This window comes from Macrosteles quadrilineatus, unplaced genomic scaffold, assembly GCF_028750875.1.
Source record: "Macrosteles quadrilineatus isolate MER2022 unplaced genomic scaffold, UCM_ALF_1.0 Scaffold_41__1_contigs__length_1036756, whole genome shotgun sequence".
In the NCBI taxonomy this organism is placed as follows: Eukaryota; Metazoa; Arthropoda; class Insecta; order Hemiptera; family Cicadellidae; genus Macrosteles; species Macrosteles quadrilineatus.
In genome coordinates this window covers 832,369-976,547 of record NW_026542634.1, presented here as the reverse complement: position 1 = coordinate 976,547, position 144,179 = coordinate 832,369, and the positions used below count along the sequence as shown (strand labels likewise).

General features: G+C 34.3%; 4 protein-coding genes across 6 annotated transcripts; 2 read left to right on the top strand and 2 right to left on the bottom strand.

The window, feature by feature from the left end:
- Positions 1-931: 931 nt before the first annotated feature.
- LOC129005888 (ribonucleoprotein PTB-binding 1-like) lies at positions 932-13,309 on the top strand. Its single transcript, XM_054434923.1, has 8 exons — positions 932-1,084; positions 4,932-5,223; positions 6,990-7,237; positions 8,464-8,646; positions 10,370-10,463; positions 10,771-10,875; positions 11,952-12,082; positions 12,227-13,309. Exons 1-8 carry the CDS (start codon positions 932-934, stop codon positions 12,962-12,964), a joined length of 1,944 nt encoding a protein of 647 aa, XP_054290898.1. The 3' UTR covers positions 12,965-13,309.
- Positions 13,310-24,249: 10,940 nt separating this feature from the next.
- On the bottom strand, positions 24,250-77,661 carry LOC129005897 (polyamine-transporting ATPase 13A3-like). 2 transcript variants are annotated; one of them, XM_054434936.1, is made up of 24 exons: positions 77,544-77,661; positions 76,222-76,275; positions 72,193-72,282; positions 69,235-69,392; positions 62,978-63,207; positions 60,725-60,929; positions 57,166-57,238; positions 55,471-55,602; positions 54,602-54,735; positions 51,486-51,668; positions 49,833-50,021; positions 48,131-48,346; positions 47,601-47,696; positions 46,875-46,925; positions 46,604-46,757; positions 45,807-45,934; positions 43,579-43,696; positions 42,439-42,593; positions 41,267-41,488; positions 37,973-38,179; positions 34,147-34,370; positions 32,850-33,001; positions 29,913-30,091; positions 24,250-27,942 (listed from the first exon to the last, which is right to left on the bottom strand). In XM_054434936.1, the coding sequence occupies exons 1-24, from the start codon at positions 77,563-77,565 to the stop codon at positions 27,805-27,807; spliced, it is 3,510 nt and encodes a 1,169-aa protein (XP_054290911.1). In that variant the 5' UTR covers positions 77,566-77,661; the 3' UTR covers positions 24,250-27,804. The 2 variants fall into 2 exon arrangements, with proteins under 2 accessions (XP_054290911.1, XP_054290912.1); XM_054434937.1 differs by lacking the exon at positions 76,222-76,275.
- Positions 77,662-81,815: 4,154 nt separating this feature from the next.
- Positions 81,816-90,734, top strand: LOC129005900 (bolA-like protein 2). Its single transcript, XM_054434942.1, has 3 exons — positions 81,816-82,149; positions 86,863-86,957; positions 90,589-90,734. Exons 1-3 carry the CDS (start codon positions 82,087-82,089, stop codon positions 90,680-90,682), a joined length of 252 nt encoding a protein of 83 aa, XP_054290917.1. The 5' UTR covers positions 81,816-82,086; the 3' UTR covers positions 90,683-90,734.
- Positions 90,735-104,531: 13,797 nt separating this feature from the next.
- Positions 104,532-142,556, bottom strand: LOC129005892 (inhibitor of growth protein 3-like). 2 transcript variants are annotated; one of them, XM_054434929.1, is made up of 10 exons: positions 142,348-142,556; positions 126,047-126,087; positions 125,251-125,322; positions 122,335-122,463; positions 117,080-117,214; positions 116,344-116,433; positions 113,516-113,712; positions 112,011-112,150; positions 109,189-109,366; positions 104,532-108,114 (listed from the first exon to the last, which is right to left on the bottom strand). In XM_054434929.1, exons 2-10 carry the CDS (start codon positions 126,072-126,074, stop codon positions 107,998-108,000), a joined length of 1,086 nt encoding a protein of 361 aa, XP_054290904.1. In that variant the 5' UTR covers positions 126,075-126,087; positions 142,348-142,556; the 3' UTR covers positions 104,532-107,997. The 2 variants fall into 2 exon arrangements, with proteins under 2 accessions (XP_054290904.1, XP_054290905.1); XM_054434930.1 differs by lacking the exon at positions 142,348-142,556 and adding an exon at positions 139,584-140,130.
- Between the last annotated feature and the right edge of the window lie 1,623 nt (positions 142,557-144,179).

The following is a 144,179-nucleotide window of genomic DNA, read 5'->3' as shown; positions in this document are numbered from 1 at the left end:
ATCTTAGATGAGCCTAGATCGAATAGTGAAGGGGTGTTTTATACACTCGTACAACATACTGTATTTTTTCAAGATCCTATGATGTTTAAATTGCAAAACTTTAAAACCGCACAAATCATTGTAGTTGGTCCATCTTTAATTAAAGTCTATTCAAACTAGGGTTTGTACGAGGACTGGCGCCCTTCCTAATCGTAGAGCATGCTTGTCACGCCAAAGGAACTACTTCATAGCTTAAAGAGTAATTTATATTGAAAACTGGCATGGCGTGAGCGGTGTGGCGCGAATCGCATATGCAATATGCGCCAACCTTGCATGCAAGCGGACAACGGTTCACAGTCTTAATCGCGTTCGTTCATGTTACAGCTTAAATTACCTCTTTCTACAATTACTTAACTATTTCTCCCGACTATTACAAGTATTAAAATTACATTCTCTTCTCGAAATGTAAGATTCTTCAGGGATTCTGTATGTGGAAGGTCCCATAGCTCCGATTAGCTAGAAATCCGATGTACATTTAGTTTTAATAGCTCCGAATAGTCTAAATAGTATACAGCTCTGATAACTGAATTGAGACAGTTGTTCCATAAGTTCCGAAGATAGAATTATTCCCATAGATCCGACGATTTTTTTAACACAAAACTCCGATGAAATTTCAAAATATCCTCTTAGGTCCCAGGTCCGAGCGAAGCGAAGGGTACAGTGGGGGTAGTCAAACAGTGCGAGTACACGCCTTGTTTTTTATAATGTACATCTGCTATGTCTCATTCAGTGAAGGAAAAACTGGTATTTTCGCACCAACGTCTATTATTCGCGTCTCTTCGACACGCTTACTAAAACCGCATCGTTTTCTAATATTGTCAAACCAATCTAATGTGGATCACTTTGTGTGTATGTGGGAATTATGTAATCTTTTTGCCGGTACTTTTTTGTCATGTGGTATATCGTACTGATACATCTTCCTATGAGGATTGTCTCATCTTTCTGCTCTTCCTTTGTGCCAGAAGAGTTTTACATTGGTGGCGGCCCTCTGGCACTTCCTACTCCCCCTCGTCCGCTCGCCGTCGGTTGCCGTCCCCCGATGACCGTGTGATGTGTTATCCTTGATGAGGGGCCTCGCCGGCCAAATGTTATGGTGGGAGGGGGGTCCTGTGACCTTCGTCAAGTTCAGTGGACTCTGAACCAACAGGCGTACCACCACCACGCCACTACTTCTGTCTGGCCGGGCCATTGCTGCCACCACAACCACTGCATATCTACAATACATCTACAACCACAACCAAACCAAACCATATTCTGCATGGAATTAGTCCTGTGTACGACGTTTTATCCAATAAAAAAGGTCTTTGTAAAATGTAATTTGTTGAAATAAATTATTCATATTATACATATATATTTATAAATATTTAAATTTAGTAATCAGTATTTAACACAATAGTTTTACAGCATTACCGATTACAAACCACTCAAATCACATATGGTATATTAGGTAAGGCGAATAAGTTATTTGCTTTTGTTTTTTGTTATATATTTTTCAACTACAGTATGCGCATTATTAATTTGCATCGTGTGTGATAACAATATGTTAAGCACTCTCCTCACAGAATTTAAATATTTAGTTGGTATATTCTGCCAGTCCATAGTCTGGAATTGACAATTAATGTTTGTACATACTAAGTTTTGGCCAGTTTAACCGTATAGAATTCATAGTTTCTGGAATTTTCTGAAAGTTTACAGTCTGGAATTCGTAGTTTTTGAAATGTGTTGAAAGTTTGTCATGGTTTCTGGAATGTGCTGAAAGTTGACACTTTGGAATTCACAGTGCATGTTCTGTATAGATATGTACATCCACTTGTTCCACTGTTTTTTCTGTGGCATTAACCTCGCAGTGTTGGTACTGTATTGAGAGATGAAGTATGAAGAGCGCAAGTGGCCGTGTAGTTCGTATATTCTGCCAGCACAGTCTGGAATTGACAACTAATGTTTGTATATACTAAGATTTGGCCAGTTAACCGTATAGAATTTGTAGTTTCTGGAATTTTCTGAAAGTTTACAGTCTGGAATTCGTAGTTTTTGAAATGTGTTGAAAGTTTAGTCTGGAATTCATGGTTTCTGGAATGTGCTTAAAGTTGACACTTTGGAATTCACAGTGCATGTTCTGTATATATATGCACATCCACTTGTTCCACTGTTGTTTTTTTCTGTGGCATTAACCTCGCAGTGTTGGTACTGTTGAGAGATGAAGTATGAAGAGCGCAAGTGGCCGTCATCAACGATATGATATGTGGTATGCCAGCATGAGTTTAGACTTGAGTATGAGTAGCCAGGACAAATGAGTAAAGCTAATGAGGCGGCTGTAGAGACGCTGATTTACAGTTCACCTGTCACTTCGCGTTTAAACATGGCTTAACTCTCAGTCCCGTCGCCGTCAGTGACAATGTTACACGATGGGTCCGTCTTCAGTTTATTGGCAATGTAGTTTCAGACGAATGATCGCGTGTGATTTCAAAATAGTGTTATATTTACAATCCAAAGACATTATTCACGTGCAATGAGCAAAGCTTAGTTAGAATAAATATTTTGGGAGTCGTGCCAAGTGCAAAAAGCCACATGAATACATAACTGGTGGTCCATGATCACGTCAAATTGAAATCAAGTCAGTGGAAAATCTCAATGATGTGAGGTCGTCACTGTTTGAGAGTAGTCTATGTAAAAGCAGGCTAATGTGTAGGGAAAGAATTTCAGCGTGTAAGGTAAACTTATTTGAAATGTCCTTATATACAATATTATAGGGACAGTCTATAATTTTTTACGACTTAATTAAAAGAATACAAAGTGTCTTTAAGTTTTCAAGTTGTTTCAAAATAAGACCATGAATGAAACAACATACAAACATTTGTATACACGTAGATACAGATAACAATTCAAATCAATGCTCCATTTACTAAAAAAAACAAAAAACAGTGAAATACACACTACAGCAACTGTGGACGATTACAATACACTACAATAACATAATATTTCCTTAATACATACATATCCCCCCAACCAAAAGTTAGTTACAGTATTGGCATATTATGTCCAAGCGATTCTCTTTCGAGCTGTAAATCATTTACAAAGTGGAACATTTATTTTGTTCTTGAGCCCACTCTCACCACTAGTGACTGTTTTTATTGTCGTGCGGCGTCCCTTCCATCCCCAAGGTCAGTTTTTAGGAGGTTTGGGTCGTTAGGTCTGCACAGAACCACCATTTTCACTCCAGACACACTCCAATAGTTCAGTGTATGAATTTCATTGTTTATACTTATCCGAACAATTATAATACTGCCGGGAAGTGTGCCTCATAGAAAACATTATTCTGGACCACCATAAGAGGGAAACGTAACATTGACCATCAGTATACTTATTCAATGGTTGTAGTGGTCTATTGCTCTAATAGCAATTTCGAAAATGCTAAATAACTTCGATATTGTGGGCAATTTTGAAATGCTCAAATGGACAGTATACTAAATCACTGCAGTATCGCTGCAGTAAATTCATGACTATCATTAGCCATTTTACTGATATACTGTGAAATGGTCAAATATATACAAAATACAATAATAAAATAAGGGATGTGATGCATTATAGCTTAACAATAGGCCTACACGAAAATGTCACTAACAATGAATTGACAAAAATTTAATTTCTAAGCATAATAAATAATTTGCAATAAACAAAAATATGAAATGTTGATTCAAAACATGTTAGGTGTAAATAATTCTCTTTTCCCAATTATGTAGCGCCTACCTCGTTGGGCGCTCGTTGTAATTTCTAAGCATAGTAAATAATTTGTAATAAACACAAATACGAAAATGTTGATTCAAAACATGTTAGGTGTCAATAATTCCCTTTTCCCCAATTATGTAGCGCCTACCTCGTTAGGCGCTCGTTGTAATTTCTAAGCATAGTAAATAATTTGTAATAAACACAAATACGAAAATGTTGATTCAAAACATGTTAGGTGTCAATAATTCCCTTTTCCCCAATTATGTAGCGCCTACCTCTTCGCGCGCTCGTGGACATTCGGATTTACTAGTCTGACTGTAACCCAAAAGAGCCCTTCCTGATCCTCATAAATCATCGTGACCACTTAAACATTTAAAAATCACCAAAAAAACCATTATGGTTTAACAACAGCCAGATAGAAGCGCTGTAGTGACATATTGATCTAATATCTGACTCTAATATCTAGTTGTAATTTGAATATGTAAAATTTGACCATAATGTGAACGAGATATCAATTTGTTTATATTTTAAAACTTTTTACTAAGAATGTTGTGGTCGTTGAAACCCTTGAACACTTTGTGGCAACCTCGCCAATTGGAGCGCCTGCAATCCCTCCGAACACCGATAGAAAGCATTCATGCCTGCATGTCACAGGTTTAGGAGTTGAAGGCGCTAATTGTACACTTGATTCAGCCACTGTCGCTTATTTACTACTTCATTGCTTTGATTGATGCTAAGTAATTTTGTGCATTTTTTGTCCTTTACTTTGCATCTAAAACATGATAGATATGACTTAATTTCAATTGACAAATATATTGTGCCTTAGTAACATTTACTATGACTTCTGGGTACTTATTAGATATTCCATGTATATTGGCCAGCAGCAGCGAATTTTTAATTAAAATAAAACAAAGTTAAATGGGACAATCACAAAATGTGTTGCTGTCATCTTTGATTGTATCCTTAAATCCTTTTATCCTTGGAATGTTTAAGTTATCTACAAATACTGTTTTGGGTTAGGGTTTCTTGGTGTGTTTAGAACCAAGGATTACCTAAACTCGAGTTGTTGTATTTTGTTTATTGTTACGTACAACTTTTAAAGTTGTTGTGATTTAGTGAAAAATGTCCACAATATTTATTTTGCTGATTCACAATTTTTGTTACAGGAGATCAGAGAGCTCCTCAATGACTTCCCAGTGACCAAGATCACGGTGACATCCGGGGCAGGTTCCTCGATGGCCAGGGCGGAGCTGGAGGATCCGGAGATGCTGGAAGAGTGGGACCGTGACAGGACGTTCCTTCTGCGTGGACAGTGTGTACCCGTGTGTCCTGCAGCGACAGAGATGATGTTATGTGTGGCAAACCTACCTCTGGACTATACGGAGGAACAGTTCAATGCTCTAGTCAAATCATGTGGGGAAGTCAAACGCAGCTTCCTCATGATAAGCGAAAAGACTGGTACGTCACAGAACAGATTCAATGCTTTTTGTCTTTTGGTTCATTCTCTGATTGGTTCATTTTCACCTAAATGAAATTTTCAAATTTTATAATGTTTCCTATTTGTTACAAAAGATAATAATACTATGTTCGCTGTTACTATAAAGATTTATAATTTTTACTCTCAATTGGGAAAAGGAAGGTTTCAATTTGAGAACGACTTCTTCAGTATGAACAGCTTATGTAAAATAATCCATAGCGCCACATATCCACTAATCCATAACCAGAACTATTATGGGTCACTAATCCATAGCTGTTCTATGGATGAACGAAAGTTTGTTCTCTTTTCTTAAGCTTATCCCAGTTAATATATTTGAAATATTTTTAACCTTATTTAAGAAGATTATATAGCGAAATAAGTCCTGAAAGAAGTTTAGTAAGTTCTAACAGAAATGTAGTAAAGAATTTTTTTTTAAAATTACCTTTCAAAAAATTACTTAAGATTCAGTTTAAGAATGTTTGTCTAGGAGCTGTAGACCACTTTTTTATACCACATCCTACTCTACACTAGTCTCTAGTTCGGAACTGTTAAACACATTATTTCAGTCTAAATGTGTGTTTTTGATAGAGGGTTTGGTATCATCACATACCCGTAGCTAAATCCATTGGTGATTGGCCGGATTTGAATCCTGACCTTGGGATAGAAGCCCTGCTCTACCAAGCTAGACCTGCTCTCTCCCCCAAACATTAAAAACTAACACAACTATACAGGGTAGTATTAGTCAGCTTCTCAATGAATTTGGACATAAGTTTATTTTGGTGCCATTCAAAGCTCTTTCAGGACAATTTTGGCAAACCCTTCTATTATTTATCAGCCAATGAGATAGAGGACAGACAATTCTGTCTTTTGAGCTACATACAAAAGTGATAAAACATTAAAGCCAATAAATGCAAAGGCTGAGCACATTGATGATATCTAAACTGTCTGAGTTGGACCAGAATCAAGCAAGTCTGGCAATGTTGTCGTAAAAGAATGGGGTCCCTGTTGTTCATTCTAGGTTTACTGCTTTCTTTATTATCTGTAGCAAAAGTATTTATTACTGAAAACTTTGTTCAGGACTGTCAACAGAAACATCAAATGGAGTTCAAAAATAGTAAAATAAAGTTGCTATATTATGTTTTTGATATTTTTTTTTATATACTGTGAAAACTCATTTACTGTATAGCTGTGTAACTCAGTGGTTTTAGTATTCACCTAGTAATCAAAAGGTTACTGTTTCGATCCTGAGAAAAGTGTGTAGCTTTTTGACGGCTCGAAACTGGACCCAGCTGTTCCTGATCATTGGGCTTTCAATAAATGGTCTTGACTAATAACACACCTGGTCTAAGTCACTAACAAAGCTACACTAGGCATAACACTCCATTCTACACTCATCCATCACTCATATTTGGGTTAAAATGTCCATATGTGGCGTCCTCACTCCCCATCTCAAATGATAATGATAATAATAACTCTTGCTATTTCATCTATTTTTTAAACAAATGTAGTTTTTTGAAATTTGTTCATTGAAACTAAGTCAGTATGGTTCAAGCCTAGTTGTGTGTTAACAAATCTGAATAACTTCTTGGTCATTTTTATAAAAAAATTTCTTTTACAAATTAATTGCAAAATTCCTAGGGCCAACTTTACAAGATTTTTCTTTAGAAACCTTGGGTGCAAAACTGTTTTGCAATATCGATATTTTGGATGCATTCATCTTCCTATTTACACCAATTTCATTTTCTAGGAGAAAGCAAAGGTTACGGGTTTGTTGAGTACAAGAGTAGAGAAATTTCACTACCAGCAAAGAATGTCCTCGACAGGCAACAGATCAACAACCATACGCTTGTCTGTGATTGGCTGGACTCGAGCCACGTTACATTTGAATCACTCCACTCCAAGTGCCTGTTTGTAGACCGTCTTCCAAAAAACTTCCGTGACATGAGTGAATTTCGCAAGATATTTTCATCGATTGTCAACCCTCCATATTGCCAAGTAAGTTTTATAGGCTCTTTAATCATGTGTTGTCATGCTGTATTTATGCTAATTATGAATAGTTGTTGTAAAGGAACTGCTTTAAGGATAAAAAATAATTTTTATCAGAGTACCCAGACTCAAGCGTGAAAACCATAAAATTGTGAATGAGCCGTGAATCACTAGCAGTAAATTTTGCTGTGAAAACTTCCGATCCTCATTTTCATGAAATTTTTTATACTTAAAATGCTAAATTAATTTTTAAAAAAATTCTAAAAACGGAAATAAAGATTTATTTTATTTTATGGTTTTACCTAAAAGATAAATTCATTTTAAACAAAATTCTAAAAACGGAAATAACAATTTCTTACATTTTATCGCCTTTTAAAATCCCTACTTTTAAATATTCAATTAAATTTTGAAGACTTTGAGATATTATTTCTGGAAAATGGTTAATTTTACTTGTAAAAGTTTTCTGTGATAAATAGACTGGGTTATTGGAATTGTGGTCGTTAAAGGGACATCAATAATGATCTCCCCCAATCACTGCAATCTTGAGGATTTCCAATTGTGCAATCTTATAAACACAATCGCAAAAATTGAAGCTTGGTTCGGCAAAATTTTCTGACTTTGTGCCTGATGATCACTTGAGCTTTAGCGGCTAGTATCTTAACTTAGTCTGGGATCGGAATCACATCAGATCAAATTCCAATCTGAAGACTGGAATCGTCGACAACATCGCTGCTGTGTCCCTACACTGCTCCCTTTGTCTCCGAGGTACACAACAACTCGGTGATGAGATGTCACTGTGATTCTACATGTACCAGGCTTAAGACAGTTAACTTTTACCAACTTCACAAAAAAAAGCAAACATGACTGGAAAATTCTGATTGAACAGTAGATTTCATTTTTAAGTTTTAACGGTTGGCTCAATTCTGGAGCCAGATACAATTTGTCATTGGTTTCTCAATGAATGTAAGAATGACGCTATTTAACAAAAATATCGTTATTTGATACTAATATGACTTGAGTTTAGACTGTTCTCTTACACAAATTTTTAAACATTTGCCAATGGGATAAAAAAAACACAAAATTGAATTATTTTGAAAACAAATATGTAATTTCTAGAAAGTATAAATAATCAGCCTCTTCAATATGACTTAATTTACTTTATTAGCTTTTGAGTGTCAATGGAAACAGATAACCAACAAATCCCTAGCTCTATAGGTTGATGTCTTTGTTTTCAGATTGCCCTGAAGCATGGGTGTCCGCAGGATTGGGGGCTTGTAGAGTATAGTAACTGGGAAGACGCAGAGGCTGCGCAGACTTCACTCAATGGGTACAATCTGCACGGTGAAAACATCAGGATCAGTTATTACATTCCTGGAGTGCGGGCTATCAACCTCTATCTGCAGCTGCTTAATGATGCGGTCAGTGCAAACTAATCGGCAACTTTTGACTTATTTACATTAGTTCCAAAATAGAACATAAAGAGCCTATACTAAGTGTGTCATATGAGTCTGTCAATGGCTCTAACTTCCTCAAGTCTTCCCATTCTTCTTGTTTTTTATGTTTTATGTTAATTTTTGTTTTTTTAATACTGTGAAAAACTCATATACAGTAGACCCTCTTATCTGGAACTTTTAACCGGACATCGGTTTAACCGGACTACACTCGGCAAAATTATCAGCACATTGGTTTAACCGGACTAGATCGGCAGGAAGTGGGCAGCAGTACTGAAACGACTGTTCTCATGGGAAAGATTTGTGACCAGTGATCAAGTTGTCTAAATACAATGCTCTCCTAAATTTAAGTCCAAATTTTTGTTTTTACTTTTGATTGGTGTGTATCTACAGTTTTTCATATTTATAACATTAGGCTGAAATGTATCTAAGGCACAGGTTGAACTGCATTCCAAAATTAATCTTTAGGCTGTTATCAAAGGTGCATGGACCACAGTTTTTATGCAGTGAAAGAACTTTTTACAAGGTAATTGTTTGTGAAGATTGTTTGTGGGCTTCACTCACATTTATTTGAGTATGTATCTATGGAATCAAAGTCCGACAATTTGCGGAACTCGAAAAACCTCCCGCTTCCTCTGGGTAGGAAAAAACTATTTTTATCCTGCACACGGGTCGAACGCCTAATTAGGACTGCTGGAGCAGTTGAACTTGGAGGTGGACGGGCAGGGGTGGGGGTACATTGTTGATTGGAAATAAGCCATTCACGTCCCCTGGCCTAATCTCCTAGTTTATCTAGAAGTTCGTCTTTAACAACTTTTTAATACACCGTACTAATATCCACCAATGGTTGTGAGAGTGGCTCTTCATCGCTTCAATCGCCGTGAATAGCAACTCTGCCGATCCATTTCCTCCAATCCAACTTCTTGTATAGAATTTTAGATGACCCCATTCAACAATATGGTTTGTTTCCAAAACATGATCGCATATCCATACTTATCTTTATTTATAACTTTTTTCATGTGCACATTTATTCACACTTTGGTATACAAGTTTGACCCACGTAACTTCTGCCACAAGAACAAGGAATTTTGTAAATTAGATTTTTTGTGTTTCGTTGCTCGTTATCAGGTTTTAATTAGGTGACACAACTGTAAGTGTTATCTTTATTTTAAAAAACGGTTCTTATATTTAGCACTCATATGCCTTAGTTTTTCAAAAGTATTCTTTAAATACGGAATACATACAATAATCAGGGGTTTTATCTTGGTCCTGGGATCTTTTGGGCTATTGACTTTATTTAAATTCTTTAAGGCCAGTTGTAGAGATGTGTTTTATGTTTATATTTTCTTTCTAGTTCTGTTTTAATCATTCATCTGTACTACGGATAGATTCAGCCTGTTAGATAAAACCGATGGCTAGGGTGGTCTTAACGTTTGTTTGGGTGGTTGAAGGAAAAGTTGAGGCATAGCAGTAGGTTTCCTGAAAACACTAATACTAGTGCGGCAACCATGTGACTGTTTCTGGACTAATACTGGTCTAGAAACGGTAATTTATTGTATTTTTCTAATTCAATTGTTTCCTTGAATTTTAAAAGTCTATCTATCTATTTTATTTTTTTTTTTATTTTGACGTTTATGTTTTCTTTATCAAATTAAAATAACCTGAATTTTTTATTATTAATTGTTTTCAGGAACCTAAGGGAAGATCTACTGGGCTACTTCCTGAACCAACTGGTCAAGCCATCGTGCAAAATCTTCAAAACCTTTTCAAACAGAATCCTATTTGTGAGTACCTATAGTTAATTATTCCTTTGATATTAAATTTGAAATCTTAGCTTATGCATGATGTGATCCTAGAAGTTGCATTCATATGGAAATTGAAATCTGAATATAAGAAAGTTGTGTCATCTAGAACAGTTGTTTTTTTCAAACGCCCTAATTACAAGTTGGATAACGTGTTAACTAAGTCCTTACCCCTCAATATGTTTGTCAGGTTAGTATTCTTTTTAACAACACTTAGGATCAAACTGTATGTTTGTTTGTCCAAAATATTTATTAAATTATGAGTTTTAATTTTCATTTATGGTTTCAGTTGCACAAAACCTGCAAAGTATAATTGCCAGTCAAATACAAGCGGCTCACAGTGGTGAAATGCCTCCAGACCCTAAAAGGGCATCTCCCTTAGTTACTATGCCGGGTAAGTACAGCATAAAAACTTTCTAAAACATTGCTTAGTATGTTTAATTATTTTCAATGCTGAGGTAAATGTTTTACTACTCATATTTTGGTGATTGTTTGATCAGGGCTGCTTTTATAAATTGGCCCGGACCCCAAGAGGTTTTAGGTTTTTTGGGGGCACAAAGAGGAGACAAATTTAACCTCAGGGTAGGTGGAGAGAAGCGCAATTATCTCTCACTTTCATAGTGCATCACTTGCAAACCTTGGGCCTGTGTTTAATTAATTTGTAAAAAATGTGTGCGTTACGATCAAATACCAACCGTAGGTAAAGGGGCCTCACGATGTGCTTGTTAAACACTCACATTGTGGAGTAAGCATTTTGTGTGGACATTGATCAAACTGAATACATCGTGGGTATAACATATTGGCTCAATTGCTCAAGTGAACACTTTTTCTCAGAACATTTTTGTAGCAAGTGTTTGTATTTTAAATCCATCCTGAGCTGTGCATATTTTTCAATTTTGTACAAATTCCTAATTTATTTCAACAAACCTAATGTGCATGTTCAGACAAGGAATTTTAAGTGCACCAATTCCTAAATATTTCAGGCTCTTAAGTGGTCAAATAAAGGTATCTATTGATGATTCAAGCATATCTATTAATCACTTTATTATTTAGACTTAAAACAACAAACAATTTTGATTCCCTCCCATTAACATGTTAGTAGACTTAGCTAACAACATCATATTGCAATATTAATAACTTTTTCTGATGATCTCACTCATTCTGATTGCTACAAAATAGTTGATGGTTTGTTTAGAATTTTTTCATTGTGATAAAAATAGCTGCTTTGTTATTAATGAGCTTCAGTGAAGGTGGCAGCCTCCAAATAGGTATTGATATCTGTATTTAAGTTTCCTATTTATCCTCATCCAGGAATCAGAAAAATGGGTGACTACACATCTATTCAATCTAGCCTCAACTGACTAACTTATATATTTGTTTTGTGTTGTTTGTTTTTACCTGATGCCACTGATATTAAATGGTAAGTTAAGGAGAACTTTTATTGTTCAGTAATTAGATATTTGTTTACAGATCCAGTCAGGAAACCGATTTATTCTCCATCAGGAACAGAGCTTCGAAAATCTCCCACCATCCCACCACCGCCACCACCAGGGCCTAGTCCACCGTTGTTCCTCAAGCCCACCCCTCCCCCACCGACCAAGGTATTTAGTCTTATATAACTAAATATATAATCTTAAAGATATATATAGATTCAGATTAAGTCATATTCAACATATTATAAATTATCACCTTGAAAGTTGTTAACAGCCAGTATCTTTACTCTAATAGTCCTATTTTACCTACAGATACCATTGCTGCCAAATCCGTCGATGGCTCCCCCACCCTCGAGAAGGTTAAGTCTCAGTCCCCCTGCTGGAGAAGTTGCTCCGCCTCTGCCTGTCGAAGAGGAACCCTCCCCCAGCTACTGGGCGGGACTACTGGGACAGCTAAGAGGGGGTCCTCCTACACCCGTCTCCTTCCCTGTACCTCCTCCCGAACCACCGAGTCACCCCTACAACATGCCTCCTCCCAATTTCATTCGAGAGCATGCTCCTAATATGCCCGTAGAGTTGCACCAGAGTCTCATAAGTCTCCTCAGTAATCCTCAGAACCTACAACAGATCTTAACCAATTTACATTCCCTGGGTCAACCAGCCTCAGCCACACCTACCTTCACGTATCCTGGCATCAACCCGATGGATCCGTCCTGGCCAGTAGCCCCGCCTCTACCTCGCTCTCTACTCACAGTTTCTCCCAAACCTGTCAATTTGCCACCTCCGGTGTTCCCCACATGGGCTCCTACGTTCCTTCCCCCCTCCCCTCAACCTGTGTTCACTCCCTTCGGATCTCCGGGCATCATTTGGTCACAGGCCTCACCCATGGTCTCTCCGCAGCCTAACCCTATGATGACTCCTATCGGTCAGAAGAGGAGGTTGTTACCCTCGCCCGAGCCTAGTCCAGAAGGAAACTACATTGGTCAACATTCTCAGGGACTTGGCGGACATTATGCCGATTCCTACTTCAAGAGAAAGAAGAAGAACTGATTTATTTTAAGTGAATTTCGCGTTTAGGGGAGAAGTTATTATTTTAATTGTACATATACTTTTATGTACCTCAAATTTACAGTCAGGTGCTTTGCTGCCCACAAGAGTCAGACAACTGTTTAAAGCCTTAATATCTCATGATCTCGAGTTATTATTAATTTAAGTAACAGCTAGATTCAGCTGTGACGTTATAGGCATTAACTAGATCCTATTAAGTAAGTGCCTTCCTCATTTGTGATCATTACAACTCGTGTAATAGGATTTTATTGTTATTATTTTTTACGGTTTGACGTTTGTCTTAAGTTTATTTATTGTGAGAAATAAATTTAAAGTTTTGTTACAGAAGGTGGGATCGGTATTATTTTTGCCTTTATCGATCACAGTACTTCAACTTTGATCAGTCTTATACTTCTTCTGTTTCTGTCATTTAGGGAATGGGGAGGTACAGGTTTTGATGGTACATGGGGCTCAGAATGTAAGAAATCAGCTTTTGTCGTGCTTAAAATATATTTTTATAAATATTGCTATCCTCAAATCAGCATGACTTAGTTTTCCATAAGTGTACTATATTTGATAATTATTTATATAAATATATTCGATTATAGGCTATACATATAAATATATATATATTCATACAAATGTCTGGAGCTGCCTTATTGAGCACAATGGTGCATGACATTCGTAAATTTTACTCACCGAGGCTATATAAAAAGCTATAATATTAATAATACTCAATCACTAGGCCTCGAATAATCTCAATCTAAAGCACAACACATTGCTTATCGTGAGAAATGAATTGTGTGCAAAGCCTTTACTGTATAAACATATGCCTTAAGCCTGCAGTGTGTTAGTATCATCTATTATTTTTATTCTTAAAAGTCTGTTTATTTTCCTTCCGTTACTTGTTCTTTTTCTGTCCAGGTGTTTGTTAATTTCTTTTACGTTCCTTATTTTAATTAGCCTATTTATTCTTTTATCATGACAGTGTTATTATTTATTTCCTGTTGTATTTTGTTTTAACTTTTTTGCTCGATCAGTTTTATTTTAGATTTTAATTACTGGTTCAAACTGCAAGCATAAATATTAATCAGTGTGGTTCTGATCACACCATTATTTGTATGAAGAAATACTTTGTACTTAATTGTATGCAATGTTGTGGAATACTTATAAATCAGGATCATGGCATTTTCAATCTTTGCTACATTGGTCATGCCCAATCACTGAAATGTATTGTAAATCGATCCAATTCGGTGTTGATATTGTTTTATAACGTATATGTATAATATGTGTACTTTAATCATTGATGTTTATTCAAGATTTTTCATTTGATTTTTAACCATAATAAACATAAAAACTCTTGTATTATTAAGAAATTTTGCAATGATTGTGATATCAGTTTCATCTCTTGCAAAATCGACACTCTAGATTCCCAATAATCTAAACCACAAATTATTTTAATTAATAGTTTAAATATTATTTTCACTGGTCGAGGGATAAACATTCATAAAGGGTTGGCAAGAGGCTAGTCTGCTATTGCCATTTGTTTGGATTAATGGGTATCTAGATTGTATATTTATCTTTTTTGATGGAATAGCCTAAGTAAAAAATAGTGTTATATTATTTTACAGTTTAAATAAATGCATGGTTCTGAAGTTAGGTCATGCTTCCAAGAAACTTTAAATTGTATAAAAGTAAAAATATATATATTTTTCTTAGAATAACTCTCTTTTTGTAGCTTTACTATTTTCGTACTACATATTATAATATACTATAAACATTATGATAGTAATATTGACTCTAAGTGATATTGTATTCATCATATAAGCATTTTAAGTATTTTTTGAGTGATGTCAAGTTTGTTCTGTTGTTTTTTAAATGTGTTTTGCCGCACTATAAAATGAGTGCAAGGATTTATACCAGATTCATTTACAACCCCTTAACTGCCCTTGTTATTTGTATCACCCGTTAGCTCTAACTGATTTCTAATTTCCAAACCAAGATATTACATTAGTACTAAATTTCAACTTAGGTTAGTTGCTTTCAAAGTGATATCTTATTTATGACCATTATTCTTGCACATTCTTACACTATCCACATAATTAAAACCGTATAGTTGGGGATCAAAGATACAAAACCTGGTTCTTGCTGTCTACAAGAAACGTTACAAAGACTGTTAAGGGGTTAAAAAATTGTTCAGGGAATTTTTTTTCTGGTCCCTAAATATAATTGCAAAGAGTTGTTTTAGAAAGCCTGAGTTATAATAATAAGCTGTTCATAATTTCATCTCACCGTCCAGTTTTATTTTATTTAGAAAACTAGCTCATTTGTTTTTTTCTTCAGAGCACATTACAAGGCAATGGAATTTGATCCATCCAAGTTTTCCTAGATTTATGATTTGTTGGAAAAAATTAACATATTGCATGTCTGCCCTTATCACTGTGAGCAGTTTATCCATAAGTATAGCATTGAGCTCAATCTTAATAGATGTAATTATGTACTACCTTTTTCTAAACTAAATGGGTATGGTGATATGAATTTTCTAAATGTGCACTTAAATGCTGTTGACATTATTTTTAATCTAAATATCATATATAACAAGGTACTTTTTTCCATCATTTAACTCTCTTTATCTGTTAGTGATTTTCCCATATAGAGAATAAGCTATTACCGTAGGTCACATGGTAAGACCTGGACCCGGGACTGATTTACTTTATCCTTTTAATGTTTCCAGTAGAACAAAAAATCCATCCAAATTAATTTATATGAATGCGTGTCCGTTAGCACGGTAGAGTGAAAATCACCTGATTGAAATTTGATGCAAACAAGTAAACCTACAACAGAGATTATGAGGAGTAAAAATTGGTCTATCGTATTTTTAACTAAAACATAAAATTTCTAGTTTTCTTTCTAGACCACTTTGTAGAGATTAAAAAAACCATGTTGTAAATTGAAGCGTTGTGGTATGGCGTTGAAGAGTGGGAGTGATCGGCAGACTTCGGGAGTGATCAGAAAGAGTAGGTAGTGATTGGCAGGGTAGGGAGTGAATAGCAGACACTTGGAGTGATTGACAAATGCACTAAAATTAGCAGTATTTTCGTAAGGTTCCAAAATAACAGCTGTTTTTAGAAGCTGTTCAGTTATCAGGCACCACCAAAGGTATTGAACTGCAAGCGTGCAGTATTAAGTGCATTAGCAAGCAGGGCCGCGTTAAGGGTCAGTGGAGCCCCTGGGCAAACCCAAAAACAGTGTCCCCATTTTTTTCTAGTGCGGGCAGGCGGCGTCTACACCGTTCTTGGGTTTTTTGCTCCGACAGCGCAAAACACAATTTAAGGGAAAATCACAACTCAATCCAACTTAAAGACTTTTTTATTTCTTGTTTAAAATACATACCCAAATTTTTAAAAAATTAGAGAATAAACCGAATTTTGGAGTTTCAGTACCTATAAATACAATAATTAAAACCAAACTTATCTTCTAATGCAGGCTAGGGCAAGAACATGTTACAAGCCACAAAAAGAACAAATATTTTTTTGAACAAATAATGTACTTTTCTTTCTTAAAACGAGGACACGAGGGAATTTAAATATTATTCAAGATCAAAAGTCAACACCATACCTCAGAAAAATAAATGATTAAAGCTTGGAGCAATACAATAATATGCACAAATCATAGTGTAGCCTATATGCATCAAATAACTGTAGTAGGGAGGGACCAAAATGTATGTTGTATACTAACTTAAAAGTTGAACATTTGGAAGTTGAATACATATTGTGTAAAACTTAAACGATGCTTTAATATTTTAGAATACACTATTATTACTGAATAAGGTTACACTTAGTGTAGGTATATTAAAATTTACTGGTAAACTGCAAGAAATGTTTAGAACATAAATAGATTGAAGACTTATTTGCTCACCGTATCTTTTATATTTATGTAATTGAAATATTTCCTTGTATCGTAAATGTACATAATAGTTTGTTTTAGTTTTTTTTTTTACAATTCAGAAAATCATTATCACTTCGTAAGTGCTTTCTGTGTAATATTTTTGCTACCACTATCCTTTTGTATCTGTTCTATTTGAATGCATATTTCATTTACCGTTTTATTTTGCTTATGTCATATTATTTTGTTGAATACAGATAAATATTAGTTGGTAAAAAATAACCATATTTTTATTTTCACCTCTTCAAATCTTGTCTGTCAATAAAAGGTGCAATGTGGCCACCTGGCTAACCATCAACACCACTCATGTTCTAACCTATATATTTAAACTTTCATTGAAGTCTTTCCTTAAAAATGGTTTTGTGGTTTAGTTAATCTTCCAACTATACAATTCAATCAGACTTATTTCTTAAATTTATCTGTCTTTACATTATGACTGGAGAACAAAGGTAAGTCCTAGTTTGCCACCAGCGGGCAAGACTATAAGAAGTGCCTGAAAAATACAGAAAATATATACGTCTAATAACACCTGCAATAATATATTTACACTTATACTGTTGACTTACAAGACGGTAAATACATGTAAAAGTTGGTAAGTGGTGATCGATTTCGATTGGACACTCCAATAATCATCAGACCCAATAGGCGATCTGATGATGATTGGAGTGTCCAATCGAAATCGATCACCACTTACCAACTTTTACATGTATTTACCGTCTTGTAAGTCAACAGTATAAGTGTATATATATTATTGCAAGTGTTATTAGACGTATATATTTTCTGTATTTTTCAGGTAATTTAATAAAACGTACGATGCTAATCAAGAAGTTATTCTATAAGAAGTGGCACTTATTTACACTACTTACTTAGTAGCCACTTTCTACTTTCTAAGCAACATATTTGAGGATTCTTACAGCTACTATTCTCACTACTAGAATAAATTGATTCTAGGGTATCGTTCTGGATAAGTGTTACTCATTGGATTCTAATGACAATAGATGTGTGCTAATATTTAACTATATTAGCTGTTAAATACAGGTGCTGCTATACAGGTCGCAATCTTCCTCCCTTGTTCATATACCTAACCTTTGAGAAAAACAGTGACTGCAAGTTGCAAGGCTCTAAATCTTGTCTATTGAAATTCTACCCCCTGAAAACACAAAGTTTAGAGAGAATATTTTCCTCGAATCAAAGTCACGTTTTAAAGAATAATTTTATGCACAAAAGTAATTGTAAAAGATTGGATAACCTAGCCTGTATACAAATTTAGAGGTTGGTTTACACAAGTATACAAGTAGATAGATTGGGGGGCAACTGTCAGGGTTGTACATTTTAAATTGAACTGAGAGGATGGAAAATTGGATTTGCTCTGATTAAATTCACAATTATAACAGGATACATTGACTTCCACTGCTGATTTATTTAACTTCTAATGACCAACTCGAATGGTCATAATTGTAACCCCCTTCCTTCTTTGGCTGTGACTAGTTTCTAAGTCTCTTTTTTTGTCTTTAGGCAACCCATTTACTGTAGCAAACTGACGATGGATGATTTTTACGTGTTAGCAAAACATAGGTCTTTAAAACTATACAGGGTGGCTGGTCATAAGTTTTGCAACATTTTTTGAGAGTAAGTACAAAGTAAATGAAGTTTGATGATGCATGTAAGAGGTTCCAAGTCTAAAAATTAGCTCTGCAAAGAATTATTTTAAGATTTTGAATAATACCGTAACCATGTTTTTAAACAATACAGCAGTTTCTCAATTACTTGTGAATTGAATTGAGTAGATGATGTCATTTTTGTGTTCTACATTAAATTTTGAATAAGAATGATATTAAACGATAGGGAATCAATAGTAAAAACTCTATTGTAAATAAATAGTTCCAAAGATTAAAATTAAGATTTATGATAAAAATTTAAAAAAAAAACCATTAGTCTATAGCATTTTTCTACACCCTGTGTACAAGAAGGTATGTTGAAAAATATGCCATTTTATAAGCTTTCCAACCATATGCTACACTACACTATTTAGCCAAAGTTCCCTGTTTTCTAGTATTCAAACCATCATTAAAACAAACAAAAGCAGATCTAAACCTCAAGACAAGGTAAAAGTTATAGGGGCACCCAAATGCTAAATCTGGCCCTGTCCATCCTTGGTCAAATCTGTATACTACCAGCAAGTGGTAGCCATTGAGCAAATTAGAGACAAAATTACAATTTTAGCATTTGCATGTTGATTTGAAAAGGGGTCATACATTACATTGGTTTTTGTGTATGTTGTTATTGCTTGTTGACTAATGGTCATACTACTAATTGTACAAACTGACTATTAAATAAGCATAAATAGCTCTCAATGCAAATTTCAATTCTTATCTTAATGTTCTCCTAACAAAGTAGGTAAACAATTCCATCCGCTTCTAGAATAAGCAAAAAGAATCAAGGGAACCATGTTTCTGATGCTCCAAATACTTTAGTCATCTAATAGCTGAGAAGAGATAAGAAAAAAAGTCTTTGGACTCCAGGCAAATCACAGTCCCCAACCTGACTGTCAATTCCTATTTGGAAGACTGCAAATGTGACGGTAGGATATAAATTACGCCATTTCTTGTATTTTTGCAAGATATTTGATGTTATTTCCAATAAACAAGTAAAATATGCAAGACATTTTAAGTAGGTAACAAGGAAAGTATGTTAGTAGCAGTAAATAAAGTAAAGTGAGTAAATAACTTAAAATCTTTAGTGAAAACAAAACATTAATAAATCAGACCAACATTTACAGGATAATTCAATTTACTAAATCCCATTTCATTCATTGCACGAAAACAACCAATGAAACCTACTCAGTACTATCATCGATTAAACCAACAGAGTATCCTTCGTTTGTGCTCCAACAGAAACAAAGATATGGAGCAATCGAGATGGACAAAGTCAGCAACACAGTAGCGAGATGACGAGACCAGAGATCGGGAAACGTAGCAACCACAGTGCTCTATCGGCCATCATGATGGTGATGCGGCAATGACTTCGTAAACAAATAATTCATACAGGGAACAGTCATTCTCTCTTAACCAGAATACTAAAAGATGTTAAACACCAAATACACATTACTTTATAAATGTAATTTAACCAAGCTTGATAATATACAATGAATGTTACCTTATTTAAAAAAAGATTCTTATGAAAAATTAATGACAAAATTAATATGTTATTCTTTGGGCATTGCCCCCCCAATGAAACAGCTGGTCTCAATTCTTACTAGAAACCTTGGGTCAGGGGTGCCCATCCCCCCAAGCTTACCATAACCCCCCCCCTCCCCAAATTCGTTGTTTAACCCATGCCGGGAGGTCTGGGGGCTTAGTTATAATGGTAGGGGGAGGGGGTCGCCAACCTTTTTTTACGTTACGCTGCAAATTTACGGGAATTTAAGCTTTAGAATCATACTTTTGTTTTTTTTTATCCGATTTAAATGGACAATTTTGCTCTAGTAGCAAACTATTTGTTAGTTTAATTTTACTATTAAAAAAACTACTTTGAGTTGTATTTTCATAAAATAGCTGGTCAGTTTGCTTCCGGTAACCCAATTATATTTTAATGGCACCATAGTTAATCATCCTAAACATCTCATATAGTTTACATTTGATACTGCACCAACAATTATTTTCATAGAAATGTCAAAGACAAGTCATCAGGAGCAGTTGAAAGAAGTAGATAGCTTAAATTATGATACAACCAAAAGTCCTTTAGTAGCACTGTTTTTAATTTAATGTATGAATAATTTATTAGTAGAATCATCTATTTGTATTTTCAGTAAAATTACTTTACGTTTAGTAAATAAGTAACATAAAGTATAATGGTAGGCATAGTAAAGTAGTCAAGTAAGTTAAGGGGTTTAGATTTCCCGTTAGCTTATCCACAGGCCTTTAGCATGGCACATGGATTGGTTAAGCAGTGAGAGTAATTTTGATAATTTATTGGGAAGGAAGATCACAAAAAATGCAATAACTTTAAAACCGCAATTTTTACAGCAATAGGGCCTGTGTAATTTCTATTGGAGTTAAAAAAGACTATAACACGCACACAATTTGAATCAAAATTGGCCATGTAGTTTTTTAAAATCCAATTTTCCAATGGTGGAAGGAAAATACATAGGTGTGCTATTCCCGTCATTTGATGACGTCACCCAGATTGCAAACAAAAAATCTGCTGATGTATTGCCATATAAGTATATATTTGTTTTGATTGGATTGATATTGTTTTTATAATATTTCTAAATGATAAAATGGTTTTTGCAATCTGAGTGACGTCAGCATATGACGGGAATAGCACACATATGTATTTTCCCTCCACAATGCAATTTTCCGTGAATTAATAGGTTTTTAAGAGGGAAAACCACAAAAGCTGCAATAACTTTTGAACCATAATTTTTACAGCAATAAGGGTTATACCATTTTGTTCAGAGTCAAAAAGTATAACATGTTAATTTTTAATCAAAATCATTTGGGCCAATTCTGAGAAAATTTTATTTGTCCATTATTTTATAGGGGTTTATGGAAAATCATCATTAAAAATCCAAATAAAAAAACACCTGGAGGGACAATGGATTACCTAACCTACATACCAAATTTCATTAAAATAGGACATGGAACACAGGTGTGGTCTGTAGCTCCATAAACATCCATACTTACATCACTTCGAAAACCACTTTTTTTTTGTATCTGGGGAACCCAAAACTCAAACTCGAAAATGTTTACATAAACAATTCTTTCACCATATTAACTTGTAGCCCAGAAAGTAAAAGTTATGTCAAAAAGTTTGAGATACTTTGAGATATATTGTAAAAATAGCAAGCAAAATGATTATCATAATAATGGTTTTTATGAATAAAGTATACAGGGTGATTTGTACTCAGTGTGACAACATTTTTTTGATGTAAGTACAAAGTAAATGAAGTGTGATGATGCATATCAAATGTTCCAAGTCTCAAAATTAGCGTCCCAAAAAATTATTTTATGTTTTTCAAAAATAACCATGCTTTTAAACTTAATACAGCGATTTCTCAATTACCTGTATATGGATTTGAGTAGATAATGTCATTTTCGTGTTCTACATTAAATTTTGAACAAGAATAATGGAAAATGACGGAGGATCAGTTGTAAAAACTCCATTGTAAATAGATTCAAAGATAAAAATTAAGATATTTGATAACAATTTTAAAAACAATGGTCTATTGCATTTTTCACACCCTGTATACAAGAAAGTGTCAGAATATGCTAAAAACTGCGCCATTTTATAAGCTTTCCAACCATATGCTACACTATTGAGGTTTAGATATTTTTTTGCTTGTTTTAGTGGTTTGAATATACCAGAAAACAGGGAACTTTTTTACTGTTTTTACTGTTCAAGCTGAATCAAAAATACAACTTTTGCTTAATACATGCCGACTTTCTATGTTTTAAATGTTAAAGACACCATGCTTTGTAGTCTTCAAACCATTAAAGCGTACATAAGCAGACATGAACCTCAATAGTGTAGCATATCGTTGGAAAGCTTATAAAATGGCGCAGTTTTTAATATATTCCGACACTTTCTTGTATACAGGGTGTGAAAAATGCAATAGACCATTGTTTTTAAAATGTTTATTAAACATCTTAATTTTTATCATTGAATCTATTTACAATGGAGTTTTTACAACTGATCCTCCGTCATTTTCTATTATTCTTGTTCAAAATTTAATGTATAACACGAAAATTACATTATCTACTCAAATCCATATACAGGTAATTGAGAAATCGCTGTATTAAGTTTAAAAACATGGTTATTATTGAAAAACATAAAATATTTTTTTGGGAAGCTAATTTGACTTGGAACATTTGATATGCATCATCACACTTTACTTTTTACTTACACCAAAAAAATTTTGTCACACTGAGTACAAATCACCCTGTATATCATAAATAAACCTAAACAGCCATCAATAGGTCCCAAAAGGCAATGAGATTATTTGAGAATGAGTTCATAATGAACGGTAAAAACAATCTCAAATTGCAGACAAAATTCAATAAGCCAACCATAATCCTTTGACAGTAGTTGGCAGGGAGTTGTTCTCCTTGTCAAACATGATAGAGTCAGAAAGTGGAAATACACATAAACATATTTATATAATTTATAGCCATTATACAGGGTGAATAAAAAGTCAAGACCCCCCCCCCCATCTAATATTTTTCCAAGTAAATATACAGAGATATCCTTTTGGGGGTCGTGTAATCTTAGCAGGAAGTTTCATTTTATGATTTTGAAATTTTTGAGTGTCCCCCCAAAAGGGGGGATTCGGGGGGTAACTCAAATATTTTAAATGTAAACCCCCTTCAAGTGACACCTCATTTTGAATTGTTTACAAAAACTTAAAGAATGGTGAAAACCAGAGTTCGCTATCTCTTCTCTATCCAAAATGGTAGCCAATATTACCATTACGAACCAATTTTACCATTGATTTTCCACAACATTTGATGGGCTAAAAACGTCCCCCCAAAAAACCTTTTGGGGGGACACTCAAAAATTTCAAAATCATAAAATAAAACTTCCTGCTAAGATTGCATGACCCCCAAAAGGATATCTCTGTATATTTACTTGGAAAAATATTAGATGGGGGGGTCTTGACTTTTTATTCACCCTGTATAGTTATTTGTGTAACAAGTAAGCAAAGTGGCATTTTGCTGCACATGAGAGAAATTTTGTGGTGCATAATAAAATCACTGTGTTTTATGTTGTTTGGTTGGAATACTGATGTGCGACAAAGTATAAACCGTGTGACAAAGTATAAGGTACAACAAAGTAAATTAATGCAGCAATTAGCAGCTTTCTGTACTATAAACAGTGCAAGGAAGCCAACTTTGTCGGGTGACTGTAGGAAAAAATATTTATTTATCAAGATAAAATGTCAAATGGGATTTTGATTCCATTATTACCCCAGTAGTAAATTATGGAGGTCGTAAAAATTATCTGATTAATCTTTTATGTGCTAACCAACCACTGGCTTGAATCCCCCCCCCCAAAATTTTCTGATAGCCCCCTATGGGCACCCCTGCCTTGGGTACGTACCACCAGTAGACATTTTTCTATTATTCTGCAAGTCCTTTTTTATTCTGTGTTTCATAAGTTTAACTGTTTTTTATTTAGTTTTCCCTCGGAGGCTATGCTAGTGGGGATGCATGAGAGAAAAAGTAGACCTGACAATCCTAATATATCGTCTGTCTATGTTATTATTTCAGAACATCAGTTTAACCATCAACAAAAAAGAACCAGTGTCATTTGATTATGGTTTAATGGTAAAAACGGACAACAAATTATTACAAATCCCTTTATTAACACTGAAAAAATACATAAAGCTTATCTTACTGATGCTATTGTCTCTTTAATCAATGAACTAAACCTAAAATTTGACACTTTCAAATTCCTCCAGAGTTAGTAAAGTCATAAGATTTTGGATGATTGGAAAAAGAAGTATACTATAATTTGATGTGAACATATGATTTTTTTTATAACCTTATAAAATAAGGCACAATATTAGATAATAACAAAAAATAAAAAATAGCTTCAAATTTTGTATCAAAATTATCAGTAGATTAAAATACATCCATTCATACCATCAGATTTGTATATTTTCTTCAATTAAGAAATATTGCTCAGAGATAGTGGAGCTAGAAGTATGACTCACTGGCCTTATCACTGGCTGCCCGAGCAGCTCCAAGAACGCACAATAGACTCAAGGGATAAGACTTAGTGCGGTTGACTGGTTCACCCCTGGTTCTGCCTCACTCTGGCATTCAACTCAGTATAGAAACATTGCTAATTTTTTTTTTAACTTAATTCTAACGTTTAAGAAACAGATACAAATTTACAATCTTACAAACCAGGGGCGGCTCCAGGAATATTTTTTTTTGGGTAGGCCTGACAAAGATCAAGAAAGAGTTTGATTGGGGGACGATAGGTTTGAAGGCTTTACCTGCAAAAAGGAAGGAATTAAAAAATTTAAATGCAAAATAATTAGTTTTAATGCTTTCCCTTTATTTACACATAACAAAATTTTGGGTAGGCCCGGGCCTACCTGGCCTGCCCTCTGGAGCCGCCCCTGTTACAAACTCAAACAGTAAGGATTCTTTAAAATTCTCTAACTGGACCCAAAATGCATATTTCATTGAATATGTAATATGTATACTAAAGTATGGGGCTTGTCAGTAAATTATGGTCACTTTTCTTTTGCCTACGAATTACATAACAAACACACACTTAACTCAATTATTAGTACAGAGAACTATTTAACAGTTGGACAGTAACACTTCCTAAGCATTGTATATTTTATAAAAAGTCATAAGAGTTATAGTAGCAAAAAGAATGGTTTTATACACCTCTATTTAATTTTTCTTTCACTGTTATGTGAAGTAATTTAGAGCATCTATTAATATATTTTATTTCATGAGTATTTTTTTCATTTTTCTAAGCAAAAATAAATATAGTTAACTAAAAAGGCACAAGGTGTTATTTTTTATTATGTTCATACATTTGTATTATGTATTATTATGTTATTATGTATTATGTATTATTATGTTATTATGTATTATTTATTATTTTTTCACTATGTATTATGAAAATATATCTTAAGCATGATATGCTTGGTTGCTTATATGTTGCAGTAACATTGACATTATTTCAACAAAGGTTCATAACAACTAATAAACCTTAAATATTTCCAAAAATTGTGTCGGTTTGGTTGTTTCTTACACCTGTATCCGTCATAATATCTTGTCAAAACTATTTTAGGCTTATAATTCATAGTTTTAAGTCAATAAAACCTTGATTTAATGTGACCTTGATTGTTATGGGGAAAATAAATTAATGTTATATTTACTTGTGGAATAATCATACTTATGAGGAATTAAGGCTTATCCTCTACAAAATTAGCATTGGAAAGATGTGAATACATTGTGAACATAGCAAGACAAATATTTTAAAATTTTTAACGTTCAGAACAACTCTAATAGAAATAAAACACAACTGTGATAACTAAATTGCATACTTAATTTGTTGACTGTAACCTTAATTAACTTTTAAAAGAAATTTTTGGATTCAGAAGGAAATTAAACTTTGTTAATCTTAATCACTTTTAAATTCAACATTATTTGAGTATAATATATGACTGGGACGGGTGGCGTCGTCCTGTAATCCAGCTACTATGAGGTCACGAATTGAGGATATTTATAGGCAAGCACTGTGGATGCGATACTCCCTGGTGTGGATTAACATCCGCACGGGTGAGTACTATGACTATCCGCAGTACTATCCTGATAATTAGACCAATTCGTATATACAAAAAAAATGTGGTTCGGATTCCACTATAAACTGTAGGTCCCTTAGTTCCCATTAGCTGTATGGGCTATTAATTAACAGCTGTGTCTAAGGAATATGTCGGCCTTAGTCCCTAACAAGACTACAAGATCACGCTACTCATCCTACACTTATCTCCAATCTCCATTCATACTTGGCTTGAAATACCTACTTTGTATGGTCGCCATTTCATTAAAAAAAGTATATAAAATAAATCGCTGGATAAATATCATTAAAACACAAACATTTTAATTTAGCTGAACTTTAAAAATAACTCAAGACAATGTGATATCATAATGATATGTTTTCAATCCTAAACATTTCATCCAGAAAAACAATGCTAATTTTATATTAAGTAACATTTTTTTTACATAATATAGGAATGGACTTGGCTTGGTGCTTTATTCATGTTTAAGCACAGCCACTTGGTATTTTTTATTCAATCATAGCGAAAAAGGTGTCATTATTTTTATTTTGATAAAACACAAATTAAGTCAGACAAATATATTACTATACACATTTTCATGAAATAACCCCTAAATCAAACATTTTAGTAAAATGTAGAGTAAATGATATCTTAATAACCAAAGATTCAGTAACAAGAAGAACCATATTTTATTCAAACTTTGCTGTTATATACCAAAGCACACACGTGTGTAAAAAATACAAATGTACAAAACTAAATGTTAGTTATGACAACATTATAGTATGTTTAAGTACACTTTACACTATTTATGAATATATTGTACATTGTGATAACAAGTATGATGCCTTTGTGAAGCTTTATAATGGCTAAGACTAGCTGGTATAACTAATTATGTCATTAACAAGAACATTTACCTAAACACAATTAGGTTTGGGAAATATTTATAACTTCATAATGGAGGCCATTAAATGTGACTGTAAGGCCTAACTTAAGATTTGATTCTGAGACTCCACTTGGCGATTTTCAAAAATACATTACATATAAAAACATTTAAACTTGCAAATAATAACATTGTACCCGCAGTATTATATTTTAAGTACGGGTTAATTAAATAAACATAAATAACTGCTAAAAGCTTAATTTATACGCTAATCAATTCATAACTATACATAAGTTTATACAAATCTTAAAAATATTAAAATAATAATTAATTGTTCAATAATTTAATATAAATATTATAATTAAAATGATTTTGAATCATGTAATCGATATAATATTGGCTGACATTTATTATTAACACATATATCAGTGATCAGACACAGTCAGAATCAGTGATATTCTTCATCACACTTTTATAAAGGATCATTGCTTCTAAGTACTTATTAATTTAATATCATCGGACAATTAAACAACATGTTTAAAATATAACTTTTTTAAAAGCTACATAGAGGAACATTGATAGTTAAATAATGGAAAAACATTATTACAAATCTCAATATTTATAACTGGAAAAGTTAACCTTAAACTAAATAGAAATACAATAACACAGCCTTTGATGATGTAATGACTATATGGGTGAGGCAGATGTGATTCAAGCCACCTCACTAGATATATAAGGGTACCCAAAGATTCCCTCTTTCTCAACTTGTTTGTACTTGTTTTTCGGCTGCTTCTTTTTGTTTATTTTATGTATGATTATCTTCAACAATCTAGATTCTCCCACTCCATTCTGCAAACATAACCAAAGACGTTATGATTAAAGTTTGAGATAGGTTTTTCTTCATGTGCAGCACACTGTGACATATGCAGCTTACATAGACTTTAAGTTTATGTAAAGCAGTACAAATCTTATAAAAGATAGTTGTGCTGTTAACATTACGTGGAACATCATATTTAATATCTTGTGGGTCCCATTATCTGTCCTCACTACCTTCAAGAAGGTGCTAAAGTACATTTGACTTATTTATGTAATTTATGCTTTATAAAAATGATAGTATGACTTAATGATTTGTATTTTGACTTTGGTATGGTCAAAATTAGTATGGTAGAAAAAACTATTCGATGAAAACCAACCCCAAATAACTGTATCAACAAGGCGTTAACATTAGCCATTCAAACAAGATCCTAAAAAAATATAATTCAAGATAGAACACAATTTTCCATTATATTAAAGGAGAGTAATGGGATTTTTTTCTACCCAGAAAGTGAGTCATGAAAGTTATGAAGTGAATTTTATGTTATCTGAGTCTAAAATGGGAAAACCTATTTTAACACACTAAGTTCCTGTAGTCCTATCATGCTGGTTTCCAAATTCGGTAGTTTTACAAGTTTGAACCGAATTTCATAAAAATATTAACATTTTTATTTAAGTTATCGTGCTAACGGACAAACTCACACACACGGACAAACTTACACACACACACTTACGAGTTAAAACACATATGAGTTATAATTAAACGTATTTTGGCCTCTGGAACCTCAAATTTTTTTAAAATAGGCCCCAGGTCTAGGATTTACCGTGCCACCTTAGGTAATACCTTCTTCTCTTATAACTTGCTTCATACCCGTATAACTTTTGATTGTATAGGGTAAATTTCCTTAAACAAAGAAATTTATTTTATTAAATTCCTAGAAATAAAAAAAGAATTCTAGATAGATGTACGGTATTGTAGTAAACATTCAACACATAATCCACAGCAATAGCCATACCAAAATGCGTTTCCACATTTACTTGTGGATGAACTCTGGGAAAAACAGTTATTAGCTCATTTTAACCCTCCGAGGGTCACGCGTCGAGTTTAAGACGCACAACACACTTTGTGTAGGGTCACGCGTCGAGTTTAAGACGCACAACACACTTTGTGTAGGGTCACGCGTCGAGTTTAAGACGCACAAACATCGTTTACGGCGAAGGCTCTATGACTGACTGAATCGGATTGAACTGGATCGAGTTAGGTATCGTTCTTTCCGTAATATTCTAAGCTTTCTCCAGAGGTCTGTCTCTAAGCGCTATTCATTTTAGTTCCGAAAATATTGTAGCAGACAGCTGACGTGCGTGTATTTGTAAACAGCTAGGTTCCCCCGGACCGATGACTGATGTGTTTTATTACGTTTATCATTGTTTTAGTGTTAAAAATCAAAAGTAGTGATATACGTGGTGCATTATAAGAAGATTTAAGTGGTTTTGAAGTGCTGGTTGATGATCCTGAAGAAGTAGGTAGTGATATTGATGTAAATTATCAGCCAGATTCCTAGCTATGGTTAGGCTATGCATTCTTAGCTAAACGCTATGTACTGAAATCCGTTTTTCGCTCATAACTTATTTATTTGATAACTTACCTCGCTATATGATTATATATTTGTAATCCTCATTAAATTTAGAACAAAGTGGCTATTTTCAAATATTTATAGGCCTATAATTTATACAATTTCATTGAGCGCGAACTTATTTTTTTTTTGAAAATTTTCAAAATTATATTTTTTTTACCTAAAATTTTTTTTTTGAAAAAATGTTCCTTATGTTTTATATATAATATTGAAGCCCATGATTTTCCAAACAAAATGGTATATAGAACATTAGAATTAACATTGTTTTAAGCTTCTCAGATCCGTTTTAATAAAACCTTGCAAAGGGGCCAAAAATAGGTGGACATTAAGGCCTAAACTATGGACACTCGGAGGGTTAAATAATGTTCTTACCTCTATGAGAACTGCAATTATTGTATTGACAAGGGGCAAGGCCATGAGAGAAACCCGAAACCAAGCCTCGTTTGGAGTCCAAGGTTTCAGTTCAAAAAGCTCTGCTAAGATGGAGGGTGGATAGATCAACAGTAGAGTTGTGAACCCTGTCAGGACTAACACGAAGCCACCAAACACCCCTAAAACATCAAGTCAACATGTTACACAGTGAATAGCTACTAACTCTTATCGAGCGTTGGCCGTATATATACGCAACTCAATCTGAAGGTCACAATCGTACGACATTTACGCCAAAACATGTAAACGTCATTTAGGTTTTTTAAAGTTGTTCCTTGGCCGTCAACAGTTACCTTAGGCCATTAATCAATATTACTGTTGTGATAACCTTTTTATTTTTCGTGGTAAATTAAATTTCTGATTGGTGGGTTGGCATCACTGATCTGGTAACATCTGTTGTTTACAAAACCAGCCGGCTGAGTCATGTTATTGTTAAGTTTTGCGCAGACGTTTACTTGTTCTTGAGTGAAGTAAACCTAGTAAAGTAACATTATTTAGTGGAATATATCCATTCAATTAGAAATGTGTTGTATTGTTTATTGAAAATTATTTTTGTTTATTTTGGATGTTTGGAATCAAAATTTTTTTTTCTAGGCATATTATGATTAGATAGACCTAGGTCTGTTTTGTCTTTTGGTAATATAATAAAGAAGTCATAATTATTGTTCTTATCATGATACTTTTTATTTCAACCTGTTTAACAGTTATATAAATGTTTACCATAAACAAAGTTTACAGGCGATAGACATAGATATATATATATATATATATATGTATGGATCAATGCATTCCTTAGCGAGCATTGGACGTACACTGCAAAAATTATGGTCATACAACTTGTAAAAAAATTATTTTTATAAAAAAAGGTATATTTATAATCAACTTTAACCATCAAATGACCATCATGATGGTTTTAACCTCAAACAAATTATTGATCGCGTAGTGAGTAGGTGTGCTTTGCCCCGCAGCCGCCACTTGGGAAGGGTTAAATATCCTTTACATGAGGTCCTTTATTTTTACATAAGGATAATATTAGGTTTCTCAGTCTTTCTTTAGACTTCTAAGATTAAAATTTTCCCTAGAAAAATCGAGTTTGAATAACATTGTAATGTATAAAGGATTTTATTTGACAGGGTGTCCACCAGGCCAATCAGAAAAAATTCATGAGTAATTCTAGATAGTTCAGGCCGTACTTAACATACTAAACTTTCCAACGCGTTTTTGCGCCAACTCCCGCAATGCTGTTTTAGCGCTAACACAGTTGGCTATTTTAGTTATCGGAAAAAAAACATTCTCAGTTAATGTAACACAATTTATGATAACTGTAATATTGCCTGACATAAGTATGCAATTTCTATATATTACTGATTAAATAGAAAACTAAAAACCAATTCTTAAACCTGCAATTTATCAATAACTTCTTAAAAATAGTGATATGTCAATACAAAAATTTATCGAATGATTTATGGAATCTACGTACCAACACCTGAAAAATAGATTCTTAATACAGTACTGATAATTTTAATTTTACAAAATTTTCTGTAAGGATTACTACACCAACCCCTGCCTTTATGTACTTTTATATAGTATGTATCTTGGAGGTATGGGTTGTTTTTCAAGTGGCCTACAAAAATAATAATTCATAAATACCCAAAATCTCACATAGCCAATTAAAGTTTTTAGTTAAACTCTTCTAAACACATTAAATAAATAGCATGTTAAAGGTAAATGAACAAATTACAAAAAATATAAAAATAAAACTTTCAAGAAGAGTGCCAATTTGAAATTTTTCGGTCGAGCTAAACTCGAGGTCGCATGATCATCTACCACTGTTATAGATGATCCGTGATAATCATCGTTTTCATGATATATCATCATCGTTTTCCGTGATAACTGCAAAATCCTGAATATTTCCCTCAGTAACGGAAACATCACCACTGTCTTCCGTGGTCGTGACAAAATCCTAATATTGTTCAAGGGTAACAGACTGATTATAATCGTCTCCCGCAATCCCAGAAAAGTTATCATCATCTTTGGCGATTGTAGCTTAATTCTAATAATTTCTCGCTGTAATCATCGTCAAGCAATAGTTTTTGGACATCATCATCGTCTCCCGCAGTCACGGAAAAGTCATCGTCTCCCGCGGTCACGGAAACGTCATCGTCGTCTCCCACGGTCACAGAAGCGTCATCGTCATCTCCTGCGGTCTTGGAAACGCCATCATTGTCATGTGCGATCGTGGAAAAATCATTATATAATACCGCAGCCGTTTGGAGTTTGGACATCATCAAGCAACATGATGTCCAGCAGTCACGGAAACGTCGTCGTCGGCATGCACGATCGCGGCAAATTGAAATTCCAGGTCAAAGACGAAAATCACGCATAATTCCCGGTTTTCCAGGTCGGTGGACACCCTCTTTGACCATGACAGATGTACAAAACAAAATTAAAATATAAATATCAGTTCACATTAATCTAGTACTGTAGAATAAGGATTAAGGGTATAGAATACTGTTAAGAATGTTCTTTCAAAGCATGATGTAGTACCTTTCTGTGATTGAATCAATTGAAAAGTTCCTAGTTCAATAAAAAAAATAGACATTCTTAGTCATATCGGAAAATCTTAATTTACGAGGCTATAAAAATATAGGAGGATTATTGTTAAAAAGCTTTAAAATTGTATACTAACATTGTAATTGTATAATTTTTATAAATTGCATAACATTTAATTGTATAATAAAATTGTATTCGCCCAAATATAAAACATAATACATATTATTTGCAGAAATAAGTAGGGGTTTAAGGATGTTTCCCTATATTTATGGTAATAGTACCAATTATTTTTTTTATGAATGGTATAAAACTCTGTAATATACTAACAGTTAGTGTGGAATGGCTGCCGATGAGGTTTGCCCTTTGAGAAAACACAAGCTTGGATGAAGAATTGAAAACAGCTGATTGTATAGACCACGGTGTTTTCCCATGATTCTACAGCACCTCCGTTTTCCACTTCAGGATTGACAGGAACATACCTTCACATGTATAAAATTCATTAGTGTAAGGCAACAATCATACAACATCAATAAAACAATAAAACAATAAAACACATAACACACATTATTTAAAAGAAAGTGAAAGTCTAATAATTTGTAAAGTATTTGTAGTTCAAGATTCAAGATTCAAATAGTCTTTATTCAATATTATAACATATATAAAACATACATGTATCTGAATAGAGTCAAAATCTATATATAAATCATATACATTAAAACATAAATCTACGCAAATGTCCATTACAAAAAGTAAATGGAATTTCAAATTAAATACTTTTTTTTATCTACAAATTCTTGTAATGAATAAAAAAGATTTTTTAATAAGAAATCTTTTAAAAGTTTTTTGAATTTTTTGAAATTTGTCTCCTGCCGGATGCTTATTGGTAAATATTGCAACAATTTCAATCCTGCATAAGTGGTTTTCTTTGTATAATATTCTAATTTATGCTGAGGTAATCTTAGTTACTTCATAACTCACTGTATTGAAACATAACTACACAATAGAGTCCCGAATATCCAATCATAGATTGTCTGGCTTTTCTAGCAGTGTTTCCACGTGACCACAAACAAAGATCTCACTTCCTGTCTGGAGACAATTCTGCTTTATTGTAATGGAAAATCTTGTTTTATCCCGAATGATCTTTTTGATGCATTTACACAAGTATTTGGGGTTTATTTTTATTTGGAAATCAGTAAATAAAATCTGGCGCCAGAACTTAAAACCTGTTACTTGTGAGTCAGAACCTAAAAACTGTTATTTGTGATGACAGAATAAGTTAAAGGTTTCAATGGAAAAACCTCAAGCCAAGAAATAGGTTCGTCAAGTAAAGTGTAATAAGGAGGAAGTGTAAAAAGGTGTATCAAAAGTGTTTAATGACTTTTAACACATTTTTCAATGGTTTTTACTATTTTCTGTGTCATACGACCTTCCAAAAAACATGGCATCCAACCTTGCTGTACTGGTGTAGGTTGGATAGTTGAGACTCTAATATAAATTATAAACCCAATAGAAGAGCTATGATGAGACTAAACTAGATTTACTTTGAACTCACCTATTGAAATTGAAATTGAAAATTATGAACACCAAACGTTTAAACTATTTTATACTACAAAAATGTTCATACCAAGGCTGAGCCTGCAGAATGTACAAAGACAGGATCTGGATGACACACAAGTTAGTGATGTGTAGCAGAAGAGGAATGACATTGGCGGGGGCCACAAGACTCATGACGGGGCGATGAGGCACCAGGAACTTCGCAGGCCCCGCTCGTCCCATCATGAACGCCAAACTCGTGGTGATCACCAAGTCAACATAAAGGAACTCTATATTGCTGAGCTCAACAGCACTCTGGAAAATAACACAAATGTATATAGTTTGTATTTTGTAACCAAATAATTCGATTGTTGATAAATTTAGGTACATCATCAAATACGATAGCTCAGTGTTGGTTTGAGATTGCCTACACTATCTTGGCCACTGGTTTTTCCATGCGACTTAAACTCAGGGTGTCTAGTTTATTTTCATTATAAAATTCAAGACTAATTCCAGACTTTTCAAGACTAATTCCAAATTTTTCAAGACTAGTTTTTTCAACAATTAGTGCGTGTTGATGCCAAAATGTATCGATTCTTGATACCGATACCAATTTTTATAGCTTAACAAAATTTTCTGAATAATACTACACCAACCCCTGTCTTTGTCATAAAGTAGTATTATGATAATGTGGTGTTTTCAAGTAAAGAAATAATGCAGCAATAAAAAATTCTAACTAGCAAATTTGTTTTTTTTTATATCATGAAATCTTCCACGTGCCGTACGTTTAGACATCATCATTGACTGCAGTGGTTAGAAACGTGATCGCCGTCGCCCGCGATCACGGCAAAATCATGAACATTTTCCGCGGCCTTGTAGACATCAATGACATCAACGTCGTCTCCCGCTGTCTCAGAAACGTCATCGTCATCGTCCGCGATCACGGCAAAATCATGAACATTTCCCGCGGCCGTGTAGACATCATCGTCGTCTCCCGCGGTGACTGAAACGTCAACGTCATCTCCCGCGGTCACGGAAACGTCATCGTCGTCGTCCGCGATCGTGACAAAATCATGAACATTTCCCGCGGCCGAGCAGATATCATCGTCGTCTCCCGCGGTCACGGAAACATCATCGTCGTCTCCCGCTGTCACGGAAACGTCATCGTCGTCTCCCGCGGTCACGGAAACGTCATCGTAGTCTCCCGCTGTCACAGAAACGTCATCGTCGTCTCTCGTGGTTTCGGAAACGTCATCGTCGTCGTCCACTATCGCGGCAAAATCGTGAACATTTCCCGAGGCCGTGTAGACATCATCATTGGCTTTTGCGGTTACGTAAACGCAAGACGACGATCGCGGCAAAATCATGAAAATTCCCGACTTTGAAATCAAATTTAAGACTAAATCCCGACTTTCAAGACCATTTTGAAATTCAATACTAATTCCCGACTTTCCCGATTTTCCCGACTACTAGACACCCTGTAAACTGTAACAATATTTGACTGCCTTTAGATCACCTCACGGACTAAATCTATGGTAATTGATAACGGGCAGATGAGATTAGAACAATTAATTATAAGTTTTTGTTGTTGTATATTGATTACTGGAAATGCACTATCCTGGGGAATGTGCTGTTCCTCTTTTTTCTTACCATGTAGAAAATACACATACATATTTTATTTAGCATGGATTTAAAACGGTAATGACATATTTTGACTTGTGAGTTAGTTATAGTTAACAAACAACCTATAAATTTATTTGTCAAGATAGATAAAGCTATTTTTTTATGATAACAGTATTTTATATAATATTGTAAACATATTTTTGAAATTTTCTATGATAAGAAGAACATGTTAAACCTGTCACTTTTTGATACAAAACCCACTGTGAAGATTCTTAAACACAATAATCAAACAAACAGATCACAATTTCTGTTTGCTTATTTGTAATAAAGGGTGGTCCATAAATAACGGATATTTTTTAAACAAGTGTCAATCAGCTGTTGTTACGCATAGAATTTTCATTGTTGTATTAAACAACAACAAATGACATGCCATTTGAATTCATGGATCGTTGGACAATACCGTACCTTTTGCACTGAAGCCTATTTAAAAAATAACGAGTCTGTGATTGTAACTCAGCGGTTATTTCGAAATCATTTCAACATCCGTCGTCATGGTGCAGTTACCTCTAAGAATACTTTCAATAAGTGGGTGTTTAATTTAAGAAATTAGGGACCTTTTTTCAAGAATAAACCTCCGGGGAGGTCAAAGTCCGTACGTACAGATGAGAAAATTACAAGAGATCGGGAACCTGTTCTCCGAAGTCCAAAAAGATCAACAAAAAAACATTCTGTTGCTTTAGGTGTTTCTAGGACCAGTTTACATTACATTTTACATGACGATTTGAATTTTCATCCCTACAAAATGGTTGTTGCACAGAAGCTCAATCAAGGGGACCCTAGATTACGCCTGATGTTTTGTCAAAGACTCTTTCAGCTGATTAAAGGCAAAATCCTTCTGGGGCGCCTTTATTATGTCACTTATAATTAAAATAGGCTTCAATGCAAAATGCACAGTGTGTCCAACGATCTATGATTACTCAAATGGCATGGCATTTGTTGTTGTTTAATACAACAATAAACATTCTACGATAATCAAGCATAATCAAAGTATTGAAATATTCAAGTAAGCAATAATCAAGTATTGAACCAATTATACTGCACAAAATTTTTAGGTTTAATTACTGATGCAAATCTGGCATGGGATAATCATATTAACAATCGTATTCGAATAACATCCAGCAGCCCTTACGCATTGAGAAAATTGCTACATCATGTAATATCGAAACGTTAAAAGCAGTCTATTACGCATTAATTCATTCCAATATTGCCTATGGAATTTGTGTCTATGGATCTACCACGAAAAAAAAAAAAAACATGGACAGAGTTTTGCTCCAGCAAAAAAGGGCATTGAGGATAATGTTGAATTTAAGATCAACAGTCTCGGTAAGGCAAGTCTTTTGTATACATAAAATATTCACAGTCTACAGTCTTTTCATTTATGAATCAATTAAATTTTTTTTATGAACGATAAAATTGCAATAGGTAACCGTTCATAAATATGACACAAGATCCCACCGATTGGTAGAAGAGCACAATTTGGAATTTTATAAGAAAAAAACTAGTAATTTAGGAAACTAATTTTTACACCACCTTTTACAGATTTTTAATTGAATCAGCATTATACTCCATTCAAGAAATTTGTGTAACTGAAAATCGCTTTAAAACATAAACATTATCTCCATTGATTGTTCTATCATGTTTGTTTTCTGTTACTTTAATTTGCATTTTACGTGTTAATCAGCTGGGCTAATTGTTTAGAGAAAGGAATATCAATTGAAGGTCATTAATTTTTATATATTTTCTGTTTTGGACAACTGTAAAATCACTAGTTTTAACAATCTAGGTAAGAAAACTTATTTTGACACAATTTTGTGTACCAATCTGTACATTTTATGAAATAAAGATGATGATAAAGATAAAGATACGAGTAACAGCTGATTGACATAAAAATGTTTAAAAATTATCCGTTATTTATGGAAAACCCTTTACTTCATAGTTAATAAAAAAGAAATATATTTATTTACCCTTTTTAATAATACGCATAAAGAAAAACAAAACAAAAGACTTGGGATAAAACAGTTTACTAAGTATAACATTTTTAGATTGAAAGGCAGCCATGGTTATGCGATAATTTTAGTGTATGTATATCTAGTTATAAATTTATAATAAATAATAATAAATATTTCATTCAGTTTATTTTACGTGGTAGTATACTTATCCTACTAATAAGTTACTACAGACAAAAAATTATTAGTGTTTAAAAATCTTATTAATAGAAATAAGCCAACACTTACGTTATACAGAATGAGCACAGACATAAACTGGATCAAGCTGTAAGTAGCCATGTACTTGAAAAGGCCAAAACTGGTGACTAAGGCACATCTTCCCTCTTTCATGAGGTCTAGAACACAAGTGACGTCTTGTCGTCGTGAAGTAAAGGGAGCGGCTATAGAGGCTTCTGCTTGAGATAGAGACACACTCACGTGCGCTGCCTTCAGAGCCTACGGTAGATAAATGAACAATTAATTGTTACATTTGTTTGGATTCATATACATAAATTAGGTCTTGGCTTCTGCATAAATTAAGACACATGTCACAAAGGACATATCATGTCACACATATATATTTACACCCTTATTAGCAATATGAGAGTTCCCCTGAATGCCAGGTAAAATAACTCCCAAATTGCTAAGGGTATAGTTATTTCCATTTTTACAATACAGAAATAAAACTGCACTATGGCCGTTTCAGAGATAACTTACATCAACGGGTGTGTAATGGTACAGTAGACTCCCTCTTATCCGGACACCTTTTAACCGGACATCGGTTTAACCGGACTACACTCGGCGGAAATGACATCTCTTTAACCGAGCAATTTTTTATCAGCACATCAGTTTAACCGGACTAGATCGGCAGGAAGTGGGCGGTACTGAAACGACCGTTCTCGTGGGAAAGATTTGAGACCAGTGATCATGTGTCTAAATACATTGCTCTCCTAAATTTAAGTCAAATACGCATTTAAATGGTCCGTTTTTACGAGTTTTTGGGGACGTCAGTTTAACCGGAAAAAGCGTTATCCGGACTGGCCTCAGTCCTGAGGAGTCCGGATAAGACGGAGTCTACTGTAAAGCATGATTACATTTATCACAAAATGTCTCAATCTGCATTGAGTCGACCAGAGGTTAAATACAAATTAGGGGAGAGTGGGGCACATTTGAACATGGGGCACATTTGAACGGTTTAAATTTCCCGTCATTTTTATACTCACAGGCCATTAGACCAGCTGTAAAATGTAGCCCTCAAATAGGACAACAGGTTGCTTTCATCTCCCTCCATTTCTAATCAGATCTTAGTTTGTTGTTGGGAAAAGGAGTTTTAGAGCGCCACAAAAAAACTTTTTTAGCAGTAGGGATTTGTAAATTTTCCACAGAAAAATTACATTACAGATAAGTTTGATCCATTTACCTTATGGCTTATACATATTTAGATACAATTATGCATTTCACATTGATAAATTACAATTCAAGAAAACATAATTTAACTTTTTGTAAGATGGTGCCTAGTGGGGTAGATTTGAACAGGAGTCTGAGGGGTACATTTGAACACCATGTTTTCCTCTGGTAAGCATGTTGTTCAAATGTACCCCCAACTGATTATATTTATTTTCTATACAAGACAGTAATGAATAATAATAATTTAATACCATAAGCTTCCTCAACCAACAATGAGTGTGAGAACTGCACTTGCAGCGAACGAATGTAATTTTGATATTAACTTTGCAACATTTAGCTACAAATAATGTGAATCTAAAACATTAAATGAAGAATTAGTTCCAATAGAAATTAGAACTGCTTTTATCAACTCAAATGCATAACAATTTCTGTGAAATACAAATTTTCATTTTACTTAATTAGTGTGTTCAATTGTACCCCACTTCTTGTTCAAAAGTACCCCACCAGTGGGGTACTTTTGAACGATTTGCATACCTTTGCGAAAACAGATATTGTTAACTTGGAGGGCTTAAAAAATAACTAAATTAAAGCTAACATTATTTTACAACAAAGTGTAATAATGTTTTTATCAAAAACACATAAGTTCACCTATTAAAAAATTAAAGTTTAAAAAGTGTTCAAATGTACCCCACTCTCCCCTACATATAAAAAGGGACACACAACATGAAAACGATTAGAGTATGTGCACAACATAAAAATTGGCAACCAACTGTTCAATCCTTGTCACTGCAGGAGGTAACTGAATGTCTGGAACAGCTGAAAAGAACAGCCGTAGTGCAGTTTTACCTCTGGATTGCAGATGGTAAGAACTAAATATATTTATATATTTACGCCACACTACATTATTTTGACGAACTTCCCACGCAAGGATTTAGTCCAGAAAACAGCTGTTTGCCGCCAGCTTATTCAAATGGGGTTTCATTGCGTAATACTGTTCTGCAATGAGTTTTACCGGACACCAATCAGCTGATTATACTGTATTTGCGTGGCAATGATTGGTTATAAACAAAAACATAACCTCTCTTAGAGGTTATGACTGGTGATGTTTAGTCCTTTAGTGGTTTGAAATATATAAGGATTCGTACGAATTAAGTAGTATGGCGTAAACTATCGTACGTATCTCGTCCAAAATGTGTGTACCGGACTCGTATGGTAATCCCGTACTCGACTTCGTCTCGCACGGGAACGACCACACTCGTCCGGTAAACACTTATTTTCAGGACTAGTAACGTAATAAACTATTTCACACAATCTGTCACACTCAACAATCAACATAAATAAGTCACTTGTGCTTTGTTTGAATTTAATTTTCCTACACTTTTAGGGATCTGAAACAATCAGGTGATATAGTAGCAATAATCTTTTGGGTACATAAAATTGGTGTTTAATCTTACTGTATAAAAACGGCTGTTTTCAGTACATGAGTTGTAGAGCTTAAGTAGTTGATTTATCTATCTCTAGGGTAAAAAAATCCATGTGAGCATTTACTCCCTTGTAAACTAAATTTTATACCAATTATCTACTCTAAATATAATACTGGCATGTATAATGGAATATTTCAATACAGTACACAACTGGCGACCAGGAGTTGATAATATAAGTAGCATAAACTCACTGTCTATAACAGCTAATATAATTATTTTCTCTACTAGATGTGGACAATATTTGTTCCTGTGTCCCAGGGGTACATTTAGCATGTATTGTCCCAGCTTATCACATGGTAAAACTCTTGTTGTAAAATACATTAAATACACATAACAAGCATACACAGTTTTGTACAATATGACGATTTACACCTTTTGATATTTGTAAGTACTCTAACCTCACTTTCTGCAACCACGTAAAAAAACTTATTTTGCAATGTTTAAAGTTTTTACAATAACTTTATATTTGCCATGTATTAGCCTGGGATTGTACACACAAAAACAGCACCTACAAACAGCTCCTGAAAAAAGCAGATGGTACCTCTGGGACATAGGGCAAAACAACTATCCATATCCAGTGAATACCGTTATAGACAATGCATTTTTACAACTAAAAGTATACTAAGAGATTTCAAAATTGTAAAAAACTTACACCACAATCATTTGCCCCATCTCCAACCATGGCAACAATATAATCCATCGACTGAAGGACTTCGACAAGTTGAGTTTTGTGGTTAGGAGACATTCGAGCAAACACAATACATTTGGTGGCAATCACCCCCACCATGGAGGGGAAATGGGTCCTTAGTAAAGACCAGTTAGTGCCATCTATGGCAAGATACCCTGAAGATGGGCCCATGGACAGTATATCTACCTAGAAACATGAATAATAAATTAGTTTTTGGATGAAAAATTACTGGGTTGGGGGAAAACATTGAAGAAAAGGAACTACAACAATTTAATTTACCTACCCAAAAAGAGTTCCACCAAGTTGACAGCACAAAAAGATCACAATCCATTTCATATTTTGCCCATACAAGGGGCTTTTTCAGAAGGAATTACAGTAGTAGTAGAATGGTACCATATGTGTGTGGACTATCTCAGTGAAAGTTTTGTTAACTGCCATTCTATCAGTCCCTTCTAAGGAAGCCCCAATTTAGGGAAAATATCATATTACAGTAGAGTCCCGCAAACTCGGCGTAATGTGGACTGGAAGGGTGCCGAGTTTGTGAAATGCCAGGTTATCGGGAACTAGGGTTAAAATAAGGACAATACAATTTTTAAGCTTTTTAACCTCTTTTTTTATATTAAAAGTCAGTATTAAGTCTTTAGATACAGTACAAAAAATCCTTGGTACGAGTTGTGAATGATTTTACTTGAACTGGCTTGAGTCCATGTTTAACTCGGACTCAAAATATCACTAATTTTCTGAGCCAGGTGATGTTCAAGCTATCCAGACTGCCAGGTTATTGAATGCCGAGTTTGCGGGACTCTACTGTAATGTTATTGTGAAAGTTTTGTGTGTTGTGTTATGGAAGTCTACTTTGGCAAATAATTAATCAATTACCGATTCAAACAACTGAAACACAGTACAACAACAGTTTCATATTGCTTTGAAATTACAACCTACCATATCTTGTCAGTCAAAAGATGCTTGCAATTGCAATAGATATTTTTTATGTTTCATTGAGTAAACAGTGTAACAAGATATAAATGTTTATTTCTTTGTAACCAAAGCTTTATTAGTTACATAACCTGGTTCAATATAAAGTTCAAGAGACCTTTTATGAATGAACTATAAATTAAACACAAAACAAAACTTACAAAGTCTGGCGAAGTCAATATGGAAAGTGATTTCAGTCGGATGACAGGGTTTTCAGGGTCATTTTTCAGGTCAACAGTGACCAATGAGAGAGGACAATCCCTTGGTAACATTCCACACTCTCTACTCACACTAACAGCTGTCAGTAGATTGTCTCCTGTAAAAGAAAAACATTCTATTAATAATAACAAGTGACTTGAAAACAAAATCTCATAACAGGCTTTTAATGTCTCTTATCAGTTAAAATGAAAAATACCCGAAACTAACAAATCATGGTGAAAAAGGCTAACTTGGTATAAGCCATCTCTTAGCACTTTGAGCCATAGCTTAGCACAGAGTCATGTGCGATTAGCAGTCGAGCACGGTAAGTATAAGGAACAAAAGGCAAACGTTAGTTGCCCTAGATTGAATTTGGAGGTGTTTTATTTTTTATTTGTCTATTTACAATCATCATACCTACATTACATAATTTTTTTTTTATTGTTGGCAATTTATATTTCTACCCAAATAAGATGAAGCACAATTAAAACACTGCAATATTGGCCTGTCGGCCAATGATTCCCTTTTGACAACCTATAATTAGGAGTATTTTTGCTAGTCATGCAACAACGGCTGATTTTAAAAGAAGTTCAGTAATCCAGCATTTTTAATCATCCAGATACTTCGAAGTCCTGAAAGATTCAGATTAACAAGCATCTACTTTATTGTTAGTGGGGAAGGCTATTTAATATGCTATTTTTAGTGATGGGTCAGTTCCAGAAATTTTTCAATTCCAAGTGTTTTGATTTTTTGATATTGATTCTCGATTCCGATTCCATTATGTTAAGAACATTTCCCGCGGCATGTAGACATTATCATTGTCTCCCGCAGTCACGGCAAACCTCTGAATAACCCCCACGGTAAAGAAAACATCATCGTCTTCGCCGATCGCGATAACATTTTGTTCACGTGTAGACATCGTCATTGTCTCCCGTGGTCACGACAAAACCCCGAATAACCCCCACGGTAACGAAACATCAGCACTGTATTCCACGATCGCGGCAGTCTTTTATTGATTTCCCGCGGAATCGACCCATACCTAGCTATTTTGATACTTTGTAAAACATTGATGATTTTTGATGAAATTAGATATATTTATTTACCTGTGACCATTACACACTTGATCCTTGCTTTCTGCAGTTCACTGATAACCTGCCTGGACTTGGGCTTTAAAGTATTCTGCATCAAAAGTAATCCAAGAAATGTGAGATCTTTTTCCACCTAAAAGAGTAGAAAATGAATACTATACAATAGACTGAAAACATATGCAAATTATTTTTATGATCTGGGGCCTGTTTCATAACGAAGTACAAGTTACAAGTTGTAACTAGTAACTTGTAATTTCCATAAGATTTGCATTGGGAAATCAGCTTATTGACTAATAATATTGGTTTGTAGTTCATTCCAAATGCCTTGAATTTTTCTTAACAATAAGATTATTTGGTTGTAATATTTAAAATATGTAGTGTAACATCATGTCTCCTTTTCTGTCGTTAGCTATATTGTATTCATTAACTGACTGAGTTATAATTTTAACTGTTTTATGACATTGTCAATAATTAATAAAATAATATTAAGACTCCCACTGTGACTACAGGGTCTTCTTGGATAAAAAATTTGAATAATAACATATCCCAGATTTCCCCCGAGGGTACTTTTTTTACAAAAGTTAAAAGCAAAAGCGTTATTACAAAATACTATGAGCTCAGGCTCAGAAGTTTGTTCAATAATGTTGTAGAGAAAATTAGGATATCAGAATCAGAATCAGAATCATCATTTATTGTCTTTCAGCATTACATACATGCAATAGACAGTGTCATTTTACATGCAAAATAAATAAAAAAATACATAACATACAATTTGTAACAGATAGGCTTATAACTATAATACTGATTTAAAAATTAACAGAATGCTCTTTATAAAATTCGTCTAGGCTGTAAAAAGGATTTTGGATCAGCCAGTCATACAACCTTTTTTTAAACACTTTAAGCTCCAGAAATTTACAGCTATCACTTAACTTATTAAATAATTTCAAACTAACTATATTAAAACTATCTTGACATTTACTTAACCTAGTATATGGCAGGTCTAGCATAGATTGGTTTCTTGTATTATGGCTATGGATATCTGATCTTAAAACTAATAAACCTAAATTAAAATCTTTTTTCACCTTCACCAAGCAAACAAATATATACAAATTTATCACAGTTTGAATTTTACATTTTTTAAACAAAGGTTTATGCCTAAGCTTTCCATTTTTTTCAAGAGAAACCTTATTCAAAATACGAAGTGCTTTTTTTTGGATTAACAAAACTTGATCTATATGGGCACTATTTCCCCAAAGAATTAGGCCATAATTTATGACTGACTGGAAAAATGCGAAATAAGCTGTTCTATGACTCAGGTACAATATCCATCAGTGATTTGAGCAAGAAGGTGACTCTAGATAGTTTACTACATACTAACTCAACATGTTTTTCCCAAGATAAAGTACTATCAATTACAACTCCTAGAATTTTAATATTTGTTTTCTGATCCTGGTTGTTGGCCCTTAGAGTACAAAGAAGATTTTGAGTTTTTTCTAGGTTTAAAAGGAGGTTATTTGAGCTGAACCACATCTTAGCTTTATCTAAAGTTTGTTCAATTGTTGATTTGAGATGGTCATAATCTGAATGGACACTTAAAAAACTAGTATCATCAGCAAATATAATAGTTGATGAGTTGGTTATATTGCTAGCTATATCATTAATTACCAGAATAAAAAGTAGTGGTCCAATCACTGAACCCTGTGGCACTCCGGTGTTCACTTCAGAACAGTTTGACACATTACCACCTGCATCAACATATTGACTTCTCCCACTCAGATATGATTCAAAGAACTTGAGTTGAACACCACCGATGCCATAGTGATTAAGCTTATTTAAAAGAATTTGGTGATCAACACAATCGAAAGCCTTGCTCAGATCACAGGCAGTGATCTGGGCAAGACTTCCGCCTTCAAAAGCCAAAAGGATCTCTGAGATCATTTCTTCTAGGGCATCAGTAGTACAGGTTAAATACTGGGTAGCACATAATTCCAGACAAAACAAAACTTTACTGCTTTACTCTAAACAAAGGGTGTTGAATCTTATTACCAAAGTTATCTTTTACACTGATGTGAAATTACAACGGAAATCAATATTTATCTCCTGAGTGCTTTGCTGAACTATCTGTAGTATTTTAATAACTGTAGATATTAGCCTCCGATCGCCGAATAATATTAAATAAGATTATCTTAGATGGATAGCCTAAAAGAGAGTATTCAAACCCTTTTTAAATTTAAAGTACATACCTCATGTCGTTGGGATCGTTGAGCTTGCAGCCAGGTAAATTTGCGAGGCAGCTTGTTGTATGCTAGGGCTATCACACGGTAACCACGAGCAGTATACTCACACAAGACTGTCTCAATGTTATCAGGTACTGTGACAAACCAAGGAGATTAAGAATGTATCAAATATATGTAGGAAGACCTCGACTAAACGAAGTAATTGAGGGTAAGGTACCACAGGCAACTGGAAAGCAACAAACTTTGAATTTACTATTTACGCCTCCTTGAAGTTGCCATTAGGAAAAATTACTTAATCAAATATCTCAATATTGTTATTGAACTAGTAAGTTAATACTTGTGGTATTTTCATGGGCTTAGTTGTGCGTTTCAGTTTGTGGATAATGTGCCACAAAGTAGATCCACCTAGGATGATCAAAATTCTTCCTTGTTGAATTAAATTAAGTCCTCTTAAATTATCAGTGCATTGCAACACCTAAACCCTGGAGAATAAATTTTTGTGAGTGTAATTTACAAAAACTCAAACATTGCAGTGATAAAGATATGGTACGGGTTTATACCTTCATAAATTTAACTAAACAAAGATTTTGGCATAAAATTGGAGCTAAACTAGTTTTTGTTGTATTTTTGAAACGCTAAACCTTAGATGCAAAATTCTATAAGGGGACCTCTAACTAAAAAAGTTTAAAAAAAATTGCAAAATGTATCAAATTATGTAAAACGTCGCCTCTTAAGTTTAAAAGAATTTGAACTCAGTGCAATGTGTACTTCTTCGTATAATGTTTTTACAAATTCATATTTACCTGAACTGGGAAGACAGATGTTGACTATACTCTCGGGAGCACCCTTAGTGAACACGGTCATGTGATTGGAGCCGAGGACTCTGGCAATGACAGTCATCGTCATGGAGGTGGTGTTGAATGGAAACTGCTTCACTACACCTATTTCATAAGGCATCTGAAATAAAACACACAATAGAATAAAATACTAGTACCACTTATTTGGAATGTTTTGAATAAAGTAGTAATACTAGTTTCAATGTGATTGAAATTCAAACATTTATTTGATGCTTACCTCAAAAATAGTTTCCCCCTCGTCAAGGTTGTCAAGCATTTCATCAAGTATCTGGAAAAATATGTAAACATTAATGTATAATATAAACTATATAGTTAATGTTAGGCTTAGGTATACAGGGTGAAAAAAGTGTTGGGACAGTTAAACATAAAAAAATAACAAAGATTGAGCTACAAAAAATTTGTATAAACTTCCTAGAGGCATTAAAATCATTTAACCTCCAACCGTTTTTTAAAGTAGCTGTTTCGGTTCAGTTCTTAGAATTGAAAAGTTTCAACATAACAGCATTGCTGTTTACTTTCATAACAGCATAGTTTTACTCATAACAACACGGGTAACGAACCAATGAGCAAGAATTGAGAGAGAAGAAGTAAAATTGTAATGATTTGAACTTCAACTAATCACCTGTTCAGACCAATTTAATTGTTGAGTGGTGCAATTCGTGTTTGCTACAATGTTTCGTTGCATCACCGTCAGTGGCTATGAAACAAAAACATAACCTCTCTTAGAAGTTTTGAGTAGTGATTTTTAGTAATCAAAACACTGTCGTAGGTAAAGTAGTGTACGCAACTCGGGTAAATAGTGTTAACAACACTCGTTGAAGTTTTTTTTGTGTCGTTAACACTATCTTTGCACAATTGATGCGTAAACTACTACTAACACATTATTTAGTGATAAACTACCTCCTCAGGGGGATAGCCCGCTGGAAGACTTATTCAAACTCACCACAATAGAGTTGGCTGCTGATGATCTTTTTGGCTTCACCACTGCTGGAATCAGCAAGTCATATTTGGTTGTATCTTCTCCAGGCTCCTCCAATTCCTGTACACAACCATTGCCTATTTTAGTACCAGCTTTTTGATACCACTTAACTTACTGAGCAACAATCACCTTTGTGAATCCTGATCTTCAGGGGAAGACCACAGATCAAAGAACACACTTTGATCATGGAAGCCTATTTTCTAGTTTAAGAATCACCTTTTTCAATGAGGCACTTTTACCTATGGTTTGCCCCAGAATTATTAAAATTTCATGATAGTTTGCAATATTTATAAACATTATCTATTGTTATTTCAAGTTTAATTTTTATGTTTAATTTATTCTTTCCCTCTATTCAAAACTATAGTTCAAGCCTTATATTGTTCTGAGAATAAGAGGAGTAAACCCATTGGCACCGGCCTATCACACTGTAGAATCATCATGTGCTCTAAGGTAAAAAAATGGTTAACCATTTAAATTCTAAAATAAATTCTAACCCATTGCAAAGCGCTGAACATGCTGAGATCTAGAGGGTCCCCCGAGAGCTTCTTGTCAATGTAGGTGAGTGTATGACAGCAAGCCATGGTTTGAGTGAGGGGTGACTTGGAATCTAGTGTAGAGAGATCTGTCACTAAAGTGTCTCCATCTAGATTTGTCTTACCACAAGGTACAACTCCAAGTACGTCCAACCCTTCTTCTGTAAGGGTTCCTGTCTGCAAAACCAATATAACTGAGCAACACTTTTGGTAAACATATTTAAAACATAACTCGAGTAATTAAACTTGACTACTTCTTGTCTTAGTGTGTAATAAAATAGTCATATTCATTTAATACCCATATTTTACTCATCTTTATGGTATCTTTGATTATGTTTCAATACCGAGAGCGTGTGATTTACGGCAAAGATGATTAACGGAGTTTTTTTGCTTGTTAAATTTGTTTGTTGGGGTTTTGCCAAAGCAGCAGATATCTAGAAGCATCAGTCCATCCAACAGTTTTTCAAAAGCCCTATGATTAACAAATCTAAGCCAGTTTTGAACCATCAAAAATCCATACACCTACTGACTTTTCTCAGGATTGGACCGGTAAACTTCTGATCACCAGGTGAACACTATAACCACTCAGCTAACCAGCTAAATTTGATAATGAACAATCGTCTCATTCATGTAACACCCATAATTTATTAATCTTTGCCTTAAACTACACAACCTGGCAAGATGGAATTGTAGTTAATGGATTAATACGGTGTGTAAATTAAGTATTGAAACAAATCTGTATTATTTAAACCGAAATAGATAGAAATATTCTTTTTGTGGCATTCCAATGTGTGGTTTGTGGTCTTATATGTATTGTTAAAGGGGTAAAAAAATATTGTTGATGTAAAAAATTGCGGAACCTTTGTTAACAATCAATGCCACAATCAGAATATTTCTATCTGTTTCGGTTTAAAAATACAGGTTCGTTTCATTTTTTCTGAAATTAATGCTTTTTCACATAAATCAAATTTTTGAATACTTGCAACTTTGACTAGGGGTGAGATATCCACCTCGGGTTTGTGTAATTGTGTTTCTTATGACACATCCTTTGAAATGAGGGGTCACTCAATAGGGGTTGCTATTTGAAAAAAATAAGTCACCCCCTACCCACTACCCTGGTAGGGGAGTTAAAAAATATTTTTGATATATAAAATTGCGGATCCTTTATTAAAAATTAATGCCACAAACAGAATATTTCTATCTACTTCAGTTTTTAAAATAAAGATTTGTTTCAATACTTAATTTACACACTGTATATTTATTTCCTTCAAATTTTTAAAACAATACCTACACTCAAATCAGTAAAATAGATGCAGGGATCCTGTAAACCTGTCATTACTTTAACAAGTTTAATAAGTATTTAATATTTGGTATATTTTGAAGAATACAGTTCTTATGTGAAATATAGAACAATTAAATGTCACATAACCACTAATTGAATTATTTTTGTGCTATACTATATGTAAAAATTTTTTAATTAAAAATGTTTAACTATCTGGTTTCAATGGTAACAAAAATGAGAAATTACATCCTTTGAATCGGAAGAATCATTTAAAAGTGTAATATCTTAGATACTTATTTTCTAAAAAAAATTATTCCTATGAGTTCTTAGTATGCAAACCTTAATTAAATCTCATGATTTAATAGTAAAAGCCAGACTCACTTTGTCAAAGCATATGAGCTTCACTTTTCCCCATACACTTATTAGAGAGACTGAGGTACTAAAGATATTTTGTTTCTTGAGCCTTTTTAGCGAATAGTTATTGCCTATTGTTATGGCCGCTGGTAAGGCTGGCGGGACTACAATGGTGATTATGTCCAAGCTTCGCAGAATCATGTCTTCAATTGCTGCCTAAACATCAAATTTATAATCAATCCTTACATTATAAAAAATCGGTATCTATGTACAAACCTGTTTCCTAGCCTTTTTAGTCTACCTGGGACTGGCCCAGGCCTTAAACTCGAACTTTGCAAAACTCTCGCGGCTGTTTTCTTTTTGGCTCCCCTTCTAGCTTCAGTAGCTTTTTTACCCAAATCATAATTTCCAAAATGTTATCAAACATTTGATAAATACACAAGAAGATAAGATCATCAATATTAAAGAAGGGCGAATTTGATTAAGAAAGAAAAATATAGTGGTGAAAATTAATATAGAGGTAACAAAAATCTATTTTCTTTGCCGTATGTTTCATAATCAAATTCACCCTTATTTAGTATCGATCATCTTATATTTTTATAAAATTTTTGAAATTATGACAAGGACAAAAAAGTTACTGGAGCTAGTAAGTGCTTGTAAGTTTGTAAAGTTGTAAGCTTGTAAATAGGGAAACTAAAAGGTGACTAATTGGGACGAGTGCACAGTTCCGGTTTATGGCCCGGGCCATAGACTGAGGGGCAGGAGACAGGTTTGATTACACAGACTATAGTTTATATGTTTAGTCAAAAGTATTTGGTTCTTAATATGAGGAAAATAATATCCATGTATAAGACATATTATAGAGGGATAGATATAGGAAGACAACATGACAAGAGAGGTAGTTGAAAACAAACTAAAAGCACCCCTGAGAAAATACTGATCAAGATGGTTTGGACATGTGAGAAGAGAGAATTCATAGGAAAATGGAGTTGATTGTGATAGAGGAAAGGATACATAGAGAAAAGACTTAAAGAAGGTGGTTATTATGAGAAATAAGAGGTAAGAGTAATGTGGAGATGTGGCAGATAGTGGAGTTAGGGGGCGTGCCTACGGCAAGGGGGGGGGGACGAGCGGGACCTCCAGGACTAAAATATTTTAATATTAAATTCCCAAAATAAAAAGTTAATATTTAGTATGATATTTTGTTCTTTTAGATAACCTAAATCAGCAATATTGATCACATATTTTTCCAAAATTTCCCACCTGGCTGGGGGATATTCCACACCCCTAGGTCCCCACGGAAGGCCATTCCCTGGGCACGCCAATGAGTGGAGTAGGAGGAGAAAATACTGTGGAGGGAATGGAAGCTTATGGAGAGCACAGTTGAGGCTTAGACCCAAAATAATTGGAACAGAAGATATATAGCTTAACATAACCTTTATGTTAAAGTGTACTTATATTTTACATTAGCAGCAATTTGATTTATGTGCAATGTAATTATTTTATTTTCTTTGGCTAAATTGTTTATGAACTTGGCGAACATTGATCAAATGCCCATGATAAGTCAACAATCCTGAACTATGATGGGTTCAAAATATGAACAGCAAGATGTATAATTAATTGTCTATAGTTGTAAAGGCTACTTGAAATATTAAATGTTAACTTTGCTAAGATACTTACCCCATGTAGTATGTAAAGGTAGATGCTCAAACCAGTGCCAATGAGGGCAATGAAAAACATCAGAAATAGGAACTTCATACTATCTGTGTAGAGATGAAACCCGTAGTTCTTAGGATACAAAATGGATCGAACTAGCTGTCCATTGGCAGTATCGGCGCCAGTTCTAACTACTAAAGCGAGTACCTGGAATCCACCATGGATAAGTTTCACCAGTATAAATTTTGGAGACAGAAAGCTCTAAAGTAAGGTTGTTTGATTATGATGAGGTTAGTGTTAATAATAGCTCGGAAGAGTTATAGTAAAGCAAGAGTTTTGGACGTAGCAAATGTAGATTGAACAATGATATTTTTTTTTATCAAGATAAGTCATTTTTGTGTCTTTATCTTAGCCTATGAAAATTTCTCGCGATAATGGAGGGTTAAAAACCCCAAATAGTTAAATAGTTAGAGAGTTAAATAAATGAAATAAAATAAATAAATAGTAAATAATAAATTAATACATTTAAAAATAAAATAAATAGTAAATATTTAAATAGTTAGTTGATAGATCAATTTGGGTGTGTTGCTAGCCTAGTGGTTAGAGTCTTGGACTTTGGTGTGGGAGGAACGGGTTCAATTCCTGGCACATTCACAAAACATTTCATTGGTTTGGACCACTTTCCCTTAAAAGCGTTTGACTTCTACATCATAAAAAAAATGCCACTGTGTTAATTTCAGCTTTAATAAAACAACTGAACAAACAATAACATTTTACATTTTTTTGAGTTTGATGAAATTTTGGTCTCGCACTACAGTAAAAGTTAACAATGAAAAAATTTAAATAATCACTAAGAAAAAGGTGTATTAATACATTTCAGTGGAACAATTTGTTTTAAACTTAGAATGCTTGGAGAGCCGCCTACATATGATTCACACACACACCCAGTTGTTTTGTCTATACATTTGTCTGGTGATGTTATTACTGTCGAGAGTGAATGCAGGACTTTTGCTTCCCACAGTAACAGAGATGACCTGATAGTTATAACTTTGCCTTTCAATACAAATATTTGATCTAAAACAATTACAAGCACTGAGTTGCTTTACACTACAAGGTAACAGACCTATAATACTGTGGTGACACTATGGTAGGTGCTGCAGGAGGTAGGAAACAACATGGTAGTCAGGAGTGGAGGCAGGAACTTTCAAGTTGAGTTGTCTCAGCTGGAAGTTAAGTCATAAGGTAACATGACAAACATTGAATCACAATTCATCAATACGTTATTAATTATTAGCTCATTAATAAGTTACTAAATGGTTTTGAGACAAAGACTTACACTGTAGAATCAAAAGTCAAATTTCATATGATAAAAGTGATATAATTTACACACAGCTGCTTTACAAGAAATACATTGTTAGTTGTAGTGATCCTGTAAATATAAAAACCAGCGGTTTATGCTTGAGTTTTAACCATTTTTATGATTTTGATCCATGGTAACATTTATAATTTTATGGTTTTGATTACCTTATTTGTGGTCTAGCAGTGTGCAGGGGCAATAGTGTAGTATGGTTTAGCAAAGATCATACGTTGTTGCAGAGACCAAAAAGAGAGCAAAACAGTGGGGATAAGAGCAATGTCCTTCCCGAGGTGGCCCTGCCCTTACATAACGCGACAGATTCAGAGCAGGATGTCGATTAAACACTTCTGGTGGTGAAACTAGCAACCACCAGTTACATCTGCCAACCTTCATGCCACTGGTGTAGACATGAAGACATTGGACATAAACTGGGCCCATGGTTGAGCATCATCTGGAGTTGTAAGGCTAAACTGTGAGGAGCAGCAGCAGCATAGTGGGGGGGGGGGGAGATTGATTGCTGATTCAGAGCCTATGTCATAGCTTGACTGGACTACAGTAGACTCCCTCTTATCCGGACACCTTTTAACCGGACATCGGTTTAACTGGACTACACTCGGCAGAAATGTCATCTCTTTAACCGGACAACTTTTATCAGCACATCTAAATAACCGGACTTGATCAGCAGGAAGTGGGCAGTACTGAAACGACTGTTCTCATGGGAAAGATTTGAGACCAGCGATAACGTGTATAAACACAATGCTCTCCAAAATTTCAGTCAAATATTTGGGTTGCATGCATTTAAGTGGTACGTTTTAACGAGTTTTTGGGGTTGTCGGTTTAACCGGAAAAACTGTTATCCGGATTGGCCTCGGTCCCGAGCAGTAGAGAAGAGATAGAAACTACAAAATTTGAATCATGAACTATTGCTGAATCTAGTCTCAGGGCCTGGCTAGCGCAAGATTTTTTAGTTTACCAATTTGACACCTTTGTAGGAGTAGTACAACTGCATTGGTAGAGAAGAAATCTACTTTGTATGAAAAGGAGGTAAGGGATACAAAATGAGAGTGAAAATGGTGAGAGGGAACACTTCTAGTATGGTGAGTAGATACTTCTACAGTAGAAGTCAAGGAGATCAGCCAAGGGTATATCTCAAATCTCAAGGACAACATGAAGGAAGCATAAAGAAGAACTTGCAGGAAAGTAAGGTGCTCAATCAATATAAGACACAAACTCATTAACAAGCTCTTTAGGGCTAGAATCTGAGTCATCAAAGAAAAAAAAGGATAGAAAGATTTCAATTTGGTGAAAAACTGTAATAGAGTTCATAAACCTAATACCATCTGAACACAACCTGGTCAATAGTCCCAAAAAAGGAAAACCCCCCCCCCCCCCCCCCAACTAACCCCCTAATCTTGAAGAGATACTAGAAGGTACTTACGTTAAGTGAGGTCAGACAATGAGGAAGGTTTTTGTTTTTAATGGAACCACGACATACACCTATAGTTGCAGTCCTAAAAATTTGAAATAGAAAAAAACTTAACACAAAGGACATAGTCATAAGCAAATATTATGACCTGAAATGGAAATTATGGAAATTGTCAATTAAACTTGTAGGTGGTTACAAATTATATACATTTTTGGATTACAATAGACTGAGGATGAGGTGTTAGATTTGAACATGTTTGCTAGTTAAGAGATTTTGGATCAAAACGAATTAAATGTAAACTGATTGGTTCTAGCAATAGCCATGTTGTTAGAGACATACACCCATCCATCTACTCACCTTATTGTTTTCGTAGAACCGAGACTGCACGATACGTGTGCCTCTGTACAGGGTGTGACGGCTATGAGCGGCGTGGGGATCATACACCTCGTCCACATAAGCTGGAGGGCTCTTCATCACCGGAACACTCTCTCCTGCATACGAAAAGTGGGGTTAGTTGTGCATATTCACTATGCCTACTAACAGTTTGCTGTTCTGCCAACAAGTTACAAAACTATAGTATAAAAATGACTAACAAAAAAATGCATTTTCAAGCTTTTCTGAGTTAGATAATTTATTCAGGACCCAAATAAAACAGGTTACGAGTGAATATTACATTTAAATCTTGCACACTTAACTCCTGATTACCCAATACCCCGATAGTGGATTTCTCACCAAACATGAAAAGAATTTGTACACTAGTTACACAGAACCATGTGTTGGTGTTATTTACAATCCTGAAAGCTATTCTGGTGGCAAACTATAGAACTTAGTAGCTTTAACCGTTACATGGTACATTGCCTTTGCCATTTGAATCTAGCGCACAGGAGTCATACATATCAGACTATTGGAGCACTAGCCAATCAGCCGCACCATAACCATTTTTCAAGTAAATAATTATTTTATTTTATTTAGTTTAATTCGTGTATATATAAATGTCATTTTGTAGTAAATTAAGTAACTATGTAAGAAAAAATTAAAGAACATTTTCTATTTTGTGTAATGTCTTGGTTCTGTTACTCCTGATAACCACCCTTCTGATCCATATTACACTTTGTGGGACTGTATTTAAAGCAGTGAAGTATAATATCTCCAAATGTATGCGAATGACACAAATTGACATTGTTATACATTAAATAGAATCAACACATCTGTAATTCCACCAATACCTGTAAGAACGCTTTCATTAACTATGCAGTTTCCGCTTAGCAAAAGGGCATCGCAAGTCATTAGACATCCGTGAGGGGGGATGACTATTGTGTCTCCAGGAACTAAATCTTCTGATTCAATTTCTGCAGTCTCTGAAAAAGAACAAACATGATAGAATTGTGAAAATAATGGATATTCTCTAATATTTCTAAATAAGGAATCCAATACATGGTCAAAATTTACAACATTCTAAGCAAAAAAAAAAAAAAAAACAAATTTAGAAAACCTTTAAAAAAAATTCCTACATCCTATAGAGGAAATTTCAGTTTCTGCGTCCACTTTTGCCAAACCTAACCCATCTAACATGTTGTTTCGTATCTCCTAAAGCTTCGTTGTACAGTAGAGTCTCGATTATCCGACCTGAATCAGTAGAAGGAAGGTCAGTTAAAACAGAAAAAAAATACTAAAACCATGGTAAACATGGTCAAAATCATCAAATTACAAAGTCGATTGTCAAACATATTCGAGGCTTTAGGTTGGTTTGTGACGTAAATGATCACAAATAAATGTAAAAAGGAAAAACACCACAACTGTAACTTTAATATGTACGACGAAGGAATACTCGTCTACTTAGCCACAGGTGTCTTTTAGTAACCCAACTAAGACATGAGGGGTGGCAGAAAGGTATCCAGATATAAAAAGTTGATAAACTGGGAACTGTAGTACTGAATTTAGCAATCAGACAAAATATCAGAAAGTGCAGATGCTTAAAGCCTAGTGCGTATCTTCCGAGGAGAAACAGGGGCGGCAAAATGGGTGGTTTCGATATACCCGCTTCCAGTGTACAGTTATACCACACGGAGTAGAATTAACACATGATTTCTCCGTACTCAATATCGCTGGAGGGTCAGAAAACAGATTTAGTAGGAAACCCGGTGTAGCAAAAATAAGAAATTAAATACTAATCCTATCGTAACAGCTGCTTCTACGTTTCAAAATAAGTAACTCATTGGAGGCATTTTGCCTTAAAACAGTATGAAGTTGGTACGTAGATTAAGGTCTGCAGTTATAACCAAGCGAGCTATTTCAAATCACACAAGTCTTGTGTTCTTTACTTATCCCACCACTATTCTGGCTGTCCAACTTTTTTCTCCATAAACATCTGTCTGGCTGACCCTTTTTCCACAGAAACCCAATCACAGAACATGATTCATATTTGGCGGGAACATCGATGTAAGCTAGAATAGTAGTTAGTGAGGGAAGTTAAGAACATGAAATGGTGTTGGATTTTAACTAGCTTACTTGATCAAAATTTATGGGAAATCCTCGTTTTGAAAATGTTGTAATATCTAGTGAATCAGGGTTGCTGCTGGTTCAGAGGATAATTCTCAAGCACTACTGTACCGTGTGCTCTGGAGAGAGGTGGTCAAGTGATAGAGGGGGCTTTGGCTCCTGAGGTGCATGATTCAAATCCTGCCAATCACTAATAGCTTAAGCTAAATTATAATGCTGCAGCTATAAAGGTCTAACCTCGAGTACTGTTAGGTGTAAAATAGTTCTGGGCCAGAGCCTTCCAAGGATATGACGAAAGGACATTAAAAAAACCTACTGAATGCTCACTCAAAGATTGCCTCAATGTTAACAAGTACCTCAAAGACATCTCATCAAAATAAGTTTTGGAAGATGTATACGTATGTGTCATGAATGGAACCTACCTCCGTCATCAAGGCTCACTGTTACTTTGTTGGAGTTGCTCTCTTCCACAAGTTTATTGGTCATCAGACTTATCTGCAACAGTGGTATAATACAATTAAATGTCAATTCAAAAGTGTCATTTGTTTAACTAAAATTGAAAATGTCAAACAAAGTTATAAGTCTCCAAAAGCAGTAAACCTTGTAGAGGTAAGAGGTAAGTAACTTAAGTGTATTGATCAACTTATCCTGCATGCTGTTAATGGTCATATATGTAATGGTCAATTTAGATGTTGGATTGTTCTTTATTATGAAGTGAATGGGAGCAAAGTGTCAAGTTGGATTCTAAATTTTAAAATTTTTGATTTATTTTGTTAAGAGCATAGATTAAAGTATTACAAAATAATGTTGATATTCTGAAAATGTCAAAATATCACTGATGTAAAAGTTGTTAAAATTTAATATGTTAAATATGTATACATAATAGTTTAAGCAATGATAAAACTGTTTATTTGGGGACTACACAATGTGTGTATTATTACTATCTATTTCTGAGAATCTGAATTTGCCTCTTGTGACTTATATAATTGACACAACTAATAATATAAAACCAAATCTCTTTGTTGAGTAATAACAACAAATCATTGTAAAAAATTGTATCTATTTTATGTATAGGGAGTTTGCATGAATGTTAACTACCTAAAAAATCATATAATTCCAGATTCTAAGGATTAAGATAATTACAATTAATGGATGGTGAATGAAAACTATTATTACGATTCTGTGTGTTTATAACTATCCGGCATTTTACTAGTCTTCCGTCCAATAACTACTTAATTAAAATCCATAACACTCAATAAACTGCATTATTTTACTGATACTATTAATTTTTTCTCTATTTAGGTATAAGAAGTTTAGGGTAAATCTAACTGTTTCTTACCTCATAGTATAATAAGAGAAATGCATTAATGTAATTTATTTACCGGCTAAAAAATCACCTCCTAATTAAAATTAAAGTTAACATAGTAACACAAATAAAACTTCATAAGGGGGAGTGATAATCACATTCAGGACCTATTTTTATGTCATGAAGTTGGCTATCAAGGACATTTAATCAACAGAAAACATGCATAGCAGGCATTAAAAAACAAAACACAAGCCAATAAATACATCATACAGCAAAATTTATGTTAACCAGTTAAAAATACATTAAATTAAAAAAAGAGTTAGTCAGTTTTATCACAACTAGACTAAACACAGTGGAACATACTTAATTCAAATTTTCTTTGATTAAAATTTTTTTTTATTCTTCAAATTGCTATAAAGCCTATATTGAGTATTGAAATTTCGCAGTTAATTTGAATATAATATATAACATAATAATGGGAGCGAAGGGGTCGACCCCCTTGGGCATGTTTTTCTTTTATTGCATGTAATAGCATAGACAAAAAGAAATAAATATAGACTGTCAGCTGTGCTGCGGTTAGCGTATATTCCGGCGCCGACCGCTAGGGGTAATGTGTAGTTACGGCGCACACCGCTGCATCATCAAGCGCTAGCGACCGTTTCCATAACAACTTGGTAGTTGGGAGTAGTGTTGCCAACTTTGGAGGAATTCCCCGGAATTGGTGTTTACTGACTTTTTTAGTATTAATCAATGAAATAATTTAAAATGCCATATTTTATTGTATTTTTTTAAACGTATATTTTTATACTTTTGTAATTTCATTACAATGATTCAAAGTTTTTCTTTGTTAATCCATAATTTTAGGAAGTGGTTTATTGGAAGGTTTTGTTTTATATTTGCAAGGTCAAAAACTAATTAACCAGGGTGTCTAGTATGTGGGGAAAACGGGAAAGTCAGGTATTAGTATTGAATTTCAAAATGGTCTCGAAAAGTTGGGATTTAGTCTTTATTTTTATATCAAAGTCGGGAAATTTCATGATTTTATCTCGATCGCACTAGACAACGATCACGTTTCCGTGACGGCGCAAAACGATGATGATGTCTACACGACCGCGGGAGATGTCCTTAAACCGGGACCGTGCTATTTATGCTATAATAGACGTCGTTTTCGAGACCGCGGGAAAAATGATCACGTCTTTTCTGCGATCGCGCAAGACGATAATGTCTACCTACACGGCCCCTGAAGATGTTCACAATTTTGCCGCAATCGTCGACGACGATGACGTTTCGTGACCACGGCATTCAATGATGATGTCTACACAGCCGCGGAAGATGTTCATGATTTTGACGCGATTGCAGAAGACGACACTAGCGATATAGTAATCATTTCGTTTGCAAGAGTGGTAGTGCTGGTAACAGCTGGCGAGTAGTCGTGGTCGACACCGAATCGAATACCGATAACCGATATCGAACGGCGATAACGCTCTAGCGGCAGATCGCAAAACCTTTCTTTGACAGTCTATATTTACTCTATTGTCTATGGTAATAGTCCATAGGCCAACACTAACACATTGTGCTATTATTTGTCACACTAAATTCCTTGTCATCTATTTAGAGAATGTCAAGCGGAGGTTAGTTTACAAAACTTCGTTTACGCTCACTGAAGCTATGAAATCAGAATGGTAAATGATGAGAGTAAGTATTCTACTTTCGGGTTGGTGGGGGTGGCTTCACCTCAAATCCCCCCCCTCAATCTAAAGCTGGATCCACCACTGTACACCTTTGACATGGCCGTTACATATAACTGTAACGAAGGGATTAAGTAGATGAATGAACTGAAAAACTTGCATTAAGACACTGCACAGTATTGGAAAAAGGCCTAATACTGCGCACCACTAACCAGTTAAGGTCATTGCCTTCTCCTCCCCTACTTCCTAAGCAACCTTAATGTCAATGACGCCGTTTCACCATTGGCCGGTCGCCACTAAACCTAAACCACCTAAACTACCTACCAACCCTTGATTTTGCTCAGCTGATTATTTTTAGTGAACATATACACATTTTATAAGCAATCTTATCCTTTTGTCAGTTTTAAATTTTCAGTTTAAGTTTAGACATTGCTTGTTTACGCTTATAAGATAGTGGCATAGGGTTGGGGATCAGCTAAATAATGGTAGGGGACGTAAAGAACATGACGGTGGTGTAAGATTTCAACTACCTGGCTTGGCCGCGATTAGAGTTTCTCAAAATTGTTAATTTATAGACTAGCCTACCATTTGATCTTAACTTTCTGTTGGCTTGAACATTTTAAATTAATTAGTTGTGAAAGATTGGTAGTCAGTTACTTAAAGCATCCAACGTAGAGGTGTTTAAATTTCAAACTTAATTGATTTTAAAATATTTCCAAACGATTTTCAATTCTGCAACTTACTATTGTAGTATTTTTAAAAAAAGTTAGCAAAATGGATTTTTAGGATTTTGAATCTGGTTAAGCACTGGTTAGAATAAATGATTGGGGATGAACTACTGAAATTATGTCGATATCAATACAATGTGGAAGCTACAATCTGTTACGGCACCTAAAACCCAAAACATTTAAACAAACAATTAGTTGTATTAGTTAGACTACAATACACTCAACCTACACATGAATGAGCAAATACAAATCCACATACCTTACGAGTTTGAATGAGGGTGTCTATAATCGAATAAGCAGAAATTATAATAATGAAAACGGAGTAGAAAATATAAGTGTCATAGCACCAGAAGATTATACTGGCAATTTCAAAAACATAAAAAGGATTTAGTATTTCATCAATTAATAAACGCCAGTATGATTTAACTTCAACATTAATTTGGTTTCTTCCGTAAACTGCGAGCCTAGAAAAAGAATAATTTTACATCAAATCATAGAAACAAAAATCAAAGATAAATCAAATATCTACAAGTAAAATCTGAAATAGCTTATTAAATAAATTAACAATATTTTTTGGTTTTATGTTTTTATAAAAATGATTTTATTAAAAACAAACACTTTATAGGAATATTTTAGTTTGCATACTTTAAAAAATGTGAAAATGAGATATATAATTAAATAAAACACAAATCAGCAACAATTCCAACAATCCATTCTACACAACTCATCTCATGTGCATTTAAAATTGTTTTATTGTGTTTAACAATACACAAATCATGCCCATTCAATGCATAACTTTCAAAAGAATGGCAAGCAATAAAATAAGTAAATCCATCTCTCTGACTGGAAGGTAAGTAAATAGTTTCTGAATATAATTTCTGACCATGAATAAAATTAAGTTAATGCTGTATGCTGTGCAATAATGGCATGACCTTAAAATAAAAGAAGTTCTGTAATTATAGGTAATATAAACTTATACCGCATAATCTTACACACATTTAATTCTTTTTGTGATCTATAACAAACATTGGAATTGATCTAAGAGTGGAATTACATTTAGATTATTTATCATCTCTCCATTTAACAGTGTAACCTTGTGAGAAAAATTGAAATAGTCCAGTTAGCATGTAGGCTTCAATCAATGGCACTGTGACACATTTGAAGGTATAATATTAAAGGCAACGTTGTTGAATCTAAAACTATCTCAACTGGCAAACCAAACTTCAATTGAGGAACTATAAAAATCTGATAGGACTTGTGTAGAACATACAAATGGATATTTTATCTGGCATTAGTAGAGTTGAGTTATCTAAGAACGGTTTAAAATATTTAAACTTAAACATATAAGTCCGTGAAAATATGTTGTTGCCTTGAGAGAACTCCACAAGAAAACTACCTTTTGACTTAAGTCAGTGGCTAAAAATATTTAGTGTTTAAGAGAGAAATACAGGGTGCGGCAAAAAAACCGATCTATTTTCTACAGCGCAATGTTTAGAGACAGGTCGTCTGAGGTTGGTGGGGGTAGGCTCGTTGGAAAGCTTACACGATGCCATTATCTGTAGTCGTAGAGTAGTGGTCACTTGAGCAATGCACGTTTGTTATAGAGTCGTTTAAAAAAAGTAATGATTCAGTCATTGCAACTCAGCGGCATTTCCATGCATTCTTTAAATTAGGTCGACATGGAGAGGTCCCGTTGCGATTATCTGTATAATCAACCAAATTAAACAGATTAATACAAATTAATCTATAGGGATAAGAATTTAGATCAACACTCAAAATTAGTGTAACAGAGCAGTCAGACATGTTCAAAGCAGATGCTGGTTTTCGCGCGGGCCTACGAGGACTATTTTCCACAGCAGCACGAACTCTATAGAATATTAGTTGTCTGGCGTCCAATCGTCTTTGGACGGCTTGTCAGCTTCTTTTTTAACGCAGAAGCCATTGTTCTAAAGTTGGTAACCCACCACATGATTGTGCTATTTGACAGAATTCTTGTCGCCCTAATTAAAAGAATGCACGGAACTGCCACTGAGTTGCAATGACTGAATCATTACTTTTTAAATTTGATTCGATAACAAACACACATTGCTCATCAGGTGACCACTGCTCTATGACCACAGATAGCGCGCTGCATAAAATAGATCAGTTTTTTTTCCACACCCAGTATAATTCAAATAGTTCACCTGATAAAATATTAAGAGCCATTTTATTGGTAGCTATAAGCCCCGGAATTCTAATTGTCTCTGGTAAGCTAAGTGAAATCTAACCATTCACAAATAAACTAAATTATCCACTAGGCTTTCCCTTAAAACATAAAAAGATTTACAAGTAACTTTTATTTGTCGTTTTATCTAGTAAACTTTGACCAAAATAAGCCATCTTTGATTCCTATCCAATAACTAATCCCATCAAATACATTATGTCGTTTTATAAGAACGTTATCCATGATAAACAAACAAAATCAAAACAAAACTATTGACGAAGCACTTGATCTTGAACATGAGGCACTTACGTTTGTTTTTGTTGCTGAGGAGAAAGGCCATCTGTGTGGTTGTCAAGCAAAGTTTGAAGGGTATTTTTGTCGTTTGCTAACCCTTGTAACAGTCTGAACTCTCGAAGTTCTGGGGTCCAAATGAACTTGCGGAGTTGGTGTACAAAAAACCGCATTGTGCATCCAGCCCCATGCACTTCACTACCTGCAGTCACGTAGACTTTGTGTATCGTGTCTGTACCCCACGGGACCTACAACATATGGCAAGAACTAATCAGGAACAGTTTGGCTTGGAATTTGTTGGTGAATTAATTATTGCAAAAGTTGTATTACATCACATTTCAATACAAATCAGTGATCCAGCCTTGGATAAAAACAAGTTTCCAAACCTTTTGAAAAGCTGTCTCTAAAATTAAAATCGATAGGAACCAACGAATGTTTGTACAGAGTGTTTTTTTTTTTTTTAACACAACTCCAATTACAAAATATTAAATTCATTGTTTAGGGACAAAACAAGCTCATAAGTTGTCAGTACTGCTTCTTTTACTTCGTTACCGATGCAGATATGCATTTTAGCATTGTTGTCTCTTGTTTATGTGTGAAGAATATAAAAATGCATATCATTTGATCGGTAATGGTGATGATGTAAAGGAAGCAGGGATGCCAACTTATGAGCTAATTTAGTCTCTTAACATTGACTCTTTGTACTTGTAATTTGGATTCTGTTAAAAAAAACACCCTGTTGCACATTATTAGTATAATTGTCCTGATAAAGGCTTCAAGTTGAAAGGTGTAAACAATAAAGTTCGCAAACTGCTTTTTGCAGCAATTAATAACTTAGGTTTGGAATAAGTAGATTCAATTATTTGCAGGCAACTGATGTTCAGAAAAAGTAAAGATTGTGAGTGTCTTATTAGAACTTTGGATAGATTTATGAAACAACTAATATAAAGTCATATTTTAGCTTTGTCATTTTTCAAAAGAATATATGAAATGAAATGAAAATGCTTCTTTATTGAGGCGAACTTAGGACCTCATTCTTACAGGTCCTTTCTTACAGTTAACCTCTATATAATAATAATAGTAATAATAATGGTAAAGTAATAATAATGATGAATATATTACTATGTTAAAAGCACATTGTTTAAAAACAAGTTACTGTAAATTCATATAGTTGTTAAAATATTTTTAATTTTGATCCCAAAAGCCGCGTTTACATAATGGCAGTTGATGGGCAGTAAATTTAAATACACTAGAGGAGAGGCGAGTAGCCTGCCTGCTCTACCGGCCTTGTGTAAACGCGGCTAAAGAAGGGTAATTTTGCAGCCCCCTTATATACTGATTCCAGACCCAGACACCATTTGTCATTGGGTTAATAAATTATGGTATCTTACAAAAGGGCTACATTAGAAAGTTGTTCACAGAAAGTAAAAATGCATAGCACGTAGGCCTACAATGCTAATCAAGACGTTATATAGGCCCTAGTTATTCAATAATACTTAGATTTTCATTAATAATATGGTCAATTTAAAAAGGCCTAATTTCACGAGAAAACTTGTCTTGTTTTGCAGTTGTGCAATTTTTTCCTGAGGTGAGGGAGGAATAAATGATTTTCCTACAGTTACCCAACAATGTACATGTTCTCTCACTGATTTGAGAAAGCAAAGTGGCCAATTCGCTCATCAGTGAGACAATGTTAACATTGTCTCACTCTAATTACTTTGTCTCACTCCAGATTTGCAACGTGAAGGCACGAAATAGTGCGCGTGTAACATGCAGGCAACGCCGAATGCGCGCGAAATACGTTGGCAGCACTGGCTGTAAATCAGCTGGTCAGCTGTTGTACTGTTGTATTGTATTTGTCACTTCACATTAAATGTTATATTAAAAGTTCACTTCTGTGTAAAAATAGGTTATGTTTCTTCCCGAATTTATTTGTTTTGTGGTAACTGTAGGAAAAGTATAATGTGCAACTCGAGTTCAAAGTAAAATTGCCTCACTCGAGAAACCATTCCTCACTCGCCTACGGCTTGTGAGTAAGGATTTCTCTCGAGTGAGTCAATTGCTCACTTTTCTCACTAGTTGCACAAATAACTATTCTTTAATGTTACGATGTTTTGTAGGCCTTCTCAGTTCTATATTGACCTTCCAGGCAACTCATAGGCAAAGTATTTATATGTTATTTTGCTATATTTGAACCTACCTCAAAATATATGTATTACAGATAAAAGTATGTGTTATTGCATTTTTCAAAACTAAATTTATTTTAATGTAGGTTCTATTATTGTAATATATATATTTTTTACCTGTAACCAAGAATATAATAAAAATGAACGTTTAGTTTAAACAACCAAAACAGTAGCCATTACATCAATTTTTATTTCTGATAAGCATTTTAGAAATACAGTCAATGCCAACAAGACTGAAACAATCTGTTTTACTTAAAAAAAAAAAAGACTCACAGGAAGATTGTAAGCCTATTAAATTACTGGGTGTCACTTTAGACCAGAAGCTTGGGAATCTCACACCAACTCAGTAGTTTCAAAACTTTCAAGGGCCTGTTTTTGCTACGTAAGCTACAACAATGTGTTAGTAGAAATATGTTGTTAAATTAAATACTTATTTTAGCGATTTTCATTCCCATTTGCTGTATGCCACAATGTTCTGGGAAAATAGTAGGGGTGCTATCTATGTTTTTGCTTGGCAAAGAAAAGCAGTAAGGATTTTGGCCAATTTGCTTATCAAGATGACTGTAAGCAATGTTTTATTAATTACAATGTAATGTCTGTCCATTGCATTTTCATATTTCAAAATCTTTTATATGTAAAGGAAAACCAGAGTGATTATGTAAGTTTTGAGAAAGTTCATACCTAATTATAACATTAGAAGAGCACAAGATATCGTCCCACCCTCTTCTAGATTATAGAAAACAATAGTCAGCCACAAATACTAACAAATCAAGTGTTTCAATAAATTGCCATCAGAGATCAGAAACCTTGAAATCCAACCATTTAAATCAAAACTGTCAAGCTGGTTTATAAATAAAGCGTTTTATTCTCTTGATGAATACATTTTAAATTAATTATGAGCTTTGATCCTGTGATGCTTTGGTGATTAGTTGTAATTTATTTATTGTTAATTTGCATAGTTTATATTGATTTGTCTCTAATTGTTATTTGTGATGTTTTATTCTGTTATATCTGTTAGCCTGACAAGTACACTGTACTATTTCCTTTTACACTGCATATTAGTGTATTTCTTTTGTTATTTGACGTTTTCTATAGCGATGTAATGTTGACAAATGACAATATATGGATTCTTATTCTTATCTCTTCAGAATTCTTTCCCTTTTTAATCAGGGCTAGTGAATTCAATTAATCATATATTAAATTAGCAAAATAATAAAATAACCCTGATACACCAATTACATATTAACATTCTATAGTGTTACGAGTGCAAAGATAAGCTTTTGTTATTTGAATTTTATCATTCAAGGTTAATGGTAGCTAAGGTCAAGATTGATGCGTAATTGATCCATTAAATAACCATGAATAATACTAAAAAGATATAGTTACTATGATAAAAACCAGGTGCAGTTCATAAAAATCTAAATAAAATATTAAGATATTTAACAGTTGCAAGCCAAAATAAAATATTCAACAGTATTGTAACTTGAATTAGTTAGGTACACACAAAACATATGGAAAAAAGTTGTCTAAAAAGAAGTTTTAAAATAACTGTTGAATGTGAAATTTCAAATTTAAATAACTCCTATTTGAAAATTTTTCCATATCCATGTCTAGCTAGACTAATAAGCAAATGAAAGTTAAATTAACACATTAAAAGCAATTTGTGTATGGTAGCTATAGAATTTTCTCCGTAACCATTAGGCGCAAAGTAACGCTTCAATATACAAAATTATTTGTTTTTTAAGCTCTACATGTTGGTTTGGAAAGAATTTGCTAATTTTTTTGTTTATAGGGTCAAAATTTAGTGAGTTGGTGGCTCAGTCGGTAGCGTCGTGGACTTTGGGCCCAAGGCAGCGATGTCATGGGTTCGGATCCTGGTCACTGCCACTAAAATTTATCAGTACAGTTCACCTTTGTACTGTACCGGCCCGCTCCTTGCTTTGCCGTAAACGCTCTGCGTACGGGCACTTAGTCTATGTGGACGGGCAAATGCAAGGTTAAAAGAGGCTGCCAACCTCTTAAAAAAAAATATTAAAAAATGGGAAAACCAATTTTTACCACTTAAAACCCCCCATTAACACCCGTTCCCATAGTCCAATCATGCTGGTTCGCGAACTCGTTAGAATAAATGTACGTTTACACGTTTATTCCTAATTTCATCAAAATCGGATCATTTTTGCTTGAGTTTTATATATATTTATTTATTTATGAATTTGAACGGATGGTGTTTTTGGCCTCTAGGGACCTCAAAACAAAAAAGTAAATCGGTCCTGTGTCCAGGTCTTACCATGAGTACTAAGGTAATATTCCCTTATTCCCTACATGGGAAATTCGCTAAATACAGATTTAAATTTTTGTTATCATGCTTAGTGAATTTTGAAAGTTTGGTACTCAGGTTCAGCTCAATAGGCTATCTTGACAAATTTTGAATTAATTTAATAAAGTGATCCTTCAAATCGAACACCTTTATTGTATTGATACACTAAATTATAGACCTATGTGGAACTTCATTAGTCATACCGCAATAAAAAAAAACAGCATGAAGTTGATGTTATTATAAAAAGAACCCATAATGTTAACAGGATATGTAAATATTCAAACAATCTTATCCCTGTTTAAAACCACACTGCTTATCATGAATAAATATTTGCTTTAAGTTTAAAAGTTCCATTTGTTAGATGGTTACAAATATTTTCATTAAAAAATTTTAATTTGTTATTCACATTGTATAACTTTGGAGGAACGTTTAATAAACAAGCTGTGCTTTATATTTTAATAATGATATTGATATTGATGATTGGTGAATATGACTTCTCTATACTTTAGTTTTATGTTAAATGTTTTAATTAATCACCATCCAAAACTTTTTTTAATCTTTAAGATTGACTTGGAATTATTATTGTTCAAGGAATTGTATATAAAAAAAACAGAAAACACATAGGCCTATTATTTTAGTCTACCATAATGTTGCCCTTTATCACATAATGGTTTTAAATGTAATGGCATCAACACCTAATAAAATATTACAACAGTAACAGTGAATAAACAGTTATGTAAAACTGTAAAATAGATGGCTTGGCAATTAAAAAACAGTTTCAGACAACTAGACAGCTATAATGATTAGTATTATAAATGCACGCTTTGATTCATCGGTTACCCTTATCTCTCGACACCATTTACGTGATCGGAGGACTCAACGAGTTAACACTGTATGAGGTCGAAAACCAACAAATGATAAGAAATGAAAACTACTACAGTATTTAGAATTACTGATAACACAAGAAACTTTTCCAACTTTTATCAAAAGATATTACAACTCTTTTGTGTTAGACGAAATTGCTCAATAAAAACCTTGCTTCAGTAGAAAGATAATTACAACTGAGTAATTAATTGTGATACTTTAGATAATTAATGTAACATGAATTTGGAAATGCACAAAAAACTTACAAGTTACTTTTCAGATAAATTGAGAAATTATTTGTTAAAACTAATGGGGCTTTTTTAGTTGTACTTTTCAAAACAGCATTTCATTAAGTTTAACAATTAATATCACACACATGGCAATGGATAGAAACAAAAAGTTAACATACGGTACTCATTATACATTAATCATCCCCACGAATCTACCAAAGAAATTTTAACGTTAGTCCCATTTGGTTATGTGTATAGTCATAAAAGTTTACTATTTGTTTTTTGTTATTTGACTGATTTTAAAACTATTTCAACTAAAATAAAACTATCTGTTTATACACTGTTGTATTTTTTTATTATAACCAAAAAGTAACCTAGAATGAGAAAGAAAAAAACATTTAGTTGACAATAGGTGCTCAAGCATTACAAACATAAACGAGCTTCAGATTTTAAAATAGGATGAGAAGACGTGTACCATTCAAAGTCAATCATAGTAACAAGACCAGGGTTTCCCTGGGACTGTTCCCTTACAAAACAGTGGGGGGGAATGCTAGTATTGTAGAAAAAAAAACAAACATAAACACCATAGTTAAACAACAGTTTGTTATATTATATTCTGGCCACAAAATAGTTTGTAAGCCAAATGTATTTTTACATAAAGTTATTAAACTAAATCACCTGTATAAGTACAGTATCTGCCAAATCCAGAGAGCAGCGTCGAAGTCCCAAAAAAGCATAGCATCGTGGATACCACCTCAGAAACAAGTATGGGATTCCAAAAAATATCACAGCAACAGTATGTAGAGCCAACGTCGAGAGCCAACATTTTCGATAGCCTGAAATGCAAATTAGTTAATTAGTTTATTTAAACATCTTTAATTGTAAACACAAACTGCACAAATATATTTCAATCAGTTTAAATAAAATGTATCCATTTATTCACTGAAAGCCCTTTTAATGCGACATTTAAATACAAGGCAATTTGGTACCTTAAAATGTTTTGAACCGCTATTGTTCAGGTTGAAAGAATTGTTTTTGTTAAACACGTATTTTTACTGAGGAGGAAATATTAAGTATTTCAGTTACCTACCATTTAAATACTTTTGATACTGATTCAAATATTTTGTAGACACAAATTGTCCTTCAAAAATATTTGAACAACGGAACTCTGGAAATTCCTCTATTTTTCAGGTGATTGTTCATTCCCTAAAGAACTCAACAATAGAATAAACCTTACATTAGCCTTACACAATATTGTTGTTAGCTTGGTAATGGATTTGTATTTATAACCACACAAAAGTAGTTCTATGACTACTCTCACAAGAGAACCCCTCACCTCCTCACACGGAAATATTGTGTGAAATATTGTTTAATTAGTTTAACTTTAATTTAGGAAATATTGTTTCTATAGTTTCTAACGACATGGTATTGTATGATTAAAATAAAACATGAACAAACAAAGTAGACATTTTCTATCATGATTTGCAGACTAAGCGAATTTCTATAGAAATTCGCTTAAAATTTTCAGATTTATTTCCTATTTAAATATTGTAATGAGTACTTAGGTTTCCTGCTACGGGGAAGGTACACAGACCTGTCACTTTAGGTGTGTTTTTTATTGGATTGTTTTAATATGATTCCATTAAAATTGCAAAATTTGATTTAAATACATCCATTAACAAACAAACTACAACAGTTGATTTATTCTCCAAGAATAGAATGGGAATTTTGAATTTAAATTTTTTTTAATTATCTTCGTAACCATTAGGCGTACAAAAACTCTTTAGTATTCAAAATTATTTTTTTTTAGAACAAAAAAACAAACAAACAAATAACAAATTAAACACAACAAATTAGTTACCGTAACAAATTAGTTTGAAAAGAAATTCTGAAATTTAATGCTTTCTGGTCAAAAATGGGACCCATAAAACCCCCCATAAACCACTGTTCCCATAGTTTGATCATGCTGGCTCGCGAAATCGTTCAAATAAATGTTGTTCAAATAAATGGATAACTTAAACTAACCATCACCAAAAACTAAGGAAATCACTTAATTGGTAAACAAGATAGTAGTGAATAGCAAGTGGTTTGATAACATTAAATTTGCAAAGTGTTTCTAAATGTTATATTATAACTTAGTGGTTTGGTTTAGTTTTCTAAGTGCATCTGTAGCTATAAGTATTACAAAATAAAATATTTTACGGCTCATTAAGAAGTTAAATACATTGTGTAAATAATATAACCAGCATATGCAAGTAGAAAAACAAACTAAAACGGTGATTAATCTGTATGCGCCACAAGTTTGATTAAGGATAGTAGCCCAGAACTAGCTCTTCTTGCCTCAAACAGTTAAGGAACTAGCAGTCAGAACAAGTTTGACCAAGGATAGTAGTGCAGTGCTAGCTCTTAGGATGTACATCTTTGTGTCTCAAACTGTTAAGTAACTAGCAGTCAGTACAAGATTGACCAAGGATAGTAGCCCATACAGTGCTAGCTCTTAGGATGTACATCTTTGTGTCTCAAACTGTTAAGGAACTAGCAGTCAGAACAAGTTTGACCAAGGATAGTAGTGCAGTGCTAGCTCTTAGGATGTACATCTTTGTGTCTCAAACTGTTAAGGAACTAGCAGTCAGAACAAGTTTGACCAAGGATAGTAGTGCAGTGCTAGCTCTTAGGATGTACATCTTTGTGTCTCAAACTGTTAAGGAACTAGCAGTCAGTACAAGTTTGTTAATAATGTATGTATTTTATTGAGAAGATATTTATTTATAAATTGTATTTTGTTATAAAAATTAACTATACTTTTTTAGAATAGCGGGGGTTCCAAAATAGAGAATGATCAACCATATCCTTAGGAAATGGTACTGTACATTGTAGAGTAAAGGGTGATATGTAATGTATAAAGTACTTGTTAAAGCATTACAGTATATAAATCACCAGCCATTGTGAGGATTTGAACACGCAACAGTACTACTGTACGGTACTATAAGACTTATAATCTATCAAGACACCAAATTTTTACCGACTTCTAATACTTTTCAATATAAAGTCATTTGTAAATTATTGCTACCAAGTTTATTATCGCAGCTTTATCATTGACGAAAAATGAACAAATTCTTTTAACGGTGAGTGCTAAATTTAAAAACAATATGTAGGCTATATAAATGTCCGATCTAAAACTTGTATTAGACGTTCCGTATTACTTAAATATTACGTGTGAAATATTATTACAAGTAACCATGTAAAATGGTTTAATTGTAGCCAAAACATTACATGTTTCATTTCTGAAATGGCCAATTCAAATAGGCTATAAACTTAAAACCACCACCACTCATACCCAAGTTACTTGTCATAAATCTATTCGGGGAAGTAAGCAAAACTGTCCCCACCACAGCAGGGAAAAATCCTGTATAATAGTTTCAAAGAAAGATAAAATACTGAAGACAACAATACTGTATTATTTAAAGATACTCATCATTTATTGTACATCTTAACACTCCTTAATTTAATTCCAAACTTTTTAATGTCCAACTATTTTTATACTAACGCCCCTAGTCAGTATCCAGTATGTGGCGTTTCGTAGATCATGATCGAGTAGTATTCTAGGTACAAGTATAATTAATTTAAAATTCTCACCTGTACATTTTAAGTTCCTCTCTTCTTTTCCGCAGTCAATAATCTGGACAGAAGGAGCCTCCAGCACCTCATACCCACTGCGACGCAGTGCTGAAACAATTTGCACAAAATTAAAGTTTACAAACAAATTGAAAATTAGCAAATTGTAAAAGTTTCAAACATCATGAACTTAAAGCAATTTAAGAAAAGGTGAAGTTAAAGCCAGAATATTACTGTATGATTTACCTGATTTCCATTTGTGTTAGTGTGTGTTATTAGCCATTGTCAATGGTTTGAATGTTAAAAGTTCCTTTTATTTTCTATTTATTATATGTATGTTAAGAAAGTATGTTTTGTAACATAGTGTAATAAGAGCTCAGATTAATGCAACACACATAGGTTTTGTAACAGCATGGGATTAGTGTTCACATATATGTAACACAAGGTATATTTATGTAACATTGATGTACTTGGCAATCAGATGTATACAACACAACTAAATGTTGTTTTGTCTCATTGCTGTCATTATTGGCATTCAGATAATTGTATTTTTTTTGTAACATTCATAAATGTATTGTTCAGACTTATCAAACTCAAGGTATGTTTTAGAAAACAATGTCTGGAACATAAATTAGAGCTCCTCATTCTATTTGAAACTAAGACTGGCACACAAGGTACCAGAACATTGCCCAGCAATATTAAAACTATAATAGACTTAACAGGCTATTTTTATGGAATGGTTTAAGTTTGGCAAGAAATTGACATTGGCAATGATTGAGCTCAAGAGAACATTAAAAACCACTATCCGACATTAGGGACTGAAATATAAAAATAGTTTTATTCAAGACTCACTGACTCAGTCATCAAATAAAGAAATATCCTTTTGTGTCTTTCCATAGGCAATTTTAAGGTCTGTTGAATGTGTCAAAAAGAAGCTAAGTCTGAATTGATTTTAAATACTGCACTCTAAAGATTATGTAAATACTGTACTGCAATTTTACTTAATATGTGTGTGTTTAGCTTAAAAGTACTAAAATTAAGTAGGCTAAGAACATAAGTGTGATGTTACTCTGATGTACAAAGAAAACTTACTTCTCACAAAGTGTGGGGACGATTCACTTCTCCTTGACAACTTGTTATGTTAGTTGAATTTGATTTTAAACAAATAATACTTTGAGAAAAAAATATATGTATTGAAATTAAATTTTGCAAAGAATACATATTGATAACTAAAGTATATGTTGTTGATGAAGGTTAGTAGCTGGTATTTCTTTAACGAGTTCCGAAAATAGACGTCAACGCTCTGCGACTACACTCACCTGAGTTTGCTATTTGCAAACTATTCGTCATCGGACTTTATAGACAAGCACTTGGCAATGTCACCCAGCGCCAGAGCACATAATAATGAAAATGTCCAGTGCATGAGTTATTACCATTCTTATCAAATTTGAAATTATATCTGACCTGAATCAACTGTAATATTTTTAATAAAACAAAGAACATGTTTACATTTTTTTATTTATGAATTTAACAATAATCAGTCAAATTAGTCATGTCGCAAAATCCAATAGGTGTCTACTTTAGTTACCTACTGAATTTTGAGGATTATTTCAGTAGTTTTTTTCTTAAGACTGTGTATTGCTTGCATCTTTTAATTCATGATTTTTTTTATTAATCTCATATTCAAACCAATAAGGATACAAGTTAAAAGGAAAATGTACTCCAGAAGTCACACCACACATTTGTGTTATGCATTTGTTTTTCGTCTTATGTCACATAATTTGTTTGAACTAATGTGAATAACTCATATAGACTTAGTGTTTTCGCCAAAGTTCCATTTTAAAATTCACAAAAATATTGATATCCAAGGATAGAAAAACACTTTCAAGTGAGTGATCAGATAACATTTTTTTAAGCAATTAACACTTAAGCGACTAAGTACCAAGATGTGATAAGTCTATGACCTGGTAGTCGTCAGAAAACAAACCAATCTCTTCATGAGTACATACTGTACTACACTGGCTCAACCCTTCAATGAACAGGCACAAGGTACAGTATACGTGGATGGGCCAATGCAAGGTTAAGGAATGCTTTTTAGAAAGGGGTAAAGATAAATGTAGGTAAATTTAACTTATCTCTAACAGAGTAACTAAGGGGGGCGAGCTAGTCTAGTGGTAGAGCACGGGACTTTGGTTCCCAAGGTCCTGGGTTCAAATCCTGTCAATGTATTTTATCTAGTGATAGTGCTTCATCCCCCTCTCTAGACTTAGCCTGATTAAGGTGGAAAACAATTCCGGCTATTACATTTAATCAAATTGCTAGATCTTAATTGAATAACTTTAGATGTTCATAAACAATACTAAAGAACAATTGTTATATTCTAGGTAAACTGTGAAATAAAAGTTTGGTAATATACTTTAAGTGCCATTATTTTTCAAGTTGTATGCCCAATTCAATAATAATAGCTTTTTTTACTGCAAACAAGGGCAGCCACAAAACACTTTGAGATTCACAAAATCTATAAAAAAATCACTATATATAATGTTTTTTTTTTTTTTACATTTTACAGCCTTATTAAAAATCTGTTAGTCGTTTTGAGACATTCATTTTTTTAACCTCATCAGCCTGCCAACAATCTAGTTTGACAAGCACAGTAGCTCAATGTTAGCGTCTTAAACTTATATCACAAACATCTCTGGTTCCAGACCAACGCCTACATTATCTAATCACTGCACTGCAGTATCAATGCCTGTGCATGTGACTTACACCAAACAATACTCCACTGTCTTTAGATCACCACACCAGTAGTCTATGGTGACAGACAGTTGTTTTGTTTGAAATAAACAAGTTTTCAAATAATGTGTTCATCAAAAATTTTTATGATAATTTTTAACAAATGCAACTTTTATAGTAATTTAATTTATAATCTCAAAAATATGTAATATCATACATTGATCATGTACAACTTGCTAGCCAATTAAGGCACAATGTAAGCACATTGAAGCATTAGAAAACCAAACCCCATTTGAAGTTTAAGCAACAAGCCCTTGCCCAAAATCAACCTTGTGCTATCTAAAAACCGGAAAACATACTAGGCTAATAATTTCAGTATTACACCATGCAGTTGGACAGAACATTCGTAAGAGGTATTTATGATCTTGTGATATTTGTAATTAAAATCACACACTGGTACTGATCAGGTAGACAAATTTTTAATCTTTGATGAACCAACCAATTAACTATTTTTATTATTGAAACAAAAAGATTACACTTTTGATTTTACAATCAAATACAGGTGAAAATTTTAAGACGCATATCATATTCTATTTTAATAGTTTCATTTTGAACAGGAAACATCTACATTTGATTATAACAATTTAATTAGAAATGTTGTAGGAAATAAAAAGAGCATTATCAAATTCCAAAAATGAAAATAAAACTACTTACAACCTTTTATGACTACACTTTCTAAAGACAAGCAATTGATTTTAATAATTTGATAGCAAAAACGGATTTTGTGAATCAATCTTCTTAGGCAATAGCTTTGGACAAAAACAATTACAAGTGGCTTATACATCTGATTTCTACACATTTTTGTACAATTTTTAATGCACACCCACCACTCTGACAGCAAAATGCATGGTTAATAGTGTGGAATTTCATCGGAGGGGTAACAGCTAACTTCTAATCCAAAAACCTTTGCCTTTCTTTCCCAAATGTACAAAACAATGCACAGACCTTTTATAAAGTCTCAAAGTAGGTGTCATTACATTGTTGTGCTGAGACTAAATAACTGATAGAGAAAGAAGAGTTAACATAATGTAAAATCATTATAACAACACATATCAAGAAAATGCTTTTAGCATAAATGTTACCAATAAGAAGCAGGGTAAATAATTTTTAGAAGGAACAAAAAGAAAATATTAGTTGCATGCAGGAATCACTGCAGTTCACTGTTGAGGTTAGATTAGAATTAAGTATTTAAGACAGACAAACTGGCTAATGAAGAAGAATTGCAAGCATGAGGCAATCGGATGATATGATACTTACGAGCATTTCTTCCTGGAGAAGTAATGGTGTTACAGTTTCTTTTGTTTTGGAACACTGATCACACAAAGAGCAAATAAACAAAAATAAAATGTGTGCATAGCACTAGAAAAACCAAGTAAATTTCTAGTCATATAGTCTATCTATAATTAATTAGAGAATTATTTGAATCCAAGTAAGTTACATTCCATTTTTCAGATTAAGTTATAATTTAGAATTGATTAACTTATGGATGATGGAGAGTTTATGATAGGTACCATTTTACAGTAGGCTATGTTGTCTCTACAACAGTTATCACAATTTGTAAATAATGTTAACTTAGCTGGATATGAACCAAATAAAACATTTATTTTTTTACTCTGCAGAGCTTTAGATATTTTTTGCATTCATATCTCAGAATATAAAAAAAATTAGCGAAATGTATAGCCTGGTTTGAGGCAAAAACAGAACACTAGGAAAACAGTTTACTTACTATTGAACTGCAAGTTATTAAAATAAGTTTTTTAGTTAAATTAATAAGTTCATTCACTAAAATACTGTACTGTAACCTAAAAGGATCGTACAAATGTTTTTAGTCATATTCTTTTATTAAAGGTTGTGGGCACAATAGGGAATTTAAATTTAAAAGTAGCCCTCAAATAATTAATTGCAGCCTATAAGATAATAAATTGTAAATTGCTTGGTTCGACTAGAGCATCTTACATTCAGCTAGTTTTCTCGAGATTTGATTTCACCTAAGCCAATGGCGTTCCTCTCCGGATATTTAATTTGTTATTAAGTTATTCAATGGATACATCACGGAGGCAACCTCAAAGGATAAACTGTATTTTTAAGGGAGGAAGAGTATTTCTTCTACAGAAATGTTACCAGTGGAGGTTACACACTTGGTTCATCAAAATCAATGAATTTGACAATTTAACTATTAGAATTACCAGTAAGTTACACCATAAATTAGTAGGCCTAGCCTATCCAAAATGTATCACTGTAGTCAGGCCTGCAGTGCACTATGAAAAATAGCCCCCAAGCATGCATAGGTACTAACTCTAAAAAACTAAGTAGGTAGTTTCCCTAGCAGTAGTAATCCTTAGCAGAAAATAACATAACCTATAAATTTATCCCTTGATGAGGTTATGTATTAATTGTACTTTCATGCATGATAGATTAATATGATAAAAATGGTTTCAGTGAAAAGCTAAATCTTTGATTATATTTTGTCCCACGAAATAATAAATAAAAAGTTCTAGTTTAAACTGAGAAATAAGAACTGGGGGTGGGATAATAATAGAGCAACATATTTAAAGAAACTTATGTGAAACTAAACATACCTGGTAAATTAATACCTATCATATCATTTCTTGAAACCGTTTGAACACCTCGAGATACTATTTTGTTAATATCAAATCACACAATAAACTTTAAAGACTAATTAAGGTTAAGCAGTGTGAGCATTAAGTTAGTTAAGTCATTCTAGACGTTGTTTGTGGGGAGACTGTCCGCTCCGTTCCGTTGTCTGTCAGCCAGCTGCTGAACTGAGCTAACGTGACGTGACGTGACGTGAAGTAACGTAACGTAACGTAAAGTTCTAATGAATGAAAACGATGGAATTGAATCGTCTTCCCCGGAATGGGCACACGGAAGGGACTAAGGCTAAAGGTGTAGTGACGTCATATCTCTAGTGGATAATGTCTTCTCTTGAGGCGACACGATTACCGTTACGAAACGATGTGATTTCAGCGGCGATCGTGGCATAGTTGGTAGCGTTTCGGGTTGGTGTGCAGGAGGTCCCGGGTTCGAATCCCGCTGGTAATACTGACTTTTTGTCAACAAATTTTTCATATCAGCAAGTTTGGTTGGTTAGGTTAGGTTATGACAGTTTATTTTTATAATACTACATTTTAAAATTAATTTTATAATTAATTAAAAATTATAAGTCATTATTAATTAGATTTTTATCTTATATAGTTTTTATATTATCAGCAAGTCTGGTTGGTTAGGTTATGTTATGACAGTTTAATTTTAAAAATTAAAAATTTATTTTATAATTTTAAAACAATATTTTATAATTAAAAAGTTAATTTTATAACTAAAAAAAAATAATTTAAATTATTTCAACTTAGCAGTTCTAGCGGCGAACGCTGACACTACAAGATATGTTAGCCTTAGTCCCTCCCGTGTGCCCCACCGGTCTTCCCCTGGCCATGGCAATATAGCAGAAGCAGAAGCAGACTCAGTATCATCAGTGTTACCAATTCACCTCCAAAATAGCAACACTATTATCCTCGCGCCTTGTATTCTCGATTCTCGGTATTAAGTCAATGGTATTACAAACTTGGTCATTTGGGTGTAACCCGCGGAGGCAGAAAACATTCTAAACTTTATTGAAATACGTCCAAAACTACGAATTTCTCTTGAAAGTCCGAAATTGAAGGGCTTAACTAAAATTTGTTTTCCTACAGTTACCTAAAATATCAGGCTTCCTTGCACTGATTATAGCACGCAAAGTATAATTGCTGCATTTGCTTACTTTTGCCACACTCATTTTACTTTGCCGCATTCCAATATTCCAACCAAACAACACAAAACTGTTTGCTTTTATCGTACACTTAATGCGTGTACGATTGTAAAGCTGGCAACACTTAAAGATAATACGACTACGATTAGCTGGCGCAGTGTCAACATCCAATAATGCTTGGATTTAACCATTGACAAAAAGAATTAAATATAGACTGTCATCCGTGCTGCGGTTACCATAGTTACCATAGGTTCTGGCGCACACCGCTGGGAGCACCGTGTAGTTACATAGCGCGTACGCCGTAACTAAATTAACTACAAGGTGCTCCCAGCGGTGTGCACCAGAACCTATGGTATCCGCAGCATTGACACTTCGGGTTTTGAGCACGAGAATGTTAAAAGATATTCAAAGTTAAAAGTTTAAACTTGTTTAGGTTGCAAGCAAATAATACAGACCAAAGAAAGTTTCAATAATTTACTGACAAAGTTTTATTGTAAAGATGAAATAGGGTTTGAAAAACTAGGATTTGGTTTTAAAACGAAGATTTCAACAAATCTACAATTCGTGTTTTTTATTTTTTTTCAAACTTTCTTCAAAAGCTGCAAACATTTTAGTTGCAAACTGCAGTGTAAACGTGCCTTTACATATGAAGATTATGCTTAAAACAAAATAACGTCCTCCGCGAGTAATAGGCCAAAATCAAAATAAAAAAATCCGCGTAGCTTTTCAAATGATTCAAATGATTCAAATGATTTATTAATTCCGATTAATTTGCATTACAGAGAGAATTCCTTATTTAAAATTTGCCTGTTTATTGGTTATGGTGCTTGGTTATTGGTTTGTTGGTGGTACTACAACTTTAAGTTAGCTCCCCTAACCACCGGATCGCGGAATCATCGTATAAAAACTGCCATCAATAGACAATAGACAATTCTTTATTCCGTTAAGTTCTAACGCAAGAGGCACTTGCAGTTGTAGAATAGAGTGGAGTTGTATAAGAAAGAATAATAAATTACTTATTTGTAAACATTACTGTCTTGAACTTTATTTGACAAAGTGGATTTTACATAGTATTGAAACTCAAGCATCATGTTTTGACTAGTAATTGTTATCTTTAACATTCTTACTCTTACTTTTAAATAAATAACCACTTTTATAAATCGCTGAAGAACACTTATTATACAAATTGAAAAATGTTACCTGGTTGTTTACGATTCCGGAAAAATCTCCAGACAACCATCTTGATATGAATAATCACAACTCACAATACACACGGAGTGCAGACCATCCGCACCTGAGCGGATCGGATCTTCACGAGTCCGGGTCGAGGCGAGACTATTCGTAACAATACTCGGGGAATGACTCAATAACAATGACTCGTGCTCGCGCTCGCTCCCACCGTCCCACGCCAACCAACGATTGCAATTTGCAGTACGAAATACGAGTCAACCGAACTAGTTTGATTCGGGCCTGCGATTACGATATTTGAGAACGATATTTTACTGACCGATTTATTTTCCAAAACGGTAACCAAATTTTACAGACTCAACCCACTCTCACCTAACGATTTATAGTAAATGCATATTAGTAAATTATTGAATAAAATGTTTATCAAGTAATAAGAACATTAATAGTCATATAAAACGATATTCATCGGATCGTTCACGTGCACCTACCCAGTGTAAAACCAAACATGCGCAAGGAAACGAATCGTGATTGTAGAAATAACCACCACGACTTTTGAAAATTTATCAATTTTGATAAGTTTGCAACATCTGCTCTAAATTTGTTTATATAGTAAAAAAAAAAAACAAATAAATCAGTTGTTAGTGTTTGGGATATAAAAGGTTCTGGACGATCGATGGTGGACCATTATTGTGTCATTTTTTAGCTAAAACCATTTTTGTTTGTTTTAAAACAGAACTGTTTGTAAATGGATCCACTATTTCTATTTGGAAATGTACACTAAGTTTAAGAGCTCTATCGTGGTGAGCATTTTATAATCTAACCGCAAAGTAGTACAGTATATACGGAGAGTACAAAAAATATATTTTCGAACTTAAGGAGGATGCCTGGTTACAAAAATGGAAAAAACACAGCTATATTGAGGAAGTACGTTATATACCTATGATAGTGATATTAATCTTACGCCCGTTTTCTTTAAGTCCTCTTGGTGTCTTGAACCACCTTCGACTGTTTTTACCGATTTCCCCTGTTAGTTCAGTAGTTTTATTACTATAACCATGGATAAAACCTCAGAGTAATAATACATAATTATGTGTTATGTATTATTACTCTGAGATTAAACGATTAAACTGTTCTCCAGTTTAGTCTAGGCCTATGACATTTGTCACGGCAGCATCCAGCACCTCTGTTGAGGACCAATGTACAGGAGGTTTTATGTTAAAAAGGGTACTTAAAGGGAGTATGTCTAAAGTACTTATTTCGTATGTTGATTTAGTAACTGAACAGAATGCAGACATGGATTAAACAAAACACTCCCTCTCAGATTCGCCATACATTGAGGTCAGCTGAAGAAAATATCGAAGTATATTTCCATCCAGTTTCTGTAAAAAGCGTTTGTATAGTTTACTATATGCTACTCAATTTTTAGCGAATTTTAAATCTATTCCAACTGTATATACAACTAACAGTCTATTCTTCAACTATATTATTTAATACCTAACTAAAGAACAGAAATTGTAAAAATCTACCCTTACAATTATATTTGGTTGACATCAGCACTATTAAACAAACAACTTTTGACTGGATAAAGCTCATAATAATTAATTAGCTTATTTTGCAGATTTATTTATGTTAAGGTGTTTATTCTTGAAATAGTAATCGTAGACTAACTAGATATGGTAATAACTTAACCTATGGTGTAATCTACTTAAACAAATTTAGAAATAAAGTGGCTACATGCAATTTAATTCAGTGTGCCAGTGTGCGACGCCAACCGAAAACGAAAAAAGGAAACTTTTAAACTCTCAACTCAACTCAACTTAACCTCCTAACCTCCTCAAAATAATACATAAATAAAACACTTTTTTAAGTAAAGTCAGAAGTTTCATCTTCTTAATATAACCATTGAGTATAAAAACTTAAAGTTAACCTTTTATCAATGAATAACATTTAAATTGTCGTTTAGTTTATTAATTTTCCTTGTCTAAACAAACGAATGTCTATCAGTTAAGGAGTTCAGTATTTAGGTTGGCTAAGTACATTATCTTGCATAGGCCTAGGCCTTGTTGTTTCAGAACCATACTTTACCCTTGTTAAGTTATTTTTCAAGTAATAATTTCTTCGCTGAGCTTTAAAAAAATAATAATAAAATTTTTGCAAGATATTTAAAAATGCCAGCAAGTGCAGATGATATTAAAGCTCTACTTCGTGAACGTTTGGAAGCTGTTCATGTGGTAAGTTTTTCTAGCATGCTCGAAGTTGGCTAATGGGTACACTTCCCTATCTGTTGGCACAAACAACCGAATGAAAATATCGATCGATATATCGATTATTCGATAAATCGTTTGGTTAGTTAGGCAAGGTTAACCTAACCTAACTTACTTGATACTTGATACTTGAATTCTGCATCGTTGACCGACAAAGTCGGAATAGATTGCGTCACATATAATAAACACTACTATTTACATAAAAACTAACTAAGATGGCGGCGGGTTGCCAAAAAGTGGTGTTTCGTCCAGCTCACTTAGTGAGTATAGAGGTCTGCCCACCAAATAGTCTCTCAGGGTGTCCTTGAAGGCCCTAATGTCCAACTCGCGCACTTCAGTTGGGAGCGTGTTATAGAGCTTACTAGTGTAGTAGGGGTAGCCCTTTTGAGTCCAGGCTAGTCGGCACCTAGGTAGGTCAAGGAGATGGCCATGTCGTGTTTGATAGGAATGCTGGTCCTCACGTCGAGCAAGTTTTGTCGAATTTTCTTTAAGTAGCACCATGCTATTTAATACGTACTGGCTATAGATGGTCAGAACCTTTACTAACCAAATGATACACCTATCGAATTAAACAATCGAATAATCAATATTACTCATTCGGTTGTTTGTGCCTACAGATGTGGAAGTGTAGGTACCCTGGCTAATAATAACTAGGATATAAGGTTGGCCAGGTCAGGTGTTGAACAGTATGTTAATGCTGAATATAACTGGATGTTTTCGAACTCAATCATTAACCCTCCGAGTGTTATGTGTCGTAAAAGCGACTCATAACACATCCGCTGTAGTGTTATGTGTCGCTTTTGCGACTCACAAGCACTGTTTACGGCGACGGCTCTGGGACTGACTGAATCGGATTAAACTGGATCGAGTTAGGTATCGTTTTTTTCAGCAGATTCAGAGATTTCTCCTGATGTCTGTTTCTTTACGCTTTTCATTTTAGTTCCGAAAATATTGTAGCAGACAGGTGACGTGCGTATTTGTAAACAGCTTGGTTAACCTCGCACCGATGACTGATGTGTTTTATTACGTTTATCATTGTATTTTAGTGTTAAAAATCAAAAGTAGTGATATACGTGGTGCATTATAAGAAGATTTAAGTGATTTTGAAGGGCTGGTTGATGATCCTGAAGAAATAGGTAGTGATATTGATGTAAATTATCAGCCCGATTCCTAGCTATGGTTAGGCTATGCATTCTTAGCTAAACGCTAATGTACCGAAATCAGTTTTTTGCCCATAACTTATTTATTTGCAAACCTACTTCCTTATATTATTATATTTTTGGAATCCTCATAAAATTCTGAACAAAGTGGCTATTTTAAAATATTTGCAGCCATATAAATTATAATAATTTAATGAGCGCAAACATAAATCTTTTTCATTTATTTTATAATTTTTGAGAAATGTTAACCCCACAAAAATTGTTGAACATTTTTTTTGTAATGTTTTATATGTTAGCCTACATTGAAGCACATAATTTTCCAAACAAAATGATATATAAAACAGTATACTTTACATTGTTTTTAAGTTTCTAAGATACATTTTAATAAAACCCTGCGATTGCGCAATAAATGGGCGAACATTAAGACCAAAACTAGAGACACTTGGAGTGTTAAAAGAATTTATGTCTAATCACAAATTGCTTAAGGGTACACGATTTTAAAGTGTCTGTTTAAATCCCACTGAACATTATTCAAACTTGGCAGATTTCCTCGAATTGTTATCAGCTACCACTACGAGACTACGGTAATCCTAGGCCTAGCTTGGGGAGCGAGCTGGTGTAGTGGTTAGAGCGCGGGACTTTGGTCCCTGAGGTCCCGGGTTCAAATCCCGCCAAATCATTAATGGATTTTATCTAAGTGGTAATGCCGCAACCATTTGGACAAAAAAAATCATATGCCTAGCCGTGTGGGAACCAGCTAAGTCAGATGGATGAAGTAAAGTGCACACTGCTGGTGTCAGATTTGAACTAACTTGCTTGGTTCGTTGTAGATCTTTTCTCTTCAACTGGCCCTAAGTGTAGTGACTTGGCAATTTTTGTGATTTTGTTACTTAGGCTATTAAAAAAAAAATTCTTGTAGATTCAACCAATAGAGCAAACGTATTAAGAACCATTATAGGTTAAGTTACGTAGATTGTACCTAGTTTTAAAGAACGAATATGAAAACTGCAGATATTTAATAAATTGTTTTTTTAAATAAAGTGGTAAAATGAAAAAAATTATTTTTGGAAGTCAAAAGGAAAATTTCTACAATACAAGGTCTAGTGAGAGTTTTAAAAAGTAACTCTGCTGTATCAAACCTAACTTGATTGGATTTTCACTCCAATATTTCCTCAAAGCCACTATTACACTAAGCCAGTTGGAGAGCAGGCTACTTGCCTCACATAACTTTAAACACATTACAGGCAAGTTACCTGCTTCGTAACTTGCCTGCTCGACTGGCCTCAAGTAAACGCGGCTTAAAAGTTATTCCCTATTTAGATGAAAGTTTGTTTTTTAGTAACTTAATATGAAAAAATAAATTTGACAAATGTTAGGCTAGGCCTATAGGCCTAAACTATTTTCCTAAACAAGCAAAGTACAAAAATTTACTTAATTTCCGTAAGAAAAGAATTTAAAATTTAAAGTTCTCTTAACTTTTCTCCTTAACTATTTAAGGTACCGTAGGTTCCTACAACAATGCTTCAATATGCTAAATTGTTTTATTTGTAAGCTCTACAAAATATTTTTGTAAAGAAACTGCAACGTTTTACGTATTAGAGGGGGTGAATGGGAAAATCCCATTATTATCCTATAAAACCCCATTCCTATAGTCCTGCTGGTTCATGAAATTGTTTGAATAAACGTAGGTGTACACGCTTTTACCAAATTTAATGAAAATCGGATAAATTTTACTTGAGTTACCTGATCTTGCTAACGGACACATATACATTTTAACGGATGGCGTTTTTGGCCTCTGAAGACCTCAGTCTTTTTAGTATAACAAAAAAGTAAATTGATCCCAGGGTTAGGCTAGACTGTTTCTCACATGTCCAGTAAAGCAACTAACTGAACAGGAGAACCTACTCTCCTTCACATGACAGTGACGCTATAGCTAGAATTTTAAAACACAATTTACCATTTCTTTCTGCAGAGGGTTAATATGTAGGTTAAGATTATATTTAATTGATGTAATATGTAAAACTACAGTAGAGAGTTAAACAGTTGACTATCCCTATGGGAGTCTACATTGGTAGGCTTAAGCGGACAGTGTAATCACTCGATTTTCGGACTTCCGGTGAGAGCCGTGTCAATTCAGTATATGCACTATGTTCAGCACCAAACTTTTTGCCAATGCTATGATGAGGTATTCTCAATGGCAAAACTGAGTGTCATCCTACCAATCACTAAATGGATTTAGTCTAAGTTACATGCTGCAACCTCTAGGTCTAGCCTGGAGCAATGTACAGCTTGTGACACCTAAGTTGGCACTTGGCCTAGCGCGGACAGTGTAGGCGGGAGGAGGGTGGAGGTAGGGAAAAGACCGGACTGCAAACATTTCTGCTGCCTCAGGGAGCTGACTCCCCTTGTATTATGTAGGCCTACTTGAGCGCCTTCAGATGGGTCACGAGGACAGTTGATGCAACCCGCATAACAGGACATTATGTTTTTGAAATAGGTACTAGTAGCGATCAGCCAAGTACCAGCTTAGATGTCACGAGCTGTAACAAACTACCCCAGTCTAGAGCCTTGTTAAAAAAAAACCCCAATACAGTATTAGACGGGAAGAGGCTGAATCCTGCCCTATATAATAACCCAAATCATTTTAAAGGGGTTGTTATAGTAAATTTATAAAAATACACCTCAGGATTAGACATATAAAATATATTCTAACCAAACCAAATAAAAATACCCCCGTCGCAGCAAACCTGACAACTAAGCGAATTTCCATTTGTCTGAATTGATTTTCAATTAAATATATTTAAATAACATTATAGGTCAAGTACCTAGGTTTGCTGCTACAAGGAAACTAATAAAGTGTTTTTTTTTTTAGTAAAATATTAATAGCTTAGTACAAAATAAATAAGTTTGCCAAGTTTGATCAAAATATATCCATAAACAACCAAACTACAACATTTTACAATATTCTCCATAAGAATACCATGAGAATTTTAAATTTACAACTTTTTAAAATTTCTCCGTTACCAATAACCGTACAAAAATACTTTTATATACTAAATTATTTGTTTTTTTAAGCTCTTTAAAAAGGTATAAAGAGAAATTGGGAAACTTTGTGTTTTGAGGGTCATAAGTGAGAAAAACCAATTTTTACCCCATAAAACCCCCGTAAAGCCCTGTTCCCATGGTCCGATCATGCTGGTTCGCGAACTCATTCAAGTTTATCCTGCTTTACACCTTTAAACCAAATTTCATCAAAATCGGACAAAAATTACTCAAGTTATCGCGTTCACGGACACATATATATATATATAAATCTATATATATATATATATATACATATATAAAAATTTGAACGAATGGTGTTTTTGGCCTCTGGGGACATCAAAATGAAAAAGTAAATCGCTCCCGGGCTTAGGTCTTACCATGCCACCTACGGTAATAGCTACTTCCCTATAGGGAAATTCGCTAAATACTTCCCTATAGGGAAATTCGCTAAAAAAATAAAAAAATCATGTTGCAGGAGGTTACAGACGACTCAGATGGATGTGGGGCTAAGTTCACTGTACTCGTAGTATCTGACAAATTTGTTGGAAAGTCAAGACTTCAAAGGCACAGGTAAAACTCTCTCAGTAATGCCAATATTTGATTGGGAAAAAAAAATTGTAATATTTTTATACCGGTACCAGTAGAGTCTTGATATCTGACCTTCTGTGTTAATTTTAGGTCCCTTGATATTTTTACATTCATTAATGATGTTCCTAACAATGTATCATCAAACCTAATATGCTGATGACACTACAGTCATAGTAAAAGCAAATTATGTACTCTTAGATTAGAGCTTGATCGTTCAATTTTAGACTTGACTAACTGGTTTGAGGCAAATGGTTTAAAACTTAATAATTCTAAAACTAATATTATGCAATTCCAAACACTACAAAATAAGCAAAACATAATTTTTGAATTATAAAAATTTGACATGGTAACGTCACATTGAAATATTAGCTAAAAATTACATACAGCTTGTTTCCAGATGTATGTTTTAAGAAACATAATAGATTCTAAAACAAAGGTCATAGTTTATTATGCCATATTTTTTCCATTATGCAATATGGTATTCAGTTATGGGGCTCAACATTATATGCCTCAACTATTTTCAAGATACAAAGAAGTTTTTAAGAATCTTATCATTAACACACAAAAAAAGTCACGTAAACCGCTTTTTGAAACATATGGAATTTTAACAATGCCTTCACTTTACATTATTTATAAACAATCAATTTATTCATCAATACCCAACACGTTAAAAAAATCATTTCCTTTTGCAGTAACCAAGACATCGGCTATGCCTTAACGAAAGATCACCTTACTATATGAGTCTGAGGCTTTACAACGGTCTACCTGCTCATTTAAAAATGTCAATAATATTGTAAAGTTTAAAAAGAATTTAAAACATTCCTTATAAAAAAGAAATATTATACAATAGAAGAGTATTTAAAAATTACTGTTTTTTTAGATTAATTTTAATTCTTAGTTTTAATTTTTATTTTTGTTAGCTAAGAAATGACAATGTCATCTGTTTCACCAGCTTTGCTGGAAATGTGGAATTTTTTATGACAATAAAGTGATATTATTATTATTATTACTATCCAACCCCCCTGCCGACAATCAAGCACCATGATATCTCAAGCCATTTGTATGTGGTAGCTGTATACTGCGGCGGATTCATCAAGACAACCCCCTACTGCCTCCACTGTCTCGTCCAAAGATACAGTTTGTCAACTGCTAATACCTGCTTACCTTTCTACTACCCCTCACGTCTAGTTACAGTGAGAACAGGGACCTGGCTGAGTTAAAATGTCACCACTCTTTCAAGCCCCCCCCCCCCCCAACAATCTTTAAAGGTCAATGACTGCTCGATGTGGCTATCCCGCTCGAACCTCTTTACAAACGTCTACCAATCGTTGTCTCACTTTCATCCAAGAAACTGACTGTACAAAATTTTGTCTTTTTTTATTTTAATATTCCTTTATATCCACCTGAAAAAAATAAAACTACATACAGTAAACTCTAATTATACAAATCAATTGGGACCAGTCCCCTTTCGGATGAACAAAAATTGGGATAATTGTATCTATACTGAAATTCAGAGTCTTTTTTTTAATTGGCCGAGTCATAGCTTTTACTATTGCGATTGCAGAACGCGTCCATGACGATTTGGCGATCGGAAAATGTATGCTTTCGCCACGATTAAGGAGTACGATTGTGATTTCCCGTGACCGCGGTCGATAGTGTCAACAAGACCGTTGGATATATTTAACAATCAATTAAGCAATCGTGACAAACAAAGGTGACAAACAAAGACAATGTTACCACCACCGTGGGAGATGATGATAGTATCAACAGAACCATGGGATATATTTATAATTTTGCCGTGAGCACCAAAAACGATGACGATGTATACGTGACCGCGAGAGACGATGATTGTGTCAACACAGCCATGGGATATATTTATCATTTTGCCACGACGCGAAAAACGATGGCGATGTTTCCGTGAACGCGGGAGACGATGATGGTGTCAACTCGATCGCAAAAGAGGTTTTGGATTTTGCCGCTATCACGGCTTCGGCCTTCTTCAACCCTTCGCGGACGGGTGACGGATATATCCAACTAATTCTTTGGTGATAAAGGACGAGTGACGGATATATCCACAAATGGTTTTTGGTTACATCCGCCTTCTCTTCAGACAGACTGGCCACTGGCAGGTGCAAGAGCAGTAACCAGATGTTTCGCGGTACCAAGGCGCCACTTTCCTGCTCTTTCCATGACTGCGCTCTCCCCTGCACTCCCCCCTCTCTCACGCGCCAACCCCTCTCCTGCGCCTCACCCCCTCCCGCGCTTCTACCACCACTCCTACGCTCCCCCCTCGACATTTCGCGCTCAACATTACGTTGTCTTTATTTATTGTTTACATATTGTTCTTCTTTATTTATTGCCTAACGTTGTCATGGTCATATCTTCAAAGACGGGTGACGGATATATCCGCTGCATTTCTACTCATCCGCGGACGGGTAGCGGATATCCGCATAATTAAAAACGAGAAAAAAATTATTTTGACAGTATAATGTGTTCCACTGTGTTTATTTTATGTATACATGTACAACAAAACACAAAAATGAAAAAATTAATTTTTATTTTTTCCTCCAATTTTTTCCCGTCCTATGTCATGATTTCGCCCGTCCGGGAAGGGTTAATAGTGATTCTTATTACTGTTGTTTTAAATTTCAAACTTTTCTGTAAGCAATTCGGATGATTGGCGGTTCGGATAATTGGAGTTCTACTGTAATAGTGTGACTGTTTTGAGTCTGTAGGAAAATTTTGAATCATCTGAAAAATCTGATGTAGTCTAAATGACCTCTATGATCTGGTTTCCTCGAGATCTCTATACTTCCTACCCTATATTGCTTTACATATTCAGTAATGTACTGTAATACAGTAGTAAACTCTTTAATTAAACAATTATTATTCATGGGTACTGTAAATTAAGCATTTTCAAAAGATAGAACGATAACCTGATCACAGATAATTTTATTTATGCAGGCGCTTAACACGGCACAGTTAAAATTGTTGTACTGTCAAAAAATTAGATCAATATAGTGATGCTTTACATTGGCATAAGAGATGATTGGCATTCTAAATGGCTGGAATCCAAACTACAAAGTTTACACATTTTTAAAACGTACACAATGAATGTTCATGTAACTGATTTTTGGACAATTGATGCTCTACTGTGTTGTCTGTAATCACTGAGAATTGTTATATTTTTTTGAAAAATGTTAAATGTAAGCCAATACTCTTGGTTAAAGATTGTTAGGCTTAAATTTAAACCTACTCAGCTTACGATAGTTAATTGATGTCAAGCCTCGGGAGTTAAATAAGCATTAAGAATTGAGAAATACTTCCAGAAAAGGGATCAAATTGGTTTGAAGTAGACCTAGTACCTACTATAAAAGGCATTTCCCTTAAAATCGAGTTGCAAGAGCTGTTTTTTCTTTCACATTAAAAAAATTCCTATAAGGAGATTGAAAAGTTATCTGAAATAAAACTAATTACTACATTAGTCAACACATGCTGTAAGGAGATTTTATCTAACCGTGGTTTTATAAAAATGCAACTATGAGTAACTTATAAGGGGAATATGTTTTAGTGTCAGTGAAGGATATAAATAGTTATTTTTAATGTATTTTAGGTTGGTACACGCAGCTTTGGCTGAAGAACTGAAGAGTATTCATGCTTTTTCACAACAAGCAAAGACAAGTGAAGAATGGGAAAGTTCAAAATGAAATTTGAAATTTAGCCATAATTTTTTACTTACATAATAAATACTTGTATTTAAGAAACATTTTCCATTGATTTATTACTTCCTGTTCTATTTTTTTTAACTGATTTGTGTTATTTAATGAATGTCCTGTGTAACACTGAGAAATGTTCATTGAACCCGCACATTCATTGTCGTAGAAGTTAATCCTTGTTGAAATATTTGTTGTCCATGGTGACAATTAGAGGGTATATTTAGTATGTTTGGACAAATCGGTCTGCAAAAAGTGAAAAGAAAAAGATAACTCCCCCAAACTTTCTAAATTTTTGCTACGAAGCTAAAAAATAGTGGTTGGATATAAGTCTGACTTAGGCTAGTAATCAAATTAGCACATCTAAAAAAACCTAGTTCTGTTTTATTATAATTAATATTACCAATGAGCTAGTTTGAATATTAATGTAAACAATTTACTTGAAAAAATAATATGTTTATTTTCCACATACTATACAGCATTAACAAAATACACACTTTTAAATACATAAACAATTATAAAATATAAACTAAGATTAAAATAAATAGTTAAGTGTAACTAGTAGGCGAAGTGGCTTTTTGCTGGACACGAGAGAAATGTTTACGCACGAACCGTAGGCAAGTGTTGAAAGTTTCTCTAGTGCAGCAATGGCAGTTTGCACTCGTGTTACACATTATATTTTTCCTACAGTTACTATAAAGCATATAAATAATTAGTCTTTCAAAAACTGTACAACATGTTTTTAGGTTATAGGTTAAATCCAAACATTGAACGAAATTGGAAACGCTGCACCAGCTGATCGTAGTCGTAATAAGTGTTGCCAGCTTATTTTTTAAGCGTATACTGTGCAAGGAAGCCAACTTTTTTGGGTGATTGTAGGAAAAAGAACATTTCTGCATTACTTGACAGAAGAAAATCAGCAGACATAGACAAGTGCTGCCTGTGCGTCTGCTGGGTTGCTATTAGAAATTTAAAAAAACCAAATCCTATGGAGTTTTGAAAATTAAAGTGAACTGTTGATAAAAAAATAATAATAATAATTTAGGGCAAATATTTATATATTGAAATTTTTACTTGATATAAAACAAATTGAACAAAATACAGTTTTGATCAGGTGAGGACTATACCTAATGGATTTATGCTGGCCCAGGACAGAAGGGGCAAGAGTCAGGTCAAACGTGCCCATCTGATGATAACGTCGGCCTCATCTATATCAAGCCTGAATAGAAATTCGTTGACGTAGTTTGAAAACATTAAGGGAAGGTGAATCAAAAAGTGTATCATTACTAAAATGAATACAGATATTTCAATGGGGAATATTGGAGATATAGAAAGAGTTAGCTTTAGAGAAATTATAATTTAATGGAAGTGAAAAAATGCCTAATCGTGAGGAGTAACGGGTACTATGAGAGTGAGTTATTCCATGAAATATATTAGAGGGATTTTTAAAGATGTTTATTAATAGGATGTTTAATGAATAACTGTTGAATGGTGAGAATGGATGATTCCTCAAACAGTGTCACTAGAGTAACGTTAGCATTAGCCAAAACCCACTTTTAAAATAGTTTTCTGAGCAACGATTAAAGGTTTGAGAATACTTTTAAAACACCTACCCCATGCGATGATGCCAAAGGTCAGCAACAACTGGACACAAGCAAAGTATGCCATTTTTAGTTCCTTAATAGATAGCATTCATTCATTAATTCATTCATCTGTTTGAAAGCAAAAATATATTTCCGAATTTTGTTTCTGACAATAACAATATGAGGATTCCATTTCAAAAAATACTCCCAAATATTTGTATAAGTCCACTTTTTCAATGTTTTTGCATAGACATGTAGCGCTTTGATGGTTATTACGATTAAGAATAATTAAATTAGGTAAATTAAATTCAGTACTTTTACCTATGGATATTGGCATGAATTTGGTCTTGGATACATTTAACAAAAGAATGTTTTGATTGATCTATCGTTTTACAATTTATAAGATCATGCATAGCTTTATCTCGTACCTCGGGCCAAGTCTTCCCCTGAAGGAAAATTAAGGTATCGTCAGCAAGTAGAAAAATGTTAATTAAAAAGTTTAATTTAGACATGTTATTTATATATAATAAGAATTAAATTGATGTGAATTACTAATAATTTCACCTAAATGAAAATGAAACAGTCTATCATTTTATTGCACTTTGTCCGATTTTAAAACACATAAGACATTTGTGGCTGGGAAAACTTTTTTTAAACGAAATAGAATATCATCAATTTATAAATGGGAGGAATTGGCGAGCTTTAGCTAGTTATCTAGAAAATGCTTGGAAGTATAGATGGGAGATAGTGACAGAATTTAACTTTTGAATCTAAATAATTGTATATGAAACTCGTCTACAGATAAGTTAGGATCAGTATGTTTTTGTTTTTTATCACTTATGTAATAATATTTTGTTCTCTCTTATATCTTTTCTCTTATGTCTTTATTTCAGAAATATTAATAAATCTTTTTAGTGCTCAATAGGCCTACTATTCTAATCTTAAGTAATGGAACAACTCTAGTGCCAACAAAACAGACGGTTATTAACCATTGTTTTTATGTGTCTGTGAAAAAATGTATTTATGTTCTAAATTGTACAATAAAGCACATTTTCATTTCATTTCATAATAATTTCACCAAATCATTCAGAATTAAATGTTTTTAATATATTATCAAATCAGAGTAAAAAAACCAACTTCTTCCAAATAGGGATGAACAAGGAATTTTCTGAGTAGTGAAAGTTTGGAAATTATCTTGAGCTACAAAAATAACAAGGGGATATAAGAAGTTCACCGAAATCCATAATTTTCATTTTAAGGCTGGATTGTTTTTCACATTACTTCAGGCTAAGCCTAGAAAATTACGGCATAGCACATGGATAAAATCCCTTGGTGATTGGCGGCAGGGGCGGATCCAGATGGGGGGCACGTGCACCCCCCTCCCAGAAGCCATGTAAAGTGGTAATTAATTATAAACCCATTGATCCCATTTTAATAAGATTTATAAAACTTAATATCAAAAATATGTCTTTACAGTTGTCTAGGTAAAAAAATAAATTAAAGGTAAAATACTAAGTAAAAAGCAGTAAAAATATAGTAAAATAAAAAAGCATATAAATAGTTAATACCCCCGCCGCAGCATATCTGCAGACAAAGCGAATTTCCATTTGCCTAATTGGATCCACACTAAAATGTCTCCTCAAAAATATCACATTTATTCCCGATTTAAATAGCATTAGTTTAACAAGTACTCTAGGTTTGCTGCAACAGGGAGGGTAAAACAGTTTTTTGGTAAAATGTTTATAGTTTAGTATGAAATCGATGCATTTTCCAAATGTGATCAAAATATGCTCATAAACAAGCAAACAACAACAGTTTTCTTATTCTCCATAAGAATAACATGGGAATTTTAAATTTACATTTATTTTTTTTCTGTAACCATTAGGCACAAAATAATACTTAACTATTTGTTTTTTTAACCTCTACTAAATGGTTTGGAAAGAAATTGCTAATTTTTTTGTTTTAAGGGTTAAAAATGAGAAAACCATATTTTTACCCCATAAAACCCCCCATAAACCCCCGTTCCCATGGTCCGATCATGCTGGTTCGCGAACTTCTTCAAATAAATGTAGGTTTACACGTTAGTACCAAATTTCATCAAAATCGTATCATTTTTGCTCGAGTTATCGTGGTAACGAACACATATATACACGGTTACAAAAAAGTCTGGAAACGGCTTAGTATCTTTTTAACCAAATCCGTTAGAAAATCCAAACCTTTCACATCAACTTATATGTATGAAAACTACTTTTTGGAAGCATTACCATTTTTTGACCTTCACCAGGGGACGACCCATGAGTAGGTACATAATCTTTAATGTAAGCATATGTTTATATGCACATCATTTTAAAGGGCTGGTCAAGTGGAGTTCATTGCCGAAAACCGCGTCTCAAAAGGTTTATCCGTTACAAAATGGCGGCTGTCCAAAGTTCTTGCAGAAAATACCTACAAATATCGGTAAATACTCATAGTCAACATTAGCCGGCAAAGTCAAAACCCAGGTAAATTTGTATTTAAGATTGAATAATATTAGTCTATGACATAGTTGACTTTAAAATACAATTTCGGCTCTCACGCTAATGTTGAATACAAGTATTTACCAATACTAAGGCCTGTGCAGGTATTTTCTGCAAGAAATTTGGACAGCCGCCATTTTGTAACGGAAAAAACCTTTTGAGACGCGGTTTTCGGCAATGAACTTCACTTTACCAGCCCTTTAAAATGATGTGCATATCAACATATGCTTACGTTTAAGATTATGTACCTACTCCTCATGGGTCGTCCCCTGGTGAAGGTCAAAAAATGGTAATGCTTCCAAAAAGTAGTTTTCATACATATAAATTGATGTGTAAGGTTTGGATTTTCTAACGGATTTAGTTAAAAAGATAGTAAGCCGTTTCCAGAATTTTTTGTCACCCTGTATATGAATTTGAACGGTTGGTGTTTTTGGCCTCTGGGGATCTCAAAACAAAAAAATAAATCGGTTCCGGGTCCAGGTCTTACCATGAGTACTACGGTAATAGCTTATTCCCTATATGGGAAATTCGCTAAAAATCAGAGAAACCACCATCGTTATATGAATTTTTGTCTGTTAAATACATTAAAATAGTCCTAAAAATGGTGGGTTCATTGACTAAAATTACGAAAAATCCTCGGGGGAGCACCCCTCTCCTTCCTCGGGGCGATACCCCCCAGATCCCCCGTGCCCCCCCCCCCCAAATGAAATCCTGGATTCGCCCCTGATTGGCGGAATTTGAACCTAGGAGCTTGGGTACCAAAGTTCTGCGTTCTACCACTAGACCAGCTTGCTCCACCATCTTTAAGCATTGCTGCCAGTAGCCTAACAATACATATCCAGTATTAGCACACTAATTTGACCATACTTTTCAGGGTTTGGAATATGAGTTTCCACAAATTGTAAAAAAATACAACATGACTTTACTAAAAAACTATAACTAACTATAATAACTAAAAGGTTATTTTTTATATTCTTCAAAACAATTTTATAGCTGTATAAAAACTGATCCAGAAGATGTGCCATTGTAGTGGCATATGCCCAGTAGGCTACAATATAAATTTCTCAATGTTATCCTTCAACAATTAAGTAACTGCTCTGGGTATTTTTTTTTTTTAATTTAGAGCCTGAAAAGAAATTGTCCCTGAGGTTTTGATACTTTTCAAACAGAAGATTCAAGATATTTGAGCCGTTTGGCGTTTGGTCATAAACGATTGGACAAGTCGCTGAAACAAAGATGAAATTCCTATTGACTATGTTTGAAATAAGAATACAATAAAATATTTGAAAAAAATATTGATGAACAGGTCCCAATTATTCACTTAATACCAGAATTATATGGCTAAGAAAACAGATTTTGGTAAAATCGATGCTTTTGATCAACTTTATAAAATATTTTAAAGGAAGTGTGACGTTAAGCTTTATGGGACCTTAAGCTATCTTTCAAGAACAAAGAATATTTATTCAAACTCTAGAACAAAATTTATAATGGTTTAAAATACCTGCATTCAGTAATCCAATATGCTGCTTGTGGCAACTATAGTTTCGGTTCACAAGGAACGATCTTCAGGCCGTACAAGGCGTCGTTATTCACTTCCATATATGAAGGTTGTCATTTAATAAATAAGTACATAGAACACGAACACACGAAAACGCACCATTTAAACCATTATAAATATTCAAACGTAATTCGGAGGCTAACAACTCTTTAAAAATCTAGAACAAACTTCCACAAACAAATTTGAACGAACTGAAACAAAATCCAGGTGTGAGTCTTGGTGTGTCTGCTGTACTTTTGACTTTTAAGTTGTGCCGATTCATTATAGCCATAGAACACAATGAACCTAGGATTTTTTTACCATTACCTAGGACGTTGGACGTGTATGCAAAAGTAGGTACCTGAATCAACAATTTGTTTAAAGTTTAAAGCCATATGTCCATATTCGTGGGAATACGCCTTAACAATAAACCTATGATAATCAACAAATATTTTAAGATGCCAGTTTATGTATATTATGAATTGATTTATTGGTGAGTATCAATATCTATCCTACTTCACTGAAAACTCTGCTAAATCTTTTGACTATCCAAACTTTTATCATCCAAACTTTTTTAGGGATTTGACTATCACCTAGGATAAAGATTAAAAAATGATGTTGGGTCAAAATTATTACACTGTATGTTTAAACGAGATTTTCTCAAAGCATTAATTTGTTGGGGACCCAGAACTTTGTTATCATTAGCCTAATCAGGTAATTCAAGGGTGTGGCCAATTAGCAGGGAGTAAGCTGCGATAGATTGAGTTGATAATTTTCTCACTAACAGGTTGGTTTTACTTACCTATCACAACTAAAACAAAGGTTTATTTTTGTTAATCTAATAAGGACAAAATTAAACTATAAAGCCAAGCTCCATGGGATGAGATTGCAATATAGGGGAAACACTAATTACTAATACCGGTATGTCATAGATAGTATTTGCTTATTTTTTAATGTAAAACGTCACAATCTTTATTCTTAACGAAAGATTATTATAATTATGATAAATTAGTTTTACTCAAGTACAATCACCATAGTAAAACCAGTTTCAAAATGTTGCTAGGATTAAGAACTCACCTCATTAACAGAATAAGTAGAATTAAATCGTAGATTAAAGAGACCGAAACTCGAACTCGCACAATTTAACACCTTAGCCATGTTGTGGCTATGATAAGACAGTAGTGATAGCTGGAAGACCCTAGAACTGCAGCGGTAGTCCCTCCCCGCCCCACCGGACTGGACCTATGTCACTGGTGGAAGTAAATAACCACACTTTTTTGTATCACTATCACTCATATATGCCATTTTCCAATGCATGTATGTATGAGTTAAACTTTTCAAATTTAGTAAAGAACTGTGTGTTTTCGAATTGTTAATACACGTTTAAATTTGAGGAAATGCTATTTTTATATGCAATATTTGCATAAATATTCTATACATTCTTATAAAGAGGTTAGCGAGTCTTTTTAACCTTAAATTTGGCCGTCCACATAAGCCTGCACATGGAAAGCATCAAATCAAAGCAAGAGGTGAGCCGATACAGTACGTTTACACTGCACTGATCAATTTTTAGTTGCAGCATCGGGATACGAACCCATCATATCACTCTACCGACCGAGGCCGACTCACGCAAAACTGTATACTCGGACTATGTATTGTAAAAATACGTGATAATATAACGCATGGAATAAAACAATATCCAAACAATACACTACTAAAACATTAAACAGTTATACTGTAATAATGTTAAAAAGGTGTTCCGTTCGTTTACTTTATCATCAAAATATTGACATATATTTCATTTGATAATGGAATAAGTTAAAATCACTGTAATTATACAGTAGCTTGCACAGTTTCCTTGTGAAATTTATTTAATCTTATTTAATGAATAAAATATTCTTTGAGAAGGACAAAGAAACTCGTAAAAGGCTACAGCAAGTCAAATTATGTTTGAATCATCGGTCCTCAAGGCAAAAATTATTAAATACTGGCTTTAAAACTCCACCTTAGTTTCATGTTCAATTCACTTGTCACAAGAAAATTCTCTTTTGACTTAAACAATTATACAATATTCTCATCGAAATTTGCAAAACACTAGTATAGTAGACCGGGATCAGTTGTCAAAATTCACAAAACTGCGGCAGTCGAAAGCTACTTAAGCTACCCAGTGACGGCAATAAGGTCTCGGTTTGAGATATATTAATAAATCAATGGAATTAGGAGAATTTATAAAGATTACAGGTTTTACCTGGAACAGGTTATTATTGCCGGACATTGTATAGTTTTTACTGTGCATTGACGAATTAATGATTGTCAATGGCCATAGAAAAAATAACACGTTAATTGCACTAATTGCACTTGTGTTATTCACACAACGTAATAACCAATTCATAGAAATTTAATGGACACACTTAGTGTATGATGTTTATCGTAAATATAATTTGTTTTTTGAACGCTTTCCTTGAAAACCCGGCATTTTCAGCATGGGTATAATCCAATTATCACCTCAGATTTCTATTGGATGTTAAACAATGACATTTTTTGCAGATTCATTAAATCACTTACCTACTAAAATTGTTGTAGGCCTGTAGCCAACCCAAGTCGGCATTACAGGTTATATTACCAAGTAACCTTGAAGACTTTGTTTCCAATTAACGACGTTTGACATTAAATTTAACGTATATCCCGTAATTCCCTATTATACACCTGAGCTACAAAGTTCTGTAATGTAAACGCGTTTAAATCCAATTTTTAACGCGTTCTGAACAATTGCTTTGCTTCTGATCGATTGTAAGCATAAATAATAAAAAAAAACAATACGGTGACAACAAGTTTTCACGGATAATTTCCCTCACAACTCTATAAAGGCGTAACACCACTAGCAAATTCAGCATCTTCATACCGTAGGCCTACTTCATAACAGTTTGTTTTACATGACAATGAAATATATTGTTTCTCTCGTACTGTCAGCCCTTAATCTGGCAAACGAAAACGACTACTACTATAATAGCCAGTAGTAGCCTAGTGACTAGTCGTTTTATCATTTTAACTGGAAAACTTACCCCTAACTTTACTACAATTTTATGCAGAAGATTCTACAGTTGAATTTGATATGTAATATTTTTTGTTACCATAGTAAATGTTCACACGTTTCAATAGTTCGGGTGGGAACCGTAGAACGCCACTGCGGTTTGTTTATTTTTTATTCATAGCCGATACAATTTTTAATTCTCTTCTGTTTTAGAAATGTCTATTCTAGCAAACGGATATTGTTTCAACAGATTTCGTTGTTTCTCAAAATTTAGGTTATATTTAAGTGTTTTACAAAATACTTGACACAAATTATTTCTTTATGAAATGCGCTCCATAGCAGTGTAATATTAAAGTAATTAAATATGTAATTTAATTGTAAGTTTTAATTATGGGCATTCAAATTTAGCCTTTTTTAGAATCAGTAATCTTTTTAAACCGTCATTTCTTATATAGATATAGTAAATAATATTGTGTTTAAACTTTTCAATGTAGGCCTAAATCCCGCTTTTCAAAAGTTTTATATAAGCTTCTGTTGTAAACAAAGTTATTTTGTGGGGATTACAAGTCTCTACTTTTGAAAAGATTGTACGGGTAATTTTCCTTTGCTGTTGTTTTTGAAAATAAATAGGAGATACAGTACTTTAATTTGTTCTCTTGATGAAAGTAATTAAGTTGATAAATCTAAATATTTTTGGGGGTTCATTCAACTGCGCATAACATTCGATGTAGCCATCAATGCAGGACAAATTACGTATGTAATATAAATTCAAGAACGTAATTTGTTCTTTTGTTCATAGACCTCCCACACCACACATAAGAGAGTGTAAAGCATCGGTAGAGTCTTGTTTGTAATAATACCTAGTATTTTACGGTCATACTTGACACATGTTTTGTTTTCTGTTGGGCATTGTGCTTATACAAACACATGCAGTGATATCTATCAGACTTCACACATCTGTGACAGTGACGCCCACACAGACACACACGAGCGGATATTAGACTACGTGACTCGAGACTCAGCGACTCAGCACAGTCAGCACTACGGGGCCGGATGCTGTCGTAAACAAACATCTGTCATCTTGTGCCTTTTCCCCGAGAGTAGGTACAGTTATGTTATGATCCGAAGGAAATGAAGCATTGAGTTGTCTACTAGGGATCAAAGATTTTATAGATTTCTTTACAATCAACTGTTGTAGTTTGCTTGTTTATAAACATATTTTTATCAAATGTGGGATAGTTATTTGTGTAACTAATGGGTGAAGTAGCAAACGAGAGAAATTATTACGCACGAGCCATAGGCGAGTGTGGAATGTTTCTCGAGTGCAGCAAAGGCAGTTATTTGAACTCGTGTTACACATTATATTTTTCCTACAGTTACTAATAAATCATATAAATAATTAATCTTTCAAACACTGTACAACATGTTTTTAGGTTAGGTTAAATCCAAACATTGAACGAAACGAAATTGGAAACGCTGCACCAGCTGATCGTAAACGTAATAAGTGTTGCCAGCTTATTTTGATTTTCAAGCGTACACGGATTACGTGCAAAAGCTCACTGTTTTGTGTTGTTTGGTTGGAATACTAATTTGCGCGCCAAAGTAAAAACTGGGTGACAAAGTAAATGCATTTATGAGTAAATGCAGGGACGGATTTCCCACTAGGCACACTAGACCAGTGCCTAGGGGCGGCAGGCCCTCGGGTGCCGCCACTTACGAGTGCTGCCGCTTACGAGTGCCACTGCTTACGGGAGCCACCGCTTACGGGTGTCACCGCTTACGGGTGCCGCCGCTTACGGGAGCCGCCGCTTACGAGTACCGACGCTTACGGGTGCCGCCGCTTGCGAGTGCCGCCGCTTGCGAGTGCCGACGCTTACGGGTGCCGACGCTTACGGGTGCCGCCGCTTGCGAGTGCCGCCGCTTGCGAGTGCCGCCGCTTGCGAGTGCCGACGCTTACGGGTGCCGCCGCTTGCGAGTGCCGCCGCTTGCGAGTGCCGACGCTTACGGGTGCCGACGCTTACGGGTGCCGCCGCTTGCGAGTGCCGCCGCTTACGAGTGCCGCCGCTTACGGGTGCCGCCGCTTGCGAGTGCCGCTGCGTACAGGTGCCCCCGCTTACGAGTGACGCCGCTTGCGAGTGGCACCGCTTACGGGTGCCGCCGCTTACGAGTGCCCCCACTTACGAGTGCCGCCGCTTGCGAGTGCCGAGGCTTACGGGTGCCGCCGCTTGCGTGTGCCGAGGCTTACGGGTGCCGCCGCTTACGAGTGCCCCCACTTACGAGTGCCGCCGCTTGCGAGTGCCGAGGCTTACGGGTGCCGCCGCTTGCGAGTGCCGACGCTTACGGGTGCCGCCGCTTGCGAGTGCCACCGCTTGCGAGTGCCGCCGCTTGCGAGTGCCGACGCTTACGGGTGCCGCCGCTTGCGAGTGCCGCCGCTTGCGAGTGCCGACGCTTACGGGTGCCGACGCTTACGGGTGCCGCCGCTTGCGAGTGCCGCCGCTTACGAGTGCCGCCGCTTACGGGTGCCGCCGCTTGCGAGTGCCGCTGCGTACAGGTGCCCCCGCTTACGAGTGACGCCGCTTGCGAGTGGCACCGCTTACGGGTTCCGCCGCTTTCGAGTGCCCCCACTTACGAGTGCCGCCGCTTGCGAGTGCCGAGGCTTACGGGTGCCGCAGCTTGCGAGTGCCGAGGCTTACGGGTGCCGCCGCTTGCGAGTGCCGAGGCTTACGGGTGCCGCCGCTTGCGAGTGCCGAGGCTTACGCGGGTGCCGCCGCTTGCGAGTGCCGACGCTTGCGAGTGCCGACGCTTACTGGTGCCGCCGCTTACGAGTGCCGCCGCTTACGAGTGCTGCCGGTTACGAGTGCCGCCGCTGCCACAGTCCGCTGACTGTATGCGTGGACGCAACGGCACGGCGGTGACGGAAAACGACAGTAAAAAGGGCAATGATGAGATAGATGATTTTGCAATGGTTAAAAGTAAAAGGAAACCAATGTAAGGACACAGAATGAAGACTTAAGATATTACTATAAAAAGATATAAATTGGAAGTTGTTATTTCTTATATTCAACTCAAGTTCTGTATTTCAATAATAAGTATTTTAAAGTTTGTGAGATGGTAGCCATTTTCTATTTTAATTAAAATCCAAAAAATAACTTGCAGTGTTTTTTGATAAACTCTCTATTTAGACTTGTTAGACTTAGTTTATATTTGAAAAAAAAATAAATACTTTTTGACCACATGAAGTTTAATTTGGTTTTTACGGCCCTAGGGTCACAAAACCAGTTGTTCGCTTACTTAATTAAAACATCAATGTATATCAAATATACAAGCAATATCCATATGCATTTTCAGCTTCCTGTATTATAATCAGTGCAAGGAAGCCCAACTTTGTCGGTTACTAGGCGGAAAATTTATTTCATACTAAACGATTTGCATTTCACTATGGAACACTTGTTACCTTTACTATAGCAGTAAACCTAAGTACTTGTTAACTAATGTCATCTTAACAGAGAATAAATCTGAAATTTTAAAGGAGACATTTTAGTGAATATACAATCAAGCAAATGGGAATTAACCTAGACTGCAGGTTTGCTGTGGAGTGTGGTGAGAGGGGGGGGGGGGTTTTCTGAAGTTACTTGTGAAACCATTCATTTGTGTTTTGTCTACTACGCGAACTGTACAAAATAAACAAACCACCATTCTTCCCTATTCAATGGCGATGTCTTTTATAATCATATATCTAAAATTCTACAATCTATGCTAATTAATTGTGTTTTTGAAGCAGCTTTTAAAGTTATTTGTACGGTATTCTAAGTTCATACCGTGTTTTTAAGCAAGGATAAGAACACCAGTTCTTAAATTTGATCGTACATGATTGTACATATCTAATTTCTTTTAGGAAATTTCCCATGTAGGGGATAAGCTATTACCGTAGGTCTCATGGCAAGACATAGTTTAAAGGAGTAGACAGTCTGTTCCATCAATCTATGGTAAGACCTGGACCCGAGACATATTTACTTTTCGTTTTGATGTCCCAGAGGTCTCAGGGTGTCCCAGAACTCTCTCTCTCTCTCTACCAACTGTTTTAGGTGATATTCCTGGACCATAGACAAGTAAAAATATCATACCGGTAAAAATATCAAAACTGAAATCCATTTTAAAAGGAAAAATATATACTCTCTTCAGGACTTCTTACTTGACTGTGAGTTTGCATTAGGAGCGGTGTATGTTTGTCTGGGGCTGGTGATCCTAAAAACTGTGTAGATGCTATAAGTAGCTATTCTTATATTATGTAGATATGATGCCATTTCTTGTATTTATGTACAAAGACAAATTAAGATTATTGATTGATTAATATATTGTTAACAACTTATCTGAAAGTACAAAATTCATCAAATAACACAACAATAGTATATTTACACTTACACTAATGACACTTGTGATACTATCAAATCAAGTCAAAATATTCTTTATTTGCAGTTTTGTCAAGAAATTACAATTGCGACATTGGGTGTGATGATGATTAGAGTGTCCAATTGATATCAATCACCCGTTGACATTTTTTATATGTATTTACCATCTTGTGAGTAAACAGTACAAGTGTAAATATATTATTACAAGTGTTATTCGACGTATTTTTGAACTTTCAGGCATGTAATAACACGTACGATGCTGATCAAGAAGTTATTTAACAACTTGATACTTAAACATTTCAGGAAACATCTTTCTCAAAAACAGCTGATTTATATTTGATGGATGACATGTGTAGTAAAACTTGAGAAAAATGTGTCCGATATCATATTACTTACAAAGTAATTTAGGCCATATTCAAATTGTCAGACATTCACAACAGTTTGTCTGATTTGTCAGATTTTGGTTAGTGCTCTAGTTTTTCCGGAGGATATAAATCGCCATCATGGGCTTCACCAACAATGGCAACAAAACACAGAAATTGTGTCAAGACTCTTTTTCATCATGATTCTATGCAATGTAAGTCACAGTAAATTTAGATGGATCAATTTGATTTTCCAAGCATATTCCACAGCTATGGAAAGTTATGGCAGGCAATATAATAAAATTAATGCATCGTCCTGTAATTCTAATCTTCCTTTAAAAACCTTATCACTAATTATTTTGAGGATTAAGGGAAAGGCCATATAACAAGTCATATGATTTGTATTCACAAACTTTATATTCTATACAAACTTAACAGTCAAAACGATATATGTTCTTAGATTAAAACACTTATATGGTGGTGTAACTAAATACTTATGGATATTTAACTAACTCCTTATCTTATATATACTTTTGATTTACAACTCCTTTTCAAAAATGTGAAATGATTGATGAGAAACAGGTTTGGAAAAGGCTTAAGAATGGTTCACAGTATATGTTTAGTTAGAGTAATTTAATTGTTGTAAGGTCCTCCAAAGCAGAGTTAAATTCAAAACGGTGTATACTGCAGGTGCAACTTACTGCCTGTTTTCTTTACAACCATTAGCCCCTACCCTACACTACTATTATGAATAAAAAACAACTTAAGTAGGTAACTTACTCATGGTAAAACTTGGGTCCCTGATGTTATTTTTCAATTTTAGAGATCCCTAAAGCACAGAAAAGCAAAAGGTTTGTTTGAATTGTTTTATGCGTATTAACCCAAATGTGAGTCCATAGGCATCATAATAAGCAAGATCTTTTTTAATAAGTTTGTTAAAATCAGATGAAACAGACAATTTTGGGGATTTCTTTCAGAATTCTAATTTTCTGGAAACAACAAACCCACAAAGCCATTGAACTAATGTGTTAAGAGTTAAAGGAGGGTAAAGGGTTTATTGGGATAATTATCTGTTTCTTACTTCTGTTATTTCAGCTAATGAAAATGAAAAACATCTTTCACAATGAACTTGTTTGGATAAACAAACATTAACCAAGCCAGCTAGACATTTACTTAATTAACAGGTTTTCTGTAACAGGGTAACATATGTACAAAAAAAAGCAAAACAGGACTGGTTTGGTCTATTTCATATTCTTAGACAACTTTACTCTAACAATAGAAAAGATAGGCACCTAAATCTACTACCATTAAATTTTAAGTTCAGCTACGTAGGCACCTCGTGGCTACTTAAACAACTCTTACCGGAGGAGTGACAGATAACTGCATGGTAGTGGATCATGTGATTTGACTTGTTTCACATTACAGTACTGTTGAGATACTGTTTTTGAGTTCTGCAGAATTGCTGTGTTTTAGATTGTTAGATATAAGCCGACCACTTACTGCGCTAAAAACACAATTTTGTTTTTAAATAAATTTCGTTGTTAAATATACAAAAGTTTTAACAACGTTAACTTTACTTTTTGTGAGACTATATAAAACGAAAAACTACAGTTCAGTTCCCACACCATTTTTAATTCACTCATCAATAACTCCGTCCATCCTACAACAGCTGATCCTTGCCCAATATCTCTTTCTCTCTCACACAACTGATAAGCATAAGCTGGTCTAGTCTGTCCCTTGCTACCTGTGCGGTCGGTCATCTTTGTTAGAACAGGCCTGTTTTTTAAATGTTTAATTGTTTTATGTATTTATTCGTGTCCGTACTGTGTTTATCTTCTGACGATGTTAACAACTGATCAACTCTACACTATGTACCTGGAGCTGACGATGGTGTTTTAACACCGAAACATGTCCTGAATAGATATATTTTATTGAGCTGTGACGGGAATTACGTAAGTAATTTGGTCTTACATTATGTCCAACAGCTCAGGGGCTACACATATGGATTTAAACAATTTTGTTAATGTGAACATCTTTTAGAGCTACAAACGTTGTAAAAAAGTTCCATTTAAAGTTCTTTATGAAATAAAATACTGTCCAATAAGTAGCAAAGCTGCTTTATACAGTACACTCCCGATTATCTGAAGATTAATCCAGGTTATCCAAGGTCGTTACAGGGCTGAATATATATATATTTTTTTATATTTTTGGAAACGGTAATTACTTTAATGTAGTATTTTTCTATGTCAAGAGTTGGAATAGCAGGTAATTTGGGATTTATTTAAATGAATGCTTGAAATAACCATTAAGTATAATTTTAACGTAAGAATGATCTGCAATTACCTATCAAATCAAAACCACACAGTACTAGGTTGGTCTCCAACTACAGCCACCTCTAATACAAGGCTGCGACGTTCGAACTGGCAACGCCGCAATCACACTCCTTCTGGGTCTGTCTTCACACGCGCTAGGCTATAACCTAAATGAGAGTTTTGCTGTTTTCACTGCTCTATAGAATGAATTAAAGATTTTTTAGTGGCATATAATAGTGACTTTTGTACTAAAATACAAACATAATGTTTGTTTGCTTGTAGGCCTGGGCTATTTATCGTATTGTACTAATAATTGCAATGAATGTGAAAATGTCTTGTAAAACTTCCAATTACAAATGAAAGAGTAATATAAAATCTTGTATTGTTTAAATAAAATTATTTTCAATTTTAAATATTCATATTATTGTTTTAGCCTACCTGACAAACCATAAGTAAATATTACGACAACATTTTAAGTTTTCTTTTCTCGTTTGAAGGCCTCTTTGAATAATTATTTAGCCATTGTACGTTTGCCATTGTGGAAACAATCTCAGAAGCTAGGCCTTCATATGGCTTTCCACATTCATTATAATGTGCAAAATGACGATAATAATACACGTCAATTTAATATTATTTTTTATTTATTTATTATGTGCTAATATACAGCCTTAATTGTTGTAAAATGAAGTAAAATCCCCAACTTCGTTTTCTTGTGCTAGTCGATCTTCTTAATCCTGTTGACTCTTCTTTATCCTGTTACCTTCCTCTTGTCTTCTTTCTTGAGGAGTCTTTCTCTTTGTCGTTTTTCGAGTATCAAGATACAAAGGTAATTTGGGAAAAAGTCTAGGTACGGCATTCTCACCTAAAACTGGCTTCTCGCGTCTATATTCACATCAATCACCTTATTCTTGTATTTTACCACAAAACTAAGGTCATCTTCGTGAAAATGTTTCACGCAGACACGAGAATTTTTTGAAGGTGTCCAATCTGACCGAGGAAAAGCACGAATCCACGGTTGCTTACGCACCGGATCACTTGGAATCTTAAAAACTGTGTGTAACCTTCAGTTTTTTTTAATCAAGCTTTCGTAATTACCCTTGCACCCAGGCACAACACATATATCTGGCATGATGCAGTAGCAATTTCAATGTCATTACTAATGATTAAGGGTAATATAAGTACGAATAAGTACGTCGGTATGCGATTCCTCCAGTCACTGTAATGGTAAGACGACCGCGCACCAAGACACAGATGTTGTTAAAACATATTTTACTAGTATTAGACTTCCTAATGTGGTCCCGTGACCTGCGTGGTATTTTAGATTCTCAGTCCCAACAACCTCGGTTTAATTGGAAGTGTACTGTATGCTTGATTTAAAAGTGGAGATGCGTAAAAAAGTGTCACAAATTGAAATCACTCTTTTCATTTAAACATTTTTTGCCCATCCGGAAAGGGTTAAGAGAGAATTGAAACGTTTGTGTTGTTTCTCACTAAAATAAAAGTAAAAGTACATTAACAGTAATTCTTGGCATGTTCTTGGTTTGGCCTAGCCCAGAGAATCAGTTTTTACGAGCACCTCTCCTCTTCATAGCAGCCGTACATTGAGGGCAGTACCACTTGCCTTTGGGTGGATCAGTGATTCCAACACATGGGTAGTGAAACCACTCATAGGGACACTAGAATAAAAAATAAGAATAGGTAATGCATAAAATTAATTATTTTAAATTTTACATCCTTAGTTAAATTGTTCAACAAATTAATTTAATTGTATAGTAGAAATCAGTTAAGATTTATAGTTGTATGGGTTAAAAGAGTGCCTCGTAGTCCTGTTGAGGAAAGAATCTGTTTCTGACTTCATATTTGCATGGATTATAGCTGTACAATCAGAAATACTATGGTTCTAAAAATATGGATAAATGACTCCAAGATAAGATGATTCGGGGAGTTTCAAAAACATTAGAGGGATGCATAGTTAAGGTAAAACAAAAACTAATCAATAACACAATAAAAAATACACCACTATAGTGTTTGTTTTTAAAACCCATAATTATTTTGGAGAGGAAGTAAGCATAGATATTGTACAACTATTAAATCCCCCCGGTGAAAAATAGAAAATTATAAATGGCATCCAATTTAAAAAAATATGCATAAGTTATTATTTATGTTATTGGAGGTTTTAAATTTAAACTTAATTAAGAATCCAAACAACATTTTAAAAACTTCAGAATGAGCTTAGCGCTATACAATTTGAAATTGGAGATTCACTGTTACATTTTGAAACAAGAACTACATGATATAATGCTAATGGAAGAAAAATCTACATTTATAACTTTAGAAATTGTAAAAATAAATATTTTGCTTATCTTTAAAACATAGACTTAATTTTTAAATGTTTGTCAGTGAAATTTGTCACGAAATAATTTAAAACATATTCCAAAAACCACTCCAATTAGTCCTGACTATTCATGGTTAGGTTCTGGGCAATTTTGCAAAGAATCAAACTTCTATATAGTAAGTTGATGTTCGTAAAAACAATCAAATTAACTTCCTGTTAACTAATCACTTTGTTTATTTAATTAAATGCAATTGACATAACCACACAGTTTTATTGGAGTTACAAGAGGTAATGTAGTCGATTATTCAGGGGCTGGAGTCTACAAATAAATAGTGGTCGCTTTAATTGCCTTCTTGTTGGAGCGTACATTTACTAGCAATAGCAAGGACTAACTGTAAAAATAAAGTTGTGGTACCGTTTGATTGTCGCAAGCCACCATCCCTCCAAAAGCAACTTCATTGCAGATGCAGTATCTGGGCTCGTTGGGGTCGTACGAGAGGTCTGCTGAGGCTTCAAGCTGCGGAGGTTCCTCAGGACTCGGCACCAGGACTGGTAAAGCAGGGCTGCTGCTGCTACTGCTCACGTTTGCTTTCCTGTGGTCATTGAATATGATAGGTTAGGAATGGCTTGGAAGTTACTTTGGACGCTGTACAAAGAGCGCAGCATTTGGATTTGGTTTGGTGAATCAACTGCTCAGTCAGTGACTTGACAAATCATAACTCAACAGTCTGAGGCCTATGTGGATGGGCAAATGTATTTCTTTTAGGAGTCTGCGGCGCACCGCAAAAGTCGGTACAGTATGGTTCTGGCCTAATTACCGCTATCGATTCGGTATAGCATTTTACTCGGTACAAATTCGGTTCAGCCTATAATAATAAATTTCTTTCAATTTACATAGCCGGCAGTTGGTTCAGAGCACTTAAGGTTTATTAGATGCTTGTTTACGATTTTCATAATTTATTACTTGGGTAATGATGCAATAAACAACTCATTAGCAGTCCCGGATCTATTATTATTTTATCAATACAATAATTGTTGTACTCAAGGTCAAATCAAGGAATTCCAAGAACTCGTGAGTTTTATCACTTTTATTCCTTTGGGACTTCCATTTTTTATTACTAGCGTTATAATAGCTGTTTAAATTTCACCTCTCTACCTTGGTCAGTATTTTTGTTAACATTCAATTTGCCGCTGGCCATTTCTACTGCCATAAAACTCCTTATGGTTTCATATTAAACTATACAGTCTTATTTTAAAAGTTAAAATATTGCTTATGGATATTTTATCATTCAATTGACAAAACCACAAGCGTTGTTGTTTGTATACAATTTTTTTCCGTAATTCAATTTAAGCCTACTTGGTCTCAAATCATGTCATTGCATATTCTGTATCTTTGTTATTCTTGGCTGTTGAAATTTAAATGTTTTTGTTTCCTATATTTTTTATTGTGATGTAGGTACTTTATGCATTCAAAATCTTATGAACTAAAATGATGATAATCATTTTGCGACCTTCATCGCTAATATCATTGTTTGTTACTCACTTTTTATAGGCCCTCCTAAATAATTTGGTTCAGGCCTTCGTCTTTTGATTCTTTGGAAGAGCTTTAAAATATAAAGAATAACCCATGTTAACCGAATTCGGGTTAACCGAAACCCGGGTTAACCAAAATGGTTCTATAAAATAATATAGGGCGTAGAATGCTTTAATAACTTCAGTTGTCTGGTGTAAAGTATTTTCTATCCCATTGTAACATTTTTGAAACACTGAATTATATAGACATTCTCTTAAATTCATTTTCCCTACACACTGTGGTGATACATTTTTAGCATGGGTTAACTGAAAAATTGGTTATCCGAAACGACTCTCCCCCCTTTATTTCGGTTAACCAGGGTTCTACTGTACTAAGAAAATTGAATTGAGCCTGCGATAAACTTTTGATTGATATGAGTTGATGTTAACTTTGAAACCGAAAAGACAATAATCTTAATCTGTGCAAATCCAATTTTGAGTTTCAGAAAAAAGATTTAGAATTGTACACATATTATACAGGTCCGGTTTTGAAGCTGATAAGAAAGATGCTCTTTGGCTTTACTTCATCATAACCTCTAGTATTTCATTGTTGTCTGTTGAATGTGAATGCATTAATATGTTTTAAAAGTAAAAAAAAAAGAAACAACAACAACCAGTTATTGTGTTGGTTGGCAATAATTTACCAGTTGTGTGAAATTATCTTCTAAAATTGTTGCTTCAACCTAAATATTCTTAACCTAATTTTAAATCCACTTTATCTTATGACTTATCTTAGTAGTAAAATAGGTAAAGCCTGTTTATATGGTGTAAATTGTGTTTCTTTCTTGGCACAATGTTGTTAGGAATAAATAATGTGGGATACTATCCATTTTCATAGTAATGTCAATGTTAAAATATAAAATAATGGTTTAAATATAATTCTGAGAACAAAACGTAAAAAATACTGGTAGCCGCGTACCGTACTGAGAACTGCCCTTAAATTTTTTGCACCGCAACCCCTACTTTCTTTTAACTTACTTAAAAAAAAAACTTCTTTTTAAATGCCTTAATTTGCTTGTCACCCTTGCTGTCCGAGCAAACAAAAAAATAGATAAGGTAAGGCGTGAAAATTCCGTTAATGCATAAGGGAGGTTGAAGCACCGGGACAGGAAGAATTATTGTAGATTCCATACAATTCTCCCAGTCCACAGGGTGTTCAGCAAGTGTGTATACAGTTGAATGGACACAATCTACCAGGTTTAATATTTCAAGTTCCAGACTTTTCCTGATCAAATGTCATAGTCCAACAACAAAACACTGTATGGACTCAACTTATTTCTATTATAACTGCAATTGGGATGAAAAGAAGAAAATAGTTACGCTGCTGATGTTTCCTTATAGCTAAAACCTCAGATTACATATAGGCAATGCCAGCACTCTCAAATACATCAGTTCCACCCAAGTATAATTTCTTTTGTTATGTCTACGCCAGTAGCATTCTGTATGAAAGAACCACAACCCCTTTTAAGGGAAAGCAATCAAACCCTTCAAATGTTTAAAGGGAGGTTTGATGGTTTAAATGGATGGCGATTGACGTCCCTCTTACACTGAAGTCAGAGACATCAACTTAGCAACACACCCAAGAAAAAGAGTAAATGTTTTCTGCATGAATAATACAAATCCAATTCAAAATTATAGGATGGATTCAATACACATGATACTTACTGCTTTTTGTTCTTCTTGCTTGTGTCTTGAATGGCGGCAATGGCAGTTTGAGCTGCACCAGCTAGCTCCTTGCTTATACTGACAGAATTAATGGCTTCATACGAAGCTTTCAAGCTGGCAGTCCTTCGCCCCTGTTGCATCTACAACCCAACAAAAATATTTAGCCACAAATAATGTTCGTGGTTTTTCAATTTCAAAAAGAGATGTGACTAAAAATATTATTAGTATTATGAATAGTATAATAGTATTATTAATATTATTATTAATACAATTATTTTATAAATAGGTAGCGTACATTTTACAAGCTATCAATGGACTTTACCATTATTGTTAAGGTATACCGAATCATTTCCTCAAACACAATTTGTTAGAATAATGTTTGCGCTTGATTTTTTTTCATATCTAGGCATACTCCCATTTGACCCAAATGTATATTGAAACTGCACAAGTCCTCTGATTTTAAAGTTCATTCTACTGAATCTGCGGCCCACACAAATGTTACGACACACCCTCGGTGCAAATCTGGGGCCATTTTACTCAAAGTAATTAAAAACGACAGAGTGTGTGATGGGTCTTAACATGTAGGAGTTTACTTGTTTTGTGTTAATCTCATTACATTTTAGTTTATCTAATTATATCAGTCATAATTTTTGTTTTATTTCAGATATTATTGTAAGTTTTTTTTTACATAGTTTTGTATGTTTTAAGACTGGCAAAACTTTGAAGTCTTAATAATTAAAGTTGAACTCGGATCTAAGTAGGCCTTACGGATAACTTTCCCAGCTGATAGCTGATGTAAGTGAAATAAAATCAATTGACATAGAATTTGTATTAAAAAAATGTTTGGATCCTTTGTTCCTGAAAAATGAAGACATTATGTTTAATCTCCACTACTATTCTAAAATAGTGAAGTACCTTACCTTCACCTAACCATTTGTTTACTTTTGGGTCTAATCAGACTACAGTAGAACTCTAAACATCTGGATTAATTTGGACCGGATCCCAACCTGATGATCATAAAGCCGGACAGTTTGGATATTTCTAGACAAGGTTATTTAAAAAGATCAGAGAGTACCAAATTTAATAATATACATTTTGAAATCAGAGTATAAATAAACAACAAAAAAACTGCCTAATACTAAGATTACCTAATAACTAATATTACCTGCTGAGTGACAGCCACACTGAACACAGCAGTCAACAACAACAACAAACCAAATCTCATGAACAGCAGTCACTGACGGGATAAACAAATTACTTAATTCCCTGCCGATCGATAACACTACAATAGACTCAGCGCGTGATGGACACAATTGGCACACATTAAAATATGAAACAGATTATTGCAAAGTTCACAAATCTACAATAAGTTTTTCTGGTTGATTTTTAAGTTTTATTTTTCTCTTTGAGGTTATTTGAATAGTTAGCGATCCAGATGATTCGAGGAAGGATAACTCGGGTTCTACTGTATTCTAGTTATCCTTTTGCTAACCTAGTAATATTACCTGCTGTGTGGCTGCTATGGCCTGGGAAGCAGCTGCTGCTATAGCAGTGCCCCCCGCTCCCATGTGTCCGAGGCTGTAGTTCACCACGGGTAGAGGAGTAGCAGGGGGAGTAGAGCTCTGAGGCAGTATCCGCACCTCAGGCAATGTCGCCACAACTCGCTTGTGTTCTGCGGTTGAATCTTTGCGCTTATCTGTGCCTAGAAAACGTATCAATTGAACAATCTAATAGAGATTAGGGATGTCTTTTTTCCAAAAATATCAAAAGAAAGAAATTAAATTTGAGATTTTTACTGACAGTAAGAGGTAGGACAGTCTCCCAAATTCTAATTCCAAAGAGTTATTGTCACAAGAATAGATGTGTTTGAGTCTGAGATTGTCGATCGAGCTGAGCTTTTTTATACAAGGTGAGAAAAAAGACCCGGGACGGTTAAAAATTTCAAAAGATAATACAGTTAAAGCTGAAAAACTTGGCTCAAAGGTACTGGGCACTAAAATAATTTTACCTACAATCGTTTTTAAAATGGCCGTTTCGGTTCAGTTCTTAGCATTTGAAAAGTTCACTTAACAGCATTGTTAACTTACTTAACAGCATTGTTTTACTTAACAACATGAGTAACGGACCAATGAGGTTCAAGGATTGAGAGAAAATAAGTAAAATTGTAATGCTTTGAACTTCAAATAATCATTTGTTAAGACCAATTTAATTGTTAATGAGTGGTGCAATGAGTGTTTGGAACAATGTTTCATTGCACCACTGTCAGTGGCATAAAGGAAAACATAAACTCTCTTAGAAGTTATGAGTAGTGATTGTTAGTAATTAAAATACCCCCGCCGCAGCAAACCTGCAGACTAAGCGAATTTCCATTTGCCTGATTGGATTTACACTAAAATGTCTCCTTAAAAGTAACCCATTTAATCCCTATTTAAATAAACATTAGTTTAATGAGTACTTAGGTTTGCTAAAACAGGGAGGGTAAAAAGGTGTTATTTGTAAAATATTAGTAGTTTAGTATGAAATGAATGCATTTTCCAAATTTGATCAAAATATGATCATAAACAAGCAAACTACAACAGTTTGCAGTTATTCTCAATAACAGTACAGTAAATCTGATAAATCCATAAGAATAACATGGGAATTTTAAATTTACAGTTTTTTGGAATTTTCTCCGTAACCATTAGGCGCATAATAACGCTTCAATATACTAAATTATTTGTTTTTTTAAGCTCTCCAAAATGGTTTGGAAAGAAAATGCTAAATTTTAAGTTTATAGGGTCAAAAATGGGGAAAAACAATTTTTGCCCTATAAAACCCCCAAAAACCCCTGTTCCCATAGTCCGATCATGCTGGTTCGCGAACTCGTTCAAATAAACGTAGGTTTACACGTTTGTATCAAAATCGGATGATTTTTGCTCGAGTTATCGCGCTAACGGACACATATATAAATATATATATTGAATTTAAACGGATGGTGTTTTTGGTCTCTAGGGACCTCAAAACGAAAAAGTAAATCGGTCCTGGGTCCAGGTCTCACCATGAGTACTACGGTAATAGCTTATTCCCTATATGGGAAATTCGCTAAAACGGTCGTAGGTAAAGTAGTGTAAGGAACTAGAGTAAATAGTCTAACCGACGCTTGTAGAAGTTGTTAAATGTCTACTCGTGTCATTAACACTATATTTCACGCGATTGTTGCGTAAACTATTATTAACACGTAACTCAGTGATAAGCCACCTCCTCAGGGAGATAGCTCCGCTAGGAGTCAGAAGAAAATCTTAAATGTGAGCATAGATTGTTATATGCACATAAAATTACAGGTTTTTGTTTGTAAAATAAAATGCCGCCAACCCATACTCAAAGGGGCAATTGAGTAAAAAAATGACAGCTGTTCAAAGATTACTTGAATTTGCGATTTTGAATCTTGACAGATACGTTATGTGATCCCAATAGTAAAAGCTCGGCTCAAGCTCGATTTTGTCATATGGTGCTTGATCACTTAAGCTTTTAGGTTTGGCTAAGTTTGGCTGGAACATCCAGCCGCTTGCACACCTCTCAAATTTGTTATACTTTTAGTGAAGCTATTACCGTAGGTCTCATTGTAAGACCTGGACCCAGGACCGATTTCAATTTTTGTTTTGATGTCCCCAGTGGCCAAAAACACCATTCATTCAAATTCATATATATTATAGTTAGCATGATAACTAGAGTAAAAATCATCCGATTTTGATTCAATTTAGTATAAACGAGTAAACCTACGCTTATTTGAATGAGTTTTTGGACCAGTATGACCAGACTATGGGAATGGGGAGTTTTATGGAGTAAAAATTGGTTTTTCTTATTTTTGATTCTCAGAAATAGGATTCTCAATTTCTTCAATTTCTCTCTAAAACCACTTTGAAAACCTTAAAACGACAAATAATTTAGTATCCAGAAGGATGTTTGTATGGTTATTGGTTACAGAGAATATTCAAAAATTGTAAATTTATAAGTACCACGTGATTCTTATGGCGAATTAGTAAACTATTGTAGTTTGCATGTTTATGAATATATTTTTCCAAACTTGTCAAATTCAATTATTTTATGCTAAGCGATGAACATTTTAAAAAATAAACCCACACCTCCCTGTAGCAGCAAACCTAAATAATCGTTAAAACCTATGTAATTTAAATAGGGAATAAATCTGAACTGTTTAAGAAATATTTTAATGAAAATCGAATCAGGCAGATGGAAACTCGCTTGGTCTGCAGATTTTCTGTGGAAGGAGTATTTATTTTTTAGTTGTAGCCAATGTGTGTCATAATTACATGTTTAATTACTATTTTATCCTTACCACTCGACATGCAAGACTTGTGTGAGGTGAAGGAGTATCGATTCTCTTTTTGGCAGCTGTTACTGGGAGGAAGATCCAGTTCTTGTGAACCTGTGGAGAAACAATATACAGTTTAATTTTGTTAATAACGATTATAATTTATATAGGCTACGGTAAACATCCTCTTAATCGGAAACCTCGGGATCAAAATCTCGAGTGGAAAAAAATTTGACAAGTTAAACTGAGGTGCACTTACATTTGTTAAAACTGTTTATAATCTAATTTACACCGATGTAGCTAGGTGCAGCTTCTGGAAATTAAAGTGGGGACAAGACCCAGCTCAGTATCTTGACTGTGGGGCTAATAACCGATGAGTCATGTAGTGAACAATTACCATTTACAAACAATTAAGATTATGGACAGCCTAACCCCAAAACCAGATGAAGCAGTGTTAACTTGGGTTGGATAAAAAGGTTTGGCTTTGTAGCAATAACCTCAATATATTTAGACAAAATGTCTCTTCCAGTCAAGTTAAACGTTTAGTTTGTGATCTTCATTTAAAGCAAAGATAATCAGTGGTTAAAGTTACTCGTTCTGCCAAAACACAATTGGGTAAAGTTATCCTTTTTTATATAATCATTAATCGTGACAGCAATTAATATGCTGAAAATTATACTGACTGACTAAACAAAATCAACAATTTAACATAAATAAAATTAGGAATAGTGAACAATTAACTAAAAATGGTATTCCTTACGTTTTTCCAAAATCTCAGTAATGCCCATGTTATCGGCTTCAAGTTCCATTTTGAACTTGTGAGTTTCTTGTTCCAGTCGGCGTAAATACCGGGACACCAAGTCGTGCATGTGATTTGCCAGTTGAACTTTTTCATCTAAAATCACAAGTATTCCCAGGTTTAATAAACACTAAAACCATCTTTTTAATAGTTTTGCTATTTGCTTATTTATTTTTAAACATCTTAAAATTTTTCATTTACTCTATTTAGTTGGAGGAAATATAATAAAATGACCAGCATTGGAGTTTATTATAAAAGGGAGATTACTGCTTGCTGACCTGAGAAAGTTATTGTTCGGAATTCTGGTGGCACAAAAAAGGTCACATAACATCAGAAGCATAATTCATCTTTGTGTGGGAGTTCCTGTGAAAGTAGATACACAAGGATAAAGTCAGTAAGAAGTTATTTGTTTAACAAAGTAGGTACAAAATAATTTTAGCACTTTAGCAGTAACATTATATTTGGTCAAATTCATAATGAAGCATATTTTTGAGGTAAACCTCCTACCTTTGCATTAGTCAATAAACCTTAGTCTTTAACAATGGTGATTCAACACAAAGTCAAGAACATGATAACAAACAACACTTTAAAACACGTTCACAGATTTTTCTCATCAGTCAAAACTCACACAACTTTTAATACTGGATGAAATATTTATCATTTATGTGGAAACAATACCTTTCTAGTCATTAAATGATAGTGCACCATTAAAACATTTACTAGATAAGTTCATCTACGCTATTGGCAATGATAATGAATTGTTACGCACCGTATATTTTTCTAGATTAATTTATCTAATTTATTTTGACATGTTCTTTACCAGCACTGGAACTTGGGACATGTTTTTGGTGTAATATGACCTATTTTATACAGGGTGGAGCGCGGGAAATTGCTATTTTGAGTTGCAGGTGGTTGGCAGCACTGTTAGTCAAAAAGAGGCGGAAGTGGGCGATGATTGTTGTGACTGACCGGAAGTTTGTCTTCAGCTCATTTTGAGTTGCCATCATGGAGTGGACACGTGAGGAGCGTTCATTTTGTGTTGAAGCATATTTTTCAAATAACTACTCGATAATTGCAGTGCAACGTGCTTTCCGTTTGCGTTTCGCTGTTTCCCCACGCGGACGTGTTCCTGGACGGCAATCAGTTGTGAATTGGGTGAATGCATTCAGGACAGCAGGGAATGTGTCATCTGTACGAAGAGGACCTGCGAGGAGTGTTACAACACCACAAAATATCGAACGAGTTAGAGCAGCAGTATTGCAATCTCCGAAACGCTCTGCTCGGAAGCAAGCACTTGCTCTTGGCATTTCAAGGCGTTCTCTCCACCGGATTCTCCATAGTGAACTGCATTTCCACCCATATAAAATGTGTGTGGTCCAACAATTGTCAGCACGGGATTATTTGACACGACGAACATCTTGTGAAGACATGCTTGCAACCATACCTCGTGACGCAATTGTGTTCTTTTCTGATGAGGCACATTTTCATCTCAGTGGGTGTGTAAACAAGCAAAACATGCGGTACTGGAGTGACACAAACCCCAGAGAAGTTCATCAGAGACCTCTGCATTCGGACCGCGTCACTGTGTGGTGCGCCTTATCACGAGTAGGCATCATTGGCCCTTACTTTTTTCCGGCAACTGTGAATGCCGAACGTTACCTAACTATGCTGCAGGATTTTTTCCATCCAGCACTTGAGGCAATGCAATTAGAGGATACATGGTTTCAACAAGATGGTGCCACTGCACATACAGCGAGAGTTACCATTGATCTTTTGAGGCAAATGTTTCCTGAACGGCTCATCTCTCGCAATGGTGATCTGAACTGGCCGGCACGCTCACCAGACTTAGCTCCATGCGATTTTTTCCTTTGGGGTTACCTGAAGTCCAAGGTGTATTGCAACCGTCCCAAAACCCTGGAAGACCTAAGGAACAATATTGCTGCTGAGATTGCCAGAATACCAGTCGACATGCTTGAAAAAGTGCATGAGAACTTCAGAAAACGTATGCAGCAGTGTGTGGATCGGGAAGGTCAACATTTGCCAGATATAATATTTAAAACAAAATAATTTGTAAATTCCATTACTGTTCAATGTAAGTGAAATATAAAATTAAGTTTCTACATGTTCATAATTTTTTTATTCCACTCCCAAATAAGCAAATTACCGCGCTCCACCCTGTATATACTGGTTTAAAGTGGAATGAACATTACGGCCTTGATTATGAGGTCAGAGCTGTTTATTTATTTGTCATCAAAACATCTACACTTTAATAATGGTAAATATATGAAGATTTTAAAAGTTAACTTTCCTTTGCACATATATGTTAACTCTTCAAGAGTAAAAGTGCTGAAAAAACATTGCTGAACCTTTATAGTACAGGATGGTTAAAGGGGGTTTTGTGATTTTGTTTAAATTACCTAACATTTATTTCCAATTAATCTGTAATAAAACAAAACTAAGCCATGGGTTATGAAACAGTTTTAGTAATAATAAGTTTTACGACGTAAGCTATAGCCTGGTATATCATTTGGAAATACATCGAAGGAGGATATTGTGAAGACAATTGGAGGTATTGTTTTATTATTTGATGGTATATTGTCCTTAAACCAACATGTTATAAACAACGGTCCTTTTAAAACATTTTCTTAAAGGTTTCACTTTTATTTATTGGTAATTGTTTTACTGATAAATTAGATAAAAACTAATTAGACTTGAGCGATAGTTGGTGACATATTTCCCGCTATAACTACGGAATAGCGTATAACGGGAGATCCATAAAAACTGCTAACATTTTGCTTTGTGACAGCTCAGCTAATTCATGGATTAGAGAGATGATATTTGTGTTGTTTGGTTCTTTAATTAATAACATTTTTTGTAATTACAGTAGAGTCCCGCAAACTCGCCGTAATGTGGACTGGAGGGGTGCCGAGTTTGTGAAATGCCGTGTTAACAGGAACTAGGGTTAAAAATAAGAAAAATACAATTTTTAAGCTTTTTAACCGCCTTTCTTATTTATGTTTATAGTACAAGTCAGTATTAAGTCATCAGATATAGTACAACAAATCCTTGGTATGAGTTGCAAATTATTTGGCTTGAGTCCATTTTTAACTCGGACTCAAAAAAATCACTAATTTTCTGAGCCAAGTGATGGCCGAGTTATCCAGACTGCCGGGTTATCGAGAGCCGAGTTTGCGGGACTCTACTGTATAAGTTGTTTAAACTATTCAACTTTTCTAATGGAAGTGGCATAAAAAATAAATTATGTGTGATATCTAAGCAACGTTTGTAATAGTTTGGGGTTTCGTTGTGAAAACCTTGCTCTTCAAGTAGCCCCACAACCATAAATCAAAGGCGTTAAGCATGGGTCACACTAGGCTGGCATCAGGGGCGAATTGAAAGAAGCCGCTACTGTCAGCTTAGTGTGACCGCAAAATTCCCAGCTGGCACCGCCAGCCGGTGAGTATTTGTCAGCGGCTGGCGAAGTTGGACATGTTCAACTTTTGGTAGCAAGGCAGCGGCGACTAGAGGTCACGTGACCACTCTCACTCGCTGACGCCAGCGAGCAGCGTAGTCTGACCACCTCTAGAAGCGTGCCAGAGCTGACCAAAGATAATTTCCAACTTGGTTTAACACAAAAGGACAAAAGCAACCGTCTCAATTTTTTTATTAGAGGTTTAGCTAATTCTAGTAATTCCCGGAATGTATGTGGTGACATTCGTAAAACATTTTTGTATGTTTCTGATTCATCTTATAGTGCGTTTAAAAACGAGGTATTTTTAAAAAGTATTTTTATTTATAAATTATTTGTATCCAAGGCCTTGTCCACTAACGTCTCTTCTTGCGGGTGCGGTTAAGCATCTTATAATAAAATTATTTCTCTTTCACACACATCCTCAATATTAACTCCTGGTTTATGAGGACCCAAAAAAGGATGAAATGGCGACAAGAACTGAGCTTTAAACTAGGCGATTAAAAGTAGTATTTGTAGCATAGAAATTACTGAGCTTAGGTGGTCGGCGAAGCAGGTTATTGATTTCTTAAATTTATTCCAAAACTATACGTGCTTGTGGGACGTTTCTTTAAAGAAGTAATACAGTGATTTGTTGCAAAACCTCACAGCTGTTCCTTCTCACACATTGTTAATATCACGATCACCAGCGGCTGACAAGCAGCCTAGTGTGACCCGTGCAAAAGCCGCTGCTTGCTGATGATGGTGCTAGTTGCTGATCACCAGCGGCTGGCGAGCAGCCCAGTGTGACCCGTGCTTTAGGGATGGAGACCGGGCAGCTACAACTGGGTGATGGCGAGTTGACGATAACCGACGATAGTTCAACATTGATTGTATAGATTTCACTGAAAGCTAATCTAGGCTACTGGATTTTGTGATATTTAATTTTAGAACACATTCTCAAGTTGTAAATAAATCTTACAGAATTAAAGTGACAACAAAACTTTTAATTCATGAATGCATAAGGTTACTTTAAATGAGCAATACTCTCAATACTGAATCCAATAGGAGTGTATTTAACTACAACCAAATAGTTTTCTCGGTTAACTCCAACAAAATAAAATTTCATTGGTTTAAAATGCCGTCAGTGAAAGTGAAATATTCTATAATTGTTGTTTATTGTTGACAGCTTTTTTTTTCTTACACCAGAGTGAAGCTTCCTTCCTATTAGGAAAGCTTTATTTTCTCACAAAAATCCATAAATAGGCCTAGTTATTTTTTGCTGCACATGAGAGGTAGAAAGTAACACGCTCGCGTTACACATTATATTTTTCCTACAGTTACTATAAAGCATATAAATAATTATTAGTCTTCCAAACACTAAACTGCACGTTTGGGTTAAAGGTTAAATCCAAGAGTGGAACGAAAATAGAATGGTAACACAAAACAATAGTTTAAGTCGTATTATCAAAGGCTGTGAAACACTGCACCAGATGATCGTAGTCGTAGTATCTTTAATTGTGACAAACTTATTTTCAATCGTAGACATATTATGTGCCTTATATAAGCACACTGTTTTGTATTGTTTGGTTGGAATAACGGAGTGCGGCAATAAATTCAGCAATTGGTAGCCTGCTTTGACAGGTAAATGTAAGAAAAATAATTTTCTCATTATCAACTAAGCTTAGTGTCTTAACAATCCAGGAACATTTTGACTCTTCTTTGTAATCGACCAATAATTAATTAAAAAGAAAAATTATTAACAAACCTGCATCCTCCAACGTTTTGTAATAATCTTTCCGTATTGCTTCATATTCCTGTTCCTTCTCTTGAGCCTCCATTTTCTTTGCATTGGAAAAAAATGTCTTTACACGTTTTTCCAAAGTATCCATAGTATCTGGAAGGGAAAGGACGGAGTGCATTAATAAATGAGTTTTTTTTAGCGAATTTCCCATATAGGGAATATTTAGCGAATTTCCCATATAGGGAATAAGCTATTACCGTAGTACTCATGGTAAGACCTGGACCCGGGACCGATTTTTTTTTTCGTTTTGAGGTCCCTAGAGGCCAAAAACACCATCCGTTCAAATTCATATATATATATATATTTATATATATATATATATATATATATATATATTTATATATGTGTCCGTTAGCGCGATAACTCGAGCAAAAACGATCCGATTTTGATGAAATTTGGTACAAACGTGTAAACCTACGTTTATTCGAACGAGTTCGCGAACCAGCATGATCGGACCATGGGAACGGGGGTTTATGGGGGGTTTTATGGGGTAAAAATGGGTTTTTCCCACTTTTGACTCAAAAAACATAAAATTTTGCAATTTCTTTCCGAACTATTTTGTAGAGCTTAAAAAAACAAATAATTTAGTATATTGAAGCGTTATAATGCACATAATGGTTACGGAGAAAATTTCAAAAAATTGTAAATTTAAAATTCCCATGTTATTCTTATGGAGAATAAGTCAACTGTTGTAGTTTGCTTGTTTATTAACATTTTTTGCCCAAATTTGGAAAATGTTTTTATTTCTTACTAACTATTAACATTTTACATAAAAAACACTTTTACCCTCCCTGTTGCAGCAAACCTAAGTATGTGTTAAACTGATTCTATTTAAATAGGGAATAAATGTGATATTTTTAAGGAGACATTTTAGTGTAAATCCAATCAGGCAAATGGAAATTCGCTTAGTCTGCAGGTTTGCTGCGGCGGGGGTATTTAGTATATAACAAGTATATACCATGCAGTATGCATAACAGCTACATTACACCAATTTATGGAACATTAATTTGGCTGATTGTGGTGTATAAAAACCACAAGGTTGTTGTGTTGTTTACTGTTAGTGCTTAAAACAGGGCCATATTTCCGAATGGGTGGACTAGGTGCGCGCTTATGGTCTGGCGGACACGTTGCGGGCGTGGGCTGCCAGCTGCTGCGTACACGTAGTGTAGGCCTACCTCAAATCCTCCCCCAACTATCGTTCGTTACTACGCAGCGGCAGCGTGTATGACATCTGTAATGGAAATACTGATGTAAGCGAAGAAAAGCTGGTGATCGATCTCATCACTTATCAGATGTTGAATATAGCTTCTTTGATGAGCTTGTACACTTTACATCCCATATCAAAAGTGTCAAGGCAAGACTTGGAAAATAAAGAAAACCCTAGCTAAGATGATCTTAAAATATAGCACAAAAACTGATATTAAACTCAAACTTAAAGCCAAATGTCCAAGTGAAAAACCTAAAAAAATCACTCGGCTAAGGATTTTGAAAGAAATTAGAGAAGAAGATCTTCAATCAGTTTTTCCAAATTTATAAATAGCATTAAGGATCTTTCAAGCTCACAAAACTATAAAAAACTATACAAAACTAACAATAACTAAACTACTCACCTGAAAGATCATTTCCATGCCTTGAAAGGGCAACAAATTATTTAAGAAACCGATATTCTGAAAAAATACTTTGGTAACTAGCAGTCTTGAATATTGAAGGAGAACTGCTGAACTCCATGGACTTCAGTATGTTATTCTTCATAGTAGGATCTTTCATAGATATGCAGGGTGAATCACCCGTGCACATTCTTTAATGGGATATAAGTTACAGCCGCTTGTGTAACTCACTGACCAGGTATACAAATTTTTACCCACTTCTAGAATAGCTAGGGATCTGAGATCTTTTGTGGGGTTCCGTCTCGGTCCCAACCACCCAGATAAAAAACATTTACAAATTAAAACCTCCCCAAAAAATTCCTTAAATTCCAATTTTTGGAGAAAAACATGTTGTTTTAACGGCTATAGCTTGAAATCAACACTATTAGACGTTTAAAAAAATCACACTCCTTCACCTTCAAAAAACACCCTACTTCAAAAATTTGTAAAATGTCTTGGATTTTCAACGTCTTTTTAATTTATAAAATTAAGTACTTTTCGGACATATAATTGTAGCCTACTTTTAATGATCCCAACATTAAAGGAAAAGTGCCTCAAGTGACATTTTAAAATTTTAACACAACACAAATTTTAAATGGCAGATTTTCAATAAAAATGTAGTTTTTTAACACTTGTTGGGCACAACTGTTGTGCACGGGTGGTCTGATTCATCCTGTAAATGCTTATAACACTTTTCATTAAACACTTTTAGTCATATCCACTTACTTTTTTGTTTTGATTCATTCAGTTTTAAAATAAAACAGTTTTGTAAATAAAAGTATTTGTGATTGTATATCTGACTAAAAGTGTTCAATGAAAAGCATTATAAGAACCCTTGTATACAGACGTGTTTGTTTGCCGTTTTCGTGCCGCAAAACGATTATGACCCTTCTGATTGGATACAACAACATTGCATTCCATGTATCCTAAACAGAATCTCTTTTTGCATGAAAACGGCAAATCAACAAACAACTGTAAAAAGGGCTCAAAATGTTATTTGATTTGTTGATGCAACATGCAATTGCCGATTACTTTTCTACAAAATCAGCTGACATGACATGGCATGTATTGGGGTAATCTTAGTGAGGTCGGGGAGCGCGCTGACGAGTGGTGGGGGGAGGGGGGCGGCTAACTTCCCTGCCTAAAGGCGGCAGATAGTTAAATAGGTACATCCCTGGCTTAAAAATATAATATAAAAGCACAACAAATTAATTAAATTTGTATAATCTCTTACTTTGTACTTGAAGATCCATCTCCCTCATGTCGGTAAATCTATCACGAAGTTCTTGAGGCAAGTGTTCAATCACTATAAAAAAAAAAAAAAAACAATTCATTAAACCAGCAACTGTTGTTACCTAAATATCAGAATTATTACTAACAAATCACCGGCATTAAAAAATAACTTGACAATTTGTAATGCAGTGTGATATGACTGATATGTACGGTAATTTAACTTGAATGGCTTAAGATTTCTGGCATTGGAGCTCATAGGATTGAGGGAAAGTGGTTTTTTAAATACGGTTAATACTTTCATATCATTGAAACTTGAGTGGTTTTAGTCAGCCAGAGAACATTTTTCAAATTTAAGAATAATGACAGTTTACAGCCAATTAATCTATGATCTGATTCCGTGAAAAAAAAAAATCAAAATGGTCTTTGTATGCTAGGTTTTAACCACAGATATGAAACTAGGAATAAGAATAATTTTTGTTTTAATAGACATAAGCTAACGTTTTAGGAGAAGAAGCCAACATTGTCAGGCATCAAATTTTATAATTCATTACCAGAAAACATAAAATGTATAACTGATTTTGGGTCCTTTATTAGTCATTTATTATTGTTAAACATTTGTACAGTTTTAATGAATTTTTTGGAAACACTCAGTGTATTGAGACAACTGCTTAATCCACGAAAGTGTATAGCAAAGACAAATTTGGAATGTACTATCTTTATATATGCCTATATGATAAAATCAAATCATTTTAAATCAAGCATTTTAAAGATTTATAAATTAGGTCTACAGTACTTACTTTCAAGATAGTCTTCCAAATAAAGCATTTTGGTTGGAGTTCTGAAACAAAAATTTTAAACTAAGTTATGAGGCAAAGTAATTGAAAACTTACTTGCCATAATTACTGCAGCTTCAACTCAAGTAGGCCTACGTAGGTCTTAGTCCAGGAGCTGAGGGGGTTTGAGCATGCATGAAAGTAGAACGCAATGTTATTGCTGATTATTTTAATACGGACTGTGGTGATCAAAATTACGTATGTCGCCCATTTCAAAAGTGGTCAATAAGGTAGGGGGAGGGGGCAAACATAGCGGTTTGCGCTATGCGTTAAACCGCTGATATTTCGAAAACGGTAAAATATAGAACATCTGTTAAAACGTCATTGTAATTCTAAAAATGTGGACTTCAATAATGGTTATTGGGTCCAATAATGGTTACTATGAGGTCGTATCTCCATAAATAAACAAGTTATTGTATAAAATATGTAAAAATGGACTTTTTGTGTAGTTTTGTTTACCGAAAGTAGAATTAATTTGTGGGTGTCGCAAAGAAGTAATATCAAATATCTATGCTGATAGTTGTAATATGGACTGTGGTGATAAAAAATATGCATGTCACCTACTTTTCAGGTGGTCAAGAACTTGGGGGGAGGGGGGGGGCAAAGATGGCGGAATGCGCTATGCATTGAAACGACTGTAGATCGATAACGGTACGAGATGGGACATCGGTTAGTTTTAATCCCAATAGAAAAGGTTATAGGGTAAAAAGTTGTATCTTAACTAATAAAAAAGTCATAACAATAATAAGTTTAACAAAATCTACATTATACAGCTATTTTCTTCGAAAATCATATGGATTGTTGATAAATAATAGTGTAATTACTTAATTACTCGGCTAAATATTAACCAGATGCATTTTCTTATAAGAAAAAAAAAAAATTATTACAAATACATATGGTTTAAAATGTAAAACACGGCCTCCAAACTACGTATAATAGGCTACTTGGGGTTTCGCCACAATCAAATGCATACCTAATACAGACTACCACTACAAATCCAATTTTAATTATAATGTTATAGGTTATTACAATATGATTATGTAACAGATTCTTATTAAATACAGTTATATGATGATATGATGATTTCTTTATAATGATCCAAATTTCAATGATGACACTTTTTATTCTGTAATGATAATAAAAAATTGGCAAAACTGTTTTCTACCCTTCCGTTGGCAATAAGGCTACATCTACTCAATCTAATGAAATACCAGTGAAAGTAAACTCGATTACTCATCCTGACTATTCTTGGAAAATGTCAAATTCAGCTTCAAAAAGAGAGTGTCATCAGTCCATTGAACCAGTTATTCCAACACAAAACAGATTCAGTATCTTTCAAGACAATTCCACGCACCAGGACTCCCTTGTTATGAATAACAACTGTGAGGATGCTGAAAAGAACTACAAGCGCTCAAGTTACGACAAAAGGACTAACTCAAGACCTACAAGTAAAAAGAAACAAATAAACTATAAATTAACAAATGTTTCTAATCAAAGAATAAAAATAACTGTCTGTTCAGATAGTCAAGGTAGCAGTATTGCTAGCAAGGTTGAATCTTTTAGTTGGGGTAATATCTGTGCCTTTGGTTATGTCAGAGCAAATGCAACTTTGTTGCTAGTTGTTGACTCCACCACAATTGAGGAAAAAACTCCAGTTTTAATCATTGGGGGAACTAATGACAGCCTTGATTCTAGCTTAAATAATATTTACTCGAAACTAGAATCAAAATTAAAACATTTAAGCAAACTACGACCAACATTCATCACTACAATTCCTACCAGGTATGATAAACCATCTTATGACAAAACCACCTCAGATTTAATCCATGCTAATTGTTATATAAGAGAACTGGTATCAAGAATTGAAAACACATATTTAATAGACCTGAGTGACCTAAAACGTTTTCACTACACCAGAAATGGCCTCCACCTGAGAAACAATGGTAGAAAAAAGGTAGCCCACATGATTATTAGTTCTGTGACAAAATGGACCCTCAACGCTCAGCCATCGAACTTCAAATACCGATTATACTCCTGTCCCGGATATCAAAGAAACGCCTCTTTCCATTTTTACAGAAGACCAGCTAAATCAATACAATATTACTGATAAAATTTCTATAATTGATGCCAATATGAAAGATGTAATTAATATTTACAAAACTAATGATAAAGTTGCTTTCGGACACTGCATTTCTGCCGATTTCACCTGCAATCAACAAATGAGTCAAGGTGTGGCAGTCAGCTTTAAGGACATGTATGGAAAACCGACAAGTTCTGATTATTGCAATAAATATTTAACATGCCAAGAACAACAAAATAAAGCAGTAATTTACAGTCTAGTAACTAAGCCCCGATACTACAATAAACCCTATCCTGAAATTTATAATTTGGCTTTTGAAAATCTAACTGATAGTTTAAAAAAAAGAGATTTCCACACTTTCATTTGCTCCCCACTCGGCTGTGTTAGGGACCGTATACTTCCACGTCACTTTGCAGCAGAAATAACTATGTTCCAGCGCAGTACTGGTGCCTTTGTTAAAATTGTAATTCATAATGAAATGTCAAAAAATAATCTTAGAAATGGTTTATCATTCCCTGAATTTCGGACACGAATAGTAGATGCCATAAAATTGGAAGCAACTAGGACTCCACCTACCCAGCAAAGCAGCTCAGAAAAGTCATTTCTATTTCCACAAGTTCCAGCCTTTCCTCAACCTGATGGCAACAATGGTGATCCTGCAACTTCCAACAGCAGCCGTGACCTGCAGCCTGCTCCAAAGTCTCCCAGATCTCCAAAAGTGTGTGACAAGGGGGGTAATAAAGTCAATTCGGGGAATAGTGCAGTGTCAAGTGAAATTCACAAAGAAAATGAAGCTCAAAGACCAGAAAACCCTTTTTTAGCTTTAAGTCAGGAAAAAGTAATAATAAAATAGGTAAAGTGAATAATTTTAGTATTTTACATCAAAACATTAGAGGAATCCAGTCTTCACTTGATTCATTGGAGATCACTCTAGATGAGTTGAACCCTAGTATTGTTGTATTGTCGGACCACAAAATGGTGAGTCCATCGTTGGAGAGACTCAATGTTAATGGGTACAATGTTAGTGCTTGTTTGGCCGTAAAAAAAGTAAGGGGGGGGGTGGGGTCATTGTTTTAACAAAGCCGTACCTTAACTGCAAAGAGATATTAATACCCGAAATTCAAAATCTTATTTCAGAAACAATTTTTAAAATTTGTTTAGTAGAGATTCAAAAAGTTTTGTTAAAAAAAAAGTTACTTATAATTGGCTGTTATAGAAATCCCATAAAACAAAACGAATCAGAATTTATTGAAAGATTAAATACCATGCTTGAAATTCTAAGTTCAAAATTTAAACATGTAATTTTTGTTGGTGATATAAATATAAATATTGATATGTTGGATAAAAGTTACAATAATAGAAATAGATTATTGCATATTGTAAAAGCTAATGGATTTAAGTCATTAATTGATTTCCCCACTAGAATCACTGAATCAACTCAAACCGCAATAGATAATATATTTAGAAAGCAATTATTACAGAGTCATAGGAATCAACACTCAACTCTCAGACCATGATGGTCAAATTCTTGAAATTATCAATAATAGTGAAACTTCCAAATTAAATATTGGTTCAAAGGTCCATTTTGAGTATAAGAGGAAATTCAGCGATGCAAATATTAATCAATTTATTAGGGCACTGGAATTTGAATCATGGGCAAACCTTTACTCATCACCGGTTGAAAGAAAGTACGATACATTTCATCACATTTTTATGTATCATTTTGATAATTGTTTTCCTGAGACTTTGATAAGACAACATACTAACAAAAAATGGATCTCTAATGAATTGAAGTTAGAAAAACAAAATATAACTAATTTCAGAAAATTGGCTAGAGAAGTTAATTGTAAAAAAATGGTTAAAAAACTAGGGAAATGAACAAAAATTTCAGAAAACAATTATACACTGCAAAGAAAAATTACTATAAATCTGTTATTAATAATTCAAATAATGTAAATAAAACCACTTGGAAGATTATCAACTCAGAAGTAGGAAATAAAGCAAAAGATATACAAAACATAATTTTAAAATCAAATGACATTGTATGTACTGAGCCTTCTCTGGTTTGTAACCAATTTAATAATTATTTTGCAGATTTAATTGAGGATACTTCAATATGCAGAATGGAGCAAACTCAAGTTGAGACAGAAAATAGTTCAGAATATGATTTGTTGTTAATTAGTACTAACAATTTTAAATTTAGCTTTGTTGATGAGAAGGAAATTGATTACATTTTAAACCACCTAAAAAATTCTTTTAGTACAGGATATGATGGTAAGTGGTACTCCTAAAAAAAGCAAGATTCGTATTACTTAAACCAATCACTCACATCATTAACTCTTCATTAGATTCTGGTATTTTTCCTGATAAAACTTAACGTAGCAAAATTAAAACCGCTTTTCAAAAAAGGGGACAAGTACTTAGTTTCAAACTACAGACCAATAGCACTGTTTCCCGCTATTTCTAAAATTTATGAAAAAGTAATCTCTAATCAACTAGTAAATTTTTTGAAAAGAATTGCCTTTTTAAAGGATGTCAACATGGTTTCCACAGTGGTAGATCTGTAATAACAGCTGCCACAAAGTTTGTTGAATCTATTATTGATAGTTTGCACAGTAAATTAAAAGTAGTAGGATTATTTATGGATTTAAGTAAAGCCTTTGATTCAATATCACACGACCTTTTACTTTCAAAGCTAAGCAAATTAGGGATAAAGAACAATGCATTAAAGTTACTTAAGTCTTACCTTTCCAACAGAAAACAGTTTGTAGAAATAATTCACCAAAACAACAAAAACTATAAAATTCATTACCGATCCTCTATTAGAGATGTGAAATTTGGAGTGCCTCAGGGGTCCATCTTAGGCCCTTTATTATTCATTTGTTACTTTAGAGACTTTCCCCAACTCAGTGACTTGAGTGAACTTTGCCCATATGCTGATGATACTAATTTGAAAATCACTGCAAAACCAAATGATGAAATTGAACTTAAGGCAAATTCCGATATAGCTGTGTTAAATAATTTTTTAATTCTAATAATTTGCTTCTTAATCCAGATAAGACAAATTTCATTAGTTTTCAAACTCGAGAATTCGGGGATCAAAATAAACCAGTCATCAAACTCGAGAACACAGAAATTCGAATTAGTTAGAATTAGTTCTAATTAATTCTAATTAATTAGTAATTAGTTAACCGATGATCCAATACACATGTATTTCCAACTAATAAATGACAATGTAATTTCTAAAACAGATGAGATTCACTTAATAAGTCCATCTATTAGTCATGCTGTAAACATGCTGCAAGACTATCACCATGTGTTAGATAGTTGGAGCATAAAACAAAAACAATGCTTAATAGTGCCAGTAAATGATAGCAAGGACTGTCAAAATGCTGATAAGGGGAGTCATTGGAGTTTGCTAGTATATATTAAAAATAAAAATGAATTTTATCACTATGATTCATTAGGAACTGCTAACCACTCTGCTGCCCTAAACATTGTTAATAAACTCAGTGATTACCTGGGAATACAAACAAAAGCAATCTTACATACACTTGAAGGATCAGTCCAATCAAATAGCTATGACTGTGGAATTCATTTAATCTTAGCAGCTGAAGCAATTATTCAAAACTTAAATTATGTAACGACAAATAAAAAACTACCAAAATTTGACCAAAATGATTGTATTAAAAAAAGAGCTTTTTTAGCACTTGTGCTACAAAACAGGAATTTTGTTACGGCAGATGTATTAAATACATTAATGATGAATCCAGATGTACATGCTAAAACAAGTGATGAAAATGTTAAAATCTTGGAGGACAAATGTGTACAAAATGATAATCTAAAGGAAAATATTAAAATAAATATATCACACAAGAAACAACATTTACCCAGCAATATAAGCATTTCAAAAAGCAAGCAAGGTGCGGATAAACCATCAAGAATAATGATTTATGGTGATAGTCATGCTAAAGACTGTGTCCTAAATTTACAACGCATTAGTAACAGCGTTGGTGCTGATGTGTCCAGTCTGGTTAACCCTGGAGCCCCGTTATCCTACATCTACAAGAAATATTAGTTCTAAAAAGTCTTCTTTTACTAAACGAGATGTGATTGTGGTTGTCGGCGGAACAAATAGTATTGATGAAGACAGTGTGGATACATGTAAAATGATTGAAGACCATATTGAAGACCTTAAACACACAAATGTTGTCCTAACTACCGTTCCATATAGATATGATCAACCAGAACACAACACAAAGATAAATACACTTAACAAAAATATATATGAAATGGTAAAGAAACATCCAGAAGTGTCATTTGTTCCCATAAATAACCTTTTAAGCAGAGAACATTACACCTATCATGGCCTTCACCTAAATAAAAAAGGTAAGGAACTGTTATGGAACATCATTGCTCTTCATGTAACAATCAAGCTGCACAATTCTTTAAACGGATCAACATTTGTAACCAGCAAAGTTAGTTATTCACCAGCGTCAGACAGAGTAAAAGAAAATGAGTTGGAGCATGAAGAGATCTGTGAGGCCCAGACTGACAACAGAGGCAGCAGCCTGTGCCAGACTCCACAACTCGTCCATGGACCAGATATTGTCAGCTCACCCTTCCTCGGCTTCTCCACTCCAGACATCATGAGCCAAGACAATTTAAAAAACATCAGAAACAAAACAAATCCAAAAAAAACCTAGGTGGGTCACTGACAGAGTTAGTTTTAAATGTTTTATTTTGGAATGTTCAAGGAATAGGAAATAAAATTGATGTTAAAGAGCATTTTCTCCATACTAATGATGTAAATGTATTATGTATAGCAGAACACTGGTTAAATAAGGATGAAATGAAAATGTTAAATATAAATAATTTTAGTCACATTAATTCTTTCTGTAGATCTAATATGTCAAAAGGAGGCTGTGCAATTTTTACTAAGTATATAGATAATGTTAAAACTTTAGAAAATGTAAATAAGTTATCATCTGAACATGTTTGTGAAATATCCACTGCATATTTTTTATCACAAAAGTTGGTTTGTATTTGTATTTACAGACCAAACAAAAAATATCTTAAGGAATTTTTAAATATTTTGTTTGAGTGTTTAATGTTAGTAAATAAGCTTAATGTTGATATTATTCTATGTGGTGATTTTAATGTGGATTTCTTTGATATTGACTGTAATCAACGAAAAGAAGTAACTAATACATTTAATGCTTTTAATCTACATTTGGTTACATTAGAAATCACTAGGCCTAATATGAGAAAAGGTCAAATTGTCAAACTTGGAACTTGTATTGATAACATTGCAACCAACATTCACAGAGATAACAGGACTGGTTGTGTTGTTCCCACCCTTGTATCAGATCACTATGCAATTATGTTATCTACTAGATTACATTCCAGGAGTATGAATGGGCAAAATAGTTTTAAGATCTCACGGCCCATTAATAAAATGAGTGGTGTTTTATTATGTTCAAATTTAAGTAAAGTAAATTGGCTTAGTGTTTATTCATTAGAAACATTAAATGAGAAATTTGACCTGTTTTTGAATATTTTTTAAGTGTTTTAGATTTTACAATGCCAATCAAATTGGTAGCAGATAAGAGTAGTGAGGATAAATATGACAACCGCTGGTATACAAATGAATTGCAGTGTTTGAAACAAAAATGTATTGAGTTTTTGGATGAATTTAAAATGACAGGTAATAAAACATGCAAAGAGGAATATAAGATAACTAAAAGAACATACAGAAAACTTATTAAAGAAGCAAAAGTAAATTACAACTCAAACAAAATATCTACAGCAAAGAATAAGTCGAAAGAAATGTGGAGTATAATAAATAAAAAAGTTAGTGTCAATAGAAAAAGCAAAAGTAAAAATTCTCTCGACCCTCAATCTTTAAATAACCATTTCTTAGACTCTGTAAACAATTTGATTAATAATTTATCTACATCGAACAAATCTTCTGAGGTCTATATTAATGTGTTGAGGGGTATGGACACAATGACAGATATTAGTTTTAAATTAAAACCATTTTCTGTTGAACAGGTATTTGAGAAAATTAATAGGCTAAGTAGTAGTAGATGTCTAGATGTTTATGGATTAAACTCAGATATTATGAAAATGGCTGCAGTGTATATAGTTGAAGTACTCACTTATTTATTTAATCTTTGTATTGTTGAGGGTATATATCCTGATTGTTTAAAATGTGTTAAAGTAATTCCTGTACATAAAACCGGTGATAGATTAGATTTAAATAACTATAGACCCATCAGTATTATTCCTGTTATTAGTAAAGATTTTGAAAGTTTGATAAATGACCAAGTTGTATCGTATTTTGAAGGAAATGATCTATTTAATTTCAGTCAATTTGGTTTTAGAGCAAATAGAGGAAACTAAAGATGCAGTTCAGAATCTAATTTCTTATTGTTTAGATGAGTTAGAAATGCAAAATAATGTTTCGTTGAAATTTTATGATATGAAAAAAGCTTTTGACACTGTGTCCCATGATCTACTACTACAAAAACTTGCCTTTTATAAGTTTGAAGAAAATACTTTAAAATTTTTTGAATCATATCTGTATAAAAGATATCAAAGTGTTTATTGCAATGGTGTTTTTTCTGATTTTAAAGAGGTGTTACATGGTGTCCCACAGGGCTCAATTTTGGGCCCAGTATGCTTCATCATTTACATTAATGATTTGCCTAAAAATATTCTAAACCTCAATGTTAAGCCTTATCTTTTTGCAGATGATTTAGCAATACAAATTCAAAGTGAGAATTTGCTAAATTCAACAGTAATGGCATACAAAGCAGATAGCTTAATCAAAGACTGGTGTAAGGCCAATAAATTGTTTTTAAATGTAGAAAAAACTCAAGATTTATGTATTAGTTTTAATAATAGGCATAATAAAAAATGTGTAAAATGTTTAGGTGTTTTTATAGAATCTAACTTAAAGTGGAAAGTTCATATTGATTATACAGCTAAAAAACTTAATAAAGGAATATTTATAATAAACATGCTTAAGAACAGTGTAGATTTTAATACCTTGAAATGCATTTACTATGCACATATACATTCCCATCTAAGTTATGGAACAATTGTATGGGGAGGTAGTAATTATAAAAAAAAACTTTTGTCATTGCAAAAACGAGCAATAAAAATCATGTACAATGTTGATTTTAGAACACACTGTAAACCATTATTTAGGGAGGCTAATATTTTAACTTTACAAGCAATGTATATTTTAGACTGCCTTGTGTTTGCAAAAAATAGTTTTAGTAAAACAGACACACATGAAAATGTACACAGTTACAACACACGAAACCGCTGCAATTTTATATCTAGACAGTGTCGATACAGCACCACAGCTACTAGTTTTATTGAAAAATCCAATCAGTATTATAATATGTTACCTAATAGAATAAGATGTTTTAATTGTTTTAAATTTAAAATAGTACTTAAAAACTACCTGTTAAACCTGTGTCCATATAGAGAAATAGACTTTATAAACGATGTTAAATTAAACCTTAGTTAAAACCTTTAGTTCTAAGACATTTCCTTGACTGTGCCATGCATGTAAACCAGTGTAACGGCAATAAAGCATTCTTATTCTTATTCTTATTCTTATTCTAAGTATAGACAACATTAAATTCTTGGGATTGGAAATTGACAAAAATCTGAAATGGAACAGTCACGTTAAAAAGTTACTTGCCAAAATCACATCAGGATTATATGCTTTATCTAGATTGAAACCCTTATGTGAAAAACAAACTCTAAAAGTTATATATTTTTCATATATCCACTCAAGTATATCTTTTGGGATTTCACTTTATGGTGCAACTAGTGATTACAATTTGATTTCTATTCTAAAAAAGCAAATGAAAGCTATTAGAATCATCTGCAATTTAGATTTTGAATCTTCTGTTAATAAAGAACATTTTAAATCAGGAAATATAATGACAATTTACGGAATGTACGTTTTTGAAACAATTTTATCAGTAAAGGACAGACTTCATGATTTGGAACGAGTTGGGGATAGTCATAATTATTTCACCAGAAATCGGGAAAACCTTGCAATTGGCCACCATAGTCCAGAGCTTTTTGAGAAAAAACCCATATATGCGGGATCAAAATTTTATAATAATCTCCCAATCTAAATTAAACCAGAGACTTCCAAAACAATACCTAAAAATAAATTAAAAAGATTTCTCATCAGCAAGGCTATTTTTTCTTTTGAAGAGTTGGATAGTCTTTTAGGTCAAAAACTAATTCAGGATATGTATTTTTTGTTTACAATTTATAAAAAAAAAAAATGTAATTTTGTGAAATTTTGTTTTTATTTTCTTATGTTAGAAATGTATTTAATAAATATTAGGCCTAATTGCAGCTGAACTGTTGACACTATTCAATGTATTTTGTACAAGAGATGAATAAAGTAGTTTTGAATTGAATTGAATTGAAATAAAAAACATTTACAAAAATAAATACCTTATAATAAAAAATATGGTAAATCTCTTTATTCTATCCATAACAATTACACTGGTTAATCATATTATTTGTTGAATTGAAATAGGTAGGCTAACTTTTGTAAGTTGGTGAAATTTAACTTTAATTGCCTAATCCACTAGTCACTAAGAAAAAACGTATATAAACACCAGCCACACACAATAAAAAAAAAAACGTATGTAACTTATAATAAAATGTATTGAAATTTAAACTATTTAAATAACTATTAAAAGTTATAAACGAATGTTATTTGTATAAATAAAACACAATAAATGTTAGTAGTCTTATAAACTGTACAAATACTTTCACAACCCTGATATCACAGAGTTGGAAGGCAATGATCTTTGGGGGGATTAACAGTTGTGCCGATATCAGCAGCAATGCGCAGCAATTATGACGCAACTTATCGGACGAACCCCAAGGCGTTTGGAGGCCGTGTTTTACATTTTAAACCATATGTATTCGTAATAATATTTTTTTTCTTATAGGAAAATGCATCTAGTTAATATTTAGCCGAGTAATTAAGTAATTACACTATTATTTATCAACAATCCATATGATTTTTGAACAAAATAGCTGTTTAATGTAGATTTTGTTAAACTTATTATTGTTATGACTTTTTTATTAGTTAAGATACAACTTTTTACCCTATAACCTTTCCTATTGGGATTAAAACTACGTTTTACCCGATGTCCCATCTCGTACCGTTATCGAGCTACAGTCGTTCCAATGCATAGCGCGTTCCGCCATCTTTGCCCCCCTCCCCCCAAGTTCTCGACCACCTGAAAAGTAGGCGACATGCATATTTTTTATCACCACAGTCCATATTACAACTATCAGCAAAGATATTTGATATTACTTCTTTGCGACACTCACAAATTAATTATACTTTCGGTAAAAAAAACTACACGAAAAGTCCATTTTTACATATTTTATACAATAACTTGTTTATTTATAGAGATACGACATCGGACCCAATACCATTATTGTAGTCCACATTTTTAGGAATTACAACAACGTTTTAACCGATGTTCTATCTTTTACCGTTTTTGAAATATCAGCGTTTTAACGCATAGGCAAACCGCCATGTTTGCCCCCTACCCCCTACCTTATAGATCACTTTTGAAATAGGCGACATACGTAATTTTGATCACGACAGTCCATATTACAATAATAAGCAATAACATTGCGTAAACCCCCTTAGCTCCTGGACAATCTATGTATTTTACATTAAACGTTAAATAAAGTCATAGGTCTGTGACTATATTAACAAGTACATTATTAACAGAAATAAATAAGTTAAAGAATTTCCATTAGCACATTAACAGATACAAAATATCAATTATGGAAATCAATTCACAAAATGGCAGCGGTACGTGGCGGGAATGGGATAGTCCACACCGAAGCAGCAGGCAGCGGAACGTGGGACGTCTCCTCAGTTCATATTCAGCTTAGTTTAGTGAATGTTTATATTATTGTGTCTCATGAGTTCAAGTTATGAATCTGAGGCCACAAGATAAGAAGTTTTAGGAAAATGCTAGCAAAAGCTGAGGATGAAGATATAGGTGGAAGAGAGCAGTCCATTTTTGTGTTAATGAAATTTATAAATCTATAAATTTATTTGGCGAGTAGGCCTACCATTCCCCTATGCTGGATCTAAGAAAAAACTAAAGGCGGTTCTATATTAATTGATTTTAGAATGACCATCGCATGTATTAATGAACTCCTGGGTTTTATAACAGAAGTCATACTAAACGGCATAAGGCCCTGGGTACAATACGAGCGGCAAGCGGCATGAGCGGCACCGCTCTGATATCGGGTCTCATTTAATTGCATGTAAACTTGTTGAGGGTGGCCACGATTCGTCTGAGCGGCGTTTTTGTGAAAATCGGTTTTGACTTGGAACCATGAGCGGCGCTGAGTGGTGCCGCTTACCGCCGCTCAGACGTATCGGCGGTAAGCGGCACCACTCAGCGCAACTCATGGTTCCAAGTCAAAACTGATTTTCGCAAAAACGCCGCTCGCCGCTCAGGTGAGTCATGCTTCAGTTCGGCCTAAAATGACAGGGAAACAGCAGCAAACATGCAATTTGGGTCGATATGTGAGGTGCAGTCAAGAAAATGTTTGTGGGATAACCAGCACGGAAGTTTTAAAACACTTCAGTCACCAGAAAATTATGGGACCAAGTTAGTGTTAAGGTTTTTCTAAAAACTTAGTTTTTATTTAAAGTCAAACAATTGTCAGATAGTAAAAATAGTTGCAATACGTCTTGCAGGTAAGTATAGTTTACCATTTTCGACTAAAACTGGGGAAATTTGATGAGTGTTATAAATGTGCCGCTTGTATCGTAACCACCCCCGCCTCTTAAGTGCCGCTCGCCGCTCGTATCGTGCCCGAGGCCTAAGAGCCATGTGGTCTCGCGGCGGTGCGAGCGGGAAAATCAAACATGTTTGAAACTGGTGGGATGACAGCAGCAGTGCAGCTCTTGTGTGGTTGGTTACATTTATCACCAATGTTTTAAAATCTGGCGCGGAAATTCGTCCCGATACCGTTCCGCTCCCAACGTTGTCCAGCTTCGGTTTGGACGAGCTTTTAAATAAAAGGCCAAATTTAGATTGCATGTTATGCATGCAAGATTGGTGATCGTCTTCTTTAAAAGACTCGTAAAAGAAAATCAATATTAACTGCTATGTTTGAACATTGTTTAAATTGCAGCTGAATTTATCTTGTTTGTTATAGCTTTTGTTTAATAGTTTTGTTACCTAATATGAGTTCAGTTCTATTTTATTAAAATAATTTCACCTTAATAATTTATGTATTTCATTCAAACATGAAATTAACATCTAATGTAAGGCATATATGGAATGGAATATTTTAATTGATATTTACATGGAATGAAAATTTCACCTGATGATAAACGCAGGTTCTCTGTAGAACTGTAGCCGCAGAAGCAAATAGGTTAGGCCTCCATAAGGGTAAGCATACGTGGATGCATACAGTACATAACGACTTGGTATTGTTGTGCACGGCAGGAGAGTGGGCTGTGTATGACAAGTCAAAACTCTAGATATTGTGTTTGACAGACAATAACCTTATTTAGGCCTACACCACATGCCTTAGGAAGAGCTGGTTGTACAGATTCAAAGTTTTCCTTAATGCAGTTCCCTATTAACTTACTGTTAGTTTTTACTTAATCTCCAAGCCTATGGAAATGCTGTAGCAAATCTGGAGAGGAAATAGACAGATTTCAAAAACCGAAAAACTCTGCAATTTGTTTTAGGCTATTATTGGCCTCAGGTGATTTGATTATGTCTCTCTATAGCATAGCAGCTGGAAGGGTGCTATCCAGACTTTTTGTAGGGAGTGCAGAGTGGACAGGTGTGTTTATCTTATTTTCGCTCTATATACTACCTACAATGAATTTGTTTCATAGTTAAATTATTTTAGTCTCAAGACCATTGTGCAGAAAGAACGTAAACAGTTAAACTTATAACTTCTCTATTCATGAAAAAAACCATGTCTTTACAGTTAGGTAGTCTGCCAAACTGTTTAAATCTTTTTGTAAACTTTTTACTAGGGTAGAACACATCTGGTATTCCAGTAGAGATCCTTAAGTTCTTTGCTGAGATCAATCCTTGACTTATTAGGCTCGGTAGCCCAAGTGTGGCTAACTTAAGTCGCTGGCTACCCTCGTGTAACAACATCCTTAAGAATCAATGCCCCATGACAGGTGGAGCAGCCAGTTTTGTAGATGGGGACGTCACCAGGCTACCTCATGTTATAAAGGCCTTAAGGAGAAGGTGACCTTAAAATGTGCCGAGGCCATACTTTGGGCTAAGATGGTTGATTGGGATCGGCATCAATGGATTACAATTTTTATAAGAAAAGCCCATGGGGAGTAATGCAATGGCCTAAGTTAGCCCCATGTTAGAACCTAGCTTTAATGTGCTAAACAGTTCCACGCTAGTGTTCAACAAAATGAGGGGTTTTTTCTTAGCTGGTGGCTTGTCTGTAGGACATTGAACTCATGGGAGCCTGGCACTTATTAAGCTGCGGCTCCACTTGCCGTAAATTGTCGCGCTGCAAATTGTAGCGCGCTACACGCTACAGTTGGTGGCTCCACTAGCAGCAGAGTGCGAACTACAATCTGCAGCGTCCTCAGATGCACCGTGGCTCCACTAGCAGTTTAGTGTAGCGCCGAGGTAAACGTGGCCCTGGATCATGCCGCAAATTAACATTCGTAGTGTTGTTATCAAGACGACTCCGATCACAGCAGGAAAATGGTGGATCCATCCAATATTAAGCAACGGAAAGTCCGAAGGGATGTTCCACACATTGCATACTAGCCTAAATTACAAAAGTATTCAGACAAGTTTTTTTAATATTATCGAATGCCCCAAAACTCCTTTGATTCCTTAATAGAATCAGTATCAACACGTTTTAAGAAGGATACCAAACTAAGAGAAGCAATTGGAGTAGAGGAAAGGCTTTCAGTGACATTAAGGTAATTTTAGGGTACTGAATTTTAACTAATTAATTTTATACAGTGAACCCTCGCTTCAACAATCCTTGTTGTGTCGAATTACTCTACTATAATGGTCATGTTATCGTTATCTCTATTTCTATTCTATTTTAATTTTATTACACTCATTCTCTCTCAGAAGTAAGTTAATATTTCTAAGTAACCAATGTAGGGTGTTTTTTCCTTCCACCATGAGGGTGGATATTAATGAGTTTCGTAAGTTTTTGTTGTAGCCTACCTAATAATAATAATCTAAAACAGCCATTATGAGCTTTTTTATTATAGGGCTAGTAGGCTAATCATAACAATTGTACGACTGCTGCATTTAAAAACAAATTGAATGTTAGGCCTATTTGTTTCTCCAATCACTACTGTATTACTTTATAATACAAAGTAGGAAACCTCTAGACACAACCTATATAAATCAAGATTCCCACACTCCCGATGTAATAATTTAATAATTTCTAATATAATAATTTCACAGTCCAGTTCAGGCTCTAAAATAAAAAAACTAAGGACACTAAACAGTCGATATTGATTGTAACGTGTGTCTTGTGCCTGTATGCTGGTCGGCTGTACGTACACTGACTTGGCGCGGCACTACAATCTACAGCTAGTGGAGCCACCTGTTGGCTGCAAAATGTAGCACAAAAATTGTCCAAGTTCCATTCCCACGCGACGCTACATTCTACAGCGAGCCGTAAAATGTAGCGCGCTGAAGACTGTCGCTAGTGGAGCCACCTTCGTTTGATCGCTGCATTCCCATTTCCTCAACTGACCAGCTACAATTTGCAGCGCGGCAATCTAAGTTACGGCAAGTGGAGCTGTGGCCTAAGAGAACATGACCCTGAGTTTTTAAATGCATTTTCACTTCCTTGCCACAAAAAAGGAGGTTAACTTATTAAATCATTGTAAATATGATAAAAAGTTATAAAGATTAATTGGTATAGTATATGATCAACAACAAAGAAGGTCAAGGTAAAGAACCAACTATTGTTAAACCCTATTGAACCAACGTAACAGGCTTTATAGCGTGTCATTAATTGACCCTCGGTTAAATTTGTGCTTCAGCCAAGCGTTTACACTACAGTAGTATAGTATAGCCCTACCAAAATGTGATTTGAGAAAATAGTTAAAGTTATCACTAACCTTAATTTATGGTAGGCTATTGTCCAGGTTTGCTAGCAAGATGCTGATATATTTTCCAACAGTTACACGTTGTATGGCACTAAATTAATAGTAATTACTGACTGAACTTTAAAAATGTGTTTAATTAGTTGTTTTTAGAGAAAAACATTTGTAAATAAATAAATAATAAATCTTTCTTTACATTCTTCTTCTTTCTCGAATCCTGCCAGTGCCAGGCCAGATGGCCAGATGGTGGTTTAGTGTTACCACACCACTGTGGTTAGGGTTCACTTACACTACGAATCATAGACCCTATGAGCCTCCAAATATGTAATAATTCTTAAAACAAATGAAATGGCTCACTTACTCTACGGATCATAGACGAACCTCGTAGGCTCGTAAATAATATTGAAGGTTCACTTGTACTACAGGCTCGTATATGATACGAGCCTATCGAAAATATATAATAAATGAGTGGGGTTCACTTACTCTAAGGATAATACTGCCTATGAGCCTCGTGTCTTATATTTTACAAAATACAGTTGGTAGTTTCGCTTACTCTACAGATCATACACTACAGATACTACAGACATAGATAAAACATACTCCCTTAGTAGATTTCTCATCCTTATGGAACAGCTGAAGACAATTTTATTGTTAGTTCATGTACGGTTTATGTAGAGGTCGTGTTTTGTTTACAATTTGTTTCCCGTTATTACAGCCATTTAAAACCTCGTTTAACCAAATAATACGATCTAATCATAAATAATAACTTGTCCCCTAGTTATATAACCAAACAGTAAAGCACAAATCAAGAAAGAACCCCATATTTCAGACCACTGTGCTATCTCAATAGAAATAAGCCTACCTGAAATTATCTCAAACCAAAATAGTATCTCAAACCAAAATAAAACCTTAGAAAAAAGAATAATTACTGATGAAAATCTTCATGAACTTAAAATAAGGCTACAGTCAGAGGACTGGAACTCAGTATATGATGCTCCTGATATTAATACCAAATATGATAGCTTTATAGAAACATTCAAATATTATTTTGATATCAGCTGCCCGAATAAAAAAACAAAACTTAATCTTAGTCGCAAAGGAAAAAACAAATGGATGAACAATGAGATAATAGCTGCTAAGGAAAAAATGTTCCAACAATACTCTGTATGGAGGCTGACAGGAATGATATCTGACAAAGAATTATACCTAAAGCTTAAAGATAAATATAAAAACAAAATACAGGAAAGTAAAATAAAATGGGCACACGATTGCATATCCAGCTCAAAAAATAAATCTAAAGACTCTTGGAAGATTATAAACAGCATTAGGCCAAAAGAAAATTCAGACTGTAATAATATTATACTGAATATTGACGGTAACAAAATAGAAAATCCTATAGAAGTGTGTGAAACCCTAAATGACTATTTTGTTAATGTTTCGAAGCTTGTTAACAAGGATCAGGAAACCCATGCCTTATCTGGTTTTAGGAGGAATGGCACTGCTGAACTTGGACAATTTCATTTGATTACATCTGCTTACCTTCTGGATTTGTTCTCAAAGCTACCATCTAAACACTCTAGTGGTGTAGATGGAATCAGTATGCATGTCCTAAAATATTGTAGGGAGGAAGTGGCAGTTCCTCTTACCCACATTGTCAATTTTTCACTGACATCTGGAATTTTCCCTCAGAATTGCAAAATTGCAAAAATAAAACCAATTTTTAAAAAGTCAGACAGAACTGATCCGGGGAATTATCGCCCAATCTCTCTCCTACCAGTCGTTTCAAAATTGATTGAGACAGTTGTTTCGGAGCAACTTAGCAACTTCTTGGAAAAAAATAACATATT

What these genes read in the sequence shown, in the direction of transcription:
- LOC129005892 (XM_054434929.1), bottom strand. Translation starts at nt 126,074, where the DNA reads ATGCTTTATTTGGAAGACTATCTTGAAA. An exon ending in TTTGGAAGACTATCTTGAAA is followed by an intron (nt 125,323 to 126,046) that starts GTAAGTACTGTA and finishes TTTTTTTTATAG; the next exon opens with TGATTGAACACTTGCCTCAA. An exon ending in CAAGTCTTGCATGTCGAGTG is followed by an intron (nt 113,713 to 116,343) that starts GTAAGGATAAAA and finishes TACGTTTTCTAG; the next exon opens with GCACAGATAAGCGCAAAGAT.
- LOC129005897 (XM_054434936.1), bottom strand. Translation starts at nt 77,565, where the DNA reads ATGATAGGTATTAATTTACCAG. An exon ending in GGTTCTACGAAAACAATAAG is followed by an intron (nt 51,669 to 54,601) that starts GTGAGTAGATGG and finishes GGTGGATTCCAG; the next exon opens with GTACTCGCTTTAGTAGTTAG. An exon ending in ATGGGGCAAATGATTGTGGT is followed by an intron (nt 38,180 to 41,266) that starts GTAAGTTTTTTA and finishes TATCTACCGTAG; the next exon opens with GCTCTGAAGGCAGCGCACGT.
- LOC129005900 (XM_054434942.1), top strand. Translation starts at nt 82,087, where the DNA reads ATGCCAGCAAGTGCAGATGATATTAAAGCTCTACTTCGTGAACGTTTG. An exon ending in GTTTGGAAGCTGTTCATGTG is followed by an intron (nt 82,150 to 86,862) that starts GTAAGTTTTTCT and finishes ATCATGTTGCAG; the next exon opens with GAGGTTACAGACGACTCAGA. An exon ending in TCAAGACTTCAAAGGCACAG is followed by an intron (nt 86,958 to 90,588) that starts GTAAAACTCTCT and finishes AATGTATTTTAG; the next exon opens with GTTGGTACACGCAGCTTTGG.
- LOC129005888 (XM_054434923.1), top strand. Translation starts at nt 932, where the DNA reads ATGTGGTATATCGTACTGATACATCTTCCTATGAGGATTGTCTCATCT. An exon ending in GTTGCCGTCCCCCGATGACC is followed by an intron (nt 1,085 to 4,931) that starts GTGTGATGTGTT and finishes TTTTTGTTACAG; the next exon opens with GAGATCAGAGAGCTCCTCAA. An exon ending in TGCAGCTGCTTAATGATGCG is followed by an intron (nt 8,647 to 10,369) that starts GTCAGTGCAAAC and finishes AATTGTTTTCAG; the next exon opens with GAACCTAAGGGAAGATCTAC.